At 40.7% G+C, this 144179-nt stretch overlaps 2 protein-coding genes across 4 annotated transcripts in view; both read right to left on the minus strand.

Moving 5' to 3' along the window:
• Nucleotides 1–14545: 14545 nt before the first annotated feature.
• RAB28 (RAB28, member RAS oncogene family) lies at nt 14546–107051 on the minus strand. Of its 3 annotated transcripts, none has more exons than XM_054030677.1 (8): nt 106684–107051; nt 96573–96669; nt 90873–90961; nt 79957–80086; nt 26591–26694; nt 21977–22054; nt 16538–16646; nt 15117–15206 (listed from the first exon to the last, which is right to left on the minus strand). In XM_054030677.1, exons 1-7 carry the CDS (start codon nt 106756–106758, stop codon nt 16551–16553), a joined length of 669 nt encoding a protein of 222 aa, XP_053886652.1. In that variant the 5' UTR covers nt 106759–107051; the 3' UTR covers nt 15117–15206; nt 16538–16550. The 3 variants fall into 3 exon arrangements, with proteins under 3 accessions (XP_053886653.1, XP_053886652.1, XP_053886651.1); XM_054030676.1 differs by having other exon boundaries at nt 15120–15206; nt 16546–16646; nt 106684–107050; XM_054030678.1 differs by lacking the exon at nt 16538–16646 and having other exon boundaries at nt 14546–15206; nt 106684–107034.
• Nucleotides 107052–141985: 34934 nt separating this feature from the next.
• The window catches only part of NKX3-2 (NK3 homeobox 2), a 4049-nt gene continuing 1855 nt past the window's right edge, over nt 141986–144179 (minus strand). The window contains exon 2 of the mRNA XM_054030623.1: nt 141986–143348. Within this exon, the coding sequence (XP_053886598.1) occupies nt 142873–143348 (476 nt within the window). The 3' untranslated portion in view covers nt 141986–142872. The remainder of the gene's footprint in view (nt 143349–144179) is intronic.

Below are 144179 nucleotides of genomic sequence, written 5' to 3' on the forward strand. Positions count from 1 at the left end.
AGCAGTGCAACTCCACTGACCACAATGGAGTCACTTTAGATTTACACTGGTTTAATTTTCACCATACAGTAGATAAATGAATGTAAAATTTTGTTAGTGATCAATAAAAATGGTTCAGTTACGGAGAGCAAGGACTGCAGGTGGCTGAGGTACATGTACACTTCAAGTAGACATTCGCAACTGGCCCGTGCCAGGTGACTCCAGCTCGCGGGACTGAAGCTAAAAGGCCTGTTTAATTGCGATGTAGATGTTTGGACTCGGGCTGGAGCCTGGCCTCTAGGACCCTGTAGGGTGGGAGGGTCCCAGAGTTTGGGCAACAGCCTGTGCCCAAACATCTACACCACAATTAAACAGCCCCTTAGCCTGAGCCCGAATCAGCTGGCACAGGCCAGCCGCAGGTTTCTAATTGCAGTGTAGACATACCATGACAGGGCTGTGGCAGCCACTACCTTTCGGTTGCCCATTAATAAACAGACAAAGACAGGGATGCAGACCCAACTTCTCTACTCACCCCATGGAAGAGCTGGTTATGGCTCCCTGATTCTCTTGGAGGTGTTATACTTACCATTATCCTGGTGAAGTTTGCAGCCATGTGTGGGGTTGCTCTAAACTCCTCTGTCTGGTAAAGGTCCCCCATGGACTAGCTACCAGCTGAGGATTGCCAGAGTGCAGTACACGCTGGTCTGGTCACCTTCCTGTCCCTTATACCAGAGCTGTTGGAGGCTGGCTGTACGGAGATATGGGCCATCATGGACCCTGAATAGCGCAGAGAATCTGACCTGTCTTCACAAGCAAAAATGGCAATTTTAAACCTGGACAAATAGGTGCTGGAACTACGTGTGCAGGGGAGTGCTGCAGCACCCCCTGGCTTGAAGTGGTTTCCATTATATACAGGGTTTACAGTTTGGTTCAATGGCTCTCGGCACCCCCACTATAAAAATTGTTCCTGCACCCCTGCCTGGCCAAAAGGGACACAATGTCATGTCTCATTCAAATGACACTGGGACAGAATTTGCTCTCAGTTACAGCAGTATAAATCAAAGTAATTGCTCTGCAGCCAATTGAGTTTCTCCAGAGTTACAACTGTGTGAGTTCAGAATCTGGCTCATTACTGGAGCATCCCCTACTGCACTTCAGTGTCAGCCCTGGGTATAATCCCAAACCCAGATATGGGCCTGGTTCATTTCCTCCTGACTCCGAGTTGAGAAAGCTATCTACTAATCTCTATTCTGATAACTTGAAACAGATCTAAGTTTAACTTTCCCAAGGTGGAGGTAGAAACCAAAAAGTTTTAAAATGGAGAATTATTAGAAACTACACTGAGAAAAACAATCTGAGCAATATCTTAGTGTTCTTTAAAACAGATTTTAAATGGTAAATACTACACAGTCAAATTGCTGACTTTCAATTTGAGAAAGTCTGAACTACCTGATCTGACCTGTTTTGCATCTATGAATTTGTGGGTGGCAAAGCTAGGAAAGAGGTCAAGCTAAAAGGCTTCCATTTTCTTTCCTTACATCAATGAGTGATTCTTAGGGGATGTGCTTAGCTTTTCTCTCATTTATGCTGGGTTGTGAGCTCACTCATTGTTATGAATGGGTTGTCTGTACAATTGTTACCAATTACATGCAAATTGCTACTAAATGGCACAGGCAGCCCATTTGTGCCAAACGTTGGTTTACACTTTGCTCTCTTTCCAAGACAGTGGGGAGATAAAAAAGCTATTGGATTGATGAGTGGGATGTCAAAATTTCTCTAAAGTTTCCATTAAGCAGTTAAACATTGCCTCACCATTCTTCAACAAACACTGGAATATATCCAGAAATCACACTTCATTTTTTCCTAGATCGTGATCAAATACCTCCCCAAATCCCAGCAAGATGAACCAGTTCTTGTTTATCCGCCATGTCAGGGCTCTGATCCAGACAATACAAATGAGATCTTGATATGTTTTGCTCTATCAGTCTGGTATTCAGTTCTTAACCAACTTGTAATATACCAACTAGCTCCACACATTCCTCTCTGTGTTTCTGCTTCATTAAGGATCTGAACAACATTTGTTCCAAAAAGAGTGACCCCACCCAAATAATAAGCAAACTTTATGACCATACAAGTGAAGCTGAAGTGTACTTCACCATTAGCAACTTCTACATTATTCAGGATTAGATTAAGCTAGGAGGGAGAAAAGCATATCCCACGTAACAATCCATCTTTCTGACATTCTTTTTTTTTTACTGTGGGGGTGGGAAGCAATTTTAAGATACCGCACTAAGCCTAAATCTTCAAAGCCATTTAGGTGCCTAGCTCCCATTGAAATCAATGGGCTTCAAGTGCCTAAATACCTTTGAGGATCTGGGCCTAAGTTTCTAGGTGAAATCCTAGCCTCACTGATGTCAATGGCATTGATTTCAATGGGGCCAAGATTTCTGAGTCAGCAAAGCATGCAAGCATGTGCTTAACATTTCGCAGGTAAGTCTTATTGACTTTGATGGAATTTAAACATAAACATGTTCAGAGCTTTGAGTAGAAGTTCTTTGCTGAAAAGGGATGGACTAAAGTACTCACACCTTTCCAATCCAATGCAATGTTTGCTTTTCAGAGCTAGTTGTGAGTCTCTAAATTTTGCTTCATTGTTTCTGTTCACTTTACTCTTGGAAGCTTGCTAGAACTCAAAAGAGGATTAAATATGTGGGCCATGATCCTGTACACTACTCCATATGGTTGGACCTCAGCCATGGACCACAGTAAAGTTCTTTGCAGACAGATGGACCTGCCTGCCTGGAGCAGTTCATAGCATCAAGGTTTTGTGGCACGAATGTGCTACAGTCAGTTTTCACACGCACTGATAGTTTCCATTATTGATTGGAATCACAGGGAAAATAGGAAAGAGAAAAAACATCAGGTGGGCCATGACTGGTAAAAACCTGAAGGTAAAGATCTCTGCATTGAGATATCATAGATTTGAGAGCAAAATGTGGCTTATTTTAAAAAGTAATAAACATTTTCTATAATAAATGTATAATTACTAAGAATATTTTTAAAAGGGGACTTAAAACATTTGCTGTTGATATGTTTATAAAAATAGTAATTTGTCTTTGGGAGGAAAAGTCTTAAAGGTAAAATTAAAAAAAATATTCTGGATTCCTAGCTATTTCCTCCAGAATTCAGTGCTCTAAATGTGGTATCTGAGCAAACACCAGCGCTTGACCTCAACTCTATATTCTTCTCAGAGGTTTGTGCACCAGGATAGGGGACTCTGTGTAGTGGTTAAATACAAAACAAACCTGAATTGGTACCTTCTTAGCTTTGGTTCTGGCAGGCCTCTGAAATGAGATTGCTTTCAGTCAATTGGTTATTTCAGCACTTGACATCACCCCCACACAAAACGAGGCAGGCGGCCAATTAGCTAGCTGGAAATCTTCCAGTTTAAAAATCCCCTCGGTGCCAAAATGAACGAAGATGAAGTGGGTTAGAAAAAAAAGTTTAAATTGGCTGAACAGTCTGCTCTCTATGGGGAGCTGAAAATAGAAAGCAGCCCGTGGAACTCAGGAACTTCACTATCTTCTATCTAGGGAAGATCAAACTTCCAAATTTGCAAGTTAAATTGGGATACCCAATGTATGTGGGAAACTGGATACAAAAAAGGTTTTATATACATCCCATGTATTGTACAAACAAAACCTAACTACACTAAATTCTAATCACATAGTAGCCGAAACCAGAGTAAAAGCCTTGCTTCCTAGAGGTAAACAGCTGGACTGGTGTTTTAATCTCCTAATAGTTATGTGATTTCTCTCTTACAAACATGGGAAAACTTTAGATTTGCTTCTTTAGCAACATTCCAACGTTTTGATACTTTAGCCATCTGATCATTTGTTGTGTTTCACACAATAAAGATAGCACCAAAGCTGATTTGTTAAAGCGACATAAGGGTTGCTGGACTGAGACCATTAAGAATGCAAGAATAGCACCAGAAAAATAATTCCTCTTGTTGGGAAATGATGCTATTACAGATCTGAAAAACAGAAAATATCTAATCATAGAAGCTGTAAACAATTTGCATATAGATAATCTGCATACAATTTGCATTACTACTTCAGTACACAAGCCTAGCATCTACAAGTTCATCATAGAAATTCATAAAATATTATGAGACAATGAAGGTAAGTATTTTGAATATGAAGTACTCTAGTTGAAAAGTCCTAATAGTTACTAAAAATGGGTCATTATCTTAAGGCATAGCAATTTTATCTTATGTTGATGCCAAAACAAACAATGATGTACAATTCTGGCTACATATCTTGAGATTTTTGTTTTGTTGGCTTTGTTCCATTTGCATCACCTTACCATTATAAGGGATCTATAATGCATCTCTCATTTGTCTTCTTCCCAATTCCAGCACAGAATTTATTCTGGCAGAACAGGGAGATGGAGTTAAGGTTTTTGTGTTTATTTTTTAAATGCACGCATAATTTGCCATACTAGATCAGACCAGTGGTCCATCCACTTCCTTGTCATGTCTCTGACAGTGGCCAATAAAAGTGACTCATCACAGAGAAACATACTCCCCCTGCCCCATTACAGCTAATTTAGAATCCAGCAATCTGTATGAGTAGCTCAAATTACTTTTTTCAGTGCTTTATCTTTCATTTGTTGAGACTGAATTTCATGTGCCATTGTGCTGCCCAATCACCTAACTTTAAGTCCCTCTGAAGTTCCTCGCAATCTTCCTTCATCTTACCAGATTGGAGCCAATGAAAACAAAGTACTCAGTACCTTCACAGATCAAACCTTAAGCCCAGCATCAGTGGTTAAATGTATTTTAGAGTACAGGAAATTATATGTTCCCTGCTAATTGGTACAGTCCCAATACGCTGTGCTGTTTAACTTGCTATGTAAAAAGTTAATGTATAAAATAAATGTAACAACGTTTATACAATCTCTTTAATACAAAAAAAATCCAACATTCTGGAGATAATTTTTAACATTAAGTTACAAAGGTGTGTGAGGTGTGTCCAATTCTCTCTCACTTAAGGCTTGACCCCTTGTTCAGTTAAATCAGCGACATAACTCCAATTGACTACAATGGGGCAAGATCAGGCCTATAAAGAGTTTATAGAGAAAAACCTGCTTTCCATTAATTTATACTTGACACGATTATTAATAAAAAGAATGCTGAGTAAACAGCGCCAATGTAAGATTGTCAAATCCCTAGTAGGTGATAAAAATAAACTCATGGCTGAATTGCTGAGGAAGATAATGGTGCAGAACCTGGTGAATTTGTTCACATTTAGACAATCCAAATTAATTTTTGGAGGCTTGATCCAAAACCCATTGAAGTCAAGAGAAAGATTTCCATTTCCTTCAATTATCACTAATTAAGGTCCTCGAGGATAGATTTTTTAGAAGTATTTAGGCACCTAGTGGGATTTCCAAAAGCACCTTCAAAAAAGCACATTCACTAAAATTAATTGTTCTTTTAAAGACCTTGTGATTTCCTTAAACATTATTAACATACATTAAGATATTTAAATTAAAAAGCTCCTTTCACAACTTTTTCTGCATGCTGGAACTCATAAAAATGGTTATTAACCTCTCTGTAACTGTTGAGATGCATTGCACATGTCCATTCCATGTTAGGTATGCACATGCCATGTGCACAGTTGCCAGAAATGTTTCCCCTCAGCGGTATCCATTGAGTCGGCTCTAGCGCCCTCTGGTGCCGTGTTCTCATGTGCCAGTATAAAGTGTCCAGCTGACTCCGCACCATCTCAGTTCCTTCTTGCTGGCCAACTTTGACAGAGGGGTAGAAGGGTTGGTCGTGGGAGGGTGGGTCGTGGAATGGACATGTGCAACATATCTTGAAGAACAACAATTACAAAAAGGTTAGTAACCTTTTTTTCTTCTTCGAGTGCTTGCACATGTCCCTTCCACATAGGTGACTCTCAGGTAGTACCACAGGAGCTGGAATCAGAGTTCATGGACATGCTGACTGCAACACAGCTTGACCAAACCTGGTGTTATCTTTAGCTTGCTGTGTGATGGTGTAGTGGGATGAAAACGTACATACTGATGACCAAGACACTGCTCTGCAGATGTACTGGATTGGGACCTGGGCCAGAAACGCCGCTGAGGAAGCTTTCACCCTCATAGAATGGTCTATCGCTATAGCCGGGGGCGGGACCCCCGCCTGCTCATAGCATGTGTGGATGCACGATGTGATCCAGGATGAAATCCTCTGAGCTGAATTAGGAAGGCCCTTCATTCTGTCTGCTACTGCCAGAAAGAGCTGCGTGAATCTACAGAATGGTCTTGTCCTCTCAATATAGAGAGCCAGGATGCTTCTAATGTCCAGTGTGTGGAGACATTGCTCCTTCCTGCTTGCGTGTGCTTTTGGGAAGGAAACCAGCAGGAAAATAGCCTGATTACTGTGAAACTGCTAAACCAATTTTGGGAGGAATGTGGGGTGAGGATGAAGCTGTACCTCGTCCTTAAAGAAGACCGTGTATGGGGGTTCTGATGTAAGTGCCCTGATCTCTGAGACCCTCCTGGCTGAAGTGATAGCCACTAGAAAGGCCACCTTCCAGGAAAGGTATGACAAGAAGCATGTTGCCAGTGGCTCAAATGGGGGGCCTGTGAGTTTTGACAAGATGAGGTTTAAGTCCCATGAGGGAATGGGCTCCCGAATCTGTGGGTATGATCTTTCTAGGATCTTGAGAAAACAAATGGTCATCTCATGCAAGAAAATTAATCAGTTATCCATCAAGAATGCCAAAATCACTGCCAGGTGGACTTTAACTGCTGAAATTGCCAGACTTTGCGGTTTCAGATGCAGCAAGTACTCCAGAACGGTCTGTAGAGATGACCAGATGGGTGAGAGACCTTGCTGGGAAGACCAAATGGAAAAACCCTTACTCTTGGCAAGGTGTGTAGCTCTTGTAGAGGGTTTCCTGCAACCTAGCAGAACCTGGTGAACTTGCTCTGAACAGGTCAACTCCTCGGGATTTAACGATGGAACTGTCAAGCTGTCAGATGAGATTGGGGTGGAGCATTTGACCCATGGTCCTACAATATCAGGTGGGGATGAGAGGGAGAGGCAACAGAGTTGCTACTGAAAGGCCTAGCAACATAGCAAACCCGTGCTGGCAGAGTCAGGCTGGAGCTATGGGATTGACTCACGCTCTATCCCGTTTGATCTTCAGCAGGACCTTGTGCATGAGAGGAATGGCGGGAGAAGGCATAGAACAGGTGCCTCACCGAAGGGAGCAGGAAAGCATCTGTGAGTGAGACCGGGCTGCGGCCTTGCAGGGAGCAGAACTGATGACATTTCCTGCTCTGCCTGGTAACACACGGGTCTACCTGGGAAGTCCTCAACCATTGGAAAACTACCCTTGTTACATCGGAGCAAATGGACCACTAGTGGTGACTGGAGAAATACCTGCTGAGGTGATTTGCCAGTTTGTTCTGGGCTTCCGGAAGGTGAGACACTCGAGATGGATTGAGTGTGTTATGCAGAATTCCCACAGGTGGATAGTTTCCTGGCACAGGGGGAAAGAGCAAGCCCTTCCCTGCCTGTTGAAGTAAAACATGGCTGCCGTATTGTCCGTGAGCACTAGCACATTCTTGTTCACAATGTGGGGTAAGGCAGACCGCTCTTAGCTCCCTGACATTTATATGTAGGGAGAGCTCCTCTGGGGAACCACATCCTGAGGTGCCCTAGGTGAGCCCTCCATCCTAGATCTGACACATCCGAAACTAGAGATAACAAGGGCTGGGGCCTGGTGAAGGGGAGGCCTGGGCAGACCCAACAGAAGGCTCCGCCATAAATCAAGGAAGGCAAAGACCAGGGCAGGAACCGCGAGCACCAAATCCAGGTGATAATGGCTCAAGTGAGTACACCGAGGCCAGCCAAGCTTGAAATAGCCTGAGGCGTAGCCTCACATGCTGCAGTACGTAAGTGCACATGGTCATGTGGCCTAAGAGTCTGAGGCAGAAGCAGACTGTCATGATTGGATGGGCCTTGACTTGCACTATCAATGACCCCATTGTCTGGAAACAGACTTCTGGGAGGAAAGCTCTGGCCTGGGAAGAATCGATCACCATTCCGATAAACTCTAACCTCTACACGGGGATGAGGATAGACTTCTGCTCATTTATAAGCAGGCCCAGCACCTGAAAGGTCAACTGTATGAGGACCTGGTTAGCTTGGGCCTGGGACCAGTCCTTGACCAGCCAATCATCAAGGTATGGGCAGACTTGTACCCCTCTTCTTCTGAGGAAGGCTGCCACTACCACCATGCATTTCGTGAAAACCCTTGGGGCTGCCGAAAGGCTGAACCGGAGAACCGTGAATTGGTAGTGAGTCTGGTTTACAATGAACCTGAGGAACCTCCTGTGGCCTTGGAAAATCGAGACATGGAAATAAGCAAAAAGAACGACGAGTACTTGTGGAACCTTAGAGACTAACAAATTTATTTGAGCATAAGCTTTCGTGGGCTAAAGCCCACTTCATCAGATGCATGCAGTGGAAAATACAATAGGAAGATGTACAGAGACACACACACACACACACACACACACACACACACACACACACACAGAACGTGAAAAAGATGGGTGTTGCCATACCAACTCTAATGAGACTAATTAAGTTGGGCTATTATCAGCAGGAGAAAAAAAAACCTTTTGTAGTGATAATCAGGATGGCCCATTTCAAACAGTTAACAAGAAGGTGTGAGTAACAGTAGGGGGGAAATTAACATGGGGAAATTGTTTATTTATTTATTACACAAACTAAAAACTAACAAACAAATAAATGAAGTTGTTAGTCTCTAAGGTGCCACAAATACTCCTCATTCTTTTTGCTGATACAGACTAACACGGCTACCACTCTGAAACCTGTCACCATGGAAATAAGCGTCTCTCAAGTTGAAGGCGGCATACCAGTCTCCCAGATCCAGGGAGGGGATGGAGGAGGCCAGGGAGCCCATGCGGAACTTCCACTTTTTGAGGTAGCTGTTGAGACGGTTCAGGTCTAAAATGGGCAGAGACCCCCCCTTGACCTTTGGAATTAGGAAATATCAGGAGTAAAACCCCTTCCCTCTTAAGTCCCAGGAACCTCCTCCATGGCTCCCACTTGGAGGAGGGCTTGCACCTCCTGGACCAGAAATTGCTCATGAGAAGGGTCCTTGAAGAGGGATAGGGAGAGGGAGTGTGTGTGTGGGGGGGGTGTGGAAATAAACTGGAGCATGTAACCCCTTAACACACTGTTCAGCACCCAGTGGTCCATGGTGATAAGAGACCATGCTGAGCTGAAGTGGGATAGGCGATCTGAAAACAAAAGGGGGGACAGAATCAGGTGGCACGGGAACTAGTATAATGCCCAGGGGCATCCCATCAAAAGTTCTGTTTGGCTGCCCCTGGGTATCTGAGTAGGCCAGGTAGGGATGTTGAGGCGGACGAGGGCAGTTGCCTGTGTCTAAACACCCTATTTAGTTTCTTTAGCAGGTCCTGAGAGGGCGGTGGAGCTGAGAAATGGATGGGGTGCTGAGGCCCGAAGTGCTTCCTCAAAGTTGCCAGGGCATAGAGACCCAGGGACTTGAGGGTGGCTCTGAAGTCTTTCAGGCCATGGAGCTTCGCATCCGTTTGCTCTGGAGAAGAGTGAAGCGCCTTCAAATGGAAGGTCCTGGATGGACTGCTGGACTTCCGTTGGCAGTCCCAAGGACAGGAGCCAAGAGCGCCTGCATATGAGCAGAAGACATGGATCTGGCCACTGAGTCTGCTGCGTCCAGGGTGGCCTGAACGGAAACCCTGGCTGCAGACTTCCCTTTGTCCACCAGAGTGGAGAACTCCTGCCTGGACTCCTGGGGAAGTAAGTCCTTGAATTTCAACATTGACTCCCAGACATTGAAGTCGTACCTCCCCAGCAACACATGCAGCTTGGAGATGTGGAGATGTAGACCCCCTGTAGAATAAACCTTTCTATCAAAAAGGTCTAGTCTCTGAGTCTTTCGCCTTGGGAGGTCACCCCTTGATGCCCTTGCCTGTCCCTCATTGGCCACCAAGACCACCAGGGACCCCGGAGGAGGGTATGAGTACTTGTACTACCATCCTTGAGCGGGAACAAAGTACCCACAGGGCTTTAACTGGTCCCATGATGGCCTAATTGAGATGGAGAGCCACCTTTGATGGGACCACTGTGGTCAAAATATCAACCAGGTTGTGGGAGGACTCTGACTACCTCCACTTCCAGCCTGGGGTTCAAGGCCACTCTTTTCAACAGCTCCTGATGAGCTCTGAAGTCATTGTAGGGAGGTGATGTGCACGCCCCCGACACTATCTCATCCAGGGAGAAAGATGCCTGCATCAGCAAGGGGTCGTCCTCCTCTCCTTCTGCACTGACTGGGTCCCCGCAGGTCTAGATCCTGAGGATCTGTACTGGGCTCGGTACCGGAGTCCAGGTCAGGTGCTCGTCGAAGGGATGGAGGCGCTCTCCTCTCTGAAACCACTGAATATGAGCACCTGGAAGTGGGCCCTTGTATCGGGGGAAAACCCTATGGGTTCCAAAATGGCCACTGCATCTGCACAGGCAAATGCTAACTGTGCCAAATATTCAGGGGTGCCCCACACCCAGATCCACAACCAAATAGGGCTGACTGGGGTGGGAGGGTACTGGCAATGGTTTCTCGGTTGGGGATACAACTCCACTTCCAAGTCCAACAATGAGCCTTCCTCTGGGGACCATGAAGGAGCAGTACCCATCACTGCCGGGGAACGACACTGAGGTGGGAAGATCTGCATTGAGGCTAGCAGGGCCAGCTTCCCTCTAGATGGTACTGAACAGGAGCTTGGGGCAACATTCTCCCTTCTGCTCACCGGCACTGACGCCACTGACTCTTGTACTTCTGGCAACAGCGGTACTGAAAGCGCCAGCAAGTCCCTAGCCACAACAAATGCCTTAGAGGTAGATGGCACTGTGATCCAACTGGTGCAGCATTGTCCCTCCAGTGCCGATGGCTGGTCTGGGACCGGACTCAATGGAGTCTGTACAGGTTGGAGTCAATGGTACTGCTCTCGGAGCAGGGGCAGCAGAGTAGCCAGACTCAGGTTGCACTCCACTGTGCTCCCCGTGCTTGGTTTAGAAAGAAGTCACTTACCCTGAACTGCATGGAAGTCATGTCATGTTGACTGACAGTCAATGATATGCACCTGCATGCAGACGATGCAATCAATAACCATCTGCTTCTCCCACCACACAACCTCTGCTAAACAATTTGTTTCTATATATCCCCACAGACTCCAGATATCCTTTGACTTCCATATAGCACAGCATCCACCCCTGATTCACCTCTGTGTGTCCTTTAATCCTCAAGAATTATCTCTGGCCTCTCTGCTCTGGCTTGTGGAACCCAGGCTATAAGGATCCCAAATGCACCCCAGAATCCTTAACACCAGCTGCTGTAGTACTTCAAAGGAGGTTACAACTAAGGATTTAGGTCTGCAGCTGGAATCTGAAGGCTCAGGGTGGGGCCCCAGGGGCTGAGTGAAAAGAACAAAGCTCATTTGTAAGGATTACAAAGTAGACAGGTAATGGAGCTAGATGGGGTTGGTAGGCTGGGCGAGGTAGAGGAGTGTGGGAGTCAATACACAATAAAGACAAATATGAGGAGGTTAAGAGGGGCAACATAAGGAAGGGAAGGGGACATGGAAAAACAAAAGAGATGCACAGGTTAAGTAAATAATATACATGGACCCTAAGATACATAAATGGGCACATTTTAGAAATATTAAAAAAAAACATGTATGGAAAAAATAAAGACTAAAAAATATAAATGGAAGAGAAAACAGAATGGAGGAGAAACAAATCAGCAGGAAGAAAGTACCAAAAAAGAGGAGGGGCAGAAAGGAGGACTAAGAGATCCAACAGAAAAATGCAGAACACAAGATTACTATGGGAGAGTGGCTGTATCCAGCAGCAAAAGAGCTTGTTCTATAAAATCATCATTTACCGTAGCATTAGTGTTACAGATTTTTCTAAATGTAAAAGCTAAAGCATTTGGGTTTTTAATTAATAAGTAATTTCTACTTCCCTGGGCCAAGGAAGCTAATGATCCAACCAGTGGACCAAATTCGGTGATGAATCCTGGTCATGTGCCACCTGAGGCACCCTTGTGCATATGCTAAGAAGAAGTAACTTGAACACAACTGGCAATGTCCCTTTCACTTGTGAAAAGGGCTAGAAAAGGTTTGCTTTGTTATTTTAATTGTTTGATAGCAGGGAGTGAGGGACAGGACAGAGAGCAAGAAAGGGAAAAGAGGAACAAGTGAGGAGAGGTTTTTTCCAGGTGCAGCAGTTAGAAGGATTATTTTTTATTTTTTATTTAGTTTATACAGAAGGGAGCAACAATACTAAGAGTTATGCAAAGTGTATTACATAAAATTTGGAAGAAGGGTGAAGAAGAATTAACATTTATATATGTTTGCTAGTTAAATGCTATAAGATGGCTAGACATTTCTTTGTATTTATACGAGCAACTGGAGGTGCTAAACTCCAAAGGTGAATTCAATGGGGCCAGAAGTTCACCCTTGTGCCCCTAACCAGACAAGAAAGGCCCAGTTTGGAGGTTATTATTGCTATTACAAGCCATGAAAATATTAAATATACAGAAAAATAATCATCCTTTTATGACAAATCCAACTAAGTCAATAGGCGGCTGTACCGACTTCAATGTCTTGTAAGGCCTACTGCAGAAAAGTGGAAACTCACCCTCAACATCCCATTAGATTTATAAGTACGGGGGGAGAAAAAACAGATTACTTTCCACCAGAAATTGTAGTTCTCGGAGCGTGTTGCCTCTGCATATTAACAATCCCCACCCACCCTCACATCTTCCTGGGAGTTCTAAGAACTCAAATTTAGTACAAGAGACAGAGGCAGTTGTGGCCACACAGCTCTTTTAATAAATTTGGCTAATGAATATTGCAAGTGAGGAGGGTCACAGCGCACCCACTGTCCACTGCATGGTTTCAAAACTTTCCAGAAAGCTTTGAAACCATGTAGAGAGGGGCATCCCAAAGGTGGGAATACAAAGAAGCCACTTTGAAATATTAATCCCACTTTACAGATAGGAAACAGCAGCACAAAATGATAAATTAATTCAAGAAATGAAACATAAAAAACTTATCCAAGGCCACACAGAATGTTTGTGGTAGACTGTGAATTAAAGCCAGATCTCCTGGTTCCCAGTCTTGTGCTTCAGCCATATGACCATTCTTCCTCCTTCCTTAATTGAACAGCAAGTGATATGGAAATCCAGCAGTTACGGGGTTAATAACTAGATAGACCATGATTTAAAGCAAACCTAATATTTTTGTAAAAGGGGACAATTCAACAAAAGCTCCTTTCAGCATCCACATCATAGTACGATGGTACAACCTCAAATGCACATTTGTTGGGGGAAACAGGACTGAGCTGCCCAACCTACCCCTCTCCAGCCCAGAAAACAAACAATCTCTATTCAACTTGACCTTAAATAGAGCATGCTTATGTTGAAAATCTGCCTGTTCGGTTGTGTACTCTTTAAGGCGAGGACTGGCCTCAGCTTGTTTCTGTGAAGTGCCTAGCACCCTTGTGCGCACTCAGAAATAATAAATCACAGCCCTTTTTCATTTTCTACCACCCAGTTAAAGCTACCATTCACACTCCATATTGATCCGTTTCAAAATAATAGTGAGCCCTAAAAAAAAGTCAAATAACAAACACACCAGACCCACATTCGTGCCATTTGTAACTCTCTTTTGGAATCTCATCTTTCACACACTGGTTGCAAAGCACTGGGATTGTCCACTCCCATTACTTGCCTCATTTCCTCTCCAATTACCTTCCCACCTTCTCTCTCATCTTGTTCTCCCTGTGACATTAAACAAGATTCCCCTGCCAGTCCTACTGGCTTTCCCCACCTTTAGAAGGCTAAGAAAGACTCGATCTACTCCTCTCTGCTGAAACCAAGCAGTCTGTCTTAAATCTCACCTCTTTCTTGGGCTTCCCATTCAGATGTGCCCCAGAGCACACTATGTCTGAAAGAGACTCTCCAGAAATAAGTAATATTCATTGGAGCAGAGAAGAAATTTGTTGGTCACAGAGAGGATAAGACTGAGTGACTTAACTTTTTATTTGTGGCTTTTACTCTGAACTGTATTGGCAAGAATTGCTGTTGAGATTGGGTTATAGGGAAAGAAAAAAGTGCCACGCCAAACCCAATCCAGCCCATCCTGCCAAGGAGCATAACATTCCTGGGGTTATGAACCAACTAAAAATGACTGATCCTAATTGATTCATTAACAGTTTCTAATGCATGCTGAACACATCGCTCATCATAAACACTCCAAACTGCTGATTGAGGTTCATCCAAATTCATGAACACATACATGAATTGCATCTAACACAAGAAAGGACATTGATATGATACACTAATATTCATTACTGGCATCTTGCAAGTAGCAATGGGGACAATTTGGGTCCTTAAAAAAATAAATAAATAAAAAGTATGTTCTTATTATAGCTTTATTTCAAGGACTGTTTCTCATTAGATACAGTTTATACATTTTTGCACTATATAACAATGGAATATCTTCCAAATTATTCTTACATAAAATATATTACTGGTTCAAATGCTAATCTGACAATAGCTTCTCCAAGTTACATTTTGCTGAGTGTCAGTTTAGATCACAGGAAAAAAAGACAAAATGCCTTGGCAAAATACCTTACAGCAGTAATGCCTTTAAAACTATTTTGAATACAGGAATTCTAATCCAATTTTACCGCAACATCAATCAAAAAGATAGTAGGGCATATGTATACACAGTTACACTGCTTTATGGGAATATAATTCAGAAATATATCTTAATTTTTCAAAGTGTGTGGTCCACTGTTTGAATCTAGGCCAATAAAACAAAATGCCTGCTGCTTTTCAACACACAATGGCGTAGCAAGTTTTCGAAACCTCTAACTGCACTACAGTGATGGTCACTGTTCAAACAAAGTTCCTGGCAACCTCTAGGCCTGTTCAAGGGAAGAAAGGCTGCCAACGGTATCAATACAAAGAAAAATATGTTCACTGAATTGCACACATTGAGCTTCTAGGAGGGTTAACAGTTCTTGCCACAGGCTCTTGACTGTAGTTTACAATATCTGCCTTCACCACCCTCTGTCATAAAAGAAAACACAGTGATTATCAAGATATCAGAAGCAGATATTGTTCAAAGTGCTACTAAAAACATTTAACATGGCAATTATTTTAATGAACCCTAGAACACAGATGTGTTACTATGAAATATGTTTGTGCTAATAAAGAATCAGTATGAACAGACATATACTGTAGTACTCTTTTACTGGAAATTATGCAGAAAGACTTGTCTAGGTGTTCATTCTCATTCTAAATATTGATTTCTTGGTACTAGATGGAAAAAGTGTGCCTTGGTTGCTAAGTTTTCATGACAATTGTGTAAGGCTGATGTATGTATTAACATAACTCACTTTACAATCATTAAACAGTATTTTCTTTCATGAGACAAGTTTTTTGTATTAAGTATTGATGGTGGATAATAATAAAACAGTATCTGTTTAATAAGAATACTGTATGTGGTATTTTTGAATAACAGTCTGTTGTTTAACAGGAAATTATTTGGCATATATTGTTAGCATGAAATGGAAATTTTTCACTCTTGCTGCCCTCATAGGAAATTGAAAACCAAAACAAGATTCTGAGTTAACAAAATGACATTTCAGTAAAGTTGTAATAGGCAGAAAATTTAAGGAGCAAAACAAATATAAAATCTAGATATCTCCCATATTATGTACTTCACACATCTATTAGTCAATCTATTCATTAAAAATGTAATAAACTTTTGATGGGGGGGTTCTTTGGTGCATTTTGTATGTTGTGTAACCCTTGTACTTTACAAAGAATTTCTAAACGGATCTCATTCTGTATTTGTACACTAAAGATTCAAACCACATGAGCATTTTATCCGAGATTATATCTGTACAAAATCAGTTTCAGTTTGCTATCAACATGTTTGCCATTAGTAATAACTTCTACCAAACCACTAATGAACTACCTAAAACTTTAACTTTCGAACTTCATCCCATTTTAACTGGCCCATAAGCTACATTTTTGGATTACTACTGACGACATGTAACCAGTTTTCAAATCTGGACAACAAATCTAGAGGACCCAATTTCACATGTAGTGCTCAAATAAGGAATCAGGTGTTCATTTTGTGCTGCTGTGTGTCAATTTGACTACCCAGCTTTGAAAATTGTCCCCAAAATATTAATGCATGATATTATTACAGAGCTGCTAGGAATTAATCAGTATTTGAAATTTGATTTAATCTGTGTAAATGATGTGAAGAGGTATACAACATAGCTTCACTGTTAATAGACATACAGTACAAAACATTTCAGAGTGGTATTCATTATCATACTTACTACTTCATGGAAAAGCAAAGTAATAAAAAACACATTGATTTTTACCATGATACCTGAACTATTGCACTGAACAGATTTTACTCTGACAGTTGGCAGTGCTGTAGTGTTGGTTATCTTCTTCAGGATACTTCACTAGTTCTGCCCTGACAACATGCTGTCAACCACATGTCAATATAATGGACAAATAGCAAGGAGGAGAATGAAAAACAAAAAGAAGAAAATGGAGAGACAGATCAATAGCAGAAAAGAAGGAATGAATGACACAAATGACAGCACAAAAGCAAAAACAATTAACCAAAACAAAAATGCATTTCTTTCCAGGCCCCATGCTGAATAAGAGACAGAGATATGCCTAGCAGAAAGTTTTATAGCTGGAGTTGGAGTAGCTGCTCAGTTTCTTCATCAATCATGCCTTCTCCCACAACCAACACAAAATAATCAGTTTATGCAACCAATAAAAATGTTTTGCAACTCAGACACGAAAAGGGATTGGAAAAAAATGGGGGGAGGAAGGGGAGAAAGAGGACAGACTCTTTCTTTGCCTCTAATCAATGTAAATGCTACATAGATCCACTTCTATTCACAATTATAATAATTGTATTAAAGATATGCATGCATCATTCCCACTACATAATTGTAGTACAATTCCAAAATGATAAACATAAAACCTCACATCCAAATGCTTTCAGTTAGTTCATGTTTTACTTGCCAACTGTTCTTAATCACTTGCAAGTTTTGCTGAAGCAATCTTTCAGTGAAGTGACTGGGACATACAACTTGCAAAAGGAAAAGTAGAGGGGATGTGCATATCTGCATTTTATGGTTGAATTCCAATGACTTCAAATGAAGATTTCACCCAGGCTTAATAAAAAAATTCCTTCAATGTTCTTTGCCAAATATTTGCTTTTAGCAAAAACAATCAATCCTCTTCCCAAACCTCTCTTACCCTTTATAAAAAAAATTAATTAAAGAGTCTTCAGAATAAAAAATATTTATACTTACAGGAGAAAAATATAAACACACAAATCAAACAGTAATGCAAAATAGCAGGGGGAACCTACGACAGCAATTATATGGACAGCATCTACTGTCCTAATATTTCAGTTCTTACATAATTAAAATATATATGTTTGTTACAAGTGAGGCACAAATGGGGGGAAACAATTTTATATTTCTAAAGGAAACATCATTTAATATGGACATGAATATATAAACATTGTTTGCTGAAGATAACCTCTGTAAATAAAGCATATATGTAAAACAAGCAATAGTAATTGAACTAGACGGTAGAGTGTTTAGATTTATTAGCTGCTGAAGTACTCTGCTTAAGTTTTAATTGATCAACTTCATATCTTATCTGGTGGACAAGAGTCATGATTTACTAGACTTCTGGCCTGATGTTATCAAGAGAAGGGTTGCCAAATCCCATGTAAGGCGCTAGTAGAGGTTCAGCATTAAACAGTGTTATCTGACCTCACAGGACCTAATTTCTTCATACCAAGCTCTATGCTAGACTGAAGAAAAAGGATCCTTGCAATCAGTAAGCAATTAATTGTTCCCACAAAATGTTGGTTTAAATCCCATTGTGTAAACATAGCTAGGTTAGTGACCCATGTTTAAGTCACTTTGTGGCAGGAGACTGATTAACATAAATGACTTGGATTTTCTAAAGGAATTTCAGCTAAATAAGAAGAGAAGAAACAGCATGCAACATTTTTTCCTGCTAGCTTCACACCCATTACATACACATTATGCATTTTGGGACATCTCTATATTAGATTGGAAGTATCTATCAACAATCAGATCCACAAGTTTGTTTATTTGGTGCAGGTGCTCAGAATTCCAGCCCTTGCTTAATGCCAAATACTTTATTGTAGCGGGCTGGCACACTAGCACTACCATGCTAAATTGGCATTTAGTTCAAGAGAAAAACATATATTACTTAGAAAAATGTTAATTCTTGCCAATGCCCAGAAACAAAGTTGTACCTCATGCAGTTTCTATACTATGACTGGAAGTAAAAAAATATTGAAAGAAAAACATTTAATTAGTAAAGGAGCCATTTCCTTAAGTTTCAACAGCCCCTTGTGTTTTAAAAGAGTGAGGAATTTGAGGGCTGAAAATAAAATGTAGTGTGTAAATTCTTTGTTTTGGAACTCTTTCACCTTGAAAACATGCTCCAAACTCCGTCTTATGTAGATAGCTATCTACTTTTGTTTTATCTGGCCTTTGACTGACTATGGGTTTGGTTAGGAGGCACCATGTTCTAAAAGACTGCACTTGTACCCAGTAAAGTCAACAAAAGTTTTGCTGTTGACTTTAATGGGACCAAGAGCTCCCTCCATCATGGCACAAGTGTTGTATATAGCTAACCCAAGCCTTCAAAACTTGTGTCAAGCTCTGCAAAATCATGATACTGGCTTAGAAACTATTATTTAAAAAAAAAACCACAATACATTTGAAGTTGCTTTTATTTACCTTCTGGATGCACTGGAATCACATTTTGAGGTTTTTATCCATAATCATAAATAAGAAACTTTTTTTAATGAAAGCTGAGATTCTTGTGCATAAAATCATGGAAATCAGCAATGTTATTTTTGTAAAGTGTACACTTAGTGTTAAGTATTCAGACAACTTTTCAGACCTCATGATTCTGTTTTGGTTTGTGTTCCTCAGACGCAGCGATCGATCCAGCAGGGGTTGATGTATCGCGTCTAATGTAGATGCGATAAATCGACCACCAAGCGCTCTCCCATAGACTCTGGTACTCCACCAGGGCGAGAGGCGCAGGAGAAGTCAACGGGAGAGTGTCAGCTGTCAACTTACTGCAGTGAAGACACCACGGCAAGTAGATCTAAGTACGTTGACTTCAGCTACGTTATTCACGTAGCTTAGATCGATTTCGGCCCCCCAGTGTAGACCAGGTCGAAGAAGAGCAAATAGCATCTCTCTCTCTCTCTCTCTCTCTCTCTCTCTCTCTATATATATATATATATATACACATATATTCTGATTTTTTTTTTAAATAACTGGTAACTCAACAGTGGCCAACAGTGCAGCCCCTTGAACTGCTAGAAGAGACTGCTTTGAGTACAAGAAGTAAATTAAAAATGTATGTATTAAAATCTCATAACATCATAATACTATAAAAGTTAAACTCTGTATTTTAATCCTTATTTTCAGGGGTTTATGAAACTGTGTGTGTAAAATCCTTTTGGGTTGGATGTTTGCGCATACAGTCAACCTGAAAGGGAAATTATTTTTTAAAAATGGAATTTAGAAAAAATAGGAATGTTTTTAATGAGAGAATTGACATTCTTTGAAATGTTTTTCTCCTAAACAGTTTTCCTTCATTAATGTGAACTAACTGCTTTTCCTTTTCTGGGGACAAAAAATGGAAAAAAAAACATATTTTCTCAATTAATGCTATTGTGCATGTAACAAACACAGAATGACACAAAATGTTCATCGTATTTTTTAAATACGGTCATAGTCCAAAAGGGGCCTGCAGCAGCTGAACTATGTTGGGGAACGGATAGCTCAGTGGTTTGAGCATTGGCCTGCTAAACCTAGGGTTGTGAGTTCAATCCTTGAAGGGGTCATTTAGGGATCTGGGGCAAAAATCTGTTTGCGGATTGGTCCTGCTTTGAGCAGGGGGTTGGACTAGATGACCTCCTGAGGTCCCTTCCAATCCTGATATTCTATGATTCTATGTGCTCATACAGAAGTCACCATAGTCACATCCCTAGCTACCAATTTAGGAGTGTGGGCAAGGGCTTCCTTAGGAGATCAAGCTTACAACTGTTGCTGGGATCTATTCTCTCACCCTCAATCCCTATTGAAACTAGAGGAAACAGAAGACAATCCCCCCACATGTGATTGGAGAATGTCACTAAGATCAAATTGTCCGACGTGAAACATACCCAGTGTTAGTTCTTGATGGGCTTTTTTGCCACCAAAATTCTCCTGTTGTGTCCGATACACCAGTAATTAATTAATAGGACTAGCCACAAAACACAGCACTGAGGTCTCTAACACACAGAGAAGCTGAATGCAATGAGATAGTTTAACACTGAAATATCTTTAAATGAAGATTTTTTTGGGATTGGTACTTCCAGGAAGCTAATTAAAAATGCATATCACAAACCCTTCATAAAGGAATAAGCAGCAATTTCTTCACAGCCATTTGAACATAATGGGCTTGATTCTCACCTGATATAAATCAGTGTCACATTAATGGAACTATGATGATTTACTGAATTCAGTAAAACTATGCTATACCTAGCACAGCACATGTCCCCTGGGGTTAGGGTTGAAAACTCTGACGTACAGAAGACCAGGACACCTCAGATGATCCTGAGCACATAAAACGGGACAGCTGGCAGTTTAGACTGAGCACCCTTACAGAGCTACCTCAAAAAGGGATGATCCGGGGAAAACCTGAACAGGTGGCAACCCTACCTAGGGTGCCAGTACAACTAGGTTGCCTAATGCATTGGCATTAGAGGCTCTGGAGCCAAAACTCCAACCACTCCCCATCCACCCACCTGTATAGGGTGGGGAGTAGTTACTTTGAAGAGGCTGCTTTTCCTTCTTTGGGATGGGCAGTCAACATAGAGGCAAAAAGGAAAGATTCGTGCCCCCTCACTTCGTTGTGTGGATACGAAGAATGAACCAAAATCTGGCCTTAACATACTGTATTAAATGGATGGATTTTTTTCCTGACTGTGTGAACCACATGCAAGATCTTTTTCCACTTTAACAAGATAGTGTTTACAATTATGTAAACGTGCAACATTTATATCCATATAAATGTATACCCTCTGTTTCTTTTTTTAAAACCTATAACTCTCTAAAACAAATGTTATTAAAAAATGTACAGAACTACAAATAAGGACATAAGTGCCATATAATCATATCTAGTGTTTAATTAAAGCATATGTACATTTGACAAGGTCTCTGTTTCTATATATATCTATATATCTATAACTATATACCTATATCTATATCTAATTAAACCCTCCAAGTTTGTTCCTGCTTTTGGATTTCTCAGTGTGTTCTGACTTGTGTTTTTGAGGACTGGAACTGTACGTTTTTGTGCCATGTAAAGTACTGAGCACACTGTAAATGCAATTAGTGTGTCAGGCACCATAATTTAAAAATACAATAAAACTATATATAGGTATATAAACACACACTTGAATGTATATAATATAGTTATGTTATTCTTAACCAGAAAAAGCTGTTGAATTATTTTTTTTCTAATTTAGTAGGACACAAATTTTGTAAGTTTAAAATGTTTTTAAACTACACATATATAAGGAATGAACACATATGGAAGACTGTAATAGAAGCATACAACTGACTCAAGCACAAATGGGATGCAACTTACCTTGAAGGAAAATTTATTATTCATTTGTATTCAGATTTTTTTTTAAACACCAAGAAAATATCTAATAAAAGCAAGGTATGCAGGACAATCACCTGTGATTGTTCCATTTCTGCTTTGTTTAATTTGATGCCAAGGATGTCAGCAGTAATTCTCTGAAAACACAGGAAGACCTACATAAAAAAATAGAGCGTAAATGATTAAAAACAGACATCCTCAAGTTACTTTTAAATACATCGAACCTTTCCTGAACTGTAAACAATGAGATATGCAAAAATATGACCTGTGCAAAACAGATCTGAAAATAACTTCATCTGGTAAATTCAATGCTGTTTAAAATAATTCAGGAATGATATAAGGGAATGAACAGCATGCTGGATTGTTAGGCAACACTTCTACTTTGTCTCCAGAGACTAAAGTTTAAACAAGCACTTATACAAAACCCCTTTCAAATATGATGGTTAGTGTTGCAAATATGAATACGGGTATTCACTAATGTTTGCTTGAAAAATATCTACCTGTGTATTGTGCAGCAGAAATGTGGGTTTCTGGACCTCAGAACAATAGGGTTTAGCATATACACCACTTGGGCCCCTATCCTGCATGTGATTAGTTCCCCACTTAAAGTTAGGCACATGTGTAAGTGTTTGCAGGACAGTGTCTTAAATCCATAATGGCTTTTAAGAAATAGCATTATCTCATTAACAATATGCGGGGCATTTATAATATGTGGCAGCCTGGCACTGAATCCAACTTGGACAATAAAACAAGATGGACACTTTGCATAAAACCCCTTTTAAAAAGTTAAATTTTCCCTAGACAAACACTTGGGCTGTGTCTATGCTACAAGATTACATCTTTCGTCCTTGAATTGGTTGGATACAACCAGTTAAAGAACTGAATCACATCCACACTGAGTCAATTTAAAAGTCCTTGCACTTTTGCCCTGCAACAAGAGATCCCTGATCTAAACCATTTAATTTGCAATGCTCTATGGATATCTACCACCAGTTCCCAGCACAGCTCCCAGAAGGATTGGATTCTGGGAGATTTGGAAAGTCCTCTGTTCTACTGTGGGACAGTAGCAAAATAATTAGTTAAAATATTTCAGCCAGTCCATATCTACACTGGCACTAAAATGGGTAATACTGAACTCTTTTAGACTGAATACACTCACCGAGAAGATTTAAGAATGGAGTAGAAGCTTTCACTTTAACATTATAAGTAGCTGCTCACAAGAGAAGTAGATACTTCCGTGTAATGTATTCTTTTATGTTCAAGTATCGGTATGTTTCTGGCCAGCAAGTTAAAAAACTCAAAGAAACTCTATGAAACACTTCCATAATTTGGGGATCAGTGAAAAAGAAAACTAGAAAGGCTCTTTCACAGATTTCAACATTAACTATATCAATTACAAAAAAAAACCTGTTAATTTGCTCATCACTGACAATGTATCAAATCAGTTTGAAAAGGAGATACTGCCTATTTGAAAAAAGAACATATTATAGAATGTACCTACTATAGTGAGTATGACATTAAAATTGCAAAATGTTTGTTTTAGAACAAACAAAACTAAAAAGTTACACTTAAAAAAATTAACTAAATCTGACAAAGTGCTTGGAGCACAGACTTTTATACAAAATTTTATGAGAACCAGGTTTTATGGCCAATTTAGAAACCCATGATAACACTGCTCAACAGCCAAAACGCTTCTGAAATAAATGTAGTCAAACTTTACTAATTCTGGGTCACTGAGAACAAAAATGATGCTTAAAATTGTTGATTGGCTCTAGTTTTCAAGATATGCTATTGGGTCAGTATATACGACCCTTGACTTGGGAATGGCGGAGGATAAGTGAGTTATAAAGGGAAGGGATCTCAATTTAAAACAGAAATGACTAAAATACATCTTTGATTGGATCTATGAATAAATCTATGACTGGGTTTGGACAGTACTTGCTTTTTAGGCAAAACAATGAATGATGCAATCTGAAGCTGGTATTGCGTCATACATGATATGAATTGCATCATGTTATTCCTAGAAGTCATGGAGGATGCAATCATAACGAAGCTTACATCACTCTGCTGAACAAATTGCCCTATATCAGCTCTAGAAATCATACAGTGTCATGCTCTCTTATTTGTCAGTGTTTGATTTTGCAAAGGGACACATTTCTGTTTAGCCAAAGTGAGCAGAGATGCCTCATACTTGTGTGAACAGTGCAGATAACTTCTACTATGTTTTTGGTGAAGTGACTTTTGCATCACAAAAGCGCAGTATAACCACTATGGTTAAGAAAGCCTATCACCTTTATTTTGGCTGCAAAATTGGAGATCAGGACAAGAGGTGGGCCCCACACATACGCTGCAACACTTGTGCAACAAATCTTCGCCAGTGGTTGAACAGGAAAAGGAAATCTATGCCTTTTGCAGTGCCAATGATTTGGAGAGAGCCAACAGATCATACCAGCAATTGTTACTTCTGCATGGTGCCTCCAGTTGGGAAAGGTGTGTCAAAGAAGAAAAAGTGGACTGTGCATTATTCAAACATTTCATCAGCTATACGCCCAGTACCCCACAGAGAAGGACTGCCGGTTCCTGATGCACCAGAATCATTCTCACTTGAGTCAGACGAGGAAGAGGAAGAGGAAGAGGAAGAGGATGAAACTTCTGGTCCTGAACCATCAAACTATGACCAACATCAGTGGCAGCTTTGTGGCGATTTGAAGGTTGTTGCTCTCTTGCTTGGTCTGCAGACTGGATACACAAAGTACTGCTGTTTTCTCTGTGAATGGGATAGTCGTGCAAGAGATTCCCACTACATCAAGAAAGATTGGCCACTCTGACAGTCATTGGAGCCCGGGAGGAAAAGTGTTCAGCATCCACCACTTGTTGAATTAAGGAAGATTTTGTTTCCACCCTTACACATCAAGCTGGGTCTGATGAAGAACTTTGTCAAGGCCATGGACAAAACACAAGCAGCTTTCAAGTACCTCCGTGGAAAATTTCCAAGGTTAAGTGAAGCTAAGATAAAGGAAGGTGTCTTTGTTGCTCCTCAGATTCGTGAACTTCTTCGAGATGATGCATTTGACCATGCACTGCGTGGCAAGGAAAAGACGGCATGGAAAGCCTTCCAGTTAGTGGCAATAAATTTTCTCGGAAACAACAAGGCAGACAACTACAGGTTGTTGGTGGAAAACCTCCTCAAGGCATATAAAAGCCTTGGTTGCAACATGTCACTAAAGATACATTTTTTGCACTCTCATCTAGATTTTTTTCCACCGAACTGCGGAGCAGTGAGCGACGAGGACATTGCAACAATGGAGAAATGCTATCAGGGCAAATGGAGCCCATCAATGCTTGCAGACTATTGCTGGACAGTGAAAAGAGATGCTCCATTTAATGAATACAAGAGACAAGCCAAGAAGCGCTGAGTAGACACTGAATAGGACTAAACTATGTACATAATAGTTTTTTGCCTTTTGTTTCATAATAAATTTTATTTATATAACCCTTTTGCTGATTTTTAAAGTGTTACATAAACAGGACAGGTGAAATGTAAATGTATCATGTAAAGCAACCATAAACACATGAAAAGACCTAGGTTTACAATTTATGATTAAAACTCTACTGTCTACACAATATACATAGACATAAAATGTAAAAACTTAAATATCTTAGAAACAGTAGCCAGTTGTTTTAATCGTCATATTTGAATTCAGCACATCAAAATACATAATAAATAGCACATTTTATCTCTGAAGCAGACGACTTCTCAAAAATTGTAGACCAGTGTAATCTGTGTTTATAACAGAAATGTTGATAGTCATAACTTAATAACCTCTATCACAAACCTATAAGATTAATTTTTGAATTTTATTATAATTTTATGTTCTTTGAATAAGAAACTTAAACCACAATGTTTGATTACTCCATTTTTAAAACATAATTCATTTTGTACATTAAAAATATTTTATTGTTTATTTTATTATTATCTATTATTTATTGATCTAGCCAGGGTAGTAAATCATTTATTAAATATGATGACTTCCACTAAGGACATATTGAGATTGTTTTTATGGCTTTTCATGCCCATTGCCATAATATCAAGATGTGTAACAAAAGTTAAACACAACACCATGTTTATTTAAATTGCCTGTTATAGTTTGCACAAAAGTTCTTCCTTTCTCATCTAACCAACCACACTAGCCCGATTATGGTTCACAGTCAAATAATGAACCAAAAATGCATTTTTAATTGTGTTCCGAAGATCAGTAAATTAAGCTTCAATGAACCACCAGAGGGAGTGTATCTGTTGGCTAGGGATCCTCTACTGAAAATACTGTCTCCAGACTTCAAGACAATACTCCTAGAGACTAGACTGGCAGCAAAGAGAGATTCAGCTCATCACAGCTGTCATGCTATGCATAGAAGACAAAGAGGCAGTGTGCAAGGTAGCCAGATCTCAAACCATTTATAGATTAGAGCCAATATGTGGAATTTCAAAGCAGATGAGACATCATTGTAATTAACAAAGCATAATTATAACATACTATATTGATGATCTACTCCGCTAGGCAAGCAGGTGCACTCTGCAGTGACTGAAGTTCTGCATAGCTTGATAGTTGGAGTGCAGTGAACTTACCACATCACATTCCAGAGTTACAGTTTTCTAAAAAAATTATAATTATTTGATTTGTCTTACTTACAGAATCGCCTGTCTTGGCTGACACAAAATGGCTACTGAAACCATTTTCCTGGCAAAATCGTTGGTGTTTGTCAGTTTTCACTGTTCGCATGTGCTCCAAATCAACTATAAAAAGGTTCAAAGGAGAAATTATTATAATGGAGCCCATTTATTTAGATAACGGTCTCAGCAGTTATTCCTTGAAAATGCTTACAACAGATACAATCTTTCCTTCATACAAATGAAAACCTTTTGTTTTTATAATTATTTGCTAAAGGAAAAATAACTCATTACTTGAAATTTCTGTGTGTACATGTAAAAATAAATTACAATAAAAATTGAACTGTGAAATGCAATAAACTCATTTAAAAATAAAGGCCAAATTCCATGCTCAGGCGCATACATGCAGATCCCATTGTCTCTATTAGGAGCCATGTACGTGAGTCTGAGGGTAAAACTAAGCCCCAAATGTTCTGCATGCAAATGTGATACACTATGAAAATCCTAATGTTATTCAAATACTGTTGCAAAATAAAGGTAAAGTTTAAAGATACATCTCTGCTTCCATATAGTTTGCTTCCAAATTAAAAATGTAAATGAGTTATAAAGAATGTTAATACAAAGTGGTACAGCAAAAATATCTATTACATTTAAATCCACTAAAATCACACTGAATAAATATTAACAAATCTATTTGGTCATAGCCCATGAAAGCTTATGACCAAATAGATTTGTTAGTCTCTAAGGTTCCACAAGTACTCCTCGTTCTTTTTGCTGATACAGACTAACACGGCTACCACTCTGAAACCTGAATAAATATTGACATTCATTTATTTGTAAGTGAAGTTTTCAATTCTACAAAGATATACTTCAGAAAGCTGTATTAAACAACATAAAAATACATATTTTAAGAGTGGTGTGCATTATTTTCATTTTTCCCTTTATATACCCATTGGAAGTAGAGCAAAGCTGTTAAACAATATGTTTCATTGAAATGCACTGGGTGCTTAAAACACAACATGGAACTCAAGTCTTGTACAGGTTTTATTGTGTACACTCCAATTTCTCCAAATCTGATCCTAGGATAACTGGAAGCTATATTGAACAGTTTCTCTTTTTATTGCATTACAGTCCCTATAAGGGTTTTGACTCAATGCCGTCAAATTATAAGGCAAATATATTCATAAGGATTTAAAGACAACTAGGCTCTTTGTGTCAATACAGGAAAAAAAAACTTAAACTGATTTCCTGAGGAAGGGACCCAACTGACTTGTAAAAACTGGTAAATTTGCAAATCTAGTAAGTCTGCATAATAGTGTCATTTGACTATCAACTGAAAAAAAATTCTCATACTACATAAAAGGCTTTATTTAAAAATGATATTGGAGGTCTTTAATTTGTAGACTCTAGAGATTTTTTTCTGCAAGATTTTTGATCTAACAGGAGATTCCTATACCCCATTTATACAGCTTACCTTGGTAAATGTGGAGCTTTTTGCCACATGTTGCTTTTCCTTACACATCACTGAGGCCTTGTTTACAAGAACAAGCCTAAAATCATCCATCTACCACAGGCATTAATTTGTGGAGGACTAAAATACTGAACTATTAACGGTAATGTTTATAATACTGGTTTATCATAATATTGAAGCTAGAATACTTATTTAACAAAAAAAATAGAAAGAACAAATACAGTTAAGTCTCAAATGAAGTCAATAACCAATTAAAAAAAACGTATACAGCTAATATAGCAACTGCGTTTTTTTTCTCTTGAAAAGAGCATCTACTACAAAAGGTGGCTTGTGCCAAGAAATCTTTTAGATGGAAAATACAGAATATTTTCTTTCACTATTTTTAGTCTTCACATTTTAAATGTAACATAGCTGTGTGGGAGGGAACTACACCACCACACCTGGTGGAGAACTATTTGAGGGGGGGAAAGGATTTTGTTTTTTTAAATTCAACCTTAATGGGCCCAATTTTTAGAGAGGCCTGAGCCCAGCCTCCAATTTTATTTTATTATATTTCTTTAATGTATTATTAAAAGTGCATATCCAAATGCTATGCACCTGTACAAATACTGAACACACAAGATAAATTTGCTTAATACATTGACTCTGCCACTGATGCCATTTAAACCTACCAGTGACTCCCAGAGGAGTGACACCTCTCTCTCCCCCCAAAAATATTAGAAAATAGAGAAGTGCCACAGCATGCTTTGACAAATTCAGGATCTGTTGGTCTAAGGGAAGAAATTCCAAAGTCACTGGCAGCCCCCTCACAAAAATTGCCCTGCAGCAGCCCCTTCTCCCTTTTAAACCAGGAGAGCTCAGTTCAAGCAGCTCCACTGATTGCAACTGCCATGGTATCCATCAGAGAGAAGTTTCTTCAGGTATCCAAGCCGAGGTCATTTAGGCCTCAGTTCAGCAAGGTACTTCTATATTGGTTTTTATTTAGTTTCATCAGGAAATGTAAGGTATAGGGTAAGGGGTCGAAGGCCTTGATCCAGCACGGTTCTTAAGCACAGGCCTAACTTTAAGCACACAAGTAGTCCCTCTTCACCACCACCTTAAAATCCATGCTGAAATTTTGTGAAAGCCAATGCAGCTTTTACAGCAAGGATGTAACATACTATCTGCATAAAACTTTATTTCAGTATAAGAATGGTACTGTAGGTGGCTTGATATGAAGGTTTAAATGCCATGTGGCTTTGTGCCCAGAATGAAAAAATAGAACAATATAAACTACATCTCAGACAAATGAGAAAGAGGAAGGTTAACAGAGGAAGAACATGGAAAAGAAGAAGGAAAGGCGTATGCTTGTATGTCTGTAACAGAGAGAACAAATGGGAAAGCACTGCCTACAGTGAGATCCATAACAGGAGGTCCCTAGCAACCAGTAAGCAATGTAACTGACTTAGTATAACATAACATGTTGAAAACAAAAACAAAAGGCAGTAACTAGAACTATTATTACTTATCTTCCTTTGAATAATCCTCCAGCAGATACTGGCCTGCTTCTTATGCAGATACAGAAGTGAAGGTGCAATGAAGGGTCCCAATATTTTCAAAGCAGAAGTATACCCAATAGTGAATTTAATATCTTTGGTACGTAGTTTTGTGCAAACATAATTACATTTCCTACACTTGGCTATTATGCCTGCCATGAATCACGGAAAACCCAAACCATGCTATTGTCAATCTTACTCTCCCCTATTCTTTCTAGCTGCTAGTTGTATTTTCTCTTTGTCTTGGAAGAGGCAACTTCAATGGTGTTCACAGTGTGATCTATCAATTACAATATTACCATTGAGTATATTCACACCCATTTTGGGATATACAAGATTCAAAAAAGGCCACAGGTTCAAATCTTCCCAAGCCCTCCAGAATTCCAATTAAGCGCAGATTATCCCTGTCAATTTGATTCTCTAACTCTTTGGTTCTTTCTCTGATGTATTAAATTTATTTTTTTCCATTTTATGAACCTAGTGGGTAGCATGACACTATCATCCATAGCTGTGAAAGTTGGCTAATCCATACATTTAATCCAGGTAGCTAAAACACTGAGTAAGTGTATCCAAAGTCACTGAAATGAAATTATTGAAGCAGGAAGAAGATAGCACCGAACTGGAACACATTCAGTGACAAGTTAAGAGACAAGATTAGATGGTGGCCATGTCTCCGCGGTCAGAGGAGGAGGGTGGGAAATGGATCCCTGAAGCCAGAGAAGAGTTTGTGGTAACTACCAAGGACAGTTTTAATTTGTGATGCATTCCACACTGTTCATGGAGGCTTACCCGTAACTATTTGCTCATTTACTGCCTCATTCTATGCCCACCAGTTGGAAAGTACTGAAGAAATAATATTGTTACATTAACAACCAAAATTACATTCTCTCTACAAGTGATTTGATTCCACAAGTAGTTATTTAAGAATGTATTGTGGCAGTCAGTGATTCTGTAAGTAGAAATAACCTGTTCTCTCATGATACGGACAATTTTCTAGTCAGTACCAAGCACAGGATAGCCTACTGGATGGGGGGGGAGGGGGGAGACGGGGGAAACAGCAGACATGTTATATCTTTATTTTAGTAAGACTTTTGACACGGTCCATTATGACATTCTCATAAGCAAACTAAAGAAATGTGGTCTAAATGAAATTACTATAAGATGTGTGCTGGTACATCAATATGTTTATTAATGACTTGGATAGTGGACTGGAGAGTACTCTTACAAAATCTGCAGATGACACCAAGCTGGGAGGAGTTGCAAGCACTTTGGAGGACAGGCTTGGAATTCAAAATACCCTAGACAAACTGGAGAATTGGTGTGAAATCAACAAGATGAAACTCCATAAAGACAGGTGCAAAGAACTATTCTTCAGAAGGAAAAAATCAAACGCATAACTACAAAATGTGGAATAAGTAGGTAGGTGGTAATACCGCTGAAGAGAGCTAGGAGTTATAGTGGATCAGAAATTGAATATGAGTCAACAGTCAGATGCAATTTTGAAACAGACTAATAATTCTGGGGTGCATTAACAGGAATGTCGTATCTAAGACATGGGAGATAAAAGTCTTGCTCTACTTGGCAAAGATGAGGCCTCAGCTTGAGTACCATGTTCACTTCTGAGGGCTACACTTTAGGAAAGATGTGGACAAACTAGAGAGAGTCCAGAGGAGAGCAACAAAAATGATCAAAGGTTTAGAAAACCTGACCTATGAGGAAAGATTAAAAAAACTGGGCACATTTCATCTTGAGAAAAGAAGACTGAGTGGAAACCTGAATACAGTCTTCAAATATGTTAAGGGCTGTTATAAGGAGGACTGTGATCAACTGTTCTCCATGTCCCCTGAAAGTAGGACAAGAAGTAATGGGCTTAATCTGCAGCAAAGGCGATTTAGGTTAGGTATTAGGAAAATCTTTCTAACTATACAGGTCATTAAGTTCTGGCATAGGCTTCCAAGGGAAGTTGTGGAATCTCTGTCATTGGAGGTTTTTAAGAACAGGTTGGACAAACACACCTGTGAGGAATGATCTAGGTTTATGTGGTTCTGCCTCAGTGCAGAAGGCTGGACTTGATGACCTTTCAAGGTCCCTTTCAACCCTACATTTTTATGTTTTAATTTTTGTCTTCAAAACTCCTTTTATGTGTTACTACTCAGCATGATGGAAGAAGTGCCCCGCTATATTGGAAACCATTATTCCTAAGTGCCTGCTGAGTATCCCCATATCTACTCTGGCAACACCATCAGAGGACCCAACCACATCAGCCACACCATCAAGGGCTCATTCACCTGCACTTCCACTAATGTTATATATGCCACCATGTGCCAGCAATGCCCCTCTGCCATGTACATTGGCCAAACCGGACAGTCCCTCTGCAAATGAATAAATGGACACAAATCGGACATCAGGAATGGTAACATACATAAGCCAGTAAGTGAACACTTCAATCTCCCTGGTCATTCTATTACAGATTTAAAAGTCACTATCATTGAACAAAAAAACTTCAGAAACAGACTTCAAAGAGAAACAGCAGAACTAAAATTCATTTGCAAATTTAACACCATTAATCTGGGCTTGAATAGGGACTGGGAGTGGATGGCTCATTACAGAAACAGCTTTTCCTCTCCTGGAATTGACACCTCCTCACTATTATTGGGAGTGGACTACATCCACCCTGACTGAGTTGGCCCTGTCAACACTGGTTCTCCACTTGCGAAGTAACTCCCTGCTCTCCATGTGTCAGTATATAATGCCTGCATCTGTAACTTTCACTCTATGCATCTGAAGAAGTGAGGTTTTTACCCACGAAAGCTTATGCCCAAATAAATCTGTTAGTCTTTAAGGTGCCACCAGACTCCTTGTTGTTTTTGTAGATACAGACTAACACGGCTACCCCCTGATACTTGACGCTATAATCTGGGAGCAAGCTTCAGCCAGAATTTGGCCAAGAATTCTTTATCTTGAGAGTGTATCTTTCTTTGAATTAATAGCAACAGGGACAGAGCAGATGACTGGCTAGTTAGGCTCCCTTATCATGGTGAAGATATTGGCTCAGAAATGATTCAGAATGAAAAGTAACAACTGCTAAATTACCAATACCACTTCCTGAAACACCTAGGCTTCCTTTTATCAGAGGGGTAGCTGTGTTAATTCTGATCTCAATTGATGCTACTTAACTTGGGAGACTTGAGAAGACCACAACTTTGGGTTGTAGGTGATGAACAACATCTAAGTCTTCCTCCAAAATACTGCTGTTTGTCACATTTATTTGCAGTGAAAAGGCTGAATAGCAATGCAGAATCTCAGAAAGTAAAAGAAAGCAGAGTAGAGAATATGATATTATACGTATAGTATGTATCACACAAGAGTGAAAAATACTGAGCAAAAACAAGAAAACAGAGTATGTTCTCAGTCATCACAGCATAGCTTTATAAGTGCAATTAGGAATAAGCCACGGTACTTTTCTATAACTAGGTTAAACCAAGTTAGGTGCATTGGTACAGGCAAACACTGGTAAATGTCAGATGAAATGCAAAAAGACCTGTGCAACCTCCAGAGCGCCTCAGTCTTGATCGAATGCTTCTGCTATTTCTGCCTTGAGCCTCTCCCAAGCACAAGCTTCCAGCTGCACTAAAATCAGTCATAGCTTTGGGATGTGGACACCAGAAACTAAACTGATCCTAAACTCATTTCATTTGCACCATTTAGGTGGCAACCCTGATATACGGGGAAAAAAAAAAAATAACTTGCAGCAGACCACTTACCAACTGTCTTTCATTTACATTCCAAACCACTGTAACCATGCAAAAATCTAATAATCAGAACAGTTTAATTAGCTCTAGCCCATTGATTTCAAAAAAATAAAGCAGGGACTAATTTTACTAGCTTAGCAGAAGTTGATTTCAACAAATAAAAACCTGACACCAAGTCCCAGTAGGGACATGTTTATTGTATCAAAATAAGACTTAGTAATAAAACATGTTTAATGTAACTTACTATATAGAGCTGTAATAAAGCTGGTAACTACTGTGACAGGCCAATAAGTGCCAAAAGATGTTTTATTGCGCAATCAGTAAAATACTATATGTTATGGTAAAGATATTTCAAAAATAGTCAGTCATCTCACGGCTGATAAATGACAAGTTCTGAGAATAACAGTAACAACTCAAAAAAGCTACAAAAACCAATAATTACACATACTTTCAAATGGCCCTATGCCACAGAGAGAGAAGCAATTATGCAGAAATACAGTTCAAAGGCCCACACAGATGGAAAAGTAGCTACATATAGTAGTAATCTCCACTCACCATGTGGCTGCCAGCATTCTGCACCACCACCACCCAGAACTCCACAGGGAATGAGAGAGTTTGCTGGATTAGGGGCAGGGCAGGGTTATAATTCTGCATGAATGCCACACAACAGTGGAGGGAACAGGAGCATAGAGCTCACAAGGCAATCTAAAGGCAGCTCAGGAAACAGCCATGATGCTTGTGTTGGGTAGTGGGAGCAGTGGAGAGGATCAGGCACTATGCATATTAGATAAGACCAGTGTATGTGTGTGTTTAATGATTTGCTGGGATTTCTCATGGATCTCCAGACTATTCATCTAACGTATATGGCACCACTGCCATATAGAGAACTGAACTATGCTTATGTCAAGGTATTGTATCTACCACTAATTGCTAGGCTACCCATTTTTTTTAAACCATATATATTAACACATTTGATTTGTAAAGGTAATTTCACAAGGGCTTCCCCAGTCTAAATCTGATACCCCTTTAATTTAAAAATGTACAGTTGTGCTAACTGTATTGTGAGGGCATCCATCATTAATAGACAATTCTCATATTTATGCTTAAACTTTCACATATCAATGTTACATTATTTGGCATATAAGTATGCACTATATAGTACATGCATTTACAACTATCTGATTTTATCATTAAAATGGACAATTTCACAATTTCATATTTAACTGTAATTAAGGGTAGTTTAAGTTATGAATACACATTCTTATTAATCTATAGCCCTGCTTGTAAGTATATTCTTTTATAGAGTATGTTGTGGAAAATGAAATATAAATCTTTCTGCAAAGTATTTGCAGCTGTTCATACAAGTTATAAAATTACACAAAGTATAAACAATGAGCTATCACAATTAGCCCACACAGACATGACAAGTAAAATGCACTAATAATTTATTAATTTCATTTACATGTGCTTTAATATTATGTACATATTTTCTCTTCTAAAATACTCCTGGGTCACTATCTAAATGGCCAGTATATAATATTTTTTCTTTTTCATCTTATTTGCTTACTATAGTGTCAGATGGCCTTTTTCACTAGAAATTTTTAACTCGAGCATCTTAACTCAATCACACAATAAAGTGATGAAGTAAATTGTCTTCATACTGGTTTGTATGGGAAAACAATGTAGGGAAACAAAGTAGTTCAAACACTACAGTCATTTTAACTTCACCTCAGATACTTACGGTTCATGTTTTGTTGTGCTTAGGTATTAATGCACTAGGGAGAAGAAGGGGCACCACCATAGCAGAAGTGCTTTAATATATCATGCCTTAAGGCATGATGCCACTGGGGTATTAGGAGATATACGCTGGGCAACAGGATTTATGCACCTGTTTAATAGGTCTAGCTGGCATGCTCTTTAGCAATGTCCTACCAGGCTGCTGACTGGCAGGGCCCAAAGTCCTGGGGCCAGATACAGTCCCTCCTAGGCCACTAGTGCTATCTGGTTCCTCCCCTTGTATTTCCCAGCACCCAAAGTTATAGCTCTCTTCTGCCTGAATCTATTACTCTATGTCCTATTGCTCCCCAGCTAAGTCTGGGAGCTACTAATTAGCCCTTAAATTTAACAACTATTTGGATGCGCCAGATAGAGGAGTTGTATTTTGTAAGATTTTCAGTCTGAGTACATTGTCATTTTCTGGTTAAACATTTTTTCATTTAAAAAACAAAACTTATCTACGATATTTAGATAAAAGGGTAAACACGACATATGCAGAAGTCATATGCATTAATCAATCACCTAGCTGCATTATTTCAGTATTAGATCATTTCTTCTCATTACTGTTATACACTGCGTGTCACCTACAGAGAGAGACACTGCTTTTAAAAAACTAGCTTTAACTTGACACTTGTAAATTAGCATCAATATAATGCACTCTCCTTTACAAGATAAACAATGGAACCTTAGTGTCAGAATGGGAACTGCAACCTTTTATACTTAAATTTCTATTAATGCCTGTAATCCTTTTCTCACACTAAAACTGTATCAGATGCCAAGAAAAGAACACACTTTCAGTGAAGTCCTGGTGAAACGTATACCACCCGTCTGACTTAAGGAAGCTGAAAGTGAAATATAAATATAGTTCCAGTACAGATTTTCTCAGTAATTTTTTAGGTTATCAAGAAAACATCTAGAGTGTTGATCTGGTTATACTCATTTCAGACAAACTACATGTCACATTAACTACCTCCAGGAAGTTATTCCAAACACAAAATAAACTGTTTATGCGCCTGCTCAGATAGATAGCATGACAGATTGTTATTAGTTGAAGACAGATGAAATACATTAATTTGATTGCAAGCATGTGTTTACTTTCTCACTGTCATATACACTCTAATGCTGATGCTTCTTTATGAGGACATAGTAACAAATCAGATACCATATTACAAGAATTGTTAAGGCAGAGTAATAATAGCTAGTGCCATATTTTAGCATTTTAGAAGAGCTATTACTTTGCCTCTTTCTCCTACAAAACCATGAAAATATCTAAAAATTATTTTTACAGAATACCGGAAATTGATAGCTCAAAAACTCCAGTAATCTACACAATATATTTTTAAAGCTTCATCCTCTTTAGGAAATCACCAGTATCAAAAATATGCATTTCAGAACAATTCAAGAAAAAAAGCTCATTTTATAATTTTAACTCTTTTTAAACCAAGGACCAAATTCAGGAAGAGTGCTAGACATAGGCACAAGAAAATTTATGCCTACTAGGGGGAATGTAAGGTGGAAATTTTTCATCACAGTCCTGGCTCCTCTAAAACCAGAAAGGCTTGATAACAGGAGCTTCAAAAGGGTATTCTGAGAGCAGAGGTGAGATCTGCATGGTTTTGTGCGCAGACTTCCTTTTGTAGATACACCTCCTGAGCATGGCACCAGCATATGCATATAAAAACTATGAAGATTACTCTTGCTTCTAAAACAAGTAATGTGCACCAAGGTTTTGGATCTGTGGTGGGGTTTCTTAGAATGAAGCACACAGTAAATCAGCTTGGCAACATATGTACACGTACGTATTAGATCATTCACGCAATGGGCCTAATAGTTGTTTCTAAGACATGAACTAGCCAAAGTTAAACATAATGGGGCAAGTTTTCCTTTATTGTATTTTTTATGTTCATTGTAATGGTTTTAATCTAGAGATTAATCTTCTGAAAGGAAAAAAATCAGATTTAATAAGGACTTTCAAGTCATATTTAAATAGATAATTATTTAAGAAATGCCAGCATTCTTTTCTCATTAAGGCTTCAACAAATATATTAGTTCTTGCACATTGTTAGCAACAAGACAATATTGAAAAATACAGTGCTTCCAGGATTTAAATTTGGCATCGGTCAAATAGTAAGAGCAGATTCCAATGAGAAGCAACAAGCCAACTGTGTAAATCTCTGGAGGATATCTGCGAGCAGGAGGGGTGAAAGTAGGCCGGTACGGAGTACCGGTAAGAAGCCGGTACCGGCCCGTACGCAGCCGCCATTAAAGTGCTGCCGCGGCAGTGCTTTAACGTCACTGCCCCTTTTGCCCCCGTCGGCGGCCCTGTTGGTAGAGACTGTACCGGCAGGGCTGCCGACAGCAGGGGGGTGGGGGAGCGAAAGAGGCAGCCATAGGGTTACCATATTTAAAAATTAAAAAAAGAGGACACTCCACGGGGCCCTGACCCCACCCCTTCCCTTCCCCTCTCCAACTCCGCCCCTTCCCTGCCCCAACTCCACCTCTTCCCCAAAGTCCCCGCCCCAACTCTGCCCCCTCCCTGAACGCCCCGCATTCCCCCTCCTCCCTCCCAGCCACGCAAAACAGCTGCCCGGGCGCTACTGGCTTCACGGTTTGCCGGGCAGCCCCCAGACCTCCAGACCCTGCACCCCTGGCCGGGTGCTTCCCCAGCACAGCCAGAGCCTGGGAGGGGAAGCGCCCAGCCGGGGGCGCAGGGTCTGGAGGTCTGTCCGGCAAACCGTGAAGCCGGTAGCGCTCGGGCAGCTCGGCTCTTCCACTACACAGAACTGAGGTGTCTTGGGGGAGCAGCAGCAGCCGCCGCCACGGGGGAATCCGCCTGCAGCTCGCAGCCTGCCGGAGCTGCTCTAAGGTAAGCAGGGGACTAGTATTTTCCCAGACATGTTCGGCTTTTTGGCAATTCCCCCTGGACAAGGATTTGAAGACCAAAAAGCCGGACATGTCCGGGAAAATCCGGACGTATGGTAACCCTAGAGCTGCCCTGGGGATGGCAATTTAAAAGGGCCCGGGGCTCCTGGCCACCACCACTGCTACCACAGCAGCGTCCGGAGCCCTGGACCCTTTTAAATCACCGCCGGAGCCCCAGGCGGCACGGGCCAGGCAGCATGGATGGGCTGGGTAGGGGAGGCTGTCCCCAAGCTCTGCCCCCTTCTGCTCAAGGCCCCAACCCTTCCAGGGGCCTGGAGCCGGGCCCCTGTACCAGTAAGTGTTTCATATTACTTTCACCCTTGGCAAGTGGGCTTTAGTATGGACATGCCAACATGTGTGTCAAATGTTTGGTACCTCAGGAAATATTTATTTTAAGGAAATATGTTGATATTGCTTGCAAACAACCTTCTTAGCATTTTTAAGGGGATAAAATGCAAAAGAAAGTAATTCTAAAAGGGAGAAAAGAATGTGCTTAAATTTGTTTTCAAAACTAAAAAAAAAAGATACAAGAAGTTTATATAACAATTTACTTAGAAGCACTGAAAGAGAGAACATTACATAGTATAGATGAAAGATATTTTTCTCAACTGGACATTTCCCTCTTATTTCATTTTTGATACATTCTTGGCAGAAAATTTTACAGGCACCATAGAGTCATTAACTGAACAGACTAAGTCTATACAGATAATTTGAACTTGATCTCTTTTGTGTTTTGCTTTGCCTTCATGTCAGACACATCTTTAGTTCTTAATCCTATCACTTACACAAATGCTTTAATAAACAAGGATGATGTTCAAAAAAGAAGACAGTATTAATTAGACAGATCAATTAAGTTAAATTGCAATATATTTTAATTTCAAACGTATCACAGGAACAATGATCTATCCTTCACTTTTCTGAGGGAGTGAGGGAGAAGAAGACAAGAATTCAAGCTTAAAGCTTTCTGTTGATTTTGGTTTGTCCCATCGCCAGCCATTAAGCCCCTCAATTCCTAGCGTGACTAAGAGCTTATTAATGCAGGGACATTCAAGAAAGTAAAGACAAATTAATTAAAATTATGAAGTTAAAGCATATTAAACTGTTGTGTGGACAATCTCATTCAGAAGCAATGTCGCCTTTGTATGCTTTAGCTTAATCTCAAGGATATCCAGGTACTTACATTGCCCTCATCACCAGAGTATCTGAGTGCTTCACAATTATTAACAAGAATTTTTTCCTCACAACACCCCTGCAAGGTAAGGAAGTGATAGCCTCATTTCACAAATTGGAAAATGAGGTATAGGGTAGATGAAGTATCTTGTTCACGGTCACACAGAAAGTCTCTCGTTGAGGCAGGAACTGAATTCTGTTCTCCTGAGTCCAAGTCTGTTGCTCTGTCCAACATACTATCCTTCTTGCCACTGACTCCTTGGCACCTGTGTTCAGATTCGCACCACAGTGCCAATCAGTAAATATTGATTATTGGTTATTTTGTGATGAAGACACTTGACCAATGGAAGTTAGTTGCATAAATTAAAACGGTTACTTCCGTCTCAAACATCAATATATATATAACTAAATTTTAAACGTAACTATATGCGGGGAGGGAAGAAAGAAAGAAAGAAAACATGACCTGTGCTGGTGATGAAAGAAGAAAACCCAAGACTAACCCTTTTTTGCTGGATTTGTATAATTATATAAATCATTCAAGATGCCACAGTGATTACCGCAGTATAAATGTCAAGGTCAGTAAAACAATTTTCTATGCCATATTTAAATGAAACAAAACAAAACAAAACAGCAAATCCAAGATACCCAGCAACACATCCTATAAAACTGGGTATCCAATTACAGTAACTTCGCCCACGCCACCCCTGCCCACTCTTTGAGTGATGTGGAGGGAAGGATTTACTTTATAGAAATGCTGGTTTTAAAACCTTTTAAATTGGTGTTTAATTCCATGATGATTGCACTTCATTCTTTCAGTTTAATTCAAATTAACCTATTTGGACAATAAATGCTCTATTCCAGTAAATATAAATTCAAGAAAAAGTATTTTCCTCTAGAATGAAGAGACTTAGTAGCTGTTCCCAAAACTTTACTGTGCTTGCTCCCTATTTAATACCATCACCATGTGCCTTGAAACACAGCTAACTGGCAGAAAAAATATCAGAATCCTCTGTAATCTACAATGAAAATATATTTCAAATATCACAGACACCATGGATGAGTTTAAATTAATTTGGTTTGGTTAATCTACTAATGACATACTGATAAACAATTAATAAAGACATTATTTGGTGCAAAAAGCAATGTTTCTTTGTAAGAACTGACATTAGAGGCTACTCTGTACTGCATAAATTAAACAATATAATGAAATACAGAATTTACAGTTACTACAATAAAACCAATGCAAAAGCTAACAATGTATATTCAATATTTAGCTATTTTATAAACAGTGTAGCTCACAAGAAGAAAAATACATTAAGGTACTAAGGTTACTGAAACCCAAACTGAATGAATATTTTCCTGTAGAGTTCTTTCAGCTCTAGTCAAAGGCATGAAAGATGTAATGTACTAAACAATCAGAAGATGGTGCTAGTCCAATATAGCTATAAATGAGCCAAGGATGGATCAGCTTCTCTTTCAACATCTCTCTCTACATTTTCCCCAACTTGGATGCATCTAAAACAATATAATTGAATTTACTTGCCCAATGAATAGGTATATTCATTACAAGTTAAATGCTAGTAAGCAGCATGTCCTACTAATGAATTTTACTATGAAAAATTCATTATTTCTAGATTAACTAAAAATTAATCATGTCTGTATATTATCTATATAAAGATCATTAGAATTTAATAACTTCACAGGATCTCAGGATTTTACAGAAAACTTAGAGGAAATTGTCTTTACAATAACACAAAGTACTAATTTCAACTCATAAGTGTCTAGTGGTGAAATCATACTTCTCCCAAATCCCCGCAGTCGATGGTAAAACTCCCACTAACTTCAACACAGGATTTCAGCCTCAGAGTTCAAGGGTGACTTTATTCAGACTCTTGGACTTATCTCACTATTAAATTAATATGAAGAATTAAATATTTAAAGTTAGTAAAGATAAATATTTCTGGTCTAAGGTTTAGATACTGGCATGTAAATATAGGCATATCCCAAACAGAAAAGTGTCCCCTTTGAAAGGGCTGCAGCTGCTGTAACTGTTGCTATAATGAAATACAAACATCATGCCAAGTGTCTTGTAGGCATCTGTGCACAAAAAAGTAACCATAAAATGGGACTTGATGTGATAGAGAAATTTTATCCTTACATACCAATTTATTAATATATGCCCACTTGAAACGAATACATTAAGAGCAAATCTCAGAATAACACATTCCATGGATTCTCTGATATGAACTGCTCATGTGAACAACTCCTATACACACAAAAATCCCTCTCCTATACACACAAACCCCCCTTATATCACACTTCTTATCTTTAGATATCAAGCCAATCTACAAAGAAAGGTAAGTATAATTAGCCATATTATACAGATGGGGAAACTGAGGTGCATAGAGCTGACATGACTTTTCCAAAATCACATAGCAGGTCAGTGGCAATCAAGAATAAAGGTTCAGCGAAGCAGTTCCCTCACAAGCTCTGAGTCCAGCCTTCTTAGTGGTGGCTGCTGCGTCTGTCTATAACTCAGAGACTGCTTCTACAAGTATCCTTCTGTTAATATGAGACCAAAGAGCCAAGAAAAAAAAAAAAGGGGCTACTTTCTGGAGTGTCATTTTTTGCCAATTCTCTGAATTATTTGCTCCTGAGAGAGCCAACTCAGCTCCATAGCCTTCCATGGTTCATTCCATTGTCACATCCAACAGCTGTAACAAAGAGTTGGAGACACTTTTGCTTCTCCAATGCACATCTCTAGGAGCTCTCCCACAACAACAACAACAAACAAAACTATAAATGAACACAAAATCATTATCTAGAGTATAAAAAGAAGCCACAAATGCTCAAAGATGAGGGTAGGGTAGTATTTTTCTTCTTAAAATATGCCTCCAATATTAAGTAACTGGAAACATCAATTCCTCTTCCAAAGTTTTTTAGTTTAGAGGCAAGATTGGCATGTATCTGAGAATAGTTACTCAGAAAGCAACTGAGCTATTGCTGTTTAATTGTTCCATGTGCATCAAATCCTACTTAACAGCCTAGTTTTTCTGATCTCTTAAAGCTTCTGTGACTAATTATCACCAATTGTTTTGAAATGATAGTTTTTTAAAAAAAATATAAAACCAGGACTTCTCAGTAAAAATTACTACAAATTTTGATTTACTGTACAGAAAGAATGTACTGGAATACAAGCACATTCAGATAGACTACAGTGAATATACTAAATGTACAGTCTACATGTTTCTAACACTCCTCTGGTGGATACACACATGGCCACATTCTGCCCTCAATTATGTGTGTGAAACCACCATGAAGGGCTGAATGTGGACTACTATGTATATGTTCAGTTTTTCTTGCCTTCAAGTGATGTGCAGTTTGTCTCTTCTGGATATTTTAATTCCTTTGGTCAATTCTCCTTCAGGATGCTAACTCTGTAATTTGAAAATTCAGTAAATTGGCAATTTTAAGAGTTTTATTAAATATAAACATGATACCTTTTTTGTACTTGTTTGTTCTCAGCAGATCAACTGCTTCTAGTTCAGCCTAAGTTAAAATGCCTGAATAAAGTTTACATAAACAGAAATACTTTTATATTATTGACAAATTTATCAATAGTCCAAAAAAATTATTGACCAGCTGGGAAGTTGCTATACGAGGGTTACACTAGGACTCTCTCCAAACCTTAGAAGGCAAGTGATACACGAAGTGTGGAAGAATACAATCAAAGATCTTCAAAGTGTTATCTAGATATAGATCTATAGGCCTGACAGAAAAAAAGCGTTACTCACCTTCTCATAACTGTTGTTCTTTGAGATGTGTTGTTCACGTCCATTCCAATCAGGTGTGCATGGGTGCACGTGCACAGGAGCCAGAAGATTTTTCCCATAACAGCCTCCGTCGGGTTGGCCTGGGCGCCCCCCGGAGTCGCCCCTTCATGGCGCTCAATATAGAGTCCTGCCAACCCGCCACCCCCTCAGCTCCTTCTTGCCAGCTACTCCGACAGAGGGGCAGGAGGACGGGTATTGGAATGGACATGAACAACACATCTCATAAAACAACAGTTATGAGAAGGTGAGTAACTGTTTTTTCTTCTTCGAGTGCTTGTTCATGTCCATTCCAATCAGGTGACTCACAAGCCCAAGTTCAGGAGGCGGGGTCGGAGTCGTCCACCGATTGGAACACTGTTCTTCCAAAGGCTGCATAGTCTCTGACCTGCTGGGTGATTGCATAGTGCATGGTAAAAGTGTGTATGGAGGACCACGTTGCTGCTCTGCAGATTTCCTGGGTCGGAACCTCTGCCGGGAAAGCCGTTGAAGAGGCCTGAGCCCTGGTGGAGTGCACTGTGATTGGAGGAGCAAGCACCTTCACCAGGTTGTAGCACTAACGGATGCAGGACGGGTTCTATGACGAAATTTGCTGAGAAGAGACAGGAAGACCTTTCATCCTGTCCGCCACTGCCACGAATAACTGGACCGACTTTCGGAACAGCTTCATCCTCTCAATATAGAAGGCTAGCACTCTGTGGACATCTAATGAGTGAAGCCTTTGCTCCCTGCCACTTGAGTGCGGCTTAGGATAGAATACTGGGAGGAAGATGTCCTGGTTGATGTGAAATTGGGAGACAACCTTGGGGAGGGAAAGCCGGGTGGGGTCTGAGCTGAACCTTGTCTTTAAAAGATACAGTGTAAGGGGGCTCTGATGTCAGGGCCTTGAGCTCAGATATCCTTCTGGCCAAGGTTATTGCTACCAGAAATGCTACTTTGTATGAGAGAGAGAGAGAGCAGGGAGCACGTCACCAAAGGTTCAAAGGGTGGTCCAGTGAGTCTGGAAAGGACCAGATTGAGGTCCTAAGCCACGATCGACTGTTGGACTTGCAGGTATAGTCTGTCGAGACCTTTAAGGAAGCGACTGACCAGAGGGTTAGCAAAGACCAAGCGGTCCTCTGCTCCTGGGTGAAAGGCAGAGATGGCGGCCAAACGGACCCTTATTGATGACATGGACAGCTCCTGCTGCTTGAGATGGAGGAGACAGTCCAATGTAAGTGGCACAGAGGCGAGTGTCAGGGACGAACGGTGCTGCGCTGACTAGACTGAAAATCTCTTTCACTTGGCAAAGTAGGTAGCCCTGGTGGAAGGCTTCCTACCGCCAAGGAGGACTTGTCTAAATGGGTCCAAGTAAGAAAGCTCCATTGGATTCAGCCATGGAGCTTCCATGCCGTGAGGTGCAGAAACTCGAAGTTCGGGTGTTGGAGACGGCCATGATCCTGTGTTAGTAAGACTGGGAAGAGCAGCAAGGTGACTGGAGCTTCCACAGACATTTCCAGGAGTGATGTGTACCAGTGCTGGTGGGGCCAGGCTGGAGCCATCAATATCATTGAAGCTCATTCCCTTCGGATCTTGAGGAGTACGTTGTGAACAAGTGGAATGTGTAGAAACGTGTAAAGGAGATGGTCTCCCCATGGGAGGAGGAATGCGTCCACGATGGAACCTGGACTGTGATTCAGGAAGGAGCAAAACTGCTGGCACTTCCTGTTGCATCACGTGGTGAACAGGTCTATCTGGGGAAAGCCCCACTGATGGAAGATTGAGTTTGCAACGTCAGGACGAAGGGATCACTCATGGCCATGGAATGACCTGCTGAGATAGTCTGCCAACTCGTTCTGTACTCTGGGGAGGTACGATGCTTGCAAATATGTCGAATACGCTACACAGAAGTCCCACAGCATGAGGGCTTCCTGGCACTGGGGAGAGGAATGTGCACCCCTCTGTTTGTTGATATAGAACATCACCGTGGTGTTGTCTGTCATAACTGATACGCATCTCCCTATCAAGTGGGCTCGGAACGTCTGGCATGCCAGGCATGCTGCTCTCAGCTCTCTGACATTGATGTGGAGAGCAAATTCTGCCTGACACCAGAGGCCTTGTGTTCTGAGTTCTCCCAGTTGTGCTCCCCAGCCCAGAGCTGACCCACCCGTCACTAGCAAGAGTGACGGCTGAGGGCTGGTGAAGGGGACCCCTGCACATACTATCTGTGGGTCGAGCCACCACCAGAGGGAGTCTAGTACCATGCGAGGCAGGGTTACCATCCTGTCCAAGCTGTCCCGGACTGGCTGATACACTAACACTAGCCACGATTGAAGACGTCGAAGTCTGAGTCTGGCATGCTGTACTATGTAGGTACAAGCCACCACGTGTCCCAGGAGCATCAGGCAATTCCTTGCTGTGATGGTGGGGAATTGCTCGAGATTTCGTATTATGTCACTGAGGGGCCGAAACCTTTTGTTCCGGGAGGTATGCCCTTGCTTGTGTAGAGTCCAGTACGGTCCCTATAAAGTCTATCCTCTGAACCGGGGACAGCGTTCATTTCCCTCATTCAGAAGAAGGCCCTGTTAGTCAAATGTCACTCTTATGAAGTCGACTTGTGCCTCCACTTGAGACCTGGAGCGGCACTTGATAAGCCAGTCATCGAGGTACAGGAACACCTGTACCTACCGTCTATGCAGGAATGCAGCCACAACTGCCATGCACTTGGTAAAAACATGAGGTGCCACTGACAGGCCAAACAGGAGGACAGTGAACTGGTAGTGAGTGTTGTTCACCACAAACCAGAGGTATTTTCTGTGGAACAGAGTTATTGCCATGTGAAAGTATGCATCCTTCAAGTCAAGGGCGGCATACCAGTCTCCTAGATCCAATGAAGGGATGATGAGGGCCAAAGAGACCATGCGGAACTTGAGCTTCTTCATGAATGTGTTAAGTTCTCGCAGGTCTAGTATGGGCCTGAGCCCACCTTTGGCTTTTGGTATTAGGAAATACTGAGAATAGAAACCCTTGCCCTTCTGCTCCTGAGGAACCTCTTCTGCTGCCCCTAGCGAAAGGAGCGAGTGCACCTTCTGTATAAGGAGTTGCTCATGAGAGGGGTCCCTGAAGAGGGACGGGGAAGGGGGGTAGAAGGGCGGGAGGGCATAGAATTGGATGGAGTATCCCCTCTTTACCATGCGGAGCACCCAGCAGTCCAAAGTGAAACGGGACCATGCACGGTAGAAAGGGGACAGTCGGGAGAAAAAGGTAAGGCAGGGTAGATCCAGTTCTTGTTCTGGTGCGCCATCTTCGACCACACTTTCAAAAAGCCAGTTTGGGGCTGGAAGGTGGCTTGGGTTGGCCGGAGCCCTGGCCTGAGGATGGGTGCGGCCTTTTTCTGCCATTCCTCCTCCGGGACCCGTCCTGTTGGTAGAACCGCGGAGGAGGCTGAGGCCTGAAATGTTTCCACTATGTGGTGGGAATATGTAGGCCCAAGGATTTGAAGGTGGCTCTACAGTATTTCAGGCTATGTACCCTTTTATCTGTCTTCTCTGAAAACAGAGTCAGACCCTCAAAGGGGAGGTCCTGTATTGTCTGCTGGACCTCATACGGGAGACCAGAGACCTGGAGCCAGGAGCTCCTTCTCATGGCCACCCGTGTAGCCATGATTCTCTGCTGCTCTGCAAATTTTGCCATTGCCGTAGAGGTATTAAAAGAGTACCAGCTAACAATGGCCTGTTGGTTGGAAATTCGAAGCTGCAATCCACCTGTGGAATAGACCTTTCTCCAGAAAAGGTGAGTGTTTTAGCCTTCCTGTTTTGCGCAGAGGGGCCTTGGAAACCTTGCCGCTCGCGCTGATTAGCAGCGTCCACAACAAGGAAATCAGAGTGTGGGTGGGAATAAAGATGTTCATAACAATTAGAGGGCACAAAATATCGCCGATCATTGTGTTTGGCAGTGGGTGGTAATGAGGCTGAGGTCTGCCACAGGGTTTTGGTGGTGTCCACAATAGTTTTTATGAGTGGTAGGGCAATACGGGAAGGTCCAGAGGGCGCAAGGATATCCATCACGGGATCGGAGTCCTCCTCTACCTCCTATGCCTTGATGCCCAGACCCTGGGCAGCCCGGTGAAGCAACTACGGCAACACCCGATTGTCTTCAAATGCTGGGGCTATGGCAGAGCCAACCAGAGCCTCATCTGGTGACGACAAGGAGGAAGTCCCAAAGAACGGCGGCTGCTCCTTGCCATTGGCACTTAAGGGATCCCGTGACTCTCGGGGATCCCGTGCAGGTGCCGACATGGACGGTGCCATGCTTAGTGCTGGGACTGTCAGCACCGAACTTGGTGCCAGTGTCAGCATCGGCGTTGCCGCTGCTGGCAGTGCCGGAGCCGCCATCAGTGCCACTGTCGGGGCCTCTGGTGCTGCAGGAGCCGCTGTCAAAGCCGTTGCTGGCAATAGCACCGCCACCAAAGTCGACGCCGCAGCCGATGGTGTCGACGTCGGTGGCGATGGTTCAGTGGGTGGTCACTCAGCCAGTGGAATAAAGGTGGCCAAAGCCACCGAAGTCACCGCTCAGCGGGACCCTTGGCTCCTTCCCTGGCTCTGGTGAAAGACCCAGGGAGTCCAGAATGGCCACTGAGAAGGGTTCTGCCACTGTAGCAGCCACAGAGCCAGGTAAGCCCATCTCTCCAGCCATGACCTGGACCTCCTGCTCTTATCGGAGTGGTAGGAGTCTGACTCCGACGTCTCCGAAAAGGAAGACCACGGAGAAGCTGTGCTTCGGGGCACCGAACATCAGGGACCGACTGGATTCTCTCTCCAGAGATGTCGGTGCCGGAGGGTGCCATGGAGAAGGAGAGCGCTGGCTGGGACATCATCACCGGCTTCCCTCTTGATTGCACCTGGGGCCACAGTGGTGCAGACGGAGACGGAGCCGCCTCTGTCCTAGGGGGCAAGAATGGTGCCGTGAGGTGCAGCAAGACTTGAGCTGCCTCAAAGGCCTCCAGTGTCAAGGGGAGCAGCAGTTGCTGGCCACTAGGGTCCAGTGAGCACGGTGGGCCCGGACTCAACTGCCTCACCTTTCAAAGGCTCCCTTACAGCAGGTAGGGAAAAGGGTGAAAACTTATAGGGATGGAGAGGAAGCAATTGCAGCCAGGTCAGGACAAGGCATCTGCATTGCCCTTCCTACCATCTGGAAGAGTGTGTGCGGGGGAGGTACTTAAACTTCATGCAGCCATAAAAGGCCATCTTTACCAGGATCAGGCTGGCAGCACCCACCCCACCCACTCATGAACTTGGCAAAAGGACAACTTCCCATTTGACCTGCTGTGGGCTTTATGCTTGTTGCCCCTTTTCCTTGGGGGGGAGGGGCAGCTGTGAAGAAATATTTCCCTCACCGCTAGATTGGCCGAGGTGGGTGGATTTTTTTGCTTCCCCCAAAGCTGGTCTGGGAGCTGGTGGGGTAGAATAAGAAGATCAGGTTATAATGTCGCAACTTAATATGTAAAACCTGTGGCATATGTTCAGTGCAGGTACCCAGTACGGAAGGGATATAGTTATTAGATCGAATGGATTGGGAAAGGATTTGAAGGAAAGCATTCTTATGGGAGCTGAGTAACGGAGGTTAGAGTTTTGTCAGAGGGAAGCAAACCCCCTTCTTTTCCTAACCCTCCTTCAACAGAGTGGAAGAAGGGGACTTTGGGGTCCTACATCTGGATCAGAGGGGTACCGACTTCCCCACCTCCTTCCTGCACCGTACAATTTGTTACTGGGTACTCCCAGATATTATAAGTGAATAAAGTTATGGCCTCATTAAACCACATCCAGGGCCTTCTGTCCTCCTTCTAGCATGGATGGATAATATTTTTTTTGTTGATTTTGTCAACATATACCAACATTTACTAAGCCTATATATTTTGTTGTTCTGAGGATTAATTTGTAAAACTTTGAAAATGTAAAACTATTAAGGTTAAGGCCAAGTTTGAATTTCTGTTAAAACAACTCCCTCCTCACATGCTTGATCTCATCACCAACATGATTTTTTTATGTTTGAGAAAAATCCCTTCAGCCATTTTTGTGCTATGGGAGAGAATGTAAATCTTGAAAGTGTATTTTTCCAGAGTCTTTTGTCAGCCATAACTCAAAATAGCTGAACAAACATATTCTAAACTTTGCAGTTAAGTAATCTTTAATGAGGAGAAACAGTTCCTTTGCTATGCTTGAAAAGAGAAAGGGTAGTGAATTAAAAATCAAACTTATAAGGGACTGACAAGCCCTTTCTAAATATGCTCAGGAAATCTCTATTAAGATTTCAGTAGACCCCTAATGGTTCCTCTGTGGCCCTACAATGCATGTACTATGATGCAATCTAGCCTAGTAGGCCTAAAAGACTGCTCAGAGACAATTTGCAGGAGGATTATGCAGGTGGAATTTACAGAAGTGCTCAGCATCCACCTAAATCTATACCCAAGTTAATGCTAAAACTCCCATTGACTTCAATGGGAGCAGAATTAGGCCAACACTGAGCCACTTTTGAAAAATCCCACATTAAAGGTTCATCTCAACCAGCAACATATGTTAAAATAAAACTTGTTCTGTTTCATTAGGGTCTTAAGACATACTTGTTAAAATGTGTTAACTAACTTTTTTTTAAAACAAACCCCTGTCATATAATCTAGGTAAGAAATGAGATTTTCAAAAGTTTCTTAGATAACTAAGTCACTTAAGGTGCTTTTGAAAACTTTATCCAAGATTTAAATGATACTAATTAAGATTTTTGGGCCAGATCCTCAGCTAGTGTAAATCAGCATAGCTCTACTGACTTCACTGAGGCCATGTCAATTTATACCAGGTGAGAATCTGGACACTTTTCCCTTCTGTTGCTCTTTCCTGGTGTATCTCTTTGTTAATTCAACTTAGTAGAAAAATGTCTCCAACCTAACAACAACAGAGGAACGTGCTCTTCCTCTACCTAGTTCCCTTCTGTGAGATGTGCTCTTCAAAGCTATTTGGGAGAATTTAAATACTAACCTGAATGGGAAAGGTTTTCATACCTCTTTTCACTTATTGTTTTCTTTATTATAATATAAACAAGAAAGTTAAATGCTAAACACAGTGGTAATTCAATAGATTTAATTTTCAATCTATTTAGTTTATCAAAGAGAAAGTTAAGAGATTACATGATCATGGTCAGGGCCGGCTCCAGGCACCAGCTTGCTCAGCTGGTGCTTGGGGCGGCAGATTGTTGGAGGCGGCACTCTGCCCAATCCTAGGGCGGCACGGCTGCTTTTTTTTGTTTGTTTGTTTGTTTTTGTTCTTGTTCCGCTCCAGCCGCCCTGTAGGGGGCGGCGGCGTGGAGAACCAGAGCGCCCTGCAGGGCAGTCCTCTTCCTTCCCTCCCCGCCGACCGGAGCGGAGCCCTCGCGGCAGGAGGCGGTGCAGCGGGAGGGGCCACGTGGCAGCGCCCCTGCTGTACCCCTGGCCGCCCCCTTCTCTCTCTCTCCCACCCACTCCCGCCCCCTCTTTCTCTCGCCCCCACCCCCACCCCCCAGCCGGTCCCCCTGCACCCGCGCTCCGGCCGCGCTGCAGGTTTTTTTTTTGCTTTGCATTCTAGCCTCCCCGTTTTGTTTTTTGTTTTTTTGCTTGGGGCGGCCAAAAATCCAGAGCCGGCCCTGATCATGGTCTACAAATATATATGAGATTTCTGATGGTAGACATCAATTTAATCTAGCAGAAAAGGGCATAATGAGATTCAGTGCTCAAAAGATGAAGCTACTCATATTCAGACAAGAAATGGGGTAAAAAAATTAATATTGAAGATAATTAACCATAGGGACAGCTTACAAGACTGGATGTCTTTCTAAAACATAAGCTAATGCTCAAACAGAATTTATGGACTTGATACAGAAACTACTGAGTGAGGTCCCTGGCCACTGTTATGCAGGTTGTCAGACAAGATGATCAGACTAGAATCTATGAAAAAGCTAACATGGCAAACTCAGGAAAGGTAAAATGTTAACGTTCACCAGTAAAATTACTTCATACATATTGCACTTATTTTCAGCTACTATTTAGGTTCTCAAAGCTATACTTAAGAATATAAAGTATGTGCAATGTACACAAGTTAATGCTATTCAGTACTTTAACTTTTTCAATTCCCGACTTTAATTATCTAAATTATACACAAAATTCTAATCCCAGAATGGACAGTCCAGTTAAAAAGTGTCAAGATGAAGTTAGAAGTCACTACAACAAAAATAAATTACTTAATTGTATTTGTGTTTATTACAGTTGTCTCTTCTTTCCCTCAGAGATATGAGAGTGCCTTGTGAAGCTTGTTAGCAGGTTTCTAATGGACTGGGTTGGGGGTAGGGATGAGGTTTATTTACTAGAAGTGGTTGAGAAGCTTTTTATTTTGGCTTTCTGATGAAATGGAGTCCTAAAATCTTCATGAAAGGTATTTAAACAGACAGGGAAGAGAGGACTGTGACAAACACTATTACTTGTGAACAATTCACCTTACCCCCTAATTTATCTTCCCCACCTGACTGTGGTATAACAGGGAAAGGTGTTCTGCAAATTAGAAATGCAGTGAAATCTCCTAACAGACTGTACCACATTAGACTGCACATACAACCGTGATGCTGAGGCAAAAAGAGACTCTGGAGCCAGATTTGGTAAAGGGATAGACACAAGTGCAGGAAACTCAACAGCATAATTGGGCAGGTAAATGCCAAGCCAGATTCTTTCAATGTCAGCACAAGAAATACAATCTGTACTGTGCTACTGTCTATGAAGGATTAAAAGAAAACAGTTAGCCCAAGTGCTTGCATCCATGCAATAAAATGAAGGACTAAACTGTAGCTTTGCCAGGTGCATTGTTGTGCTCCCCAAAGAGCAAATCAAGAACACAATATACCTCCTGGTTCCCCACTTATTCTGAAGGAACTGGGAGTGAGGAGGTATAATCTACAATAAGGTATCTAAAACTGGCTCAGCGTACATTCCCCAGCGCATCAGCATAGATATGCTGCAAAGAGGACTGGGGAGACATGGCCGAGGCGCCATCCATTTTCCACTCCTTCCCATCCCACATATGTTGGGAGAAGTATAATGGTGCACAGAGGCTGCTCTCCCTCATGTATAGGTACCCAAAGTACCTGTACCCTCTCCGGGGAGGGAAGAGTGCTTATAGCCCCCTTCCTCTCCAGGGCAGCCGGCAAGCAGGACCACAATTTAGCCCTATGTCAGGATAGAGATGGGCAGAATTTGGACAGAACAAGGATCATTCTAAAGTGCTCCACTCAATATGGAGTACTTAGCATCTCATAAATTCTCTTTCTAGTCCCATTCGGAGATATTGGCCAAATCTGGTTTACCAGGATTCAAGAAAAACAGTTAGTTAGAAACCAACCAACCAGCATGCATCCGACGAAGTGGCTATTCACCCATGAAAGCTTATGCTCCAATACATCTGTTAGTCTTAAAGGTGCCACAGGACTCTGTTGCTTTTTACAGATCCAGACTAACATGGCTACCCCTCTGATAAGTGGTGTTAGATGTTTCAATGATGCACAGGAGTAAAATGTCAAAAATGTGGTGTGAGGAAGCTACCTTCTTCTCTAAGGCTTCCTCTGTGACCTCGGGAGTATCACCTTCCTCCAGAGCAATGATCAGGATCATCCAAGGATCAGATGAGGATGGGCCTATCCCAACAGAAGGCATTGGGGGACCTGCGTCCTCTCAACCTTTTGTATGTTTCTAACAAGCAATTTCCCTAGACTCAGAGAAATTTCATAAAAAAGTTAAAGAGAAATGGCAAGGTGCCTCCTATTACCCCAGTCTAATGGCTTGTGCTGCTGCTTCAATAAAACACAGCTTTTTTTAATAGAAAACAACAGTTAAAAGCAGTTGACTGAAAGTGAAGAGCTATTGAAACATGTAGCCCAACTGGCAACTTCACTTTTAACACAGTTTTAAAACTTTCTCCCCCTTTTACAAGTATTGTTTTGCTTGTGGCTTTTAACAGCTGTTCACCCACGCCTGAGCTAGATTTGAACTTCTGTTTTCCCAAAACTAAACTAGAAGCTTTAAACAGCATTTGATTTAAGTTTTTTTTTTTAATTAAAAGGGGAGGTTAAAAGGGCCATGGCAATGGGTGATGCAGCTGTGCTTATGCCAGGGGAAAGAAGTCCAGAACTAGAAGTGAGGTAGAGTAAATACACAAAATAGCTCCACAAACTAAGTTTTCACCACGCATTTCTATTTTATTTTAGTTAATGGAAAGTTAACCCTGTGTGACTTATCTCAGATATTTTCTCAAACGGAAGTGAAATTCATTATGATTTGGCCAAATCTTGACAAATGTGATAAGCTGATCTATCAACATAGTGCTCTCCAGTCAGATCCCATCAGAATTAATTCCTGTTTCATAGGTTCCAATATTATTTAAAAATATCTTAATATAAAAAACAAACACAACAATGACCAGATTTCAAAGGTATTTAGATGCCTAAAGATGCACATAGGTGCCTAGTGGGATTTAAAAAGCATTTTACCTGCTTAGGCACTTTTAACTCCCTAGCAATTAGGCACCTGACCTGATTAGTAGAGTCCTACAAATCTGCAAATATCCGCTTTAAATCCACGAACCAAGTTTGCGGATTGGATGCAGATACAAATTTTGTATCCACACAAGGCAATGCTGACTAGGTGCTTCTGAAAAAACTCACTAGATGCCTATCTGCATCTCTAGGTGCCTTTGAAATCTGACCCTAAATGCCAAGACATAGAGCTAAAGATAGGAGAAATAAAACTAAAAAGGAAGGTGGAGTTAGAATTCAAATTTCTACACCTATTTTTATAGGCACAAATTGAGTATGAAAGCACACAATAGTAGTACTACAGATCATCAGGGTACTTAAAGAGTCTTTGCTACTAAGGCATTTAAAAAGAAACATATAAAAGAGCATTTATTAGGCTGAATTTGATAGGATTATGAAGGGGGTTCTACATTAATTCACAAGGATTATTTACCCAGCTCCAAAGAAAATCCTTCCTAGTGCACATATTATTTAAACCAAAGAACCATAATGGCTCATCCATCAAGTTAATTCAGCCAAAGAAACTGCAGAAAATCCTCATAAGATTTCTACTGTTCAAAAAAATAATAATAAAATATGTGCATGTAGAGTAATCCACACTTCTCAAAACACAACTAGGATATTTAAAAAAATAAGAACAAAATACTGGAGTCCACACTGGTCTGCTAAAGCAGTGTTCCCTGAAGATCTGAGAAGGGAAAGCAAAGCCAACAGCATTAAAAACACTCTCCTTATACTACGCCCAACAAGGGCCTGTGTGGGAGAGAGGAGAAGAATAAAAGAAGTAAGAGAAGAGGGCTCCATGCAGGAGGAGGTCAGTGGCTAGTGCAAGGAGGCAGGTGGAATAAAGGCAGGGGATAGGGTAAATACATGCACATACACATGGAGGAAGGGGCAAGTTGGGGCCAAGGACTGGGACAGAGGGGATCCAGAATGAGGAGGGAAAGCAGGATTACTTGTCTAAGTGGGACCAGGGATCCAAGAGGCCCTAATCAGGGTCTCCATCAGCCTGGATCCTCACAAATGTTCTTAAATATGAAAATACCAATCCCCATTGGGGTGGGATACAATGGTTTATGGGATGTCATGTTCAGTACTAAAACAAACTTTATGTTAAAGTAATAAACCAGCTAAAATATTATTGCTCTAAGAAGGCTGACATATTTTCCATTATAAACCTCCAGCTAGTTAACTGTATTTTGATCTTCTATCAAAGTAGCTCTTTCTTTGATTCAAGGCTTTGTTGCAAGGGAAACTTAGACCAAAGGGCAACCAGTTATATGTAGAGGGACACAAATTACATCTTAGCATCTCAGTATACCAGACCTAACAAAACAATTTAATCACAGAAAAAGGTCACACTGAAAAAGGCAAATATGACTTTAACATACTTCTGAAGCTTCTGAGAATAAAATACTGTGTTTTGAGAACTATTTGCACAGTAGTTCACCAATGACAGCTAAAATGATACTTTGAACAATTCACACTGTGCCAACTACTGTCTGAAATAAGTCTAATACTTTGCACTATAGGAGGTGAAATTCCACCAGATAATTATAGAGTGACTATGTAAAAATATTATTTCATATAAAATAAGTTAACACTTGTTATGTAGTCTTGCACACAAGTTAACTGTAGAGGTATCATTCAAGGTAGAAGGAAAAGGAAAGGTTAACCCATCCATACATGGCAGTCAGTGACATGAAAGCTCCTTACCACTGTGGAAGCTAGCTTAAACAGCTGACTAAGTCATCTTGAAGACAGTTGGGCTCAATGTAAATGGGACCATACAGAAGGAATGGTCACTATACATGATACTTTAGAAAGGTGGCAGGTGAGTTGGAGGGAGACTGGGAGTTCATTCATGCAAGATACCTCCTCAAGAGGAATACGTGAACTCTTACCTTTTCTTCTGATACCCCAAAGAAGGCATGGTGGTCCTATAGTACAGGAAACCACACGTCGTTGCCAAAAGAAACATGGGGTTAAAAAAAAATTTTTAAAAAGGGCTGGGGTAGAGTCAAGATATCATTGGATTTTTTGAAGAATGCGGGGTTCTGTCACGTCCTCCCCCATCCCCATTTCTTCTCCTATAGATTAGTAGAGAGAGAGAGAATATATATCTCCTCTCTGAAGATTGTCAGCTGGGAGCTGTCCTTTCAGGCCATTCTGCATCTGATACCCAATAGCACAGTGCTCTTTAATCTAGCAAAGCCATAAAAGACCCAATGGCCTGAAGCTGAAACAAGACAAAATTCAAACTGGAAATATGGCAAACATTTTTAACAGTAAGTTTAACTAACCACTGGAATAATTTACCAAGTGATGTGTTACAGTTAGATTGTAAGCTCCTCAGGACCGGGACTTGTCTTTTTGTAATATGTTCGCAGTGCGTAGCACAATGGCTTCCTGGTCTATAATTTGGTCTCCTAAGTGCTAGCACAATACAAACAATAAATAACAATGAGGGTAAAAGATGTGATGGATGCTCCATCACTTGAAAACTTTGGTCAAGACTGACTGGTCTTTCAAAAAAGAAATGCTTTAAATTCAACCTAAATTACTGGCCTTGAAGTAGGAACTGCAGAGTGAAGTGCTATGACCTGTATTGCACAGGTCAGACTAAATGATCACAGTGGTTTCTTTTGGCCTTAAAATCTGCGGGTGAAATTCTAGAGGAATGGTTCAAAAACCATGTGAGGTTGTTGTTATAGAAAAATTAATACACCAATTACATACCTAGAAAAATAGACAGAAGACAAGGAAATACTTAGATATGTAGTTACCATTTATTCAAAGTAGATTCACCTGCAAAACAAACAAACAAAAAAAACCTACTTCACAACTAGCCCAATTATTTTTTAATATTAACATTTGATAGACATGCCTGGTTTGTTAAATGTGTGTAATCACAGATTTCACTCAGTGTAATAAAATCATTAGAAATGACATGTCATGGGTAGTGTTAAGATGTTCTCTCTGTAACCTAGTAACACCCTGTCAAACAGAGATTTGATATTATATTACTGTATACTGTTTCTCTAAACAAAAGCTCAAAGTTGTAATATTATTGTATTGTCTCTGATATTCACAAGGCATGGATTTGTAAACCCGTTCAAACGTTCTCAATAAATAAATTGTTTAAAAAAAAAATCTGCAGGTGAAATTCTGTCTCCACTAAAGTCAATGGCAAAATATGACTTCAAAGGGGCCGGCATTTCACCCTATGAATCATCTTCCTAGATGTCAATTATCTCTCCAGAGTGAGGGAAGCCCTTTGCATGCTCAGTACCTCACAGGCATCACCCAACATTCAGAGAAGATATAGCCTCTTACTCATCCTCTGGATACAGTGAAATATTAAGTGGGCACTTACCACCATATGACTGCCTAAGAGACACTCTGCATCAGATTACAAGTAGTTCTACAACTCAGGAGGCCATGATTGGGCTGCCCTGAAAGGCTCCATTCCATTTATGCACCAAGACACAGGGTTTGCTCTAAACCAGAATGCAGCCGGAGCACCAATAGTTTAAAAAAAATAAAAACTAATTAAAAAAAAGTATATTTGGATGATGTCCACACTGAAAAGTTAAAAAAATTAACCTGAATAAGCATGATATGAGAATTTACCAACAGGAATGAGATATAAAATGAGTTAACAGTCATTGTCCAAGGGAGGGTATGCCATGATTCAAAGAAAATGTAACTTATTTCTGAATATTTTCTGTTTTAAGGGACTTTGTGATTATTTAAAGACATTTATCAGTTCCCCTTACTCTCCAGTGACCTGTTTCCATTATTACTTCAGTACTTTCCTTTAAATTTAAACACGTGAAAGAAAATTAAATGTTCATTTACTGCTTTGTATGCCAATATGACTTCTTGGAACATGTGAGGATAACCGTATACCATGGGATTATGAAGTTGCTATAGTACTTACTCTTCAGTAGAGTAATTACTCTAGCAAGTGTGTAAAGCAAAGAGGCCCAGTTGCACAGGGCTGAATAGGAGTTTTATGAACTGCATAAAAGCATGATTAGTATGGGGGAAACATGTTTCACACTTTTATTGTAAAGAACATGAGAATCTCATGCCAGAACAGATGTTCATAAATTGGGCCCTTAATCTAGAGCACTTTCCAGGTTTTAAGATATATCCACTGGTCTGGTAGAACATATTCCTCTCTTTTTAATATAATTCTCCTGTTTAGTTTTTTTAATAAATAAGTTTATGAGTTAGTAGTGTTGCCAGCTGTTCAGCTGATTTACTGTCAGAGTCTGCTTTAATATAGAGTGGCTTTTGTGGCTTACCCATATAGATTACATTTTAAGCTTCAAGATATCACTATAAAGCAGCTGGAAAAAGTACTGGCTGTGCTCAGAAACCTACATTATTGCCCTAGTGATCAACCACTTGAAATATGCAACTACCCCAATAACTACTCAATTCTCTGAAAACAGTTTTGCCCGACCCTGCTCTCAAACTGGAAGTCTCCTCTTAAGCTATAGTTTATAGATTTTTACCAGAAAGACAACATACGAAAATTAATTATTTGGTAATTGGAGTACTATCTGGCAATTCAAATTTCTCTTTACAAAGACTATTCCTTTACTTAATTTCCTTTAAAAAACAAACTACGATTTTCTCCTCACAGTTCATCACAATGGATATCCATCAGGAACAATTATTCAAAATGGTGAATGTGGTGGAGTTCAAATTATAGGCTTTCATAAAAGTTAAGGTTTATTATTTCTATGAGTTATTTCAAATTTTTCCCTTTTCTTTAGAAAAGTTACAACTAATAAAGTTAGGGGTGGAATGAGCAAGTTCCAGTAAAATCCAAATACCCTTAGACAGCATGGGGCTGCATGTGTGCAATGATATATTAAATGAATACCATCCTGCATCTCCAAAAGTAGGGCTTCTAGAAATCTCTTTGCAGCACCATGAACATTTCCTAAATGGTACTATGACAAAATTGTTGACAATACTTAAGAACTTGAGACAGTACCTTTATTAACACCACAGAATTATACAGCACCTATGGGTCCTGTGGCACCTTTGAGACTAACAGAAGTACTGGGAGCATAAGCTTTCGTGGGTAAGAACCTCACTTCTTCAGATGCAAGCATCTGAAGAAGTGAGGTTCTTACCCACGAAAGCTTATGCTCCCAGTATCTGAAGAAGTGAGGTTCTTACCCACGAAAGCTTATGCTCCCAGTACTTCTGTTAGTCTCAAAGGTGCCACAGGACCCTCTGTTGCTTTTTACAGATTCAGACTAACACGGCTACCCCTCTGATACTATGGATGTGCTGATTCCTTCTCCCTACCCCCCATCTTTATCAGCAAATACAGGGTATTTTGATTCTGACATCTGCAAACATGATACTATGTTTTAAATGGAACAATGGATCTAAGTCAAATGTCTCTACCATGGACACTGCCTACTCATTCTAATGTTGATTCAGTCCAACAGATGATTTAACACTGTCACACACAAGTACACATCTCCTGTATTGGTACAAAGGGCTATGAATATTCTACAGCTCATATTATCTGGTCCATTTCAATATAATTTTTTGAGGTTTTCAAGCTTTAAATATAAAATACAATGTGCTCCCCAAAGATACTGTATGTGGTTGCAATATCTGTCTCACACACACTCTAGAGTTGGGCGGATCAGAATCTTTCTGTCAAAACTTTCTCTGAAACTGAAAATGAATTTCAACTACAGTAGAACCTCAGAGTTACGAACACCTCAGGAATTGAAGTTGTTCATAATTCTGAACAAAATGTTATGATTGTTCTTTCAAAGTTTACAACTGATCATTGACTTAATAGAGCTTTGAAACTTTACTATGCAGAAGAAAAACGCTGCTTTTAACCATCTGAATTTAAATGAAACAAGCATGGAAGCAGTTTCCTTACTTTTTCAAATCTTTTTTTTTTTTTAAACTTTCCCTTTATTTTTTTTAGTAGTTTACATTTAACACAGTACTGTACTGTATTTGCCTTTTTTTGTGTGTGTCTCTGATACTACCTGATTGTGTACTTCCAATTCCAAATGAGGTCGGTTCATAACTCTGAAGTTCTACATATAACAATTGGGAGGGGAAAGAAGAGGCTACTTTCAACAGAAATTTGCATTTTTTCATCAAAAAACAATGCCTGAAATGTTTTTGGTCAAAAACCAACATTTGGTTTGGAAATGCCTCATATCCCCATTCTCAGCTACGGGTTGGGCTCCCCCACTGGACTCCATCTCCCATAATGAACCACAGCCATTCTCAGGTTGCACCATCTCTCCAACTAAGAGGGGAGACTGTGGTGCATCTTGGGAGATGTAGTCTGACCAGGGAGTCCAGCCTATGGTGTTGGAGTCCAGCCTATGGAGAAGACTGAGTACACAAGGCGCTTGAACTACAATTCCCATGAGACATTGTGGTGGCATATCTGAATCCTAAGTACTTTAGCTCATGATCCAAATACGTTGGCTTTTGAATTTCTATCAAAAAGTCAACATTTTCTGTGGGGGGGGAAAGGTTGGGGTGGGGGGGGGGGAGAAGGGAAGACATTTTCTAATCAGCTGTACTTTAGAGTTTGACTAATAACTCCCATATATTGTAGCATTAGAGAGGGAAGAATCACAGAATCATAGAAATGTAGGGCTGGAAGGGACCTCAAGAAGTCAAAGTTCAGCTCCCTATGCTAAGGCAGGACCAAGTAAACCCAGACCATCACTGCAAGGTGTTTGTCCAACCTGTTCTTAAAAACCTCCTGTGACAGGACTGAACAAGCTCCCTTGGAAGTCTATTCCAGAGCTTAATTACCTTATAAGTTGGAGTGTTTTTCCTAATATCTAACCTAAATCTCCTTTGCTGTGAGATTAGACTTCTTGCCTTACCTTCAGGGGACATAGAGAACTGATTACAATCCTCTTTTTAACAGTTCTTCACATATATGAAGACTTATCAGGTGCCCCTCCAGTCTTCTTTCCTCCAGTCTAAACATGCTCAGTTTTTAATCTTTCCTCAAAAGTCAGGTTTTCTAAACCTTTTATCATTTTTGTTGCTCTCTTCTAGACTCTTTCCAGTTTATCCACATCTTTCCTGAAGTGTGGTGGCCAGAACTGGACACAGTACTCCAGCTGTGACCTCACCAGTACCAAGTACAGCAAGAAAACACTCCTGTTAATACACCCCAGAATGACATTAGTCTTCTTCACAACTGCACCATACTGCTGCTATTCAACTTGTGATCCATTATGTTCTTTCAGCCAGCTGTGTACCCACCTTACAATAATTTCATCTAGAGCACATGTCCCTAGTTTGCTTATGAGAATATCATGTGGAATGGTGTCAAAAGCCTTATTAAAATCAAGATGTATCATGTCTATTGCTTCCCTCTGTCCATACTAGGCCACTAACACTGTCAAAGAAAGACATTAGGTTGGTTTGGCATGAATTGCTCTTGACTAATCCATGCTGGCTATTCCTTCCTCATTTCCTAGGGGTGGCTCAACCCCTCCCCCACCCCAGACACCACCCCCACTCCTACCCTTCCCCCAAAGCCCCACCCCACCTCTTCCCACCCTGTTCCGCCCCCTCTGCCCCAGCACCTCCTGCACACTGCTGAACAGCTGATTGTGGCAGGCGGGAGATGCTAGGATGGAGGGGAAAGAGCTGATCCGCAGGGCTGCCGGTGGGTGCTGAGCATCCCCTTTTTCCCCCCATGGGTGCTCCAGCCCCGGAGCACCCACGGTGCCTATGTTCTTTATAACCCTATTATCCTTCAGATACTTACAAACTGTTCAATAATCTGTTCCACTGTCTTTCCAGGTATCCAAGTTACGTTGACTGATCTATAATTCCCAGGTACTCTTTGTTCAATTTTAAAAGATAGTAACTATTTTTGCCCTTCTCCAATTCTTGTTCATACCCTATTTTGACTTGTGTTCCTTACCCTTTGTTTTTAATAATGATGTTGAGTTTCTGGTAACAATTAAAGCTTTTCAGTGAAGACTGAAGCAAAATAGGCATTAAATAGGCAAAATAGGCATTAAACACCTCAGCCTTCTTGAAGACATCAGTTATTAGCTCTCCTTCCCTGCTAAGCAGAGGACCTACATTTTTCTTCATCTTTCTCTTGATGTATTTTAAAGAACCTCTCTTCTTAATGCCTTTTATGTTCCTTCCTACATATAACTCATTTAGTGTCTTAGTCTTTCTGATTTTGTCCCTACGTGCTCATCCCTGGCTGGGATGATTTAGTTGGTGTTGGTCCTGCTTTGAGCAGCGGATTGGACTAAATGACCTCCTGAGGTCTCTTCCAACCCTAATATTCTATGATTCTATGCTATTCTTTTGTACTCCTCCTTAGCAATTCGTCTGTGTTTCCACTTTTTGTAGGATTCCTTTTTGATTTTCAGGTCATTAAAGAGCTCCTGATGGAGTCATATTGGCCTCTTACTATTCTTCCTCTCTCTCCTTCTCATTGGGATAGTTTGTTGTAGTGCCTTTAATACCGTCTCTTTGAGAAACTGCCAGCTGTCCTGATCTCCTTTTATCACTTAGATTTTCTTCCCATGAGACATTACCTGCCCGTTCTCTGAGTTTGTTAAAGTCTGCTTTTTTTTAAGTCCATTGTCCTTATTCTGATGCTCTCGTCTCCTTTCTTTCCTTAGAATCATAAAATCTAACATTTCATGATCACTTTCACCCAAATTGCACTCCACATTCCTTTGACTCCAATTCCTCCCTGTTGGTCAGAATCAAGTAGTTAGTGAGAATGAAGTAGTGGGAACATTTCAAAGAGCTCTCTTCTGCAAGTTCTTAAAAATAGATGTTTAATAACTGAGGGTCTCTGTTCTTTTCTTTTGATAACAAAGAAACAATATATATTAGAATTTTACTTTTTACACTATGTCTATATAACAGACTTAAAATGTATTTCATACAGTTTAAAGCCCGAAAGGACCATTACATCATCTGGCCTGGCCTCCTGTCTATCACAGGTCATTAAATTTCACCCAGGTACCCCTACATTGAGCCCAATGACGAGATAGACTAAAGCATTTCAATCCTCAGGAGATTAAACTCTTGTGTGCCACAGCCAGAGAACAGGGGAGACTGAGGTGCCACCAATGTCCAAGGACCCTGCAATGATTAGGTGGGATATCCTCAACCAATCCTAGCAGGCAATTCACACTCCAGGCTGCATGGAGGAAAAAAACCCAAGGTCCATGACGATCTGACCTTATATGGAGAAATTATATCTATTACATAAAAATACATATATATTAAAAGAAAGTTAAGGTTGCAAAATCAAGCACTCAAAAGTTAAGAAATGGGACAGTTAAGACTGCCAGAATTAAGGTTCCCCACTAAATCTTAATTCAGCCTCTTTCTGCATATGTATTATGATACAATCTTTATTTACATGGCCACATACTATTTTTTCCACAAGCAAGTCTTCCACAAATCGTTTCATCTCACTGTGACTCTGTCTCCTCTCACCTTCAGCTGTCTGGTCTATTTAGATTATAAACTCTTTCAAACTGGGACAGACTGTTACTACATGTTTATATAGCACCTAGCACAAGAGGGCAGCGATCTTGGTTGGTGCTTCCAAGTGCTAATGTAATACAAATATAAATGTTTAGGCTGAAGAGTTAAGCACCCAAAACTCAGAAAGCAGCAATGTTAACAATAATTCTGCTCCCTTGTATATATACATATTACAAAAGACTCAGTGTGTGATTATATCAATAAAATTATTGGATTTGCTATGCCTCATTCAGTGCACAGACTGCAAGATGCCCAGCAAATGAGCTAGGGTTCTGTGATGCATGAGGCAAGAATCCAAAGGATCATTCTTGGCCACAGATTTACATCAGTGTAAATCTGACGTAATTCAATTTAAGTCTCTGGTTTTATTCCAAATTAACACCTGTATAACCAAGATGCAAATTTGTCCTTCAGATTGGTGGGTCAACAAGTGTGCAGTGAACAAGGCCCAGCTGTGCAGTGAATGAGAGATGACTCTTCACTGTATCACAGAGTCCCTAAACAATGAATGAGGCAGGGTGGTTACTGCTCATGGATGGACTAGTGTGCAGCAAGGGCGAAATTCTCTCTTGTACAGAGGGCCAGCACAAAGCTTATGTATCACTTACATCCCATGGGAATTTTACCATAAATGAGGCAAAGTACGCTCATTAAGCAGTAAAAGACAAAAATATTTTAAAGTAATATTTTCAAATGAATGGGGATATATTAACAAATTGGTAAAATATATAATGAAATTTCAGTAGAGAAAATATATTTTAATACTTCTAGAAACAGGAATTTCATTATCTGAAGGGTTCCTCTTTTCTGCTTTAATAGGTTATTTTAAATTAGAGTCAGACCCTTTCCTCATTCACTACACACCAGAGATCAAACTCGCCCAGCTTGTGAAGGTTTGGTGAAATGATATTTATTTTTGAGATTAGCATCATGAGCTACAGAATCTCAGCTCCCTCATTTAAAAAAACAGTTTCCAGCCCTTATGACTGGGAAAATATCCTTGAAAAATATAAAGCAACCATAACTAAAACAAGAGTATCTGCCTGTAATCCTGAAACAATAGCAGAGAGGTGTGAACAGCCCCAGTCATCTCAGTGAGGTGTTAAAACAGGAGAGGGATGATCATATTATAGAGATCAGCAAAATCTAGAGAGTAGTACCTGTTTTTGTTTGTTTGTTTCACAAATGAGTAGTGCATGGAAAAATACCACCACTTAATTTTTTCCTCAATCTGACCTGTGAAGTAAACAAGGCAGAAGGAAGGGGGAGTTCTCTGTTAGCATCCAAGCCTCACCTAGGAGGAATCCCACCCCACAGCATATGGAGAACTCAGTAAGGTATGAAAGTCCCACCCAAAGGGATTCAAGCTCATAAAGCCCAGGGGGACATTCAAGATCCACCGAGGACGAGCCAAGCAAAGTTTAGAAGAGCACACATGATCATATTGTGAAATTATGCATAATCTATTGAGAGTGACACCTCATCTTAGTGTACCAGGCGGATGTAGCTATGTTTGTGAGTGGAGCCTGGAACTATACCAATACTCATCACCATCACAACCTCCCTGCTTTCCTTCAATTAGAGCTCCAGCTACACACCATCTAATCTGCACGTTGAAATGAGAGAGATCAAAGACTGGATCGTAAGACATACACACAAGGAACAAGGATAAGATGGTGCACCTCCTGAATTGAGAGCTTCACTCTACAACTCTAGGTCCTGATCCACAACTGGATCTGCTCAGGTTTCAATGGGACTCTATGCAAATCCAAATTGCAAGATTGAGACCATAATGTTCACCCATTTTTGTACAGAATTGCCTATCACTTTTAATTTTAAGAGAAGAGAAGAGAAATCCAACAAAAATATATTTACTATTTGCCTACACAGTTTGGCTATTAGCAACAGAAACCACAAAATGAACCAGTGCATGCACACTGAAAATGCTAAAATTTTAGCTGTAATTTGCCCCTGAACAATTCATGTAACAAAATATATACCGGTATATACATACATACACACACACACCGGTATATTATATATATATAATATATATACATGCACACTGAAAATGCTAAAATTTTAGCTGTAATTTGCCCCTGAACAATTCATGTAACAAAATATATACCGGTATATACATACACACACACACACTACACATACATATAATAGAAAATCAAGCAAAATGTTGAAGAGTTCAAAATATACCCTGAAAAATGTTTATTGTAAGGGTTGGTTTTCCCTCATATAATAAGACTATTTAAAAATGTGTTGTGTACACTGGGGACAAATATCACACTGGGGCAAATAAAAGTTCTTCTAATAAATCACATTATACCTCAGTGGTGACATACATACTATGTGATACAGAGGTTGCAATGGTAACTCTCTCTTAAAAAAGTAACCAGTCTCAGATAATTCTGAATAAAACAAAAAACAAAACAAAAAAATCACACACAAGATTGAGGCTGTCCAAGGGAAACTCTAATTACCAACTCTTTTAACTTTTTAATTCCCCCTTCACAAATCTGCACATTTTAGTTCATGTTTTCCAGCTGGCAGAAACAAATTCCAATTTTCTTTTAGATTAGCTGCCCTTCTGCTGTCTTGTGCTCCTCAAGAATCTGACAGCAAATTATATTTTACTTTGAAAAACAGTAGTGAAGTTCAGCAAGATAACACACAAAAATCTGTTACCTTAGTTTTAACTGCGACAAAAGCTCCACTGATCAGAGGTAGAATCATAGAATCATTGAATATCAGGGTTGGAAGGGCCTCAGGAGGTCATCTAGTCCAACCCCCTGCTCAAAGCAGGACCAATCCCCAGACAAATTTTTGCCCCAGGTCCCTAAATGGCCCCCTCAAGGACTGAACTCACAACCCTGGGTTTAGCAGGCCAATGCTCAAACCACTGGTATGCCTAAAATATTTTAGTAGCCAAACTCATGTTTCAGAATCCCAAACTTCTATCAGTTACATTCAGTTGCTTCTAAGCTAGGATGAAATTAATTTAAAGAACATCTCAAATAAAATTCTTAACTTTTTCAGTCAAGTCAAATCTAATTGGGAGATGTTTAAGTTTTCCTTACTGAACAGGATGGTAATTCTCCCTCCTCCATATCCCCCCCCCCCCTCAAAACACACACCCCTCTCCAATCTGCCCACCGCATAGTAAACAATCATTTAGTGTACACAAATCAGATGAAGTTAGAGTGTATGCATAAACATTGTACCATTCCTTCTGTAGTTTATTACAAGTCTTGATTTTAACCACTGGTTAAGAAATAATTACAAAAACAATTATTTACTGAATGATATCTAGTTCTTGAATAAAAAAAGAATGCTATAATAGCATTTTTTTCCTACTTTGTCCAAAAGTCTGATATTAACGTCCTTTTCACACTTGAACATTGGTTATCCTCTATCATCATCTTTCCTCACTGATAATATATAAGAATATATTTCCACAGTAGCTAATGGAGACATTCCTACAAATCAATGTGCTGCAGTGATACAGAAATAAAAGCTTATTTCACTGTAATGATGCTTCCAGACTTCCCTCAAGTCAGGTGGTTACTTGCAGTTAATGATCTGTGACATACCACACAAGTAGTCCTAAAAAGACTTATTATCCACTGCATGTGCAACAATATTTGCTTTATGGATGGCTAAATGAATGAAGACATTCAATGTAACTGTAAAAGTAAAATCAAAAGAAAACTTACAAGTAACATGTTTTCTTTGAGTAAAAGAGCTGTGAACATTTTCCATTAATACTTAACCTTTTGCTGGAGCAGTGCAACCACATATAATGCTTGAATCCATAAAGACCAAGAGCTGTTCAGGGTTAATGCCGATGCCCCCAATCAAATGTTGTAACTTTTTCATAAATGCAAGAAGTCTAATTTCCATTGGTGAAATCACACTGTATTTATGTCACATGGTAGAGAAGCCAAACTTTAGAAAGAATGAATGTGCATACTCTATGCCTTTGAAAAACTTCTTAGCATTTTTCTTTTAATCAAATAAAACAGATACAAAATTAATTTCTAGAAGTTATGTTGATGTATTTTAAGCTGCATGAGTACACTTACCTACTAGTAGAAAAGAATTGCAAATTAATTTTAAATAAGCTACTCAGACAGCACAATATCTTGCATAGCTGTCAGACCGTGCAGACATTCACACATTTTCTGTTTATAATTTTATTTCATTTACTAGACTCAGCTTTTGTCCACCATATGTCCACTGTACATTAACTATTCCCTGAGGTACAATTAAGAGCTTTCCATTTGTTGTAAGAAGACCTAAGTATGAAGGACGCAGCCAGAAAAAACATTTCTACCTAAACCAAAAACAGAAGCACATTCAGCCTGAACTATGGCTTATGCAGCATCTTTTTTTTATTAGACATATGTCCACATTGCTAAATAAACTACAGACCGAATCCGTGGCAATAGTACATGATCTCTCAGCATTTTATTTGTATTATTATAAAAAGAGGATATGCATACTATTCTAACCTTTGTATTCAAATAATTTATTATTACTTGCAATTTTCAATGGCATGTTCTCTAAATTTAAGCATAACTATTACTGTATGGTAATTTTTTATTTATTGGTATTTTTGTAGCACTCACCACAGTGGTATCTGAGCTCCCAGTTACAGTAACAGTATTCTGTTAGACTTTGAACCTGGCTATCTAATTTCTGTTGTCCTTTGGAGGCAGAACATACGTGCACAAATAAAACAGCACAAATAATTTGACCTAAAGATTTTTAACTGGGGGAAAATCAATCAAGTTTGTTGTTTCTATCCTCATAAGCAAAAGAAAGTGTAACATGGTAGTCGTTTGCCAGTAGGGCTCATTTAATTCCACTCTTTTAACTGCCTACTCTTTTCCTCTTGAATTCTGAGTGAAAGCACAAAACAACATACTATCTGGAGTTTAGTGCAGACAAGCAGTGTGCAAGCTTCCTCACTTAACTCTGTTAATGCATCTCAGTGGTGACTTACAAAAGTTCTGCTAGTCTTGTCATGCTCCCAAAATGGTCTGGTGCCCCTGGCCCCCCGATAGCAACATAGGAATAGGTTTAGAAGACACTCATTTCCACTTGTAGCCTATGCAATATTATATTCCATAAATCAGATTCAGCCTGGCATGAGTGCAAGTCCACAGTCCTGAATGGAATTATACCATTATCTCTGGAGTCCAACTAATTTATATAGCTATAAATATATATGTCAGCTTCAGCTCAGTGGCTGAAGCTTGAAGTGCAGTTCCCAGCAAGCCAAAGAGCAGGCTTACTATAGACTCATCCCACCTACTCCTGTCAGAAATGGCCTTGGACTTCACAGGCAATGCCCATAAAGATGGCAATGAGTTGACGCAGCCACATTTTGCTACAGTACTGAGAGGTTGCATCCCTATGCTGCTCTGTTCCTTGCTATGGCTGCTGCCACATCATGGGGCCTTCACAGGCAAAGAACTGCCAAAACTCTAGGATCTGCCATCATAGCTAACCGCTCTAGAATCATCTTTGACCTTCGAAGAGACTAAAAGGAAAGTGAAATCCCTATTTAGCATACTGGATGGTCTAGCAGATATGTCTCCATTCTGGCTTCCCAGCTAACATCAAGAAGGACTCTGGATGGGGGCTATGAGTAGAACCTGGGCTCCCCCCTGAGATCAGATGCACCATGTACATTTGTCCACATAGATAAACGTGTAGGTATTAAGTCCAGGACCTGATTACCCTTTTGGTACACACATCCAGGTTCTTTGATACATCCTGGGGGCCCTCTCCCTGTCATATTCCCACTTCACAGCTCATGGAGTATATCTACGTAGACATTACAGAACTATACATCAATACCCACAACTTCCTCTATCTTACACAACCTGCTGTATGCTTGGCTAGCTAATGAAGGGATGAACTTGTAGTTCAGACTGCGCTTGATCCAGTCCCTCCAAAAGGGGTGGTTCAAGCCAGAGCAACTATTTTCTCTAACATATTGCAAATAGCACCCTCAAAGCTGTCCTGCCAACAATGGCAATTTAACTGTGGTAGTACCATGACCGCTTTGGCAGTGCAGTCAGCCAGCAGTGCCACAACATCTATCCCCCTTTGCAGCACCAAGTAGAACTTAGGGTCAGGACCATGCCACTTAGGTGTCCCTTCTGATGCATTTTCGGTAACATAAGTAAAGAAATTTGTTTTAAAAGTATGGTTTTAATTTCCCCATATCCTTAACCTAATGAAGAACGTATTCATGAATTGAGCTGCAAATATTTTAGAACTTTGCATAAAAGGCTACTTTCATCGGACATTTTTTTCTTTCATTGTCCTGAATGATTCTTTAGATGTTAAAGGCAAACTCACCACCAAAACAACACAACATGCAGGGAATGTGGGATTTTCCTAATAATCTTTCATTTAAATTATTCAACACAATTTAAAACATTTTAGATCTACACAAACAACTTGTCAGATGGGCTATATCATAGGGTGAGCTGGACCTTTAAGGGAGTCATGGGTTCGGCCTCACCTTTGACTAGTTGATCTCTCAGTCCAGGGGTCATATGATGGAAGCATGTGAATAGGGGCTTATCTACACTATCCATGCTTCGCTGATACATCTATACCGGTATAGTTATACGAGCAGAGCAAACAACATATGCTGACAAGAAAGAGTTTTATTATCAGTATAGTTATACCACCTCCCCGAAAAACATTAGTTACGCCAACAGAAGCACTCTTCTGTTGCCATAGCTGCATCTACACTGGAAGGGTTTGCTGGCATAGTTCTGTTTGGCTGGGGTATTTTTTGGCACCCCAGACCCACAGAGCTAAGCTGACAAAACTTTGTCAGTGCAGATCTGGTCACTGTAGACCTGGCCTAGGAACAGGCCTGCTGTGGGGTATAAGACTAGGCTGAGTTCGTTCAGGAGAAACTCAAATGAGCAGGAGGATTGTGTGAACTGCTCTACACAGAGACTCTCCTTTGTTCCCAGGCAGAGAATCTGTGGAGTGCAAGCCTACAGGGAGCAGGAGCCAGCTCAAAAGGTTGGTGGAAGAACTGTGCTCTTTTGAACTTTATATTAAACAAGCCAGTCTCCCAGAAGGGAAAGGTTATTGAGAAAATACCCATATTTTGAAGTTTGATTAGCTGGGGAAGAAAGGGAAACTGAGGCAATAACTGGACCCGAAGTAGACCAGGAAAGCCCTGACACAGAAAGGATTCACATGAGTGCACTGTAAAGCCAAACATTCATATGTAGACTGGAAAATGTTTCTTTTTCTGTGGTCAGATAAGATAGGTAATAAGATTGTGGTTTGTGTGAATGCAAGTTAAAGGCTACACTAAAATATAACCTTTAAACTTCACAATGTAACAGCACATCATTTCCTGCTCAGAGATAGCACTCCAAGATCAATTAATCATGGCTAAGGCGAACATAGAGTCAACATTCTTAATTAGTGTTGATGCACTCTCCTCTATGCCCCCATCTGTCATGAAGACTGTTTAAAAATCTGAGTTATTAGTCTTTATTGGGGAGAGGATCTGGTTAATATCTCTAAGAGTAGACATCATTCATCCATCCACCATACACTGGTGCCTGATAATTTCTACCCCCAATATAATTTACAGATAACCACCGCCCTGAGACCATCTAGGCAGCTATAAATCAAAAAGAGAGTAGCTCCCATGCAACCTGGGTTAATTTTTGTTTACAATATATCAACAGAGAATGTTGGTTTGACACTTGAGGAGTCTGTTTATAGATCAGATACGGAAAATATAAAAGAACTAGTCAGGATAAAAAAATAAAACACCAGTCAAATAAAATATAGAAGAACCATTCTAACTCACACTAATGACTAGAAAGCCTACAGTGAATTACTGAATTGTTAGAAAGTGAACACACGAAGTAAAAAAAGCAAAGATCTTACTGCACAAAATGTACTTATCTTAGCTTGTGATAATTCTTAATATACTTCTAGAATACAGTATTGTAAAAGGATAAAGTCAACCCACACAGCTTTTTGTTTTGAATACTTGCTGAGAACCAGAACTTATCTCACCATTCCCTGGTGTGCAGATTAATATTTAATAAAATATAACTTTACTAGTCAATTACAATACTAAACAAGTTCTTTACTTCTGTTAACATTCCTGCTTTAGAAAAGCAGTATTATCACAGTCATCACAGATTTGACAACAAATGTGAAATTCAATATTTAATTTTGCTGTCAGAAAATAAATGTGAAATTTTAATTAGTTGCTTACTGAATAAATAAAAAGAAAAGCTTGAGAAATGCTGATGTGATTGAGCAACTGATTTAATTGATGATGGGCTGCAAATGAAGGAGGCAGATTTGGGTGGACCTGGTTATAATCTATAATTGGGCAGCTTACGTCAACCTAATTGTGTCAGGGTACACACTACAGCCTTGCTTCCACCAATGTAAGTGTCCTACTATGTCGACATAATAATAACTTCACCTCCACGAGAGGCGTAGGGCTTATGTGGGTATAGCTAGGGCGACGCAGAGTCTGTATACTGTGGGTTACTTACATCAACTGTTGGCAGTCATTCTTATCTATTTCAGGGCTCCATGCTGGAGCGTGAAATTGACAAGAAAGCTTCTCACAGCTTGGGCTGTCACCACGGGATGGGTGGGGGGCTCCAACTAGAGCCCAGTTGCCCACTGGGCTCCCCACTCGGAACCAGGCTGTTGCCCTGACTCCCCAGTCGGAGTCAGGCTACCCCCGAGGTCCAGGTTCCCCACTCCCAGCCACGCTGCTTCCCGAGCTCCCTGCACCCAGCTGCACCGAGGTGCCCAGCTCCCCACTCCCTGCTGGGAACCTGCCTGCACCCAGGCTCCAGGCACAGAACTCTGCGCTGAGAGCCCGGGTAACTGCTGTGTTCTAACCCGGGAGCAGGGGGGCAGCCAGTCTTTAGGCGGGGAGCTGAGAGCCCAAGCTCTCAGCTCATCACACTGCCTCTCAAGTCACTGGAAGCACTCCTGGTGAGAGCACTCACCACCACTAGAAGGAGATTAGTGTGGACATGAACCACTGCAGTAATTACTGAGGTGGCTATAAGACAACCTAACATAGGATGACTTAAGTTTGTAGACATGCCTTCAAACTGAGCCTAAGGAGACTACTGAGATATGATGTGAGAAAGTAAGGAAGGAAGGAAAAAAAACCCACCATAACAGAAGACTAGGGAAAAAAAGAGACCATATATCCTGAATAGAACAGTATTGTTTTCTCATAGAAGGATAGTTTCCCTAAATTCTTGTGTTTTTTTCCTGTCTCCTGCTCCTAGCGATCTAATCTGCAGGGCAAGTTCCTTCTTTCCTGCTGCCCAGAGAAGAGATAAATACTCCAGAAGCAAGAAGATGAAAAAAACATGAAAAACTTAAAGGACTTCAACTCATCCCAACACACCTAAGAAAGCCACTACTAAATTAACAAATAATATAGTTCTCTCAAAGTAAGGTTGGTGAAAGCAAAAGGAGAGGGACAAGGAAGGCAGGGAGTGTCTCCTAAATTTGGGGGTTTCTTCAGTTTCTCATACTCCTGAATGGTTTAATCCTCTGGAAGTTAAGCAAGGCCAGGTTACCCTGCTTGCCTAGAGGATCTGCTTCTGAAGACAAGCCTGAAAGACTTTAAAGAAACTAACTATACATGGAACATATTTTCAAGGGGCTAAAGCGAATTTTTAATGAAATCTTTTCTACCTAATTTTGATCTTTGCAGTATAAAGCAGAGATATTCCAGATAGTTATAAAAGAAAAGCTCATGTGACTGTCAACTAATAATATTGTACTGTACTGATAAGAGAAAGTTAGATACTTCTGCAATCTGCTCTATGGAAAAAAAAACACAAGACTATGAAAGTTATCATATTGTGATTATGCCAAACAGGAAAAGTAGCTCTTTTAAATTTGATGAAAACATTAAATAATATGGTATTTAGTGTTCTGAATAACACAATTCTGCATCCCCACCTGGAGGCAAAACAAACCTCTATTGGGGAAGGGGTTCACACTAACATATCAGTGGTTGGGTTCTGAATGTCTACCTAAAGTCTTTGACTAGTAGGCTACTGATGTAAAACAAACAAAGTTACCTAAGCAGTTTTTGGCAGTTTTCTGTGTTAAAGTAACTACTACTTAAATTATGATTTCAAAGATGTTAATATTGAGGATGTGTAACGATGGAAGCCACATATGATAAACCTGCTTCCAAAGCAATGCTGCAAATACTACTGAGTCAGATATTCCTTACACAAAGGTGTTCGTTCCACGGCAGACAAATGTGCATACGTAAGTAAGTGCCACAGGAGAAAAAGCCTAACACACATGCTGCTGAATGCAGTGCATGTCATTTGTGAAGCCAATCTGCAAAACATGCCAAAGGTGTTTGGATGAAAAATGTCAGCAATGTAAACAACCTTGTTGCGACTGTTATATAAAAAAACATCACGAACACCACATACACATTCATAACTACTCCTAAAAAGAAAGCCAGATACAAGCAGTTCTTTACAGCTCCAGGTAAATCCTCAGTATGGATTCCGTTATCAGTATTCGGTGGATGGAACACTGGGTTTCTTCCCATTTTCTACCCTGCAGAACAGCTGAATAATTAAGTTTCTTTTTACAAATGAAAGAGAGAGATGCATATTGTATCTCTGTCAACATACCCAAAACATCAAATGTGTCATTACAGAAACGCAACAATGCAGGTGCATGCAGTTCCTAAGTGCTTAAGAATTATGAGGCAGGCCAAATTAAGGCTTTCTGTCCAAATGATCGAATGCTGGATTCAACATCACTAGAAGTCACAAAGAAAACTTCTAATTAATGGAACTGCAGTTAAACATGCAGAATAACCACTGTGGAAATAGTGTCTAATGGCGGCCTTCAGTGGTGCAAGTACAGTGATACGGTACACCGTACCAGTAAGATATTTATAGCTGATACGGCATACCGGAAAGACACAGGAGGATCCCGCTCCCAGTCCTTCCATGCAGCTGTGTCTTCTGAGTCCTCCTGCATGGGGACTGTACAGCAGCCCTGCCGGAGGAGCTGCACGTTCTGCTCCTTTTGCCGCTGCGGTTCCTGGGATAGCCATGCGGTTCAGGGCTCTCCCAGGAACCGCAGCAGTGAAACAGTGAAAGAAAGGCCACCAAGCAGCCCCACACCGGCAGCTCCTTCGGCGCGTCTGTACCACCCCCAGCCCAGCCCAGCCCCCAGCCTTTCCATGCAGCTGCATCTCCTGAGTCCTCCCTTGCCTGCGGTATGTACAGCAGAAGTCTTTGGCGCAGCTGGAGGAGGACAGAACCCCCCTCCCAAGTAACGTAGGATGGATGTGGATTATGGGGAGGGGACAGGAGAGCAAGGGGGCCCTGGACGGGAAAGAGTCACGTGCCCCCCCCTCCTTTGTGTCCCTTGCAGCCTAATGGCAAGAAATTATTTCTATTTGCACCACTGGCAGTCTTCATAATTTCACTACTGCAAGGGAGAAATGGAGAAACAAACATTATTGGAATAATCTCCAAAAGCTAACTGAAAAGCAGATGAGAAAAAACACCACTTTATAAGACAGATAGTTGGAAGATGGCAACCAAATACATTTGTCCTCAAGTAGTAGTTTTATGGCTATTGACCAAAAAAGCCAAAAAAGGCTAGAAGAAAGAAACAGAAAATACATGCCTAATGTTACGAACAAGAGTAAGTCCACTGACTACTTGTTTAAGTGCTTCGCTAGATCAAGATTCTAAGTATCATGCTGTTAACATACCTGGATTTTACACAAAAACGCAGGTTTTGCTGGCAAAATTCAAACATCCACACTTGAAAATTTGGTCTTTAGAAAAGTAAAAAAACATTTAAAATTAGTTAAAATTAAAATCACATTTGTAACACCTAATGTAGCAACAGTGCATTCAAAACTGCACCGATTTATAGAATGCCTGATGTGTACAGGCAGGATATCATATCTCATCTAGTCCTCCAGTATGTCCTTTGTTATTTTGTGATGACTGATATTTAGGAATCCAATAAATCCATTTGCTATGGAAAAATGCAGAATTTGCATTTTTACAGAGAATCTTCAGTTTTTACATTTTGTGAAAAAATAAAAAAATATACAGTAGAACCCCATTTATCTGAGTTTCCATTATCCGTCTCTTCGTATTAACCAAGCTGGGGCTGACAGCTGAAGCCCAAACTCCACCACACACAGCTGAAAGTAAGAGTCCTGCTGCATGGATCTGAAGCTCTCCGGATTATCCGAATTTTTGATTAACCAATGTGGCCCCAGTTCCATTTAGATTGGATAAACGGGGTTCCAGTGTATCAATAAAACATTGTGTTTAGCTGATACCTCTGGCTAAGGAAACTAAAGTTCAGCATTTCATTTTAATCGTGGAAAAAATATTTTTATGGGTTTTTTAATCACAGAATTTGGGGGATTTTAATCACGGAAAACTAGGATCCCTGGTGATGTTATATATCCATGGAAACACTGATCATTCATGGACTTAGCAATCATCACGGTTTATTTTTTGATGTCTTATCTCAATGAAGGACCCCACAAGCTTGATACACAGTGGTCATGATTATGAATTTGGATGATATCACCACTTACACAACTACAATTGGCTGCTACAGAGAATAGAGTGAAAAGTATCTGAGACAAGTACTAAAAGTCATTGGAAGTAAGGGTAACAAAGTACTAATAGACCTTGTTATAAGGAACTGGGGATGAAAGCCAATTGATACAAAAGTTTCATCTGCCTTTTCTGTCCATTCCAAAAGATATAGTCATAGCCATGTCTGTTCCGGGATATTAGAGAGACAAGATGAGTGCGGGAATATCTTTTATTGGACCAACTTCTGTTAGAGAAACAAGCATTTGAGCCACACAGAGCTCTTCTTCAGGTCTTGGAAAGGTACTCTGAGTGTCACAGGTAAATGCTAGAACAGATTTGTTTAGTAGAAGTAGTTAGCACATATTTTAAGGGTGTTTTTGTCTTTTATCATTTTCCCGTGAGAGTTCATAGGAGAGCATAGTGCACTAAATGCCCCAATAGCAATTATGTGGGTGAAACCAGACAATCACTACACTCTCAAATGAACTCACACAGGAAAATGATAAGAGACAAAAACACCCTATATAGGGTAACCATACATCCCATTTTGGCCGAGACAGTCCTTTTTTTAAGCCCTGTCCTGCCGTCCCAACTTTTTTGGTAAAAATGGGCATTTGTCCTATTTACACTTGCCAACTGATCAAGTCAAAAAAGTGGGGTGCGAAGGAACATGGAGGGGTAGCAGCAATGGCACCCCCACACAGAGGGGGCAGGGCTTGGGAGAGCAGCAATGCCAGCCCCAGCACGGGGAGAATGGGGCAGGGCAGCCCCAGCCTCGTGCAGGGAGGAGTGGGGGTGGGTGAGCAGCTTGGGCCAGCCCTGCGTGGGGAGTAAAGACTTGGGCTAGCCCCATGTGGTGTCCCGTTTCCCTTTGGGAAATATGGTCATCCTAACCCTATATCACCTGTGGTTAGAGGTGAACAGAGCGATCACTCTATATCTGACCATCAGTCCTCATCCTCAAAGGAAATGTGTACACTTTCAAAAGACAAGCATGGGAACTTACATTCATAATGGAGTAATTCTGCTAGATACCAAAAATCATGGACTGAACAGACACACTGGATTTATGGTTCATTACAACAATCTGTAATCCACTAACCCCCGTTTTTGTCCTAAAACTGCAGAGATGTTAATGGGCCACTCTACCTTGAATGGTCCCTTAGAATATGTGTTACCTACTTATGCTGAACAATCTGTTCCATCCTGCATTTAGCTGTGAGGTTCTGAGTACCTTTCCCAGACCTGAAGGAGAGCTCTGTGAGACTCAAAAGCTTGTCTCTCTCAGCAACAGAAGTTGGTCCAATAGAAGATATTACCTCACCCACCTTGTCATTCCAAAAGATGACTTTTACCAACATGTTCACTTCTAAATCATTTAGTAGTACAGAGAAAGGAGAATTTCTTAGCATATTTTTTTCTAACTGTATTCTTTTATGCCTTGCATCATCTTATGATACTTCCAGTGCACAACTACATTAATGTTCTACACTACTTGATGATAACTTCCACCATTTGAAAACAGCATTTATTTGGAAAGGTTATTTTCAAATACTGTAATGCATGTGTGTATATAGTTCAAAGTGAAGGAGGGAAATGTAGACTTAAGATATCACCTTTTCCCCCTTCTTAAAATATTATCTAAATGAGAATTATTTCCCCACTTCAGTTAAACTCTTTCACAAGTAGCTTAACTGACATCAAGAAATGTTCCTGTTCCTTCACAGGTGATATCAATATATGGAATAATATGACAAATGGGAGTTTAAAACAAAGTAACATTAAGATACTTAAAAGGGACACCATCACCTTTAAATATATGCTAAGACTTTAACCACACATTTTGGAAAGTTAGGCTCTTAAGTCAATATTTAGTCACCTAAATACTGGCCTGATTTTCAAAAGTATTGACTTGAATGGGAACTGCTTGGTGCTCAGCATTTTTTTGCTGTTTTCTTCTGATGAGAGTCATTCGTCATTGCAGCAATTTACCAAGGAATATGGTGGATTCTCCACCACTCGCGGTCTTTCAGTCAATACATCTAAAAAGATATGCTGTAACTCAAACATAAATTATGGTCTTGAAACAGAAATTATTGGATGAGATTATCTGCCCTGTGTTATACAGGAGGTTCAACTAGATGATCATAATGCTCCCTTCGGGTCTTTAAATCTATGACTCTGTATGTTCCAAATAGGTCGCAGCTCCCAACACGGTATCCTATCATCATCTACTGACTGCAGAAGCTGAGCCATTCTGAATGGAGTGCATTTATTTAGACACACTTGGCAGTCATCAGTGGTGTTAGCTTTAACCCCGGTGATGCATAGGGATCAAAACCATGCTTCTCCTGTGAGCACTGATCTTATTATCTGCCTGCTTGTGTCGCAAGAGGAGCATGAATACAGTAAAGTACTGAAGACATACTGAGATAGAATCCTTCTTTGATTTTCTCTTCCTGTTGTAAAGTTTGGACAGATAATGAATTTCTAAATGCTTCATTCTTGCCATGCTTTAATACCAATAAGGCACTTGGATATAAAATAATTACTAATCTATGTAGCATTCCTTGCTCCCTTCCTCTGGAGAGATGCCATACATCTAGAGATTTCCATAACAGCACTATACATTCTTTAGGATCACAAGAAACTTATATTTTACTTTATTTTCATATCCAGCTGGCCACAGAACGGATACATGTTAGAGGCTCTCCAAAACAGATAAGAGGTACCCCACGCCTTCAGCCTTTATGAACTACAGGCCCTATTCTTGGTCCATGTCATTCTGCTATTCAAAAATTCATACAGACCCATAAAACCACATTCTACTTTCAGTTGTACTCAGTGAGTTCCACTAGTTTAATGAGGTTTCATATACATAACTAAGAAAAGAATTTGACTCAAGTTATATAACAGAGATACAGTTCTCTCCTCTAACCAAAATTGAAAATCAATGTCTGATTTTCTGTCTATGATGGTGTCATTCCAGCAAAACAACATTACTTATGTGTATCCTCTTGTAAATACTTTACAAGCTTTGCACAACTCCAGGTAGGAAGTCCAATTTCTAAGTAGAATATAAATCAATGAAAAATATTTTTCATTTGGATTTCAACAGAACCTGTATTATTGGCTCTGGTGTGCTATGGTACAACAGAGTCTATGTTATACTTTCAGAAGTGCTATTTATATATTGTAACTAAGTGTTGCTCTGTGTTCTTCTCAGAAAAACAAAAGTAGTCTTTCATAATGAACATCAGAAATAGTTACAGCATTGCAGTTGCAACTCTAGAGTTGAGGGCTGGGAATGAATGTATCTCAACTTTACTTTTAGTAGCTTGTAACAGTTTCAAAAAATTATCTTTCTGGATGAAATGTATCAGGTTTGGTCTTGACATGAACATGAATTATTTGAGAAAGACACAAAAATCTGTTTTATCCTTTGTGTTATTTAAACAAATATATGTCCATTACTAAAGATTATTAGAACTTTTCCATTGCCCAGTGCTTTTTTTTTTTTTTTTTTTTTTTTTTTTTTTTTAAACTTGGCATATCCTGTTCCTACTGAAGTTAATAGTAAAAAGATTACGAGAAGTGGGATCAAGCCCTGTGATTTGCTAATCAGGGAGTCTCTGAAGGATTGGTTAAAACCAGGCGAAAATTAGGATCCAGCTGGTGTATTTATGAATGGGAAATAATTTCTTAAGAACAGTTTTGATGATTAGGAGCAAGAAAAGTATCAAACTATGTTCTGATGATCAAAAAGGGGGTTACGGCAAAAGAAAAATACCAACAGAACTATGGAGAATAATCCACCTCTAAATTATAGATGGTATGCAAGAAAATAAAAATGCCTCCAAAAAAAATCTCTCATTTTATGCTGAAAGCTTAATTCCACGCTTTTAAATTATGGAAGCAGATTATTTTATTAACTGATTTCCACCTAGCAAAGAAAAATAGTCACTGTTACAATACAGAATTTAGGAAGATCAAACACATGAAACCCATGTACCATTGTAACTAAAGATGTGTCTTATGGTATTTCTCGATATTAAACAAACAGCCAAAATACTTCAATTAACTGGTATTTATGCATTAATAACTTACTTTTATTGCCTACCAAGGCCACAAGTGGCTGAATTTCTGATTCTTCATTTGCTTTCTTTACCATATTATACCAGTCTTCTAAATTTTCAAAGCTCTGATAATTGGTGATGTCATATACCAAAAGGACACCCTGAGGAGAAAAGATATATTTGAAACATTATACATTGACAAAAGTTATTCATTGCAATAAGTTACTATTAAATTCATATTAAGTTTATTTTTTAAGATTCTTTAAAAGCTGAGATGCCACTAATTATAAATGTTTTTATTATTAATTATTATTATTGTAATCTAAACTGACAGTTAGAATTCAAGCCACTCCACTAAATAAATACTTTATGAGATAACAGACACAAAGCAATACACAGACTTTATTACTCAGATATTAATTGTACCACAGCTAGTGAAACAAAATGGAAATTTAGCAAAGAAAAACAGCAAACAATATATTACTCATAGTAGAATGTCACTGTCTGACACTTACATTTCTTTTAAAAACCTCAAAAGCTTTTCAAAATGAAAGTTAATATTGTAAAAACTAAGTTATAAAAGGGCTGTTACTTATCTAGTTTTCACCACACTTCTATTCTCCCAGCTGGGGCCAAAAGCCAGCTCTATTCCTTTACTGTTGTAGAAGACAAGTATTAGCAGGCGTTTAACAAAACTCTAAGGGCCTGATCAAAAGTTTGGCATAGGTCAATGGAGAGACTCGCATTGACTTCAATGGACTTTAGGTCATGTCCTAAGTGAGGCTAGGTCTACACTACGGGAGGGGGGAAGAGAGCGGGTCGACCTAAGATACGCAACGTCAGCTACGTGAATAGCATAGCTGAAGTTGTGTATTTTAGGTCGACTTACCTGGCTGTGAGGACGGCGGCGAGTCGACTGCTGCCGCACCACCGTCGATTCCACTTCTGCCTCTTGCTGCGGTGGATTTCTAGAGTCGACGGCAGAGCAATCAGGGATTGATTTTATCGCGTCTTCACTAGACGCAATAAGTCGATCCCCAATAGATCGATTGCTACCCGCCGATCCGGCGGGTAGTGAAGACAGGTGAGAAATATTCAAGAGACAGATATTAATCAGGTGTCCCATAAAGTCCATTATTTTAGCGAAAGTTCTTTGGCATCCTGACTTCCCTGCAGTCTTTAGCCTACCCCGTCTCTTCTTTTTTCCTCCATGGATTCCATGGTCAGCTCTCACCATCATTCTCTTCTCAATTATTGACTCCTTTGTCCTTCTCTCCCACTGTTCCATCCAATTCAATATCCCACAGCCCAGGCTCACATCCAGAATCTGTTTCTGCTGCTCCTGTTCCCATCCTTCTATATACCTCTAAAGAAAAATCACAAAGACGATGTAGCGTTCCTCCACTGCAAACCCATGCTTTTCTCCTTACGTACCACCAACTTCCTTGCAAAACAGTTTTACTATTCCTTCAGAAGGCCTACTTATAACCTACAACAACTTTGATTCTTCCCTCTCTGCACAGTATCATCAGCTTCTTCAAGGAGGGTGACAAGAACTAGCATGACTTCCCTTTCACCCTCTTCCCCACACAACACCCTTTCCTCTTTTATCTCATTCATTAAATCTAATGTCTTGCACCAACTGTTCCCTTCCAACTCTTCCATCACCTGCCCCTTGACTCCATCCCTCCCACTTACTGATCTCCTTACTCCTACTCTACCCATTGCAATCTGAAAATATGCAGGAGGGAAGTAGCAGGTATATAGTAAAGTTACTTTCCTAACTTTGAACATCAATCATACAGTAGGACTGGGGGAGGGACGGAATGCAAGGGGGTACAAAGAGACTGGGATTGGGACAAGCCTTGACCTCAAAAAAGCATAGTCATGAACAGATCAATCAAGGTAACAGTTGACTGTGGGCATTGAAGGTGTTCACATGGAAACTCAAAATAAAGATCATTGTGAACTGGAGATGTGCCATCAACTACCAAGGAGAATGTAATAGATGCAGACTGCCTACTAACAAAGTGGCTATTCTACACAAATGGATTTTTGAGCAATTTGTGTTTGTTATAAAAACAGAGTGTCAGAAAATAAAGGAGAAAGATAAGGTCTTGAAATCAAAAGATAGACCCCCTTGGCAAAGACCCACCTTTATTCCATCTTGACTTGGGCAATAAGGCAGCACTTCAGTAAGGGCAGAAAGCTTAACACTATTATCATAGCTACCCAACAGTTGGGATGCCAATAAAGTTATTGGTTATTTTTAAAACAACAAAAACTGCATTGTATCCCAATTTTTGTTTTACTAGTATAAGCTTTGTTGTGAGCAAGACACAGTGTTGAGCTATGTCTAATGGGAATGAAAGAAGGGGAGCACACGTGTAGGGATTGTTTAAGTAAGGAGAATAGGAGTGAGGTTGGTGGAAAACAGAAAATGAGGAGGAGCATGTGGCATGCTCCTTCCACCTCCAGTACTGCCCCCTTCCCCATTTAGTAGAAAAGCATGACTGTCCCTATCTCAGATAGCTCCAGAGTTCAGAAGACACTTGGGCAACAGCAGCATGTAAAATAAAATTAATGCAGAGTAACATTTTTAAAATGTTTATACCTATCATGATGGGCTGGCTGTTTCCGGTATCTCTTCAGACCATCATTGAGCTGCTGCAGGGCTTAAAGCCAAGCATTAGCCCCTGCTCCCCCTTAGGAGTAAAGGAATCCCACCACAGAGGTTTCATGGAAGATACTCTTGAACTGTAGCTCCCCAGTGTCCTTACTATCACCTTCCAGGCCATCTCCAACACTGCCTTAAAAATGATGTACTTTCCTCAATCATTCCCTCTCTTTGAATCCTTTCAATGATTGTCCCACACAACAAGTTTAAACTCTTAGTACTTGCTCCTAAGGTCCTGCACAATTCTGCCATGGCCTGCCTGCCCATGAAAGCGCGCGCACACACCTCTAACAATACCGACCTCTCCCTGCTGTTTCTCTTTCTCCCACTCCAATCTCTAGACTTTTTTCCAGGTTACCCCGTATGCATGAACTAGGAGATCACTCTCAGTATACCCGGTCCCCCACCCTCTTCTTAATTAAACAACAGAAGCAGATGCTGATGTCTGAACTCATGGAAATTATATAGGATTGACAGATCATCTCTTGGGGCTTACTTTGATTGCAACTCGGAATAACCGCAAATTGATATCCGGAATTTGAAGACAGCATTGGGCCTGCTTCCACAATGGGTTACCCAAGTTTTACATCAGTGAAACTCTATTATTTGAGAGGTGGGCTGGCAGGGATGCAATAAAAAGACAAGGACAGACTGCTTTTATGGCCTTTACACTAAACACTAATCTGTGATCTTATTTTTGGCCCCAACAAAAAGATAATGTAAAATATTCTACCAATGACTTATTCTCAACTTTACAATTATGAAGGTTCTGGTCACAACTTCATATATAAGATTTAGTTCTATTTTCTACTGACAGCAGAGATTCAACCTTCATTTTCTCTGAAAAAATACAGTGTATCCTCCCCAAACTTACAATACTTTAAGTACAGAGAGAACAGATATAAAATTCAATCATTGTTATTTCCCCAACATGCACATGAAATACACTTAGAAAGGAGGCATTTTTAATGGATAAAAAATTAGAAAGAAAAACAATTAAAATTAGCCTGGTAACACAGAAGTAGCACATTGCCTCACCATGAAAAAGAAAAATGTTTGAGAACCGACGGAGGATACCACGACGTGAAAACTATTTTAATTCTCTACTCTCCAGCACATATTCCCTGCTTGCAAAACAACATTCTGGCAATGGAGACATTAGGCCTACCTTACTGTACATGTGAGTGCTTTTTGTTTCTGAATTGTAGAATATTTGCAAAAATAGTCCACTGGAAGCTGAGTATACTGCAGAAATGATTTGCTGGTCTCTAGAGAAGGTATGGTCCGCACTACTCTTATTCTATTAACAAGCTAATTTATGAAGTAGCATATGCCAACTCTGAAGGATACTTTACACTAGAGATATGGATAGGGTCTGCAGTTATACAGCTGTTGGTCTAAAACATATTTACAGCATAAATGGTAGAACTGCAATTCTAAATATTTCGTAACAGTATTAAATAGAATGATACATAATTTGACACTAGAAAAACCAACATTTAAGAAGTTTCAATATTTACAACAACAAGGAGTCCGGTGGCACCTTCAAGACTAACAGATTTATTTGGGCATAAGCTTTCGTGGGTAAAAAAAAAAAAAAAAAAAAAACACTTCTTCAGACGCATGGAATGAAAATTACAGATGCAGGCATTATATAATGACACATGAAGAGAAGGGCATCTGAAGAAGTGGTTTTTAACCCACGAAAGCTTATGCCCAAATAAATCTGTTAGTCTTTAATGTGCCACCAGACTCCTAGTTGTTTTTGTGGATACAGACTAACACGGCAACCCCCTAATATTTACAACAGAGTACATTAAAAAGATTAAAGAAAATGCTAATCCAGTACTTCTATAGTTTAAATATTTTTATTCTCAATGTTTATCAAATTATAGCCCTATCCAAATGATATGATTATGAAAGAGCAGATTAAATTTTAATTTGAAATTATTAAATGTCATTTAATGCTCATGAAAAGCCTCAGATTAAAAGTAATAGACAATGAAATCCTCTAGCCACAGAACAGACATAGCTCAATAAATGGCAACTTCCCCCTACAAACATGCAGAGAGCATCCATGCTTACAGGTAAGAAGGTAGTTCACCGTCTATGCCTATTAATCATCAGCTTCTCTGGAGAGACTGACAAAAAGGTTGCCAAGATTGACAATTCTGTGATGTGGCCACATTCTCACGAGGGACTAGATGCAAACCACATAGCTCACAAAAGTACAAAAAGCAGCCAATCAATCTAAGCTAATAACCTTTATCTACTTGCATCTTCTTTTGTAAATCTCTTAATAAGTTTTCCCATTGTTAACATAGGTACATAAAAGTTCCTTATAGTGATAATTATCACAATAATGCATTAAACAAAAATCTAAGTTAGCTTTTAAAGGGTGCCTCAACCTGGCTGCTTAAATAATATTTACTTATCACCTTTCATTCAGAAAGATCCCAAAGCTCTTTACTGTCTGCGAGAATCATTTCAGCCACCACGAAATTCAGTCACCTCTGAGGTGGAATGCAGCAACCACATCATTCTGGGCTAGCAACACCAAAACAACAGTTTTAGGAGGGGAAGTAAATTACAAACTTTTTCAGCTAAAAGTACATGGGAAATTAGGTAGATACACTGGAAATACACTGAGACACCAAGGTTAATACCACTCTGATTGCAAAACGTGACATAGGAAGCCCAGAGCTCTGTTCTATGCCTCAGCCACAAGATGGCATCTCTAAAAGTACCATAACCCAAAGTTCCATCCTGGAGAGTTGATTCTATTCTGACTCAGAAAGAAGGGAGCCACTAATGCCATTTTCTGCAGCGCCTAGAGTTTCTTTGGATGCTTCTCATCCAAATACTAAGCACACCCAACTGTCTGATTATGTCATCTGACCAGTTCATGGACTAAAATGATATAGGTACAGGATATATAATTTACAATGGCTTGTACAGAATCTGTATCTATCACAGGCCCCAATCCAGGAAAATGATGCATATGGGTAGACCTCTACACCCATGTGGAGTCCATTTGACTTGCACAGGCATAATAGTCCATTCACGTACAGGAAGTTGAAGAAACAGAGCTTTACATGGTTAAGTTCCTTGGGGCAGGGGACAAGTCTTTTTTGCAGGCAAAGCAACAAGAAAACTACCAGTACTTAATAATTAGTTCTATGGAAATGACACATGACATTATCTGCCTTAAGAATTGAAATTATTGCCTTTTGCACAATTAATAGAACCTCAATGTAATATTCTGGATAGATATTTATGCAGTATATGATTGCTTATATCATACATCCATTTCCCAGCTAACAAGGCATTAAGGGCCAGATTTTCAAAGGTATTTAGACACGTAAAGATGCATATAGGCACCTAGTGAGATTTACAAGGCACCTATCTGCATCTTTACGTAAATCTTTACAAATCTGATGCCTAATGATCTGGGATTGATGAACTCACATCCAAGCACTTTTACGTGTGACGGGGCTGACTTTTGAGGAAAGATTAAAAGAACTAACGGCAACATTTTGAAAACCACATTGGTGATTTAGTGACTTAAGTCACTTATTCAAAAATAATTTTGGCACTTAGGAGACAAAATCCCATTGACTTTCAATGGGAATTAGGTGTCTAACCTGCTTGCATGCTTTTGTAAATCCTATTAGACACCTATCTGCATTCTTAGGCATTTAAATACTTTTGTTAATCTGCCTCTAGTAAATGGAGACTGGAGCAATAGCATATTTCAAGACACTAAGTAAGTCGGTAATCAGAGATTTGGAGCTATCAAATTTTTGAATTGCTCCGCTCCGGCTCCGGGCAAAAACCTACTGCTCTGCGCTCCAGCTCCGGGCTCCGCTCCAAAGCCCTATAGGTAATAATTCCTTATTAATTTTTTGCTTCAAGAATATCATGATATATTTTGTCTTAATTAAATATCTAGCTTTGGCTTATTATAATGATCAAATACATTATTCAATAATGGAATCATTTTATCTATGAAATAACAGATCTAGGGCTGAAACCTTACCTTAATATTCAATATGCATTATATTTTCACATTACTTAATTCCAAGATGTACACATGGGTCCAACAAACAAAGCAACTGATCAGGATTTGCCCATTTCATCCCTCTGAACAACCGGATTGTATCTCTAAAGAGCAATTAGTTTGGGGTCTGAATTAAGGTGACTTCTTATAGTTGTTGGTGACAAGGTGAGTAACACCAGCAATTTCAACTGCCTGCTGTGTTACAGAATGCAGGTCCATGCAGCTATATGCTCTGCCTATCTACTCCCTTTCTTTGTACTTCCCTATATTGCCTGCTCCCAATAATTTTGCTGTGTACTTAGACTAGGATTCTTCCCTTCAAATTCCACATGATGCCCTATTTAGATCTCCCCCTTTTTCATTTCCACTAAATCTTCAGATTCCCTACACTGAAGCAACTTTTAGTCTGGAAGAGAACAGACTACTGCTTCTTCCAGAATTATCCATGCTGTTTCATCTGTTCTTCATGGAGGCTGCTGGGAAGTTAACGCTAAGAAAGTGTTCAGAACAGCCCTGGAAGGACAGACAACTTGGCATAACACTTACTAGAATTAAGGAGAGGGAAACTGACACTAATTTATTAGAAAGTTGCAACTACTGTAGTTTGTTTATCAAATAAAAAGTAGTTTTTGCAGTTCTTAGTTATTTTAATAGAAATGTTACCAGGTCACTCAATGCTGCTAAATTACAGATTACTATGATTTAAAAGAACACAATCAACTTTATAAAAATCACACTTTGGTCTGAATTTTTTGGACCTACTATTGCTACAAGCAACTCCTAAAATCAGTGAAAGCAATAAAAGAAAAAGTATTAGTGTTCATTGGGAACACTGTGAACAGGGCCGGCTCCAGGCACCAGCTTCTCAAGCAGGTGCTTGGGGCGGCCGCTCCGGAGAGGGGCGGCAGGTCCAGATATTTGGCAGCAATTCGGCGGACGGTCCCTCACTCCACCTGGGAGTGAAGGACCTCCCGCTGAATTGCCGCCGCAGATCGCAATCGCAGCTTTTTTGTTGTTTTTGTTTTGTTTTGTTTTGGCTGCTTGGGGAGGCCAAAACCCTGGAGCCGGCCCTGACTGTGAATAGTCAGTTTCACCTATTCCTTGGTAGGTTTTTCACAGGAGAGAGAAAAATCTTTTTTTCTTTTTTAAATAAGGTAAGTGTGGTTGTAAAACCACAGACATTACCAGGGTGACCTGGGTCAGGTGTAATACTTAAAACTACTTAGCTTTTTTTAGAAATTGACTAAATTTTAAGTCAACAAGGAGGTCAGATTTTTTAGTCTACCAATTCGCAAATCCTAGAGTCACTTTAATTAGCAGCCCCTGCTCTATATTTATTAGTGTGATGCCATGCCTCCACTCTTGTCCAAGTACTAGTGCCATATTCTTCCCTTTAATGTGAGAAGTAGAGAGCAGAAAATAGAAGTAAAAAGAAAAAAACCTGAAAACAATACATTTTATCATATACATGGTCTATTGTTCCTATTGCAACTGCCAAAAATAAAAGAATGTAGTACTTAGTTTGATGTTACTAAGCCAAAAATAAAATTATGTGCTAGGGATATTGATTAAATGCTGTTAACTCACGCAATTAACTCAAAAAAATTAATCACAGTTTTCATCGCACTGTTGAACAATAGAATACCAATTTAAATTTATTCAATATTTTTGGATGTTTTTCTACATTTTTAGATATATTGATTTCAATTACAACGCTTGACAGTGTTCACTTTATATTATTATTTTGATTACAAATATTTGCACTGTAAAAATGGCAAGCAGAAGAAATAGTATTTTTCAATTCACCTCATACAAGTACTGTAGTGCATCAATCTCTTTATTGTGTAAGTGCAATTTACAAACATAGGTTTTTTTTGTTACATAACTGCACCCAAAAACAAAACAATGTAAAACTTTAGAATTTACAAGTCCACTCAGATCTACTTCTTGTTCAGCCAATTGATAAGACAAATAATTTGTTTACATTTACGGGAGATAATGCTGGCGGCTTCTTATTCACAATGTCACCTGAAAGCAAGAACAGGCATTCGCATGGCACTTTTGTAGCCAGCATTGCAAGGTATTTATGTGCCAGTTATGCTAAGAGTCATATACCTCTTCATGCTTCAGCCACCATTTCAGGGGACATGCTTCCATGCTGAAGATGCCCATTAAAAAAAATAATGCATTAATTAAAATTGTGACTGAACTCCTTGGGGGAGAATTGTATGTCTCCTACTCTGTTTTACCCGCATTCTGCCATATATTTCATGTTATAACAGTCTCAGATGATGACCCAAGCACATATTGTTCATTTTAAGAACACTTTCCCTGCAAATTTGACAACATACAAAGAACGTACCAATATGAGATTTCTAAAGATAGCTACATCACTCAACCCAAGATTTAAGAATCTGAAGTGTCTTCCAAAATCTGAGAGAGACGAGGTGTAAAGCATGCTTTCAGAAGTTTTAAAAAGAGCAACACTCCAACGCAGAAACTGCAAAACCTGAACCACCAAAAAAGAAAATCAACCTTTCTGCTAGTGGCATCTACTCAGACAGGGGTGAAAGCGAGCCAGTACTCGGTACCAGTAAGAACCCACGTCGGCACATGTGACCCAGCCCACATTAAAGCGCTGCTGCGGCAGTACTTTAATGTCCCTGCCCCATTGCCCCTGCTCCCCCGCAGCCTCCAACGGGCGGGGGGGGGGGCAAAGAGAGCAGTTGCCCTGGGGCCGATTTAAAAGGGCCCGGGGCTCCGGACACTGCTGCCGCTAGCGCAGCAGCAGCTTCCGGAGCCCTAGGCCCTTTAAATCAACACGGGAGCCTTGAGCAGCACGGGCCAGGCAGCCTGAAAGGCCTGGTTGGGTGATGCTGACCCCCCAACCCTGCCCCTTCTGCCTGAGGCCCTGCCCCTTCTGGGGGCCGGAGCCCACCCCCCGGCCCGTACCGGTAAGTGGCCTAACTTACTTTCACCCCTGGACTCAGAGGACGAAAGTGAACATGCATTGATCCGCACTGCTTTGAATGGTTATTGAGCAGAACCATTATCAGCATGGACACATGTCCTCTGGAACAGTGGTTGAAGCATGAAGGGACATATAGTGAATCTGGCACATAAATATCTTGCAACACTGGCTACAACAATGCCATACAAATGCCTGTTCTCACTTTCAGATGATATTGTAAACAAGAAGGGGGCAGCATTGTCTCCCGCAAATGTAAACAAACTTCTTTGTCTGAGCAATTGGCTGAACAAGAAGTAGGACTGAGTGGACTTGTAGGCTCTAAAATTTTACATTTTTGAATGCAGTTATTTTTTGTACATAATTCTACATTTGTATGTTCAACTTTCATGATAAAGAGATTGTACTACAGTACTTGTAATAGGTAAACTGAAAAATACTATTTCTTTTGTTTTTTACAGTGCAAATATTTGTAATCAAAAATAAATATAAAGTGAGCACTGTACACTTTATATTCTGTTGTAATTGAAATCAATATATTTGAAAATATAACAAATATCCAAAACTATTAAAATAAATGGTATACTATTATTGTTTAAACAGTGTGATTAATCGCGATTTTTTTAAATCGCTTGACAGCCCTATTATGTGCACATCATTCCAAAACTGCATCTCATACATCTACATGTTGTTGCAATATTTTGTTTAGCCCTAGCATTCACTTAAAGTTGCTTCATAAGCTTTTGGCGCAAAATTAATTTTCACTGTATGCATGTTCTGCAAAAAATATTTAGCTCCCTGGTTGTCTCCTTTTGTTTGCCCTCTTATAGCCCCACTTGCTTGTATGAGCTTAATGGTGTAGGATTGCTCTTAATTTCCTCCTTCTACTTTTTCCCCTCAGGGGGCATCTGCTCTCAAAGCAGCCAGTATATCTGCCATACCATGTGGATATCCAACAGCCTTTACTGTTTACTGTGATTGCTTTTCTCAACTCAAGCCACAATGCATGGAAACATACATCTGTTTTTTGAGAGCTGTTAGGGATCTGCAAACTAGCACCTTTGCTGCTTTTTTTTAAGCCAACTCAAACGTCATTAGATCCAAAAATAAAACTTACACATAAATCAATGCTAAAATTAATTTTAAATTAAGCCGATGTTTCATTTTGTGACTAAAAGCGTTTCCTGAAAGAGTATGATTATGAAAGCAAAGCTGATAACTTTTGTTTTGTTTTTACTGTACCTGGGCTCCATAGATATATTTATCCAACATCTTGCCTCCTATTGTTTGCCCCCCTATGTCCCACACTTGAAGAGTAACATTCAAGTTTCCTGAAAAAGAAAAAAAAAAAAGCAGAAGCTGATTTCTTTGAAGACACTGATTTGATAAAGTTAGATGCAACTAAATTCAAAATGTAAACATTAAAGCAGTTGATACAATTCCAGCATATTTGTAAATACCTTTTACAAACATTTTCTTGTACATCTAATAAATATTTGGTCAAAATATGTAGACGAACAATCAACTGGGAAAAAAAGTTAATTCCTTTTAAATTATACTCATTAAGATCTAGTAAAAATATAGCTGACTATGAACCGCATCTCATTGTAAGTGTTCTTTAGAGGAGAAGAATTAGAATGGTATAAGGTACAATTTTCCTAAGTCAAAGTTTAATAATGTATTTTAGTGAAGCAATCTGAAAAGAAGCTTAACAAAACAAATCTTTATACCATAATAGTTGCATTGTCCTTTATTTCTAGTAATATCAACCTAACCACATATTTTAACTCCCGTGCGCCTGTTCAACTGTCTTAAACATTTAAAACCGGGATGCATGCACAGAGTAACTCTGTATTTTGGGAGAGCTGTTCCCAATACTACTGTACAGTTAGGTGATTATAATGGAAATGCTAACACAATCCTATTTTCAGGGTACAAAATCCTTCCTCCTCTGCCCTCCCCCCTCCAAAGAGGCACTTAGCCATAAACCTGACTTGGCTTACAAATTCTCAGCCTCTAAGTTATTTTTTTAAACCAATCTACAGACCATCCTTTTGGGTGTACAACTCTAAGTAGCTTTAAATTCAGTTTTGAAGACCATTACTCTATACTGTAGATAATATTTTTTGTTTGTTCCACAACCCCTAAAAAAAAAATCCAACAAACAGAAATACCAAAATGAATGATATGCTGAGAGGTAAAAAAAAAAAAAAAAATTCTACAGTCCATGCAGACCTGCCAAATCAATTATTCATATAGTTGTTAAAGTCCATTGTACCTAAAGAACTCAATGGTCCACTGAGCCATTTTTAGATGTAACGAAACAGATGTATTCTATGAGCAAACAATCCAAATTAGCACACAAAATACATACACACATAGATCTATGCCAAACTGTAACACATACACACACACGCGTGCATAACTTGACTGTCATCTTTTATGATCAGATAACTTCTACAGTACAAAACTGATTGTCAGGAAGCATCAGACTCTAGTACAGTAAAGTTCAATATAAATTTTCACTGATCTAAAGTACAATGCATGCATTAATAATACTTTGTATGCATACAAAACTATAACTTCCAATTAATTTTTATTTCTAGACAAAAATGCAATAAAGTGAAAAATTCCACATAAGTCAAATCTAACATTTCTTAACTCATACCAATAGTGTGGTATGTAATGGGGGAGGAAAGAGCAAAATATTATGGGTTACAGAGAGAATTTTAGCCTTAAATTTGATATTTATCATTATATTACAAACTTTATGTTCTTGAGCAAAATGTTATCTATTCACCCATAAAGAAACAGAGCATTTACATGTAGAACATTAAATTAATTACTCAAGTGAATATCACTTATCGATGAAAATTTATTCTACTGCTTTGTGACAGTACATAGTAAATTACAAACACGTACATGGATATACTGTGCTTGGGCTACAAAGTGTAACAATTACATTTTTATAACACATTTTGTTTTCCTTTGGTTAAGTGTTCCGACTTTTTAGCCAAATCTTTTAAAATTGGTACTTATGTCTCAGATGTACGGGAATATTTCATGTACTTACTAAAAGATTCAATCTATGCGGAATACTAAAAACAAGCCTTACTTATTAATCTGTTTTTAAATTTATGAAATCCCCTTCTTAAAGACAAAGAATATCTATGGAAACAGTGCATTTATGTTCAATACTCAAAAATAACTTTTCACCTGTAATAAGAAACATATCTGTTTTCATAAGGCATTGACCAATTATTAATTGATGGGCTTTTAAAACTTAGAACATAAATCTATAGTGACTACAGATATACGTCTGTACATAACACATATGTGGCATGAACAAACTGGTGAATCAGCACTAGGAAGCAACTATGCTTCTTCAGTGGGTAACCAAATTAAACACACCCAAAAGCCCACCAAACAAGGCATTCTGCAGTGTTCTATATCTAACTTCATTGTATTCGTTCTATTGCCAATTTACCATTTCATTCATGCTAGGTATATGGATAGTATAACTTTTTAAAACAAGGAAATTTTAGAATCATCATTGTGTGTGTTAAAATGTTTCCACATTGATTACTATCCAGTGTTGGAGACAAACACAAGTTATTGGGCTCAATACAGGGGTAACTGGGTGACCTTCTCTGGCTTGTGTTACACAGGAGGTCAGACTAGATGGTCTAGGTCTCTTATAGTCTTAAAAAATTATGAAATTTTCCCCTTCTATTAATATTATAGAAAATAAAATAATAAAATCTTGTTTGTCTAAATAAAGTTTGATTGTTTCATTCATGTTAAGGGGACTCCTGTCTTAAATTAAACTAGAGCAGTTACTGAAATTCATACTGATTATCTAGAGTGATACATTACTATTAACCCTATACTGCTTCATATGTTTTTGCAAGATTATTCCATGTTGTGTAGTATCTATTTTGTGGTCAACTTTTTAGGATAGCTATGACAGTAGAAAAAAATCTGAACAATATGACTATTTAAAATTCAAATATCAGATATGGTAACATTAAATTTTACTTTTGGCATAAAATATATACTATCTACTGACCAATTTAAAGGAAGTGTATATTAACTCATGAGTGTCAATAGCAAAAAAGTTAACTATACATGAAGAAAAATGTCAACAGTTCACTTTTTACAGCTATAATATGCTTTCTCTAAGCACCAAAATTAATGTACCAGTAAACAATTATAGCTGAAGAATTCCAGAGAAATTGCATAGAGTCCATTGATGACAAACAAGAAAATTTGAGTAGAGTTTTTTTGTTTGTTTATTCGTTTGTTTTACACACAGAGAGTAGAAAATGACATGCAATGGGATGCAAAAAATGAATAAATGAGAACATAGTATATAGGTTGCTTTTGGTCTGAACTGAAGCCACTAAGAGGATTCAACAGTGACGTTTGTAAAAGTATGCTTGGTGCACTGGTTAACCTTAAAGTGCTGCACAGTCAAGATAAAACTAAAAACACAAATCTGCCCACTTCTTGTACTGAAGACTTAAAAAATCCTTTTCACAGTTAGAACCCTGTTTACTGAACTGTACCCACAACCTCCCTGAAAGTATTTTGACTATGGCTCTTAAGAAGCTCTATCAGCAGAACCTCTGGCTAGCAGATACACTATTTTAAGCCATAAAATCTGTAGAGTGATTGCATCCAGACTTTACAGCATATTGGATCATGAAATATACTGAAATGGATCGATATTTGGAAAATAATTACCTGGAAAAAATTTCATGGAGAGAATTTGAGTAGCTGAACACTAAAAATCATATTGTTCATAATTAAACTAGTCAAAAATACTTGCAATGTGTATTAAATTGTTATTTTATTTGAGTCATCAACTGGTAAAATGTTATTCCACTTCTTACTGTAAAATTATATCAGTTACTAAAAAAATTGAAAAAAGTATAAGACTATACTGGATATACATAACATTCCAAAACAACAACTACTAATATTAAGTTACTATTTGTTTTTTAAATAAATCCTAATATATTTTATGGGGATAGAAAAATACATATTTCTGTTTGGTTTTAAAACGATCGTTTCAATTTTGAAAAATCTGCTTACATTTAAAATCAGAACATAAGTTAGTGCTATTCCGAAGTCAGGTATCTACCACCTGTCCTACTAAAGAATGCAAACTAGTGCATGTTTTTCTACTGATCTTTGCATACTTTTGTCTAGTTATATGAATTCACATTTAGAGAAATATTAATATCTTTGAATAAGCAAAACTAATATTTGCAATCAATACATTAAAAGAATCCATTTACTGAGGAAGTGCATTCCATAGTTACTTTTTGAATTCCCCCAAAAAATCTGACTTTTCCATAAAAATGTATCCCTCTAGAGACAAAGGGACCCAGTGAGAAACCAAGGGGAAAATGCATCTTTCTTGATATAAAATTTATTTCTATTTTTCAAACACAGAAATAAGAAAATATACATAGGCAGTCACCATTCTATATGTTTGGGTGTGATTTACACCTATACTCTTATTTTGAAACATAATAATTATGGAACATAATTATGAATGGGGACAAAAGTATGATACTTCTCCAAGTTTTCCACCCCAAAAGAATATTTAGAAACCCAATAATGTACTAATAGCTTCTGTATGTTTAACAGCTGGAAAAAACCTTGCAAAAGTACAAGTTCTGAGCATATACGCTGCATGATTTGTGTACACATTCCATTTACAAGTGCTGCTGTAAGTATTCTGCATACTTATATTTCTAGAAGAGCAGGCAGGACAATAAAAAAATTACTCTATCCATTTTATACAAAAATAAGCACACAGAGTTGGAATATGTGTCAAGTCATACACAAAAGAGTACAGTGGAATAACTAATAAAATAATCTTGAAGAACATAATCCTTTTATGTATTCCTGCTTTCTATATCATTTGGGGGAGGAAATTATTGCCAGTTATTTCTAATTATTATGTTATAGTTTTAACAAAATAACATTCAGAACACTGCATGTTTTCATGGAAGATTGCAGATTTCATTTCTAGTTTGCTACTTGTATGTTACCAAAATAAAGATAGAACTTGCATCAACTTTATCATACCTGATTGCAACTTAATACTTAAAAGTGCTTTTTCCAGCTTTAATTTATTAAGCTCACCAGGGTAAATTGTTTTTAATGGAATACTTTCATGCTTACAAATTGAACAGCCACAATGAATGAATGGTTCTTTTTATACCCCCCAATTGTTCAGAAACAAACTTTAAGCACTAACCATTCTTTTTTATTATTTTTTGCATTTTCCATGCAGTGTGTGCAACTGGCATCTAAATAGTTTCTTTGCCGTCGTGAACTGAAACATCTTGAATGCTCAAACTGTATTTTTATGAGTGCCGAGGGACCTTAAATTTTAGTGGTCTATTAAATGCCAGCAATTTCATGCTGCCTTGCATAAAACAGCATTCACATATTAGAGCACAGCGATTCCATAGGTACATTATACTTCTTCCCCACAACCCAAATACAAGTTCAGTGTATTTTATCTAAAAAATTAGATTTCAAAATGCAAAGATATTTTCAGTTAATACATAGTTATATTTTGTTTATGTTGTGTATTATACTACTATCCACTTGAAGAGGTTAATCTTAATAGGTATATCAAAAAGTAATATTTTTTTAAAATGTGGCTAATAATGGTTTTAGGAAAATAACAATGTTTTATCTTTAAAGAAATAAGCAACCAATACACAATCCTTTTTCACTTAGTATCTACATAATAAGAAATCGGAGAGAAACTACCCTTAATAGCCAAATTAATTGTTCTATTTAAAAACATCTGCATGAATAGCACTAGCTTACGTTATGTATTTCATTCTCAAGACCTTGTCTCTGCAAGTTTTACTATTGCCACCACTTTCAATCTAAGACTCTTTATTCTCTTACCTGGTAATGTTATTCTTTTCAAAAAGAAGTCCAGTCCTACAGTCTGTTTGTACTGTTTCCCAAAAGCTTCCTGGGCAAAACGTGTGGCTAAAGACGTCTAAAAACAGAACCATATCAAATTATTTGGTATTTTAAAGGCTGCAAACCCAATTTAAACCAGTCCTAAATCTTATAAAACAAAGGTAAGCAATTTTGTAATCAATGCCAGCTAACAATATTCTCTGATGGCAGACAAGCATTCTGGCCAGCTTAAAATATAATAAAAGTAGATGATAATGGCAAGTTATGTCGGTAAAAAACAAAGAGTAAAACATTCAGCATGCTTCCTGTACATTTTAAAAATATTCTGATATTAAAAATGCAGAATTGTCTTACATTTTTAAATTGAGTGCCAATAGTGCACTCTGCTCCATACAAACATAAGGTGACATGGTCCTTACCTCATAGGGCTTACAATTGTTAAAAAGAAAGTCCTGATTTCTACAACATGGGACCATGTACACATCACTAATCACAAACCTTCAACACTGGACAACTACTCTCACACAGATCCACCCTGCAACTCTGGTTGCAGGAATCTACTTCCTGCACAAGAGTTGCAGGATAAGTGCCTACATGGGGACTAACCTAGTGCCAGATCGTGCATTTATATGCCTATTGAGACTACAGACATGAAGTTTTGCATGTATTGTGTCAAATAGTATGTTGGAAATTGTTTTCCTAGTGTTAAATTTCACAAAGTTATGTCATCATGAATGTACACTGATACATAGAGCTGCCTTTTGAAATAACAGAGATCTCTTACTTTTTACTAGAAACCTCAAAAAGGGCATGCTTCTAATGACTTTAATATGCAGAAAGTAACAAAGTATGTATTTTCTGTTTCTTCATGACCAGTTGTAATCCATTCATCAAAGGCAATAAAAATACATGATATAAAGTAAAAAGGATACCAAAAAACAGAAAACATCAGTTATATGAATTCCTAGAACTGTTGAAAAAATAATGTGATGCCTTAAAAATTAGTGTGATGTTACTAAAAGAATGTATCCTGTATCAAATCATTGCCAAGCATTTATCAGTCTCTTGTTAACATGACATCTACAAACTGCAGAAATTAGCCATATTTCTGCCTCTATTTGTAAGAAAAAAAATATCAGGTAACAGCTTCACAAAGCCCCTAAACTGCCAGAAACTGACATCCAAAGTGAGCAAATAGGAATCTAGCCAATCTTTAAATAAAACACTGAATGACATCAAGTGTTATTAAAAACGAGTAGTAGAGGATATCCAGTTAACATACAATACATTACAATAATACAAATAGTCCTGTTACTGTAAACAGACATGTTACACTACTAACGTTAAAAAAAAAAAAGAGTGAGAGAGGCATTGTAACGCTTGCTCTTTTTCTACAACAGCTTGTACCCCTTTTCATGAGATGTTATTTATACACTACCACCACCAAAGGACTCCACAATTAAGAATCAAGCATGAATAGGGAAATACTGAAAAGTTATTTGTGAAGGAAATAATACAAGACTTAATAGTTGCTTGATTGTATCATTCATATTCCCACCACTGTCAGGGATTAATAGGTGTCTTGAACACAGAAGATATTTATAAACCTGATCCAAAACCCAATTAAATGAATGGGAATCGTTTAATTTACTCTAGTGGACTCAGGCCCATAGAGAATTAAGAAAAGAAATGAAAACAAGCAAACTATAATTAAACAAACATATTCATGCCATTTGTACCACATTTGGCAGTGAAAAGGTTGAGGATCACAGAGGATGAGAATCCATCTACCACCACAAAGCTATCTGACAATTATTTTTAAGTACATATTCAAAATAAAATTCAGTAAAAATTTTGATTGGAGTACCGCTAACTCATTCACATTATTTTTGTAATCTAACACTGAGAATTTGATCATTTAAAAAAAAAAAAAAATCTATCACCATCTCAGATGTAGGCAAGTATCAACAAAGTGCAGAAGTGCACTATATAGGCCCTCTTTTCCTGTAAACTGAATGTTTAATTACAAAATAGGAACTTTTCTCTTGTAATTTCCCCTTTCATTAGTGAATAACAACTAGCACCTGGGATGCAAAACAAAATATAAACCCTATAATATGGTCAGATTTGGAAAATATAAAATCCTAATTTAAATCCATGATAAATAAGAAAACCCTCCCCTGTTTTAAGGATACAGTAAATACTAACTTTATCACTCTGTGACACTTGATATTCCCAAAAGGTTTCTAGGGGTGTTAATAAAAATAAACACCACATTCAATTAACAGCCAACCAATAAGAGCAACAAGTAATCAACAGCATGGCAAAGTTCTCTTAAATAGCTTTCCTCCACTCTCCTGAATGCAAAGGAATTTATTGCAGAAAATCATTGACTAACTCCTTTTTTAATTTTTTTTAATGAACGTTAGCGCTCACGAAAGGTGTAGGATTGCCAGCCCTGAAGACTGGAGTTCTCTATTCATTCACAGAACAAGTATTTATCCACAAGAACACTGACAGCAGCAGTTCAAGTCCTCTACACATGGAAAAGTTGTCTCCATGCCCATTCAGGTCCATCCACAATGCAAAAGCTCCCTACGATCCTAAAATTGCTCTCTAGAGGGGTTCTTGAGAAAGGTTTTAGGTAACAATTTTGGCAGCAGCCATGGCCTGTGTGGTCAAGGTAAATTATTTTCTATTCCAATGGTTGATGAAAGCCATCTAGCTCAAAAAAAAAAAAAAAAAAAAACATTTTCTGTGACAATTTTAAACAAGGTTTTCCCCATCCAAAAAGTTTCATTAATCTAGAGAACAATTTTGTAACATAGACTGGGTCTCATTCCATGACCTCTCTACTATGACTGCCAACCATTGTGTTGATAGACTCTCTCTCTATTTAGGCCCCAATTCAGCAAAGCATTTAAGCACTTGCCTAAATACAAGCATATGCATAAGTGCTTTGCTGAATACGGATGGCTGACTGAATCTGGGTCTTAATATATATGCCTGATAATATTTATTAAGCAGCCCAGTCCCTCCCCTTTCAGCTAAAGTTCTTGGGGTGCTGAATTAGCAATTCATATAATTAAATCATAAAAGTATAAGAACCACAAAGAGCTTAAAAGCCAAAGCAGCAGTTTTAACAATGAGTGATTTGGGGGGAGTTCCCTACAAAACAAGAATACAGTTTCACCTAAGGGGTGAAGCAGAGGAGAAGACTGCTTGCTTATATTTTTAGATCAATCACCAACTAGTTGTATCAGCTGTGCTGGAAATTGTCCATAAATCGTCCTGAAAAAAAGCTCTCCAGCTCAAAAGCTTGTCTCTTTCACAACAGAACTTGGTCTAATAAAAGATACTACTTTGTCTCTCTCATATCCTGGGACAAACAAGGCTACAACGCCACTGCAAACATTCATTTACAGACAAACAAACAAAAAAACCTATGTCTGAAAAAAAAGTTGCCAGCTGTCAAATGTTAGATGGCAAGTCACGGTATATGCAATGACATCCATACAGTGTCAGTCATGCTTTCTTACCAGCCATTTTGTGGGTATTTGTAGAGCAGGAGTAGGAACTTCCCAAAGGCTGCCCTACTTGCCTTTTCCTCCCTAGGAGGTAAATTTTTCAGAAGTGCCAATGGGATTTTGGCTTTTACCTCTGGAACCAACAATAAGGTCTTCCATCAAAGGTTTCCACTTTACCAAACCCATTGAGAATTCACTATCACCATCCAAAAATTAATCTGTATCCCCTCTCACCCCACCCCTTCCAGTTTATCATGTCAACTCTCTATTTATAGTAACAATCCACACTGGACCACAATCTGCACCAGCACCAGATTGTAAGAATCTTAGGTGCACAAAATGACAGGAAACTGTAGGGCAGAAAATGCTTTAATTTTTGTACTGGTTATGAAGTAACTCAAATATGGATAACTTTTCATTGAAGAAAGTATAGTTTATAAAACACACTGATCTAAAATTTTGCTTATTCCTAGTTTACACAGCAAATAATTTTATAATTTCGATTTTTTGCCCTTCCTACTCCACTGCAACCCAACAATGAAAAACTGTCCTTTAAAAGGAAAAAATGGCTGATAAATGTTTACAGACAACCTATTTATTTTCACTATTTAGATTTGCAAGCCTGAATATGGCTCTCTGAATAGTTTCTCCATCTGCAAAATGGAGACTACGATAGTAATCTACATGATAGTGGTGGAGTGAAATTTAATTAATGTTTATAAAGCACTTTGCGATCTTCAAATGAAAGGTGCTACAGAAATACAAAGTATTAGGTGGGTAGTGAGACTATAAATGCTAAATACTTTTTAACTAGAGAAGGAAATTCCAGTTCATTAATGGCTGAAAATAGTTATGTGATGAGCAAGCCAATATTTACTTCCTCAGAGATCAACAATAATGAAGTCTGAAATTATGGTGATCATTGAGGTTGTAGAATTTGAAAATAGCGTCTCACCACCCACAGGTCAATTCAAAATTAAAAAAAAAAAAAAAAGGGGGGGGGGGGGAAGGGTTTGATAGACACACCAGAAAGATCCAGGAGCAATGCACATTTGAGAAGCTGATGTAGGGGAAGAGGGTTTTAGGTAAGGGGATGGTACATTTCTGCTGCTCTACCCACCCCCATGACCTTTATTTTTCCAAGACCTCCTTGTCCATGAATAGCTCCAGAACTTAGTTCCATGGAGAGAGACAGCTTTCCCGAGCAGCAGCAGAGCAAAACTAGTGTGGTTTTTGTTAGTTTCACTACTGCCATGTTTCTCAACATGCAAACCAATGAGTGTGTGGAAAGATGTAGAAGAAGCATCCAGAGACGGACACCATTTTTTCAATCTATATTAATGTCACTAATTTAAAAAAAGTTTGATTTAGTTTCTGGAGGGGAAGGGTTTGACAAAAACTCTGGTTCCTGAAGTTTGTTCCCGTCTTTCTTTCCCTACTCTTCCTTCCTATAAAATAAAGTCTTTTCTTTTATACTGCTGTTTATTTTTGCTTAACTCAATCCTCCTTTTCTGGTTTAATCTGTTTTCCTTATTTTTTTCGAACTCATTCCAACCCTTTTTTAATCACCATTTTTTCCTAGGGTCGTGCACTGTTTTCCCTATTTTTTTCTTTTTAATATTTTCTTAGCATTTTTTTTTTAAATTTTAATCTTTTCTTCATTTTCTCCATTTTAGTATACTGTTTTTCTTCTGGTCTGTGTCTTTGTATTTCTATCAGTCGCTCCTCCCTTTCTAGCATGCTGTTACCCTTACTCCTCTCCTCCAGGAGCAGCACTTCCACTCAAGTCAACCTAATTTAGACTCCCCAGCTACCCTGAATCATTCCCATTTCCCTTGTCACCCTGCCACATCACCAGTCAGGGTTAGCCCATCCATCCCTCCATCTCCATCTATGGAGGGGTTGGCGGGCCTAACCTGAGTGGCACTGTGACACCATCTGACAGGTCTCAATGCCACTGCTGTGCACGGAGTGCTAGGTGGGCTCACTGTCCAACCTTCCCCTCCAGGTCTCATCTTTCAGCACCCCCACTACACTCTTGTGTATGTTTATGTAGCAAAAAATACACTACGTGACCTTTCCATGACTTCCATGAGGTTTCTTCCCCCAACACCTCTGTCATGAAATTTTCTAAAAAGGTGAATGGGAGTGAAGCACTGCTCCCTGCCTCATGAATTGGGACACTACTGGGGAAGAGAAATGGAAACACTGTCCTGGACTGGAGCTGCCAAGAAGCTGTCTGAGCAGTTTCGTTTTTAAACTACTGCCAGCAGTTCCACGGAGTTTGAATCCTTCCCCCTCTCTCCCAGGCATGACACCAGAAGACATGCAAGTTTGCTGCCTTGTTGTAAGCTGGCTGAATCATTGTTCCTTGAGAGGCAGGAGACCAGTGTTGCCATTGGTGGCCTGGAGGAAGAAAAGGAAAATATGAAGCTCTGGATCTCAGAAGGGAATGAGAGAATATATCTTCTGCCACTATTCCCATTCCTCTCCATTGACTGAAGATAGATCATAGCTCCTGCAGAGAGAGGAATGTGTACAGTGAATGGGGGCTGAGTATGTGTGCAAAGGAGGCTGGATGAGAAATATACACAAGAGGGAGGCTGGGTGGGGGTAAAGACACTTATGCTTATACACACACTCTTTTAAGAACTAGGGGGAACAAGTGACAACACAGGAGAGGGATGGTTTGGTCTTAAGAGGTCTCCAAATGCACCTGAACTGGCCCCAAGGCTGTATTTCCGCCCCCCGCCCCCTCCTTCAGGTTGTCAGACCTCTTTTACTTTTGCAAGATTTTCCTGCAAGGCCCAAAGGTGCAACTGGGCCTTCTAGGCATCAACATTGCTGAAAGAAGCCTCTCTAATAGCACTATATAGGCTAGGAGGGAGTGCAGGGATTTAGAGCAATCAACTTTTTTTAATTGCTCCGCTCTGGCTCCGCTCCAGGCAAAAACCCACTGCTCTCCGCTCCAGCTCCGAGCTCCGCTCCAAAGCTCTGAGTGTGAGGAAAGCAAAGCAGCCCCCATCAATGTAATCTGCACTCAGGCAAAGGCAGCTGAATGTCAACCATACGATTCCCAGGCACAGCAAAGGATTAAGGGATGCAACCAGGAAAAAACATCAAAATGCACCAATGCTTGTAATTTCAGATACGGTAAGAGGTCACGCCGTAAGGTACTGAATAGCAGTAGTGAAAAGGACTTCTTAGTTTGATTTGTATACTGGGAAAGCTAAAGCAAAAGACTAGAACTATCTTGAGCATTTATAATACACTCCTTAGATTGTCACTTGGAATTATTTGTCCACTGATTCAAACATAACACTACTTTCATGGTATAAAAGGTTTTCTTTACAACCATTAGAGCTAGATACTCCTTTCTTTAAATTAAAGAGTAAAGTCTATATTGAGCCACATGCCTTTTTCACCACACAGAATTTTCCTACTTATCAATGGAAAGCAGATTTTCCAACACCTGCAAATTACATGAAGTCTTGGTTTTTCACCTGAAATCATATGTAGACCAGTTATTCTGTGTCCGAACTTTTAATTTCCTACTAGAAAGTTAGTAACAAAGGAGAAATTGTACTTTTGAAATTCACATTCATGATGGAGATTATCATGTATGTCTCATTAACACATTCAAAATATGTGTAATAATACATACACTGAGGAGTCCTTGTGCCACCTTAGAGACTAACAAATTTATTTGGGCATAAGCTTTCATGGGATATAATCCACGTCATCAGATGCATGGAGTGGAAAACACAGTAAGCAGGTATAAATATATAGCACATAAAAAGATGGGAGTTGCCTTTCTAGGTGGGGGGTCAGTGCTAATGAGGCCAATTCAATTAGGGGGGAAGTGGCCCATTCCCAGCAGTTGACAAGAAGGGGTGAGTATCAACAGAGGGAAAATTATTTTTTGTAGTGACCCAGCCACTCCCAGTCTTTATTCAGGCCTAATTTGATGATGTCAAGTTTGCAAATTAATTACAATTCTGCAGTTTCTCGTTGAAGTCTGTTTTTGAAGTTTTTTTGTGGAAGAATGGTGACTTAAGTCTGTTATTAAGTGTCCAGGGAGATTGAAGTGCTCTCCTACTGGTTTTTGAATGTTACAATTCTTGATGTCTAATTTGTGTCCATTTATTCTTTTGAGTAGAGACTGTCCGGTTTGGCCAATGTACATAACAGAGGAGCATTGCTGGCACATGAAGGCATACATCACATTGGTAGATATGCAGGTGAACGAGCCCTTGATGGTGTGGCTGATGTGGTTGGGTCCTATGATGGTGTTCCTTGAATAGATATGTGGACAGAGTTGGCAACGGGGTTGGTTCCTGAGTTAGTGTTTCTGTTGTGTGGTGTGTAGTTGCTGGTATTTGCTTCAGGTTGGGGGGCTGTCTGTAAGCCAGGACTGGCCTGTCTCCCGAGGTCTGTGAGAGTGAGTGAGGGATCATCCTTCAGGATAGATTGTAGATCCTTGATGATGTGCTAGAGACGTTTTAGTTGGGGGCTGAAGGTAATGGCTAGTGGCATTCCATTACTTTCTTTGTTGGGCCTGTCCTGTAGTCTGGGTACCCTTCTTGCTCTGTCAATCTCTTTCTTCACTTCACCAGGTGGGAACTGTAGTTTTAAGAATGCCTGATAAAGATCCTGTAGGTGTTTGTCTCTGTCTGAGGGATTGGAACAAATGTGGTTGTATCTGAGAGCTTGGTTGTAGACAATGGATTGTGTGATGTGGTCTGGATGAAAGCTGGAGTAGTATGGTGGTCAGTAGGTTTCTGGTATAGGGTGGTGTTTATATGACCATTGCTTATTTGTACTGTAGTGTCAAGATAGTGGATCTCTTGTGTGGACTGGTCCAGGCTAAGGTTGATGGTGCGGTGGAAATTGTTGAAATCCAGGTGGAATTCCTCACGGGCCTCCTTCCCATAGGTCCAGACTTCAATGAGAAACTGCAGAACTGGAATTAATTAGTAAACTTGACACCATCAAATTAGGCCTGAATAAAGTCTGGGAGTGGCTGGGTCACTACAAAAAATAATTTTCCCTCTGTTGATACTCACACCTTCTTGTCAACTGCTGGGAATGGGCCACTTCCCCCCTAATTGAATTGGCCTCGTTAGCACTGACCCCCTCCCCCTCACTTGGTAAGGCAACTCCCATCTTTTCATGGGCTGTATATTTATACCTGCTTACTGTATTTTCAACTCCGTGCATCTGATGAAGTGGGTTATATCCCATGAAAGATTATGCCTAAATAAATTTGTTAGTCTCTAAGATGCCACAAGGACTCCTCATTGTTTTTACTGATACAGACTAACACGGCTACTCCTCTTTGAAACCTGAATACATACACTATGAGCACTTTTTGTTGCAAGTAAAGATCAGGTCTTATTGTCTTCTTTGGTGCATAGTGACCTGTGCTTTGCCTTATTTGGCTCTATACTGGTCATGGACTTCATGTAGTCCACAATTCTGTAACCATGTTATTTGTTAATTACATTCCTAACCTTCAGAGAAAGAAAACCTTGAAAATGTGAACCAAAATTAAAACACCACACTGGTGACTTCCCATAGCCTGAAATAATAGTTCTGACAGATATAAAGTTGCCTCATTTATGTCGGTAGTCTAGTAGTTTTTGAAACCTTAAGAACACAACTTGAATAGCAACATAGGTCACTGTTGATTATTTTGGCAGCAACATCCAGCTAGTATGTTTGTCCCTGAACCCCAGATTCCCTCCCTCTGCCTTGCCAGAACCCCAAATCCCTTCCCAATGCCTGTCCAGATGCCAAAACCTGCCGCTTCCCCCAACAACTTCTATGATGTTACTATACCTTGCCAACACAAAGTGTGCAACATACTGAAAGTATGGGAACAATATAGGATAAATTGGCTTTAATGTCAAAATAAACACCACAACGGCCTATAGTGATTGTATTATTAGCTTTTACCTTTATTAAGGACTTTTATACTTGAAGTTAAGCCAGTCTAGAATTCCTAGTTTCCCGCTTCAGAGAGTGGCAGGACGCCCCAGGGACCTTGCCAGAGTTTGGGTGCCGATTGCCAGCGGGTGGGAGGGAGGGTGTAGGAGGCTGCTCGGAGCCACTGCTCCTTACGTCCCACAGGACAGATGGGGTTGGCCACTGTCTTTCTTGGGGGGCTGCGCTGTCTGACAGCGGGGAACCCTCATCTCTGCCATTCGCTGCCCCCAGAGGTCTCTGGAGACCCGGCCGGAGATCGTTGGTCTCCCGGGGACGTGGCTAGGGACAACTGCTGGTCCGGCAGCCACCGATCATCGCCGGTCAGTCACTGGCCAGATACGGCGACAACGACAGGCGCGACAGACACTAGTGACGGGGGCAGGGGCGTGGCTGTTTGAGCTACACGAGCCGCACGCGCTGAGTCGGGGCCAGCTGGGGGGCGAAGTAGGCGGGTCCGGTGCGGGGGCGGGGCCCGCACCCGGGGGACATTCCGCGGCGGGAGGGGACAGAGAACATCCCGGGGGGGGTGCAGCCCCGGCAGCGAGAAGCGGGGGCAGACGGGCCCCGGCACTGACCTTGCCGGAGGTGCCGTCCCCCAACACCACTAACTTGATCTGCCGGTCCGGACTCTCCTCCTCCGAGTCCGACATGGTCCCTGCGCCCGGCGGGGCGGGGCGGGGAGCGAGTGCCGCACTCACGAAGCCGCTACCGGCACAGAGGCCGGAGCCACCATCTTTCCTTGATGCGACCGCGGTCACTATGGCCGAGTCTGGGCGAGACCACCGCGAGGCCGAACCGGAGGAGGGAGAGAGAGTCTGGGCGGCGGACTCAACGACTGCTCCCCGGCAGGGGAATCAGCTCGCCGGGCCCCCCGCGTCCCTGCGCCCTCGCAGCCTCTCTCCCCCTCCCTGCGCGATAGTGGCTTGGCCTGGAATTCTGAGAGTTTCAATGGTTTAATCCCTTAGTGACGCCCAGCGTGGTAACTAAGGACCGCGGGGTGAAAGGTCACACTCACAGGGCGGGGAGCACCATAACTAGCTCCTCCTTCTCCCTTCCCCAGGGGGCGGGGCTTAGGGGATTTTCCGCCCCCTGCTCCCTCAGAAAGGCACGCGGATTCTTTGCCCTCTGCTCTGGAGGGGGCGGGGCATGAGAATCCCTCCCACCGCTCAGGGGCGTGGCGGCATCTACTCCCTTCTCCGAGCGCTGGGCGAAGGGAGGGAGCAGGGGTCCTTTGCCCCCCGCGTTGCCCAGCCCTAGGAAGCCGGGGAAGGAGCTGCCTTGGGAGAGGGAACCGCTCCCCCAGGCCACCGCAGTTGGCGGAGTCCAAACGAGAGCGGGGCTGGAGCTGCCCCGAGGGAAATCAAGCAGACGCCACCTTCCCCCCCTTCTGTGCTGCTGCCCAGGCTGGGGAGTCGGGGCTGTAAGATCACGTCTCCCCTTTGTCTCAATGATTCAGAGGCGCGGCCCCAGGCTCTGAAGCGCTCCCAGGGGAGGCAGGCAGGCAGCCCCTCCCCAAGGAAGCAGTCCCTCCAGGCCCTGGGCTCAGGCCGTGTGTTTCTGGCTCCAGCTATCAAGGACTAACGTGCTTGTGAGGCACTGCTCCCCTACAACACAGCTGAGCGCCTGAGCCGGCCCTTAACCCTTCTTCTGTGCAGGACGCAGGAAGGCCCCCCCCGGGGGAAGCCATCAATCAGGGCCAAATTTGAATGGCATGGCGACCCTGTGTGCCAGGACCCAATGCTTCTCCCTCGGGTTTGGCCCCTCTGTCATGCCAGCAGGGAAGGGGCTCCACAAGTACTCCACCAGCTCTGGTCAGGGGCCAAGGGGAGGCCTGCTGGTCGTCCCCCCCCCCCACTATACACTTGCCAAGTAGGTTCTCAGATGTGGGGGACATGGCCGGTTCTGTTCTAAAAAAGGGAGAGGTTCCTTTGTTCACCACCACCCCCTATTTCCGGCAGCTATGTGCATTGTGTACTGTGTTCTGACTGGAGAATCTTTGATGATGATGATGTAACAGGTTGGATCACAGAAACCCCCTTGGGAACTGCCAACTGATGTGCCACGACTACTTCTGCCTCTGCTTTCCCTGCCAGCTTGGGACTCCAGCACCCTGTCTTGTTGAGCCAGACACGCCAGTCTGCTCCAACCCAGCCCCAGGGTCTGAACCACTTGCCCCAAAGGAGCAGACTTAACTGAAAACAACTTAAGAAGTGTTCCTGTCTTTAACGCTAAGGCTACATCTACGCTACAGGGGGGAGTCGATTTAAGATACGCAAATTCAGCTACGTGAATAGCGTAGCTGAATTCGACGTATCGCAGCCGACTTACCCCGCTGTGAGGACCGTGGCAAAATCGACCTCCGCGGCTTCCTGTCGACGGCGCTTACTCCCACCTCCGCTGGTAGAGTAAGAGCGTTGATTAGGGGATCGATTTCTACCCGCCGATTCAGGCGGGTAGTGTAGACCTTGCCTCAGATGCCCAACTCCCAATGGGGTCCAAACTCCAACTAAATCTGTTTTAACCTGTATAAGCTTTATACAGGGTAAACTCATAAATTGTTTGCCCTCTATAACTGATAGAGAGTTATGCACAGTTGTTTCCCCCCCCGCCATTAATACATACTCTGGGTCTATAAATAAAAAGTGATTTTATTAAATACAGAAAGTAGGATTTAAGTGGTTCCAAGTAATAACAGACAGAACAAAGTGAATTACCAAGCAAAATAAAATAAAGCACGCAAGTCTCAAACTAGTACAGTAATAAAACTGAATACAGATAAAATCTCACCCTCAGAGATGTTTCAATAAGTTTCTTTCACAGACTGAACGCCTTCCTAGTCTGGACACAATCCTTTCCCCTGGTACAGCCCTTGTTCCAGCTCAGGTGGTAGCTAGGGGATTTCTCATGATGGCCACCTAATTTGTTCTGTTCCACCCACTTATATATCTTTTGCATAAGGCGAGAATCCTTTGTCCCTCTGGGTTCCCATTCTTCCTTCTCAATGGAAATGCACCAGGTTAAAGATGGATTCCAGTTCAGGTGACATGATCACATGTCACTGTAAGACTTCATTACCCACTTGCCAGCACAAACGTATATAGGAAGACTTACAAGTAAAACAGAGCCATCTACAGTCAATGGTCCTGGTTAATGGGAGCTATTGAGGCTAGGTCTACACTACCCGCCTGAATCGGCGGGTAGAAATCGACCTCTCGGGGATCGATTTATCGCATCCCGTCGGGACGCGACAATCGATCCCCTAATCGATGCTCTTACTCCACCAGCGGAGGTGGGAGTAAGCGCCGTCAACAGGAAGCCGCGGAGGTCGATTTTGCCGCGGTCCTCACAGCGGGGTAAGTCGGCTGCGATACGTCGAATTCAGCTACGCTATTCACGTAGCTGAATTTGCGTATCTTAAATCGACTCCCCCCTGTAGTGTAGATGTAGCCTAAGATTCCAAACCACCATTAATTGTCCACACTTTGCACAACTACAATAGGATCTCAGAGTTATATTTCATATTTCTAGTTTCAGATACAAGAGTGATACATTTATACAAATAGGATGACCACACTCAGTAGACTATAAGCTTTGTAATGATACCTTACAAGAGACCTTTTGCATGAAGCATACTTTAGTTACATTATATTCACACTCATCAGCATACTTCCATAAAATCATACAGAGTGCAATGTCACAGATGATACATGCACAACATGGATGAGGAAAATGCTCAGAACATCTATCTTCATTCTTTTCTTTATGGGCCTAGGTGAAAACACCTGTGCTGTCATATAAGTGTAAGTCAAAAACGGCTGAGAACTGACAAATTGGATGCTAACAGACTGTGAATCCTAGTGATTATTTAACATGGTGATACTCTAAACAAAAAGAGCTCTCAGCCCTGCGTGTAGGTATTTCCATTGCTTCACACTGACTCAACAGACATTCTAGGCTTCAGAGTTACAGTCCTGGAATCTTTTTATATAGACTGTGGTAGTGCCCAGAGACCCACTATTTTAGGCACTGTACAAACAGAATAAAGGATGTTTCCTGTCTCTAGACCTCTGTGATTTGCATAGCAGGCAGCTAGCTTGCATATTTGGAGTTCAAAGAGGAGGCATTCCCATTGAGTGCATTGTAAGAAGCACATTTATGCACCTCTTTAAAACATTCCTTTTTGAAAACTGATGGTTAAAATGGCATCTAAGGGTCCCATTTTCCATCTCTCAATGATTTCCAGTAAAAATTTGCTCAGTTTACATGCGGGTTTTTTTTTGTTTTGTTTTGTTTTCTTACTGCCGCTCCTGCAGACTCAGCCTGGGATCTGAGAGCTAATCTGGGTTCTTGTATGTTATTACTAATAATGAAGATTCAGTGGCAAGGATGTATTGGTCCAGAATACATGGGATGCTGACTAGCTGGCAATTGTCCATGGCCTGGCCTGTATTTTTGCCTAGTCTACATGACCACTTCATAGTACAATACCCTGCAAACCACCGGGAGATAAACTAAGCTAAACCCCACAGGAAGACTGGGAATCTGAGTTTCCTGATGATAATACCGAGGTCTTATACAGCGCTCTTCATCAATAGATCACAAAGTGATTCATAATCTTCCTTGTGTTTATCCTTATAATGCCATATGAAGTAATGACATGTCAGTCTTTTCAACTTTGGCAATTTACAACATACCAGACCTTAACATCTCATTATTCCAATTACATTCTTGCTTCTTTCTTTCAACTTCAATTCCAGCCTGATTTCTGCAGCCACTATTTTGAAAACTGTTAGAAGTAGATCTAATGCTGTATACCATTTGAAATGTATAATCCCATATTTCAAATGGAGCATTACTCTAACACTGGGCTTGTGAGACTAGTGGTTGGTGAAATCATATTTGAACAACAAATTTTGGTTAGAAAAAAACAATAATCAAAATTATCTGATTTTTAAGTACAGGCACCATCTAATCTCCCCCCCTCCCCAGTGGTTTTCTTGTCAATGAATGTTATGTAACATTTGTTTATATCAATATTTGTACCTGGATGATGATTCTCTCTGTTCTGGTATCAACATAAACACTTCTTGTTTGCCTGTTCAAGAGGAGTTACAGCTGCCCAATTAGCTAACTGGCAAAAATGTTGGATCTTGTCAACACTGGGATTATTAGCCACTGGTGTAGCCACACTGATGTTGCTGCACTCGTACCAACCCTTATTGTCAGTGTGGTGTACTGATGTAAGCAGCATCAGAACAAATCAGTGCTTACGCCATTGCACCACATCTGTTAGGGGTTTGCACTGATGCAGTTACGTCCATGTAGCCACTTGGTGGATAACAAAAAACAACAACATTAGACAAGGCCTTAGGATGGGGGAGGTGACCTGTAGAGTTTAAAATAATATCTGGAATGTCAAGTCTAGTCTTTCCTGTTTTATTGGATGGTGTCCTTTCAAGGACTCAGGGATGTGGACTGGGGCATCTCTCAACCCTTAATTGAAAGTATTCAGTCTTTGACAAAAAAGCTTTATCTCTAACTAAGAATCAGGAACCCAATTAGATAGATGCTAAAGGGATACAGTCAACTTAAAAATAACAGTTCTGTGTGATGTTTTGTTTTACTTCCTATTAGAAGTAACACCTAAAATTATTGTATCTGGAAGATTAGAGAAAATTTATGTTTATTTTATTTTGTGCACTGAATAGCACATTTTGTACAGTTTCACCATGTCTCCTGGATAGTCAGGCCCCAGTACTGCAATCACACAGACTGCAGGAATCTGCCTCGGTGGTTTCAGTGTCATAGCTAGTTTCCCTTGTTTGTTTGGGTCTTTCACACAGCAACAGAGACGATAAACATTTTTTTTAATTGGAAAATATAATTATAAAACAAAAATTGGCAGAGGGACTCAAGGGCAGATGTAGTAACTGAAACTAACGGTTATATTTTTTAACAGATGAGATGACAGGTTATAACCAAAATTTTAAAAATCTGAATAAAAATCATTTCTTCTTTCCTTGGTAACTGTGGGGTCATAAAAGTTTCAATCCTCCATATACACACATTATAACCCCAGTGAGTTCAAGGGACTACTCATGCTGACAGAGTTATTAATATACTCCAGTGTTTGCAGAATCAGAACTAATAGTTACTAGTTCTCCAATAATCCAGAAAAGGATAGACAAGACCTGAATTTTCAGTGTAAAAAGACAAGCAGAGAAAAATCTGAAAATTTTCTCCTACATCAGAAAGAAGTAAAACATGGCATACCCCTTCTATTTTCCTGTGCAGGTTGCCTTTAACTTAATTGGGCTGTGGTGACTCTGATTGACCTATTCAACTTCTGAGAGGTGAGTATCTGAATAGGACTCAAACAAGGAAAGGAAAGGAACTGAGACAAACATGAACTTTCTTTTATGCTTTGTGACTGTATTGAAGTTTTGTATGATTAACACTAAATAACATTGAAAAATGAATGTACTAAGGTGGTTGACACTCACCCTATAAGGCAAGTGTTTCATGATTCACCAGGACTGAGAAACAGTCTGGCAGACCAGTACAAATGTTCTTGGGACCAGTAAACTTTTCTCAACACTGGTTCTGGATTAGCAATCAGAAGAAGAAAAATATACTTCCCAGAATACATTTACATAACCATATGGTAAGTAATTTTTTATTATATTAGAACTGTTATTAAAGAATGGTATGGGCCTAACGTAGCATAGCTGCTTATACTGTTCATGCACAACATAGATTTCCAAACCTTTATTACCTTTGAAATGTTTTTCCACAAAATGATTAACTTAATGTTTTTTCCTCCTTGAGGATTACGGTCCTACCAAGTGTGAACTTCACATGGACAGTTATCTTGTGTTCAACACACATGTGCACAGTGATAAAACTAGACAGATGTTTCTTTCCCCATCTTCTAAATAACTGAAAAACAGCTCAGCTCTTGTTGCTCAACGTTTCTCAAAAAATTCACCTTTGGAGAATAGAAGGTTTAAGCCCCTAGAGAAGAGATTTCAGAAAGTGCATGAACAAATACAGGGAGCTGGAATGGAAATACTTCTCAGCCTTAACCATAACGTACTACCACAAGCATAATAGAGAAACATTATATGGAAGACTTTGAGGGTACATGGTATGACTGTCTTCTCTGCACACTGCGCCTCCTTTTGTCTGCTTCTGTGCAGACCAGAGCAGCTAATTTAAGATAAGCAGGTGTGAAATTGGTGGAAGCCCACCGCAGCTGGTTAATTTCACTCCCTGGTCTGTTCCTGCACTATGGGATAGAGGGAGTTAAATTAGCCAACACTGAAGTGCTCCCACTACCCTACCAACAGCTGGTTATTTTCATTTAGGTGCTTTCCTTAAATCAAGACTAGGGGAAAAGCAGTGGAGCAGCAAGGAGAGGGGAGGGCAGGTTAGGAAAGGAAAGGAATGAACCAGTTGGGAGGAGAGAAGGTAGTCTGCCATGTGTGAGGAAAGGGTAATGGAAAGGGGAAACAAGGAGAGGGGTGAGAGCGAGGAAGAGTAGAAGCAGGTGTGGGAGGCAACCAAAGAAGCAGAGGAAGAGGAAAAGATTAAAAAAAAAAAAAAAAAAAAAGGAGAAGCCATTGCGGGGGGAAAAAGGAGTATTGTAATACAATTAAAAAATTGAGAGAAAGCTTTGATGAATATTCTTAGGACAGTGTGTGTGTGACAGTAAGAGATAATGAGTGGGAGCAGATGAATATGTACATCTGGGATGGAGGAACAGACAGGGGAAAAAAGGGTCAATGCCAGTATTGAAGACACACACCAAAAAATGACATAACTCTTAATACCACAATAGACAGATATTACATGTAAAATTTTTCTTTGTAGATCATTCCTTTTCTTTATGAGTTCTTTTAGCTCGTGTATATTTAAGATATGAATACTCTTGCTCTAAGAAAGTGAACAACAGAGAGAGGAAAACCATGTAGCCCCAACTCTTACAATTTTCATTAATTTAACAGTGCCTTGATTACATATTTCTGATTTGCTTAATAACTGTAATTAAAATAGGATTAAAAAAATCAATATTATGCAAATGTTGGGAAAACAATATATTCGTCTGTGTGTTAAAAGCCAAAGCCGTTCATTAGTAACCTCTAAAGACCTGTGGAAACTGGCAGCCAGGAGGCATACAATATGGAAACAACTAGACAACTCACATCTCAATAGCCCTATTATGATTACTAGCTATGTGAAAGTCAGTGACATGCTCAATTCCTCATTTGGCATTTTAAAATAAGCCCATAAAAAAAAAAAAAAAAACTGTGGCTCAGTGAGAGAGTATGTCCTACAAATGTCCAAGTTGCCTTAGGATGTTAAAGTGGTAACAAGCTTTAATAAAATAGTTTCCACCTACATCTACAAATCTTGTCTCTTCTCATCCATCACTCTGTTACACTCCTTTTACATTTTACTTTAGTGCAATGGAGTGGAGAAGCAAACTCCAAATCCTTATGCAACTTAGTTATTCATGTTAAGCAACCTAATTAAGTTTAGTACTGTGTGACTTATTGTTATCAGTGTGTCCCCTCCAGGGTAACTTTGGAACTGAAATGTTTTCATCATTTTTCACCCTTTTATCTTGTTTATTATTTTCTCTGCATCAAGAATGCTGCATAAGACACAAAATGAAGTCATTGTCTGCCCCAAAGAACTTGCTATTTAAAAGGTGAAAAGGAAAATACAGGGCATACTGAGAAGCACTGAAATTAACAAACTGAGTACATTTTGTAGAAGAGTGTTTTCTCGTGTCCGGTAGGTATACCTAATCCTCATAGTCAAACTCATTTTATGCATCTTTGTGAACACTAGAGAAGAATCTCAGAAGAGAGACCTTGAATGGGACTTTTACTTACAAGTATATTGTTTATTGTAAAATCCGCTTAATTGTGATACTTGTTCCATTTTTGTTTTACTCTGTTTAAATTTTATTTGAATTTCCTTGTAAAAGGGCTTCATTGATTGTCCTGAAAAACCTCTATTTATCCACAGAAAAGACAGAAGTGTAAACCCCATGAATGTGCCTTAGCCTTAATCTGGAGTGACCAACTCTCCATATGAGAAGGTAGTTTAGTCTCCATTCTCATTCAGTCTTTGGCCTGTGGCTTTATTTACCACTATGATCATTGATTTTGCAATGTGTACATGTTCTGCTAGCAGTTGAATTAAGACCATCTTATTTCACACAGGCCACCAAATAGCCTTTAAATGGTAATGACTGCCAGTGACTATACCAATCTTCTAAAATATCTAGTCTCCCATTTCTGCATGCTAAATAAGCTACACTAAATGATTGCAGCTTACTCAATTTAGGGCTCATTTTCAATCCTTGCTATCTATTTAGACGTGCATTTCTTCATGAGTAAAAGCATACACTTTGCATGTGAAAACACATGACTAGGTGGTCACAAGCAAATCAGGGTTTGTGTGTGAACATAGTGTACAAAGTAAGCATTTTCAGTGTGAAAATACATATATAAATGGGGTATGAGCACATCCTTCATGTGGAGTGGTTTTAACAAGAATGAGTCACTTGTGTCCCTACTGGCTCTACTTTAGATGCCCTTCTCCAAACCTCGCAGCAACAAGATGGTTATCAAAGCAGAATGATACACACTCCATGTGTGGGATAAGTTAACCACTATTCGAGAAAGTGCAAAGTAGTCATGATCTGGCTCATCATTCAAAGTGAGCAAAGAGGGATTGATTCAGGGGATCAGTATTTCAGTCCTAAGCTATTTTCCCTAGTTTCTTCTGCAGAGCTAGTACACTCACCATTTCAAGCAGAATCCCGCTGCTCCCTAATGATCTCTTTCACTCTGCAGCTAGACACTGATTTAAAGCCCATGGAAGACACTGAGGCCACAAGTGGGCATTCAATGCAGTGTTGACAAGCTCCATTGGGAACCATATCCATTCTTCCTCCGGCAGATAGAACATTCACTACAGGTGTTTTACCAATGGTATTCTCATCTTTGGGGGAAAAAATCAAAGCCCAAACAGAAAAATTGGGATGGAGCTCCTTTAGAAAAGCTCCCTTAGTCCACAGATCCACTTATGGTTTTGTGTTGGTCTAACCCCTTTTCTCCCTTAACTCTCACTACATTAGAGGCTTGCATATATAAAAAAATCTGTTTCCACTTCATCAGTTACCATCTCTAATGTGTCTACTGAATCAGTTTTACATCTGTGTGCATTTCTGGGGGGTAATTTGATTCCTTTTATGTTAAATTGAATACTATAAACAATAAAATTGACCAGATTAACAACTGAGTGGAAATGGTAGAGAAGAATTACTTGTTACAGATGTAAAGACAGAAGGTGGCTTTTTTCTGTACAAGACACTGAAATCTTCCATGCACCCTGCAAAACACAGCAGGTTGCTAACCGGATCACAAAGGTCCAATACTTAGGACTGAAACAGCAATTCTAATCTGAGATACCATAAAGAACCCATACTGGACACCTGCTCCACAGTTGTGTAGATAGATAAACAAGACCAATGTCTCCTACTAATAATAAATCAATCTGAGAAAATAGTGATCTGCCTGTGAACATTTCACTAAAAGGAAAAGCAGCAAAAGCAGTTGAATGAATTATTCATTACATATTATTTGCCCAGCTGTCATGATAATGGGTCATAGGTTAGTCATTTTTTCTATGATCACCTTTTGCAGCTGTCAGAGTTCAGGACAACTGCACCTGTGTTCCCCTTCCGTGGTCTACCAAGGGCACCCACTTTTAGGCCTCTGGCTCCCAGCCATTACCTGTTTTGGATAGAGACCCACATCTCTCTCCCTCATGACTGTTTTTTTTTCCCCAGGCTGCATAGTTGCCTGCCAACACTGTGATATCCCCAGCATGCCAGATCGCCTAAAAGGCCAGCATCTATACTTTGATTTCTCTCCAGAAGTTATGAGCAGAGTAATTGCCCACAGTTATGTTACCACACAGCTCTTTATAAGCAAGCACATTTATTCTTAAGGTGAAAGTGTTACAGAGAACACATTAAAAGCAATAAAAAAAACCTTCTCACATGCTTAAAAGCTTAGCAGAGGTCACCCGAACTCCTATCTTGGTCTTTGGTAGGTGTCACTGCTTCAAAAATCCATAACTGGGTTTTCCCAATGGTTACAAGTTCATAACTATCTCAGATTCAGAACCAGAACAACGATGGATAGTTCAGTCTTTCCTTTTTACAATTTGGGCCTTTGATCTTGGCCTCATGTAACAGGTGATCAACAGATCAACAGACCCACTCCTCAGGGCATAGCTTCAAAAAGCTAGATTTGCATCCCACTAGATATCCCTCAGAAAAACCACTTAAGACTTCTTGTTCCAAAAGTACATTCTTGCCTGGCACATTGTTCACTATAGCACTTTGAACTCCTAGGTCTTACATTTGTCACACACAGATCCGTGAGGGGTTACATGCAATCCTGATCCACAAAAATACATAGAATCATAGGATTAGAAGGGACCACAAGGGTCACCTAGTCTAACCCCATGCCAAGATGTATAAACCATTAATTTAATACATTGGACCCCAAACATACTTACCTTAATTTAATAACTCTCCTAAGGATATGGCAGGAAATTGCTATATCTGTCACAGCAGCAATAGTAATTCTTTATAATTTCCATATCCAAAGCACTGTACAAGTATGAGCTAACTGACTCACTAGCATCCTGTGAAAGAAATCATAGTACTGTCATCCCTCTTTTACAAAAACAAAGTGCCAGATTCACAAAGGTACTTAGGCACCTAAGTCCCAGTATTAGGAGCCATCCATTATGCTCCACAAAACCACTGCTCACCTGCCACCCTGTAGTTGCTTGAACTCACTTGGTGCCTAAATTTCCACTGTAAAAGTTCCCTCAGCCCCTAAGTTTCTGCCTCTGAACATGCAAGCTGCTGCCTCACTCTAGGCATCCAAAGACCTTTCTCCCAGTGCGATCCACAAATTGGGGAAGGATAAAGTAGTACCTATTTCACCTGTGGGGTCTGAGCTGGTAGGTGTGCCTACCAGACTGGTTCCCATTCAAAATCTGGATGGAGGAGGAGGTGCCACTACCCACCTTATAATTTTTAGCCCAGTGGGCCGAGCACTCACCTGGCATGTGGGAGACCCAGATTCAGTTCCTTCTTCTGCCTGATGGGTCAAAAGGATTTGAACCGTGGTCTCAGGAAAGTGCTCTAGCCATTGAGCACTGGATTATTCTGATGTGGGGATCCATTAATCTCTTCTGTTGAAACTGTTTCACTGTGGAAATATAATTAAAGAGACATTGTAGTAGGGGAACTAGCCCCTGCATCTCCCATGTGGGAACCCTCACCACCAGTCTATAGTGTCACACACTATCTTCTACTCTTTTTATTGCTGGCCCAATATATAGCTAATCCATCTCTGCTGCAGTGCATGCTACCATGCTGTTGAGTTCAGTCCTGACTTGAGCCCAGTAAATCATGTATTTGCTGAGTGTTGTTAAAGTCAAGACTGAAGGGCCATTCCTTCCTAATTAGCTCCCCAGGCACCTCACTTTTGTTTAAATAGCCTATAGATGGGGTAGGAAAATGTTCTGAGTCATGATCCACTGGATAAATGAACCTTTGGCCAAGCAGCTGCTTTTCTGAAGCGAATCCATGTAGTGGTGTATGCTGCGGTTGAACCCCATGGCTTATGGAAAATATCTGCTACCACGGTCACAGCTCCTTAAATCTCAATCCTCAGGTCCCCAAAGGTGAGACAGTAATGCCCCTCTCCTCCCAAGCACTGCTGAGGCTTCATTGCTCCATCTGTTTGTCTAACTGATGCACAGCAAGCAGAAACCACTCCATTGGATGCAGCATTTCCCGTCAGTCAGTAAGAGGAAAAACTGCACTGAGTATGGACACCATGGGTCTGATTCTCTTATGTGGTCATTTACCCTACTGCAAGGTAAATATGAAATGGATGTGAAATCCATTCTGATTTAGTATCCTTTACCACACACTGTGCACTGGGGTAGGGGGATGGAGGATCAGGCCCAATGTTTCTTCTACCATCCCAAGACGCTCCATATCAGCTGGGCCGCTTCACCTTGAAAGGCCAGCGCATAAGGCAGAGATGACAGAAGTATCAGAGAAGTCAGTGTGCATTGTCAGGAGATGATCAGTGATAGGAGAGAGATATTCAATAACTAGATGCAGGTGTGTAACTTGTCATATTTTGCTTTGAAGTGTTATGTTGGATGGTTATCTTTGTCACTGCCCAGTGTTACTAACAAGCGCATTGCATTTGAAAGCATTTACAGAACAATTCTTACTAATATTGTTAAAGCTCACCATGCAATGGATATTGTTTCTTGGCTTGGATGGTAGAGGGCTAGAATTTAAGGCACATTTCCAGTTCTTTGTCCCCGCTATATAAAAGAAACTAAAATAGGGATTATGTGTAGTTACTTTCTAAGCATATATGATTTGCAAAATTAGATGTCTGAGTCAAAGTGTTATGAACTTTCATTGTCAAAACTTGCATTCAATCTGTTTGGGTGTGTTATCAAAAGATTTAATAGCATAACTCCTACTAAGCGAACTTTTAGAATCTCAACATCTACTGTCGTTAAATAATTGTCTGGTTCCCCCGTAATTTCCCACGACTGTGAAAAATTAAGATCAATACAAATATTTTTAAACGCTTTAAAATAAACATTGATCTTATCCATCAAAATTATTTAAAAAAAAATCTGCCTCGCATAAGCATAGTACATGATGGGATTAAGGCCAATATTCTGAAGCCTACTGACATCATCACACTTCCAGAGGTTGGTGTGCTTCTATTTCATCCACCTCTGTAATGTAGCAACTTTTCAATAGAAAAAAAACTATTGAAATGCTACATAATAGTTTAGGACAGAAAGTGACAAAGAATTCAAAATCCAATTAGAACTACAAGGAGAATTTAAGACAGAAATGTAGCTACCCAAATTGGAATGGATCCAGAGCACAAGGGTAACACCACTGCTCTGGCAAAAACTTCCATAGGCTTATTTAGTGTCCACGCATGGGCATGACCTAGGTTTTACATCACAGTTAAATGACTGATTTGTTTTCAGTAAGTTACAATAATGGTGTGTGAATGTATATGCATTTAAACACTATACAGTTAACAGCATTTTTGCAAAAATTCTCATGTCCAAAGGATCAGCCCCTTTGCATTTTTATGAACATCGTATTTGTTACATGGTAGAAAAATTATATGTATTCAATGGTTTATAGGTTAAAAGAACAGGGAGTCACTACAGTCATATCTGAATTTAGTAGCTAAGAGCCAGATTTTCAAAAGAGCCCAGCTCCCATTTAGGCACCTAAGTGAAGTGGCTAGATTTTCATTTATCCTCAATGCCCACCAGTTCCTATTGACAATAGTGGGATGTATTGGATGCTGCGCAGTTTTGAAAATCTGGTCACTTCTTAGGTTCCAAAGTAGGAACTAAACTCTGATTTAAAACATCTGGCAAAAAAAAAAAAAATGTATGCACCCATCGGGCCATTTCCTGCAATCCTCACTCAGGCAAAACTGCCATTGCATCAGGTCCAATAGCGCCATTCAAATGTGAGCAGAGGCCTGTTGTCATTTCGTTCCACAAGAACTTTTCCAAAACATTTCCTGCTGTATTGTGGTATTAACTGCCATGGGCCAAAATTGTCACTCAGCCTGCAACTTTCAACATCAATATCAAGCTCAGTCAGCTGGTCCTAGGGCCAAATCCTGTTCACCTTACTCAAGAAAGGAGTTCCACTGAGATCAACAGAGCTACATTTGGCTCCAGGGCAGAGTAGGCTGGACTGTGTGACATCACTGCTTGCTTTATTTTATTTTTTGACTTTCTAGAACTTTGTAAGAAAAATTATGTATAGTCTACAATATAAAAGCAACTGAAAACACAAGCCAGTCAGCCCATCAGTGACATGAGACATGCATACCTGGGTTCTGACAACGATATTACGTGAGCAAATGTAAATAATGAAGCTTGAAAAAGCATCAGTTTAAGAATGGTGAATGGTTCTGAGCTGTGCTTATACAAACTACAATTTAAAAGGCTAGAGGCCTCATTTTGAGCTACTAAAATTCAAAGTGACAGAAACCTACAAATTTTTATTGCTGTGCATTTAATAAAATGTACATTTACAAGCTGTCAGTTTGAAATGTTGAATAACTGGTAGTTTAGAATGGTGAACAGCAGTTTGGGTTGTGTTTGAGGTTCATTACTACCTACTTACAATGTTTCTCAGATACTCAAAATAATCCTTCAACCAAAGCACTTTTGTTATCTCTATTAATTCAACACGGGCACAAAAAAATCCATTGACTTTGCAGTAAGGTCAGCAAAAGGAATTTATCATGTTCCCATAAAGTAAGGCGTAATTAAGAGCTCCCCTTTTGCTTGTTTAATGTGCTAATACGAGAACATTAGGGCCAATGTCCCATCTATTGCTTCATTTCGGCAGCTGTCTGGGTTTTTGTTAATTTATGGACTCAATTATGTAGACTCTCTTAAATCCACAGCATTGGTGGGTGGTAAGGTAGATGGTTAATGAAGAAACATAGGGTAGGAAACCCCTTTAATGCCTGTTTTATGTGCATCTTGGGTAATGTTTTTTGGAGAACAAGGATCAAAGATTGTAACTTTAGGAAACTCTCAAGCCAGGAATAAACGTACATGGTTTTAAGACACCCCTAAAAATTATGAGATGGCTAATATCCCTAAGATTTTGTGGTCTTTTCTAAAATAAAATATTAAACCAAATGTTTGGCTCTGTATAAGAAAAACAGGTTATTTAATGGTTTCCAGGATGAAATGTGAGAAATACCTTTCATAAAGGCTTCCTAATAGTTATGTATTACGAGGACTTCCTCATTTTCAGTATAAACGGAGACTCCTATAGAAACTCTATTAGATATTATTTATTCACATGCCCTCGAAGGGACTACACATGGACTTTTTTAATTAACACTATTTGCAACACTTTCCTCGTGTTTTCACTAACAATCTCATGTGTTTTGGAATCCCTACCAGAAATTTGTCATCACTTACTCTAATTAAAGTCTTCTACTACTCTAAAAAGAATACAATGAATTACAGTCTATACTTATTTTAATTAAAAACAAAACATTGTTTAAGTAACCTTGAGGTTGTAACAGCCTCACCCCAACCACCCCCAAAAAACCCAACAGGAAATGTAAAATAAACATTGGTTCACCATTCTTTACACACCACTAGGCCTTGCATTTGAGAGAAAGTGAAATTATTTAAAGAAAAAGTAATGGTTTTGTAGACATTCTGCAGTTCCCCACACATTGAGGCTCTACAGTAAAGAAGCTGCTGTGTTTGATACTGGATATCAAACACTGCTTCTCCCTCACTTCACCCAATGTGGGTGTTGAAAATTGTTGTCATTTTAGCATGGACAGGAGTCTAGCTTTGTTATATGTGTTGAGTTCAACCTGTCCTGATCCAACTAATGAACACTCATTTTCAGCACCAGTTTGAGAGAAGAGCAAGATGGAAGTAAGGGATAGCATGTTTGGATACTCAGGCCTTTTCTAGTGTAGACAGGACTGTTTTTCTTAACATTTCTCATTGGTGCAACTTGACTGGCAGGAGCAATGTTGGGAGCCACAAATGTGGACAGGCCACAGATGGCTGCTGGCATTTTAACCTGTGTTGTCGGAGTTGCTCCAGTTAGGGTAAAATGATTCTTAGCCAGACGAAACTAGCACTCGCACTTTGATATGGGCAAGGGAGTCCCATTGATAGTAGCAAGGGTGGGAATTTTTTTAAACTGTGAACACGGTCTTGTCCCGGTCTACAAGAGTTTTCAAATCATGTTAGCGTCTTCCTGAAGAACTCAATTTGTGAGAAAGGTGCTTCTCAGAAAGCTTCAGAAATCAGTGGAGAGTGGGTCCAACCATGTCATAAAGTGTTCTACAAAACCTTGTTGTAACCTACCAAACCAACAGATAACACAGTTAGATCCAAAACCACAGAACTCTCAAAACTGTGTTAGTATCACCTGTGTCACAGGGACAGGGTTTCAATGCAATTCTCCAGAAAAATGCTCACACTGTTTGAAAGGTCTTTGTATACAGAGTTTTAGAGCTCTTTCCTTTTCTGAAGGCACAACTCACTACATATAGTATGAGCTGCAACAGCTGTCTATGCAAGGGACACAATGTGTTTTCTCAAGTTCCTCAGTGGTAAATATTGCATCTCCAAATTCAGCATAGCCTTAATGGCAAAGGGGACAGAGCTGTGCAATAGATTAGTATGAACCATTTTAAAATTCATTACACAAAGGAGACTAGATATTACATATGAATGGCTCATGAGTCATGAATGATGGTTACAGCATATAAATATGCCTGTTCTACCTGGATGTGTTGTGTCTTCGTGCTTCAGACTACTTAGGAATACATTAGTGAATCCTTCACAATAACCTGGAGTCTCTTACTGCTATTATACTATGCTCTTTAATTTTTTCCCCCAACCAAAAGTCTAATTCCATTTTATTGTGTTGCTGGCCCATTAGACAGGTTTCCCAATGCTAAAGACTTAGCTTGGCTGTGTCTGTATCAGAGCTTCCTATAAGCTGTATAGACTAGAGGACATTGAATGGGCCTTCTGAACCAGGATGAATGTCGTCATACCATATATTGCAACGAGACAGTTAAAACTGACATTTAAGTTGTCATAATGCTTCAAAATAAACACCCCTTGAAATGAATGACTTAATACCTTTCTCACATCTATTGTTTTGGGCTATCTTCAGACTCAGGCATCAGTTACACATTTAGGGCTAGAGATTTTCAGTTTTTAAATAGCAGCTTACATTCTAGAGCACAAGCTGGCAAGCACAGAAAAACAGTGCCAACTTGACAAGGTACTGGAAGTTGGTTCAGTTCAACATCTGAGGAACAGGATTGGGAGCAGGCAGCACAGGGGCAGTGGTACTTTCCATGACACTATCCTTGCTACCTACATGGAAATCTAGGTAGGGGGTATTCCAGTTCTGTGGTCCATTGCTTCCCTCTGAGCAGCTGCAGGGGGCATGCAGTCATTTGCAAAATGGCTCCTGCAGAAGAAGGGTGGGCTAACAGAGAAGCAGTATTCCCTACAGGACAGGTCTTGTTTCTGTGCAGACCTTCAGCGCTAGGGAGGGTATGTGTCTTCCAAAGTCATTTGCCCCACGGTCTTCTCCCACCAACAGAGGAAGTGTAAGAAAATTCTGTGGCAGAATCCTCGCCCTACTCTTCCATAATTGTTTAAAGGAGGAGCTTTTACTAATACTTTCTTCATATCTGTAAATCACCTATCTTCATGAGCAGAATAGGAGAGCAATAAGAATATTAACTGAGGGCCAAATCCCCTTAAAAGGCATAAAAAAATATGTTTACAATTTCTTAAACACCAGGTTTTAGTTTTATTACTTGTTTCATGAAGTTCAGTACAAGGAAAAGAAATTAACTAGTGCCATTCCAGTGAGCACTTGGTGCACTTATTTTTCTAGCCCTTTAATGGGCCTGAGGCCCAGTCTTTCTCCAACTGAAATCAATGGCAATATGCCAGTTGATGTCAGTGTGTGTAGGATTGGGCCTTTAATCCTGCAATTCTCACCCAAGTATGATTTCCATTGAATTCCATTTCTTCAATACAGGCAGCTTAAAGGGAATAATCCTTACACTCTTGAATATAGTCCCATTGATTTGACCCAAATGTTTAAGTAACAGAAAAAGGAACCCCACAAGATACCAATTCTACACAGCAAAAGCTGCTTCCCAGTATTTTAGACATAGGAATCTGGCATATTTTTGTGCATGTCTATGTAATATATATAATATACACACACACATATATATATATATACACATACACACACACACACACTTTACAATAATGAAGCACAGTTAAATTAAATAGAAGTAGATTATTAGAAAATACTGTATCTCACCATGCTTTTCAGGATGCTAAGTGCAAAGGTTTTTGTTGTAGTTTGTTCCAAGAATCTATCTCTCTGCCTAGACATTCCTAGTACTCCTCCACCAACACCACGCACCCACTCATTATAGCATTCAGTACAAGAGTTGTTTTTTTAAACTCAAGGGCCCGTACTGCAAACTGGTGAGTAGACCAGTTCTCCCACTGAAGTCAGTAGACTAGCAGTTGTGAGTATAGAGGGTTCACTAGACAAGGGTTTGCTGAATCAGACAATAGGTGTGCAGCTGAACCTCACTCAGACACACAGAGCCATTGAGTTAAGTGAGACTGCTCCTAAACCTAAGAGTGGGACTTAACCCTTTTAAAATAACTTTGTAGCTGGTTATTGGTTGAGGGCCAAACTTTGCTGGGACTATTCCCACTGATGTACCTTTTGGCTCTGTATATGTCTAACTGCAAATCATATCCATTTCAATTGCCTGCCGTACAAGTCTGTCAGACATGTGCCAAGACATCATTTAATTCAGGCATTGGCGTATCCCTAGAGTTTAAAAATGAAGAGGATACAAGATAAATACATGAAAACCATATCTTGTCATGTCCAAAAGCATCTATCTGTCAGCTGACCGGGATGAAGGTGGTCTAGCCTAGAGGTCAGAGCAGGCATCAAGCTTAGTGGCTAGGATTAGAGCCATAGTCAGTAGTGAGGAGCCAGTGCCAAGGGCCAAACTGGAAGGCAGGAACTGAATACCAGAGCCAAGGGTCTAGAGGGCATGAACTGGAGCAAGCAGGGTATCAGGCAAGGAGAGGTTCAAGGCGGGATACAACACTGGATGCAAGGCAGGAACAACCGGAACAAGGTAACATAGGAGCAGGTACAGTGAAGGGCAAGAAACCAGTGAGGAGCTGCTGCTGCTATTGGTGCTGCTGCTGGTATAAGAGCTGGTCTGCTGGCCTCTATAGCCAGACAGGCAGGCTGTTGCAGACCCACTGTACTAATGAAGCTGCCTGGAGACTGTTCTGCTGCAGGTCCTGATTGCTGACATTATAGTCATTCCTTACTCATTCCAACCTCCATGAGGGCTTCAGGATCTGGGCTATGATTTCCCAATATTATGGAACCTCTCTGAAGGAGAACAAATCCCAGGAGGTGCAGTTGCAGATCATTCTTGTGGGTGCAAGGGAAAAACTGGTGTTTCTGATCAAGGAGAACCTGGCAGACTTTGCTCATCTGAATACACACATTCCATTATCTTAATAATTGGTAGCTCCATTTGGAGTAAATATTGAGGTTGGGATTTTCAGGAGTGCCAAAGAGCTTTAGGGACACATGTCACATTGAAAGTCAATGGGATTTGCACTTATAAGTCATTAGATGCTTCAGAAAACTCCCAGGTTATTGCATCTCATCCAGTGCTATGAAGAAGGCTTGATTATTGGCTTCTCGGCATGAATAGAAATGAGAGACCCAGTTAGATCACCAGCTGGGTGAAGTTTTCTGCATACATAGTTAATTTGCTGAATTAAATATACATGGGTCAGGAAGTGAGAATGACTCTATAGCCTGGTGTTTGGGGACCCACCTGGATCCCAGTCACTGCCCCAGCAAATACTTAATGATGTAGTCACCCTTAGGGGGTCATGAGGTTATTACATGGGGGGGGGGGGTCATGAGCTGTCAGCCTCCACCCCCAAACCCTGCTTTGCCTCCAGCATTTATAATGGTGTTAAATATAAAAAAAAGTGATTTTAACTTATGGGGGGGGGGAGGGAAATCACTCTCATAGGTTTGCTGTAGGGGTCACCAATACAAAAGTTTGAGAACCACTGATGTAGTGGACAAGTATCAGAGGGGTAGCCGTGTTAGTCTGAATCTGTAAAAAGCAACAGAGGGTCCTGTGGCACCTTTGAGACTAACAGAAGTACTGGGAGCATAAGCTTTCGTGGGTAAGAACCTCACTTCTTCAGATGCAAGTCACCTTGCATCTGAAGATGCATCTGAAGAAGTGAGGTTCTTACCCACGAAAGCTTATGCTCCCAGTACTTCTGTTAGTCTCAAAGGTGCCACAGGACCCTCTGTTGCTTGATGTAGTGGAACAGCTCCAACAGGAGAGATTTAGAAGTACTCCCCTACAATATGGAAGATCCAAGTTCAAATCCCTGCTCCAGATGAGGTGGCCTGAGGACTTGACCCAGGGTTTCCTACAGGCTCCCTGAATGCCCAAACCACAGGGAGGCACTTCAACCTCAACCGGTTTTAGCAATGGTGTTGAGGCATTCCCTTGGTTTTTAATAACATAAATAAAAAGTTGTTATAAGTGCCTGAAAGGGAAATGCAATGTTTTGTTCTGGGTTGAAAACGATATTTCATTCCTCCCATAATATCCATCCCTCCCTCCCGCCGGAGAAAACTGATTTGGTTTTGTTTCTGATCAGTCCAAAACTATTATCTTTCCCTCGCTTTTTCAGTTTGGCCAGCAAACCAATCCATTATTATTGGCACCGTTCTAGCCCTGCGGCTTTCTGTCCCAGCGGATTGACTCACCCTCTTCCTTGCTGTATATCGGCTGTTGGGGGATCATCTTAAGCCATCTTTTGGCGTTCCGGAGCAACAAACTTTCTGAGCCGGGAAGCCAGAGCTCCTGGTAGCCAGTTAGCAGTAATTGCCTTGAAGTGCCATAATTTTTTAACACGTAGTGGGGCTGATTTTCCATCGCATTTATATCGAACTCTAAGGCTAAGAAAGTATTTTGTTTAGTTCTCGGGGCAATTGCAGCGACACCTCAGACATGCCGTGAAAGTTTAACTAGAAATAAACCTTCTAACCAAAATATCTCTGCGGGAATCAAGAAACTTTACTCAAGCAATTCCCGTAATCCTTAAGTATATAAGTGGACATGCTCATTGCCATAGTTATGCACCTCATTCCCCCATAGTAACGAGTCTGATATGAAGTTTGGTTTGTCTGATCTTTGCAGAATCATTTTACAATAATCACCTGGGAAATATTAATTCTTTTTCTGATCTTATAGGAAGTTAATGGGAGATTTCCTTGCACATGAGCTATGGAACTGGGCCAGTTGAAGATTAGATTGTATAGACACTGCAAGATAAAGCACTTGCATGTAGATTTTAATTTCTTTCTAATACTTAAATCGGTTATATAATGACTACAAATATTTGTTCTGTGTTTTCCACAGTGGTTTTGCCCTTCGCTGACAATAATCAGTTACTGTTTTGTTAGCGCGTTTCTGTCTATAGAAGACAGCCGCTGTCAATGGTTCTTGACTGAATGATTAGATCGCTTCTGAATCAAGCATAATAATGCAGAATAACTGAAGCAAACTCCATATGCGAAGACAACTTGAAATTCTTCCAGTTCTCTTTGTCTTTGTACAGGGCGCACTTTGGTGCTTCGGAACATTAGAACATGAATTTCTTGCCGATGTATTAACTTTAAAACAATCCCAACTCCAGGATGTTTTTTGTTGTGTCTATTTTTGATAAACCACATTAGGCGAGGAAGCACTCTGCCCGCAGTAGCTTTGACGGGTTCAGACTCCCTGACATCTCCCAGCCCTGTGAAATACAGTACTACTTTTCTATATTTGCATTCAGAAGCTGTGGCATTTATGTTCGAGGGGAACTTGACAAAGCCACATCCCTCTGCTTCATTTCTAAAAGGAACTACAGCGATTCTAATACACAGAGCAGCCAGGCTGGTGTCGTTGTTTAGCCCCTGCTGCTCTACAACAAAATTCCGCGTAATGAACTGTAATATATGTGATCTCTATTATGTTTAAGAGGCTTTTAGTTTGTGCAGCTCTATTAGACCCTTGATACCTCTAAAAGTAGGAATTCACATCACGTGACGGAAAAGAATGTGAAAACAGAGTGAATGAGCTGGAGAAACAAACTATAAATCCAATTTGTCAGCATCTAGGCACTGGCACTCTGGGCTCCTGAATTGCACAGACTGATTTCAGGCGGCGGTAGATGGTGCTTTGGAGCAAGTAACTTTTCTTTTTTGATACCTTTGAGTATCTCTGTTGTCCTTACAGGGGAGCAGGGGGATTCTAATCCATCGCTGCTGTTACAGTCAGATGGACACAGTCTCTTTCCCTCACTGTCTCTTCTCTCCACTTTCTGTAACGCCCTCGGTTACTTTCCATGTAACCTGAAAATATTTGGGTTGTTTAACAAGTTTCTAGCCAGTGCTTTTGAAGGAGGGTGCAATGAGGAGAGACCGCAAGGAGCAAACGTCAAAGTCGATCCCGAGTAAACACTTGCAAAACGGTTGCAGCAGCAACTTAAACTTCCCTTTCTGTGCCCTCCACCAATAGCTCCAAAAAGATCCCGTTCATTAAGAGCTTCAGCCCCGGAAGCAACTGCAATGAACTCAAGTATCAGGGGGTAGCCGTGTTAGTCCGTATCTACAAAAACAACAAGGAGTCTGGTGGCACCTTAAAGTGGCACCGTAATCTGTTAGTCTTTAAGGTGCCACCAGACTCCTTGTTGTTTTTGCAATGAACTGAGATCCTTTCATTAAAAACCCCTGAGCAGTACTGTGGCCATGGGAGGCTCCTTTTCGAAATGCATCTGTGTATATAGAAATGCACTCAGGCATATGTCTATTTTGGCCCCTGTCCTTACTCGTTCTGTACAGGTAGGCCTGGTGCTATTTATTTATTTTTTTTAATATAGGATTGACTTGAATCGAAAAATTTGCCGGAGACCGGACTGCAGGATTTGGCCTCGTGGCAGTGTTATAGCCCTACCTGATTGCTGTCTAAACAATTTTAACAGGAAGGACTGGGACGTACACTTTCAAATTATTCCTGTCAGTGGAAAGGGTCCACGCAATTGCTTAAACGTTAATGTTTTCTAGCCCCCTAAACTTGAGAGATACTTTTAAAAATATAAATATATTGGGTGCGATTTAGTTACTACGCAGCTTTTGAAGTGGAGATCTAGGCATTTTGGAGATCTTCGCACTTACTGATATTAACATCTTGGAGAATAAATGCAGTATATCCACATGGACATTAGGGGGTTTACAAACTGTACAATGATATCCGACACTACAGGAAAACACCTTAAAAATAGCCAAATAGTAATCTTGGGCAAAACCCTACGCTCATCATTCAGGCAAAACTCACATTGACTTCACTGGAAGCAGGATCGGGTCCTATTTATATTTTACAATCTCTAGGAAGGTGTCTAGGAGCTATAACCTTTCACAGGGTGAGTGATCTGTGTAATTATAGCATACCATATTGCTGTGGTTTTCAGTTTACTAATCTGTATAGACTGATCCATAAATCCTAAAGCAGGGACCTGATCCTGCTCTCATTAACTTCGGTGACTGATCTCACTGGGAACAGGACCAGTGTTCTGTTCATATCGGTGGGGCGGTTTTATTTGTTTGTTCGCCGATTATTTTGATTGTTACCCGCCAGAGCAACGACCATGCTTTTGTTCTGTGTTTGTACAGGGCCTCGTCCAATGGGGGTCCTGCTCCATGGCTGGAGCTGCTAGGCCTACTGCAATACAAATAAATATAATACAATAATAAATAACACATCGCGGATGCCTGCTTAATAACTAGGGGAAACAACAGAAATGGATTGTGAATCGTGTCCTTCATTTCGCTATTGTGCTGTTTCACACAGTAAATGACAATCCACACCCGCTAATCCTTATTGCTAATCAGCAGAAAGACAAGGTGTTTGACTCCGGTTTTGGAATCTCTCTCCTTCACGTTGCGTAAATACGCGGGCATGGCGGGTTCCCTAGAGCAGAACGGTGCAGTCAGCAAATAAGGATCCGAACGAATTTCGGGTCGGGCTGCCTCCCTAGTCTGGGCTTTCGCCAAGATTACCATAAAGGCAGAAGTAAATGGAGCCCTGTCCATCAGGCAGCAAATAGAGCAGAGCCTCCACCCGGGGTCTGTCGCTTCTGGGATCAACCGGGAGCCGTAAAATGAGGCGCGGGCGATCATTCTAAAGTTTGCTCTCCAGACGCCTTTATCGTTGTTGGTGGTGGCTATACAATAAAGGGGAATTGCTCTGCTCCCAGAGGCCCTTTGCACACAGGGCACCATCAGTCTTCACTTATCGCTGCGACTTGAATGGGACCCAAGCAAAACAAAGCAACGCCGAGAATTCTGCCGAGAGCTAATTATCGTGGGTCGATTCCACTTAAGTGTGAACAGCCGCAGAATGGCAGGAGACAATGTGCTCGCCAATGATGCGTTTCCAAAGGTATTTCTTGGTATTTAGCACGTTTGCGCAGGGGGGGCTGGCTAGCTCATCTCTCTCACACAGACACACGCATGCATGGGGCACAGGCTGAGAGCAGCGGTGTGAGCGCATTTCAGTGCCGGGCAAACAGTGCGCTCAGACCTAGCTGCTGGGCAGCTGATCAGTCTGGGGGTGTAAACGCTGATTTCCCAGATGCAAGGAAGGGGGCCTGGACCGGCATCCCTCCGGTCCCCCCCCCCCCCGAGGGGTCCTCTTGCAGCTGAGCGGACTGCTGAAATGGTCCCATTATCCCGCCGTGTTTCAGCCACATATGGTGGGTGGATTTAGGTGTCAAAAGGCGGAGAATTAGAAATGGTAATTGTCCGTCATTAGAGGCGAAACGTGATCTGTCACAACAACTGGAACATGTCTGGGCGCTAGCGAAAATAATTTGAATGATTAGCGCTCATTATGGATGTCAAGCCGCGTCCATTAAGTTGTATAAAGAAATTATCCTTGACGTGCGAAATCAAACTGCAAATATACAGGCCTGGCATTCCGCAGGCCCAGCGCGGGGAGGGAGGGGGCCGGCTTGGCTTCCTAGCGAGCTGCTGAGGGGCGATCAGCCCAGACAAGCCCCCAAAGCCCGTCCAGCCCCAACCCCGCAGCCGAGGGGCAGCTGGCCGCTGGCCTGGCTCCTCTAGGATTCCCACGTGCCCCGTTAGACGTTCACTATCCAGCCCCTGCCCTGTCATCCCAGCCGCAGAAATCCAGCAGTGATGGGTCCCCTGGCCTCCCGGTGCAGGACAAAGTCCCATCCCGCAGCCTCCACTTTCTGGGTGTAATTCACCTGGAGGGGTGGGATGGGCTGGTCCCGCTAAAGCGAGAGGACCTTGTACACCGCAGAGCAACTAGTACTGGAAGGGGAAAGGAGGGAGAAACTGAGCTGCATCCGGGAAACAATTCACGTTGTATAGCCAGTGTAGCTAATAGGGCTGGCTTTCACCTTCCAGTACTTTTCCACAGAGAGGAAGGGAAGGAGACAGACAAGGTCGCGTACCCTGAATGGCTGAAGGATATTCTGGAAGCTGTCACCTTCAGGGACACATCTCCATCACCTGTTGTTGCTGGAGTCTTTGACAGAACCAGTCTCTTGATTCCTCCCCCCAATCGCCTGAGCTCATATCCGCTCTCCTTCCTGTGACTAATGGCAATATCAGTGCATTTAGAATGCCAATTCTGTCTCTGCCTTACAGCCAGCCACCCGCCTGCCTCTCTCTCTCTCTCACACACACACACACACACATCTCATTACCTCTGCACGAGAATACTGAAAAATGTTTGAAACTCAACAGGATCTCCAGTCTATTAGAAAATATGCCTAAAATAGCGACAACCATTATTGCCTCTTTTAGAAAGAGAATTAATCTATTATTTTTAAAGTTGCGTGATGTGCCCTTACCATGGGATGCATTTATTTATTTTAATCGTGTTATTATTTGGGTAAGATTGCAGTATTTTTTTTTCTCTCCCTCTCCCCTGGAATTCCAGAAATACCTTCGCTTGATCGCAGTACAATTAATCTGATGTTTAAATATGTTTTGGAAGGATTAAAGGTATAGACATATTTGAATTTATAGGCCATCCGTACTCTGCCATGGATTTTTAAGCAGAAGTCCACATTGAAATCGAATCAATGGCACGATCTTCAGTTTGCACAATGGAAATGGTCGCTATTTTTTTGTTTATATTTATTTTTATGGCGAGAACAAACAAGCAAACAAAGAACACTTGCTGTTTGTTGAATGCACAAATAGCGTGACTGAGAGAGAGTTCAGATGCTAATCTAAGTTAATGATGTAAATACACCTTCCGAGGGGTATGACACACAGAAATATTAGTATGTTTATAATAGGAAAATCAGGGCACGTTTTCTTCATCTCGAGTTATTGGGAAAATTTTCAATGTCTATATAAAGTTCCAGCTGTTTCCATTTTGTTGTTCTTAGTTTAATTTGGGATTATAAATCATCCTTGATTCTGTGAAATTTTGTAATAGCTGAAATGCATCTTTGTCTCTTTCATTTTCTACTACCCACTGCAACCCCATAAAAAAGAAGGGCCAATCAGTTCGAAAAAGAACGCGTATTACAGCTGCACAGAAGGAAAAGTAACATACTGATTCTTTCCTGAAACATTTCGAAATCGAAATGAGACGATCCTCTGAACTGGTCCATATTTGAATTTGCTAAAAACCTGCAGTCACGATCAATTCCCCCAGGAATCCATCGAAAGGTTAATCCACTATTTTATCTGTCTCTAGCTCCCTTGCAACAGTTATTTTTGCGAGTTATCTTGTGCAGCCACTAATTAAGGGGACCTAGTTCAACATTAAAATTAGGAAACCAAGTAGCTGCTCCATTTAAAATATGAACTTCCAGGCAGTGAACATCCAACAGACAAATATTTACTTTTTCGTTTTTATTCTTTTAGTTTTCAAATCTGGGTTGTTCCCCCAACAAGCCCCAAATAATAGTAGTTCTTGTCAAAGCATTTGGTCCCTATTTATTAATGGAGTCCTTTGCGGCGCACATCGGTTCCCTCCCGTAGTTAAAATGTGAGGCAAGGTACAGTGAAGGTACAAAGGTTTAGTATTATCTAAGCCAAGAGAAAGAATTCCCTTTCGAATGGGAATAGCTACTGGACGTTTGTGTAGGAGGGATGCTCATTCTTTGGGGGATCGCAAATGTGCTTGATGGGCCGGCCCAACGCCTGTGATTCACGATTAAAACAAAAACACCAGGTAAACCAAAATCAGTTGTGAACCCGGAACTAAAGACACGATTTGGCTGAGGTTCTACTACAAACGTGTAAAGGATTCCCAAACTGAAGTTCGCCTAGAAATAGACTACCCCTTATTTCCTTTGCAGCACTGACGGCTTATTTCCCCTACAGATCAATTTTTAAAAAGCAATGATCCGTGCCCTCAAAAAGCAAAAAAACAAAACCCAGCTTAAAATATAGCTTCCCCACCCCATTAGTTAAGTGCTCATTATCAGTGTCTTTGTCACGTTTAGAAATATGAAAGCAGCTCGTGGTTTTTATCCTGAGATTTCCTAGCATCTTCATGCTGCGCATATGTGCGCTATTATATTGCAGTTACCACCCTGAATTTCTGTTCGTCAAATTTGCATCGGGATTTTCCAGCTCCTAGGACTAATCTACCCGGACACAGGGATCTGAACGTCAGACTTCTATTTGCTTCTTCAGCCTCCTTACCAGTCCCTAGCTCAGATTTCGTGTCCGAAGAGACCCCCGTTATTACTATTATTACCATTAATTATGAATATGATTCCTAAATTGTAAATCGCCATTTTGTTTTGCAATCAGCCGTCCATGAAAAGGCTTCAGTGTGACGATTTCAGCTTCAAACCCCTTGTTTCAAAAACAGGACTGGAGTTCCGAGCGTGTTTTCATTTCCTGGCTTGGCTCTGCAAACCTTGCCCCGATTACACATTTTCATTAATAATGTATGCTTTGTCTGACCAGAAGGGCATCAGGCAAGCCCTTGCCATAGGACGTGTGACAGAGGTGTCCACACGCAGTATATGACAGCCGCTTACAGCCCTTACAAGTTGTAAATACAAGGGCGCTCTACAACAACAGGTAGCAGCTAATTGATCGGCGTCAGCTTGTGTATATTATTTTAGTAGCAGGAACAGAGGGACAACAGGAGAAATCTGCTCGGGATCCCTTCCCTCCCTCCCCCCCAAATCTGAGATCTTGCTGCCGAAGAGGCGAAGATATTTTCCCAGGCCCTACACATGTGTGTATATTTAATAACAGACCTCATGATAGGAGATAAGGACAATCATGCAAGAACCCCAACAAGAACTGGCCTCATTGCCACAATCCGCGCGTGGGAGTCCAGTCATCTGTAACCTACCCTACAATTTTGTAAATATCACTTCGCCCTCGTTTTTAAGGACAGTAGCCAGCGGCTAGATGGTTTAAATAATCATAAAACTATCTCATGGCCGGGGAGGGGGCGTTGTGATTAACACATTGCACAGCCGTACGAGAGACCCCAGCTATTCCCAAGCCAAGTACTTCACTGCCCAGGAAAGTAAGAGGTGGAACCGTGCTCACCCCGTGGGAAGGAGGCGGGGCTACTCCTACACCATTCTGCATCTGTCCTCGGTTGAAGGCAAGCAAGAAGCATTGTTGGTGGGCTCCCAAGGAAAATACATCCAGTCTGCCCCCCAGACGAGGAAGGGGCTTGTACCTTCATGGAACCCACTGTGGCTAAAAAAACAGATATAACTTAGAGAATTTTTCACTTGACCAGAGCTCAAAGAATATCGCTATCTAATCTCTGCCTACGTTAAGATAATTGATCACATACATAGAGTCCTACCCCTGTGAGACATCACTGCACGGAGGAAATAGTAGGAAGAGATCTTGAAAATTACTGCCGGTCTCTAGCCTTCTTTTGGTGGGGGAAGTGATAGGGGAGGTTCTAGCTAAGCAGCCCTGATTCCGGCTGGACAGTTAGGGTTTTTTTGAGCCCCCTTCAATCGGACTTCGGGCTTGGGAGGAGGAGTAGAGAATGCTGGTCACTAATTTCCTCCAGGATATGGGCTAAGTTTAGGTGCCCAGGGTGATCGGTTTAGATCTGAAATCACTAGACCGTTCTGGCACCACAGACCATACAGGACTCCCCTGTGAACTCTGATAGGCCTGATGAGAATTACCAGCCACTAGCTGGATTCGTTCCTCGCAGAGATCCCAGATGGTACCGGGTCTATACTCCGCCTCACTGTGGACAAGAGTGCCTCTGCTCTGAGGGCACTCTCTGTCAGAGGGCTAGAGCCAGCTTCATGCGCACCTGAGGCTGCTGTGCTGGGGGGAGATACTGAAGCATTGTGAGCTGCAACATCGGCCACCAGCTGATTAGATCTCTCTCTTCCAAAAATCGGACTTTAACGGTGAGGTTTCTTTGCTTTCCTGTTACCTGGCCAAGCCGGAAACATGGATGAAAGCAAACCGATGGAAGTTAAATTCAGCTCGGATGCACAAGGTGCTGGTGCATAGGCGTGGATGCATCTGCCTACCCCTACTGCTCCCTCACCCAGATCGTGCATTTGCCGTTTCCCTTTGGATCTTAACCACACCTAAGTTCAGTGACAGCAACAGTAGATAGAAGTGATTGTTTTCACTTCTGTGCTTAGCTAGCAGATTGCCCCCTTTCCTTGCTGAGCCTCACAAGAGTAACCTGCGTCTTTCCGGTGAGCCTATTACTATTGGTCTTACTTTAGCGCCTCTAATTGCAAACCGAGTGAAAGCGTCAGCTAGCGCAGAATGCAGCTAGCCATCTACTTCGTGGCGATTGCTGTGGAAAATATCACACCTGTGCTTCATAGGCTACTCATTTACTTCCAAGTGCCAATCAAGGTCCTGGCCATGTTGACCTTGGAGACCAATTCTCCTCCCATGCTTCATCTCCACAATTGAGTTCGGTTGGGACCCTGTGGCTGACAGTCCCCAGTTTGAATTATGAAGGCTGGCTGCACCATGATGTGGAGAGCCCTTGCCTCGCAATTAGCTGCCCCCCCCCCCCCACCGGTCCAACCATGTATACTTTTTGGTGAGCATCAGCGCATAAGGCGCAGTTCATCTCTATTTACTCAGGCTTCCGGGTGCCTGAGGGTGATGAGCCGCAGCTAGAATTGGCGTACGGTTTTTTTAAGTGATGTTTTTAAAATGTTTATACATGCTCCCACCTAGTACAATAGATACATCTCTAGAAGACATTCCCCTTAATGAATATAGTTTTATTTTTTTTTTTAAAAAAGGCGAGGTGAACCTGATAACTATATCTGGTGGATATGTCTGATATGCAAATCAGTAGTGAAATGGTTAATAGTGTAAATAATAATAAGACTTAGTATTTATAAATTGCCTTACCTTTTCCAGGGTCTAACATCCCACGTCCCTTCAGGCTGTTACTGCAGGCTGGTTCCATACCCAAGACTAACCTGGATCCGGAGGACTATCACTGGTAACAGAGTGCCCTATTGCTCATAAGCTATTTTAAAGCCACAAATAGTTCTTACGTCCACAATCATTAACAACTGCTCCTTTTGCAGTTAGGGTGATTTTTTTAACATGACATTTTAGCTTGTCTACGCTAAATTCCGCAGATTTCCCAGCAACTGTGGATTTCTGTGCTCAAATACGCCTCTTTTGTGCCTGTTCAACACTTTGTTGCATTGTTTATCTACAATTTTATGCAAAGGCTGCAAATTAATGACGTCTCCTTCGGAAGACGCTGCAAATTGCCAGCCCCTGATGGGATGATGTGTTTCTGGAATCCTAGGGACCCGGCGGTCCTACAGTCCTCACTCAGGCAACTTTCCCATTCAAGTGAACATGAGACAGGACAGATTAATACAGACGTGTATTCTGCAGGCGCAGCTCTATTTCGTTAACCGAGCTTCGAAATGCAGATGTTTACTCCAGCGAGCCTTTGTGCTTGCGGTGCAATAGTGGTGAAACACCCTAACTTCACACATGTTTGAATGAGAAATATTACGGCGATTTCCAATCTCCAGGCTTCTTCAGGGAAACGGCAAGTGAAATCAAAGTCCCCTTTTTATTGTTCCTTGCTAACACACACACACGTCTCCCTCGTCCCCTTTGAGCTAAAACGAAAACCTGACCGAAGTACGTTGTTTGTTCCTTGCCTGCAAAAGCATTTCCCAGCCCACAAAAATTCCCTCCTTGTATTTAGTCGTTCGCCTGTCAATAGAGTGGCAGAGGCCACGTTACTGCTATTAACCTTTTCATCACCTTTGCTCCCAAAAATTCCTTATTACAGTTCACGTGGATTCCCTTGGAATAAGGGCAGGTGCGATCCCTTGTCCACAGGCTTTTCAGCGCTCCATTAAGCACAGGCCCAGTGGCGTTGAGATGGGCGATGCAAGGGGGCGGGAGACCGTGCCCAGGTCAGAGTAATAACCAAGTGGAAGAACCGGACACAATGTGATTAAAACACAGTCTCCTTTAGACGGAGAGATTTAATTGTCAGTATTTTGTGTGTGTGACATTTTAGGCTGGAAGATTAGACTGACCTCTGTTTTGATTGCTTCTGCATCTCTCTCTATGGACAGAGGGAACCATGTCCAGTTATGTATGTGGATGTATATATAGAAAGATACACAAAGATAAATACAATATTAGATTATACAACAAGGGTTTCTCTTCTCTTTAATTGTAGTTTCTTGTTTTACTGATTACGACTATTTTTTATGTTTAAAATCCGTTTTCTGCCAACGAGTGAGTGGATATTTATTCACACTAATTATTGTACAGATTTGCAAGGTTTCCTGCTTTTGATATAAAAATCTCAACCAGGACCCATCTTTCGGATAAATTTAATCGGGTTTTAATCACTGAAATGTTGAGGACAACAAGAAACGCATATTTTGAGATGAAGGGCTGGTTTTTATAGTGTCAAAATCCTACTCTGTTACACTGGTGTAAATCCAGAGTAATTCTATTTACTTCAGTGAAGTTACGCTGGATTTATAGCGGATTTTTCCCTTTAAGGGAAAATAAAAATCAGATAATTGTTTCTACATAAAGTGTAAATCATAAAATAAAAACCCCGGTTTTTAAAGTAAAGAACGATCAGTTTCATTTTCTTCGGGTTTAAAACACAGGTACTGTTTCTTAAACATCAGGTTTTATCGAAGACAAGAGAAGGAAATTTTAGTGTTTTAATATTCGATAGCTGGATGTAAAAAAAAAAAAAAAAAAAGCCAAAGCGTCAGAATAATTTCATATAGATCATCCTCGATATTTTTTATCTTTAGTAAAAAGCACCATAAACTATGCGTATTGAATTCAAAGACACCCAGTTTGATTCTTTATCATACATGTGCATAATTACAGTTCCCCAAAAGCTATAGCCATAACATTACACAGGGCTGTGAGACACAATCTACACTTTCCTTTCATTTTACATTTTCCTGCAGCACTATATGGATTAAAAGAAAATCAAAAGAAAGCTTCAACATAACCCTTTCCCTTCATAACCCAATCTACTACAAAAAACCCTAGAAGCCCAAACACATCGTTCAAATCTCTACCCAAGAGCTGGGTAAATGATCATCACTCCTTTGAAGTCAATAGCGCTCTAACATTTTACACCCGTTGAGACGGTCTGAATTAGCATTAGTAAGCAAGGGTGGCTGCGGGAAGAGAAAATCCTGCCCCTTCATGCGTGTAAAAGATGCAGCTGTGAAAAGAAAATCGGAAACAAATGTTAAAACGTGTGTTGACAGGAACGATGGGTTATCGGGAACTTTAAAGGGGCAGAGAGGGGCCCCGAACTTGCAACCCCAAACTCCCATTCCTTTTCATGGGAGTTTCGCCTGAGAAAATACTTTAGGTCTAAAGAATTGCGTTCCATTGACCCTCACGCCCGCAACATAATCGAAATAAAACAACCCCCACCTCCTCGTTTCCCCCCCCCCCCCCCCCACCAGACCCTGCTGGAGTTTCTGAACGTTTTCCCTGCAGGAGTAATATTTGAGCATTGACCACGAGAAATCTACAAACTAGATCTCGTGAAAACTGACATTTACAAGGAAGAACAAAACTCTCCCTAACTCCACTTGCCAAGGCAAACTACTCCCTGGGGCTACGAAAGATACCTCAGCGCAGGGGAGCCGGTGGGGGTGGGCGGTGGATTTCCAAGTCTTTCCTCCCACCGAGGAAATCGCTGCTAGAGAATTCCAGCTTTTCACTGCCATGCGGAGGGAAAGGAGAGGTTGACCTTCCCTGAATAATTTAAAGGAGGAAGATGAATCTCTGAGTATGCAGATCTATGTATATTCCGTGGGTGGGGCATATTCCATAGATGGGTGTACATAAACCCAATCATTAGACACTTAATTTTGGAGCCTTTGTGGAGTATAATAACCACCAAGAAAAAAAGGTTCATTAGCAAAGTAGCTTTAGGGATTCAGGGGGAGGAGAAAGCATTGGGACATGGCCCAAGTCACGCACACGTCCAGAAGCATAAATATATTAGGTTGCTTTCAGGTCTGCTTTCAAAATCGGTTTCACTACTTCGGTTCTTTTGAGCGATTCTTTTTTTGTGCGAATCATACGAAAGTCCCTCCAGTCAGCCCGGAAAGGAAAGTAGTGCAACAAAACAGGGCAGGGAAACGTGATGAGATCTTGGCAATTATCGCCTATTGTCATGTGCCCGTGTCTCCACCATGAAAAGGACTTCACTGCAGGAAACAATAAAGCCCAGCTCTCTTGAATTCGGTCCCGGACACTAACAGGAATTTGGACGGAATTATTGGACGTAAAGACGCTTAATTTACACGATGCTCTAAAAAGCCATAAGCCTTACCTGGAAAGTACACAGTCATCGGCACACACAACTCACGCAGCCACAAATTCTCCCCCCTCCCCCCAGTATTTTTCCCTGCTGTACAATTCCAGAGGAAATAAAACACTAGCAGGATCATGCTGCCAAAGCATTTTGTAGTCTTTATAGATTTGTTTCAGGAACTTTTAGAGGATCAGTTCAAAGGAGGGAGGCTGCCCCAAGTGGCTATTTCATTTTTATATGGATTTCGTAGTTTAATTAAGAACTGGAAGTTTGGAAGGCGATTCTCCGCCTACCCGATCCAGTTTTGCAGCTTTAAGCGTCGTGTGAAGTACGACCCCTGGCTATGCACAGCGTGGTGGTGTTATTAGGTAAGCACTGCGCACAGGAATGAGAGAGTGGAAAATACATACACTTGGAATGACGATGTTGCCACTCCGTGGGTTGAAGTTATTAAATAGGCTGCCGACGACTTGCTCAATACAATCCCCACAAGAGCCAGCACCAACAAATATGGCCTCGACGTCTGAAGGATTCACTATTGCTACCAACAACAAAAAAGTTAAAATAATCAAAAATAAAATAAAGCAAAGCTGCTCACCCACACACATTCCCCCAGAGCGGACTGTGGATTGCTAATCGATCCAGTGCACAAAAACCTTACTCCTCAAGTCCTTTCTGAAGCGAAGTGTACACTGCACTTTAAGAGTGTACTGTATAAAGTAAAATTGTACTCGTCCAATCAAATACTTCGGAATTCATCTTTTTAGCCTATAATTATAGCGAGTATTCTGACTTCACTGCATCCTAAATGTAATTTAACTAGACAGAGTACAAAATATCCAACCTCTTTCTCAGAAGGAAAAGACCTATTACTGTTCTGAATATATTTGATCAAATATATGTCAATACCTCTAACAACAATGGTCCGCAGATTCACCCAAAATGTATTGATCTAAATCGTCTTCCGCTAGGGAAATGAAACAATAAGTGACAATAAGATAGTACTGCCAGTGTAGGAGAGGAGAGGAGAGACTTTCTAAACGAAAAATATCTGTGCCGATTTAGAATTCTATGCAAAACGTAGAAAGGACACAATGGACATAACTATGTGTTAAACTAAAGTTTATAAATTAAAAAAGTACAGCGGATAGCTTACAAACATTCACAATTCATTTAAAGTAAATAATCTAGTTGAGTGCACAGTGCCATTAAAGGAGGAAAAAGCCACGAATTACCTTGTAAGAAAGAGACTGTTACATTACTGAAGTAGATCACAAACCCCCAGGATAGGTTTGCTGACGAATTTAAAGAAAGAAAAAGAAAAGGCACTGAATGGTACTAATTTTCCCCATTACGTCCATTTTAAAAAAGCCTGACTAGAAATATTCACATTGAATATAAAAATAACATTAACTTTAGTACAACTGGAAAGTGCTAAAAACTCGTTACTTCTCCCTCCCCCAACCCCACCAAGGAAAGATCCGAGGGAGAAAAAAGAGATCTGGCTTTTTGATACAGGGCTCACCCTTTTGGGACACATCTGTCCTTTGCCATGGACCATGAAGAACAGGAATAACATGGGCAACAAGAGCACGGGGGATTTGAAAGAGGTTCCTTACATTCAGCACCATAAAAGGCACACACGGTTTGCAATAATTTGGAAGACCAAGGACTCCAACCAACAGAGAAAAATAATCTTCCTTTCAGTCCATGGGGGAGTCCTTGATCTCCTGTTCTGATCCGAGTTTCTTTTTCCTTTCTCTCACACCAGATTCGGGTCTCTATCAATCCGGAGCAACAATATCAGCAAAACAAAAACAAAGAAGCAAGTCTACACGGAATAGAGTGACATGGATACCATGAACTAGTCGTGCCGAATTACAAGAGTCCTCGGCTGGAAAGGGGGGGCGGGAGAGGAGTTTGCAAAAGTCACAACTTGGAAAGGAGGGGGAGGGGAAATTACCCAAATAACAATAATAATAAAAATTATCAAATAAAATAATAATAATAAATACTGTCCGGTGCATACAGTCCTGCAGCTGGGGCTCGGGGTTGCTTTGGATCTGAGAGGACTGGGGCTGGTCAGTGTCATTGAGTCCCCGCGGCTGCGGTGCAGGTGGACAGGGCCCACCCGGGCAGGCAGTAGTAGGGGTAGTAGTAGGAAGGCTGCAGGGAAAGCAGCGAGGGCGGCCTCAGCATCTCTCCCGGGTGATACTGTCTCTGATCGTCCCGCACCAGCACTTTCACCGCCACTTTCTTGGCGGCCGGGGCCGAGGCCAGCAGGTCCGCGGCCATCTGACGCCGCTTGGTCTTGTAGCGGCGGTTCTGGAACCAGATCTTCACCTGGGTCTCGGTGAGCTTGAGCGAGGCCGCCAGGTCGGCTCGCTCCGGGCCCGAGAGGTAGCGCTGGTGGTTGAAGCGCCGCTCCAGCTCGAAGACCTGCGCGTGGGAAAAGGCCGCCCGCGAGCGCTTCTTCCGCGGCTTGGGGGCCGCCTGCTCCTCCTCCCCGGCCAGCAGCTTCTCGCACTTGCTGCCTCCGTCCTCCTCCTCCGGCGGGCTGCGATCTGCGGGGGAGAGCAACAGCCGCGAGATCAGAGACAGGCCAGGCTGCGCCGGAGCAGGTCACCGACACAAACCCAGGGACAGTGGGGCGAAGGGAGATCGTCATCCCCCTGCAATGCGTCCTCCTAGGCACCGCTCAGAGGGCAGGCCTAGGCCCCCAGCAGGCCAGGTTCATGGGGAAGGTCACAGAAACCGAGCCAGGCACACCTCAGGGGTAGGCCGCATTGCACCCCTCCACCCCCAACCAGGCACACCTCAGGGGTAGGCCGCACTGCACCCACCCACCCCCACCCCAGCCAGGCACAGCTCAGGGCTAGGCCGCATTGCATCCCCTCCTTATGCAGGCATAGTTCAAGACTTTTGACTGCTTGCTTTATAGGTCTCATTTCATCCCCGCAGGGATGATGGTGGCAGGAGATGCAGCCAAGAAGAGGGCCACGCTGGGTTCCCCAGCGCAGGGGTGTCTTTGGGGACCACAACTCGCTCCAGCCGGGCCAGCTCAGGGAAGCGGTTATCCTAACATGTTCCCCAGCTGGGGGGTGCAGTGTATGTCCCTGCCCCACTCCGCCCTCGGGTGTCACGGGCTGGCCCCGCTCTTCCCACCATCACTGAGGCAGAGCTCTAGGGGCTTCTAGACATTTCACACACTTGGCTTTGCACAGGTCTCATTCATAAGCAACAAGTGCTTGCAGGGCAGCTAGTGATCAGTAATTAGGGATTATTAGTGGGATGGCTTTTATCTTTTGGGAGCACATCAGAGAGAGCAGCAAACGCTCTGAATCGCTGGGCAAGAGAAGTGACTGCTTGTGTTGAGCTTGCTTTCCCCTGTGGTT

This window comes from Malaclemys terrapin, chromosome 5 (genome assembly GCF_027887155.1).
Source record: "Malaclemys terrapin pileata isolate rMalTer1 chromosome 5, rMalTer1.hap1, whole genome shotgun sequence".
NCBI classification, from domain to species: domain Eukaryota; kingdom Metazoa; phylum Chordata; order Testudines; family Emydidae; genus Malaclemys; species Malaclemys terrapin.

Coding starts and splice junctions, on each gene's coding strand:
- RAB28 (XM_054030677.1), bottom strand. CDS start 106,758: ATGTCGGACTCGGAGGAGGAGAGTCCGGACCGGCAGATCAAGTTAGTG. Junction 26,695..79,956: donor GGCCTTGGTAGGCAATAAAA/GTAAGTTATTAA, acceptor ACCTTTTTATAG/TTGATTTGGAGCACATGCGA. Junction 16,647..21,976: donor CAGAAATGGAACAATCACAG/GTGATTGTCCTG, acceptor TGTGGTTGACAG/CATGTTGTCAGGGCAGAACT.